General features: G+C 40.2%; 1 protein-coding gene, 1 non-coding gene and 1 pseudogene across 6 annotated transcripts; 1 reads left to right on the top strand and 2 right to left on the bottom strand.

Moving 5' to 3' along the window:
- The first annotated feature begins 49,041 nt into the window (after positions 1-49,041).
- On the top strand, positions 49,042-49,448 carry LOC131757719 (mitochondrial intermembrane space import and assembly protein 40 pseudogene; annotated as a pseudogene).
- Positions 49,449-57,642: 8,194 nt separating this feature from the next.
- LOC131757930 (U6 spliceosomal RNA) lies at positions 57,643-57,747 on the bottom strand. The gene has a single exon (XR_009336074.1). It is a non-coding gene; the product is annotated as a U6 spliceosomal RNA (small nuclear RNA).
- A 12,559-nt stretch (positions 57,748-70,306) lies between these two features.
- BACH1 (BTB domain and CNC homolog 1) lies at positions 70,307-129,677 on the bottom strand. 5 transcript variants are annotated; one of them, XR_010840829.1, is made up of 8 exons: positions 129,532-129,641; positions 106,164-106,457; positions 101,517-102,854; positions 99,326-99,532; positions 90,184-90,391; positions 76,166-76,390; positions 73,945-74,079; positions 70,307-70,775 (listed from the first exon to the last, which is right to left on the bottom strand). XR_010840829.1 is itself a non-coding variant. In XM_067034982.1 (6 exons), exons 2-6 carry the CDS (start codon positions 106,395-106,397, stop codon positions 88,987-88,989), a joined length of 2,166 nt encoding a protein of 721 aa, XP_066891083.1. In that variant the 5' UTR covers positions 106,398-106,457; positions 129,532-129,641; the 3' UTR covers positions 86,490-88,986. The 5 variants fall into 5 exon arrangements, 3 of the variants coding, with proteins under 3 accessions (XP_066891083.1, XP_058921419.1, XP_066891082.1); XR_010840830.1 differs by lacking the exons at positions 70,307-70,775; positions 90,184-90,391 and having other exon boundaries at positions 73,945-74,105; XM_067034982.1 differs by lacking the exons at positions 70,307-70,775; positions 73,945-74,079; positions 76,166-76,390 and adding an exon at positions 86,490-89,165.
- Between the last annotated feature and the right edge of the window lie 14,502 nt (positions 129,678-144,179).

The raw sequence follows: 144,179 nt of genomic DNA, 5'->3' as shown, positions 1-144,179 counted from the left end.
CATGAAAAGATGCTCAACATCACTAATTATTAGAGAAATGTAAATCAAACTACAGTGAGGGAACACCTCACACCAGTCAGAATGGCCATCAAAAGAAACCTACAAACAAATTCTGGAGAGGGTGTGGAGAAAAGGGAACCCTCATACACTGTTAGTGGGAATGTAAATTGATACAGCCACTATGGAAATTAGTATGGAGTTTCCTTAAACTAAAAATAAAACTACCATATGAGCCAACAATCCCACTACATATACCCAGAGAAAACCATAATTCAAATTATACATGCACCCCAATGTTCATAGCAGCACTATTTACAGGAGCCAGAACACGGAAGCAACCTAAATGTCCATCAACAGAGGAATAGATAAAGAAGATGTGGTACATATATACAATGGAATATTACTCAGCCATCAAAAGGAATGAAATTGGGTCATTTGTAGAGACATGGATGGACCTAGAGAGTGCCATACAGAATGAAGTAAGTCAGAAAGAGAAAAGCAAACATTGTATAATAATGCATCTATGTGGAATCTAGAAAAATGGTATAGATGATCTTATTTGCAGAGCAGAAATAGAGACACAGATGTAAAGAACAAATGTATGGGAACAAGGGAGAAAGGGATGGGGTGGGTGGAATTGGGAGACTGGGATTGATACATATATATTATTGATACTAAATAGACAACTGATGGAAACATACTGTATAGCACAGGGAACTCTACCTAATGCACTGTGGTAACCTAAATGGGAGGGAAGTCCAAAAGGAGGGGATATCTGTATGTGTATGGCTGATTAATTTTGTTGTGCAGTGGAGGCTAACACAACATTGTAAAGCAACCATACTCCAATAAAAATTAATTTTAAAAAAGAGGAAAAAAAATAAAAGATGATAACAGCAACTATCACTAAGATTTCCATGAAGATTAAAGATGATAACAATGCCCATAAATGCCTAACACTTTACAGACACAAAATAGATTTTACTAACTATGTTTCCTTCCTGCTGTCCCCACAAAGCACATACATGAACAGATACACACATAAACATGAACACACTTGATGGAAATGTAAATTGGTGCAGCCACTGTGGAAAACAGCGTGGCAATTCCTTAAAAAGCTAAAATTGGAATCACCATATGATCCAGCAATTCCACTCCTGGGTGTATGTCCAAAGAAAATAAAAACACTATTTCAAAAAGATACCTGCAACTTAATGTTCATAGCAGTATTATTTACAATTGCCAAGATGTGGAAGCAACCTACATGTCCATCAACAGATGAATTAATAAATAAGACATGGCTTATTTGTGTGTGAGTGTGTGTGTGTGTGTACACAATGCAATACTACTCAGCCATAAAAAGAATAAAATTTTGCCATTTGCAGCAATGTGGATGGACCTAGAGAATACTACGCTTAATGAAATAAGTCAGACAGAGAAAGACAAATACTGTATGTTATCACTTACATGTGGAATCTAAAAACTAAAACCAGTAAATATAACAAAAAAGAAACAGACTCACAGATACAGAGACAAACTAGTGGTTACCAGTGGAGAGAGGGAAAGGAGGAGGAGCAAAATAGGGGCTGGAGATTGAGATATAAACTACTATGTATAAAATAAATAAGCTACAAGGATATATTGTACAGCACAGGAAATACAGCCAATATTTTATAACAACTATAAATGGAGTATAATCTTTAAAAATTGTGAATCACTATCTTATATACCTGAAACTTATTTAATACTGTAAATCAACTATACCTCAATAAAAAACAGACACACACACAAACAGATACATACATACGCCTGAACACACATGCACATACACAAATATACACATACATGAAATTTTAGTTTAGGGAAATATTTTAATCAAAGCCTAGTACCGTTGAGATCTGAAGGGAAATGGCAAGTCATTCCTAAACCAGTAAAAGGGCTTGGGGGCTTCCCTGGTGGCGCAGTGGTTAAGAGTCCGCCTGCCGATGCAGGAGATGCGGGTTCGTGACATGGTCTGAGAGGATCCCACGTGCCGCGGAGCGGCTGGGCCCGAGAGGCCACAACAGTGAGAGGCCCGCGTACCGCAAAAAAAAAAAAAAAAAAAAAAAAAAAAAGAAAGAGGGCTTGGGAGTTCTCCAGCTACAAACTTGTCAGTATGAGGAAGGCAGGATCCAAAGGGACCCAAAAGAAGACAGCATTCAGGGCAGAATCAAGGCCCAGCCCAAACGAGCCCTCACCCATCGCCAGGGGCAAATGGCCTCCCTCCGTACACCTGAATTCCATCTTAAGGAAGAGAAGCGTCTCTTAAAATGCTGAAAACCACCACACAACAGTGTCTGAGTGTTGCTTGGAAGGGCTTTTTAATTAATCTGCTTGGTCTTAGCTTTAAACTGCCTTGCACATTTAGGTAATTTTTTCCCCACTAACCAAAAGATGAGCTCTCCAGAAGAGGAACAGATCAGTTGCAGAAAAAATAATTACTTTCCTCTGCACTTCACAATTGCAATGTGAACTAAAATTTGTAGATGTTGCATGTGAAAACTCAAAAAAAAAAAAAAAAACTCATGGACAAGCTAATTTCATATATTCTTATTATTAGACTTATAAATTCTTACTGCAAATAGCTATTTATGTTATTATTCTTGAAATGGCAGCAAAAGATTATTTCTAGAGGCCCTAACTCATAATCGATTATAGTACCTGAAACAAGGTGTCTACAAGTCACATGGATCCAAACATTATGGAGGGTCTCTTTTCTCTCTGCTTATACAGACCATTAGTAAATACCTAAAGATCCCAGTTTTGAATCTGCTGCTGCTGTTTTTCCAGCCTCTATTGTTGCCTTCAGTTTGTTCCTCCATTTCCTAATTGCTCACTTGTTTCTTCATCCTATTTATAGCTCTATGTTTTCTCCACACTGTAGGAATGATTTCCAGCTGCAACACTCTTTCAAATATTTCTGGGGGAAAAGAAATCTCATATTGTACAGAAATAGCCAACCTCAAAGGGATTCGTTTTATTGTCCAGGCCTTTTTGCGATTAAAAGAACTTTTCATATTATTCATGAGTCTAAACATCCATATAATTTAGATTTTTAAGCTTTTAGTTTAAGGACTACAATTTCCTAATGACATTTTCAGTGCTAGGTAGAGAGTCTGCACTGAAATTGATGTTCTTTCTTAAATAAAGAGATGTTAGCACTTACCCCACCTTTTAACTTAGGCTGCAGAGCTAAAGAAATAGGTTTATATTCTTTAAGGTGGGAAAGATTCTTAATAACTGCCTGAAGTCACACACTATAATAGGAAGTGAGTTTTGGTGCTAATGGATTTCTGCTTAATGAAATCACACGTTTATGTAAATTTAATACAGGGAAACCATTATGTGTGGGTGTATTACTTTTGAAAACTTTCTTGTTTTGTCCATCTAAAATGAATATATGCTCATTGTGGAAAATAGAAAAAAAGGGGAGAAAAAAGTCAACCATACTCCCACTATACAAAATAATATCAAGGTTAACTCTTGGTGACTTGATTTTCTTTTTTTGTGGATCTAAACAGAATTTGGGGTTTTGTTTTATTCCTTTTTTTTTTCTTTTTGGTTTCCTGTAATTATGTTCATTCTATACATGAAACTTCATAAATATATGTCTATACATATGTATATATATATAAATATATTTATACATAAAGTACCTTGCTTTTTTACTATGGCATTAATATTTCTCCTAGTATAAATTTTTACAAAAGTACCTTAAAACAATTACATAGTATCCCATTGAATGGTAATACCTGACTTTATTCAATATTTATATTATGTGGCATGTTAAAATGATTTCCAACTTTATTACATAAAGCATGAAAAGAACTTCTTTAAACAGAAAGCTTTTTAATTATTTGGGCTTAGTGCCTTAGGACTGATTCTCAGAAATGGAGTTATTAGTTCAGAGAAGAAATATGTGAAGGTATATGTTACCAATTTTTTTTCCAGAAGATTTGCAAGTTTGCACTCCCTCTTACAATGTATGGCTATACCCATTCCATTGTACCCCTGCCTTACTAGCAATAAGTATTCTCATTGAAAACAAATTATGTTTGTTAATTTGCTGGGAAGAAATGACATTTTATTGTCATCTTAATTTGCAAATAAACTCATTATTTACACTTTTATAAAATTTAATAGTTTTTCATTTGAGTTTATTTGGGGTTTCTAATAATATACTCTATTATAATATAATCCACATATAATTATAAATAAACATATCATATAAGTACATTAAAATAACAATCTCAATATATTTAAAGTTTCTAATACTATCACTTGCTTCATCCCTTCATTATTCATAACCCTTTATGTATATTTAATATTTCACTGTATTAACTAGCTATTCCAGATTGCTAGATTTATAGTCCTGAGGTTACAAGTTAATCCAATAGAAATGGAATTATTTAAGGTTCTCAACAAACAAGTTAATTCAAATAAAATCAATGATAAATCTCCAATAAGATGCAAAGTATCTTGGAGTAAAGCAAAAAATTCTTTTGTAATTCATAAGTCCCATATTTAAATAGTGCTTAACATGAACGCCACTTGTGATACATGTAAAATGCCATTTATTGGAACCATAAATAAATTCTTAAAATCAAAAGTACAGTTTCAAAGTCTTTCTTGAGCACTTTGATTCTAGCTGGTTAGCATCTTTACTATGTATTAGATTATGAAAATTGGCAGTGGTAGGAGCCTGGGAAAATACCCCTGTTTTAACTTATTATGAATTGTAACATACACAAAATGTACAGAGCAATAACCTATTATGTCAAACTTGGTTTTAATGTTCTTGATATCAGGTGTAATTTAAAAGAGGAAGCAAATACTCTGGCAACCCCAGGGTAGAGGCCAAAAATAAAGTAGATTTTTTTAAAAAGAACACATTTTAAAATAAACCAGAAAACAGATATATTTGGTAAATGTTGGAAGCGCTGCAGAAAGTTGGCACTAGAAAATAATTGTAAAGACACAAAAAGTCACAGAAGGGAATGAATGTCTAGCCAGATAGAAGAATTTGCAGAATACAGACTTAATAAGGAGGTTTTTGGTAGGAAAGGCTGTGTGGCAGGATATTAAAATGCAACCCTCCTGTCTTACATTTTCACCTGAGACCCCAAATGGAGAACATTCCCTGCCAAGCATCCTCATAATTTTTAAGTGACATCTATGTAAGATTTGCAAAGGGGTGGCTAAAACCAGTTCTAAGAGCTTTTGTCAAACACCACATCCCCGCTAGAGGATATAAAAGGAAGCAAGAAGGAGAGAGATAAAAAGAACACCTTTGAGCAGAAAGCTTTTTCATCATTTGAGCTTTCATTCATTAGGATTGATTACCAGGAATGGAAATGTTAGTTCAAAAGGAAAAACTATTGGAAAGATGAACCTCATGAGGAACTTCGAGAGACCAGAGATGGAGGAAAGTGTCACATGTTCTGTGCTGTGGCACTTATCTTCCCACCCACAGAGGAGTGAGGGGTACCTCCCTAAGCCAAGTGAAGAGAACATGGCATAAGAAAGCCACTCTGAGGACATATGTCCCTCAAACTCATGGGGACCCTAAAGGAGAGAGACGCTGCTCTACCTGCCAGGAGGCAGAACCAAAAGACAGTATCTTATTGGAAGTAGCCTGTATGTCTAGAGTAGAATGGGACAAAAGTGAATCAAGAAGCTAGATATAGGGGCTTCCCTCGTTGTGCACTGGTTGAGAAGCTGCCTGCCCATGGAAGGGACAAGGGTTCGAGCCCTGGTCCGGGAAGATCCCACATGCCACGGAGCAACTAAGCCTGTGGGCCGCAACTACTGAGCCTGAGCTCTAGAGCCCGCGAGCCACAACTGCTGAAGCCCGCGTGCCTAGAGCCCATGCTCCGCAACAGGAGAAGCCACCGCAATGAGAAGCTCGCGCACCGCATCGAAGAGTAAGTCCGGCTCACCGCAAGTAGATAAAGCCCACGTGCAGCAACAAAGACCCAAAGCAGACAATAATTAATTAATTCATTTTAAAAAAAGAAGCTAGATATAGACAACCAAACTCTAGGATCTGAGGGAAAATAGGAAGCAGCCACCTGGAAAAGGTATCTCCAGAAAACTGGAATTGGAGGACTTCGAGGGAAATCTCCAAGGAAGCCATAAAAATGCCCCCCAAGAGAAAGAGTCTGCTATGGACATCTGCCATCTCTACCTCTACCAACCATACCAATGAAATAAGACCTGCTTTCCCCCTTACCAGCACCCTCCACCACTACAGTCTTTAACCCTGGAGGAACCAGAAGCAGCATGGTGGTCAAAGGTGTGGAGCAAAAGAAAAGTAAGAAACAGCAATGAAACTGACCACAGGGCTCTTCTCCATGGCAGGACTCCAGAATGGCAAAAGTCCAAACTGGAAGTTGGAACAGTTATTTTCATCTCCATCATTTTTGGATAGTGATAATAATAATAGCTAACACATATATAGTACCTACCACTTGTCATTGATGCTGTAAATCCTTTATACATAATAACCCTTTAATCTTAAAAAGGCTATGAAATCGGTGCTCTATTAATTTCTCCATTTTCCAGATGAGAAAACAGAGGCATGGAAAGGTCAAGGTCACACGGCTAAGTAAATGGCAAAGCCAAGATTCAAAACCAGGAAATCTAGTTCCAGAGTCCATAAGCTCTCTGCTAGGTCAGATTAAAAATTATCCAAAACAAGAGAGAAATTCAGCCTCCATTACAGCCTGACCAGATTGTAGACTATTGGCTCACATCAATAAATTCAAGTCGCAATGGACTGTGAACAAATATTTCTGATTTTCCCAACATGCTAATTCCGAAAGGACCCCCTGATGTCACCAGGACCTGGGGTAGAAAACGGGCAGCAGACCCCAAGCACCAGGCCAACCAGCAGCCTCTTTTACATCAGCAGTACACTGAGTAGATATTTTAACACTAAGATTTACCAGCGAAGTTGTGGGGTCTGCCTGGGATTTCTTCCCAGGAGGGGGGAAAATGGCAAAAGTGGTTTTTTTTCTTTAAGATGCAGCGGTGAGTAAGAATAAATTTCTTTTCTCCATGCACCATGCCCACCACCGTTCTCAATAGATTAGTTAGAGGGAGAACCAGTGGGATACTGGAGCCAGCTAGTAAGAGCCAGTTCCGTGCAACTCTTCTCAAATCTTAGTTCAGTGGCACCACATAGGTAGTTTGAAATCAGCCACAGCGGGAGTATCTACACCATGGAAATTGCAAATGCTACAACTCAGATTTTTCTTCTGCTTCTGAGGGCTGGCTGTTAAACGTTTACCAATGGAAAGAACCCCTCGTTCGGAGTTCAGATGGGATGGAAAGAAGTTTTGACCTGGACCGAGAAGTGGAACCAAAGAAGTGTCATCCCCAAGGATACCCAAGGGTCAAGACTAAGAGAGGAAATAACCCGAAGGTAAACCCAAGCGTGATCATGTTATAAAGGCCACCTCACCTCTGGAGACACCATTTGGACCAAAGGTCAGTTTTTAAAAGTAGCCTAGGGCTTCCCTGGTGGCACAGTGGTCGAGAGTCCGCCTGCCGACGCAGGGGACGCGGGTTCGTGCCCCGGGCCGGGAGGATCCCACAGGCCGCGGAGCGGCTGGGCCCGTGAGCCGTGGCCGCTGCGCCTGCGCGTCCGGATCCTGTGCTCCGCAATGGGAGAGGCCACAACAGTGAGAGGCACGCGTACCGCAAAAAAAAAAAGTAGCTTAAAGGTTAAGGAAGGAATATCACAAAGAAAGACAGGAGCAGCGTGACGCAGGGACCACCAGTGCCAGAGCTCCGGGACCTTAGGCTGACTTCTGAGCATCCTGGGCTAGAGCCCAATGTAGACAGGACTGTTAGACTGCAAAAGAGGCTGCCAGAATGTATATGTAGCCCTGTTTACATTTCAACGAATTCTACAGACTTTGTATATTATGAGAGTCTTTCTCCAGGATTTGTTACCGTTTCTGATCCCACAGTCCTTCGCAATATAAACAAATAGCAGTAAAAAGAAAAAAAACCACAAAAGTTATTAGGCTTGCCTCAAATACAGCAGGGCAGGGGAAAGTTAAGGGAAATGTGTGCATAAGAGCATCCTGGAGAGAAAGCTCGACAGAGGAACATAAAAATAAAGAAGCAGAACCAAGTATCTGAGGAATCTGTCAGCTAGTCTTCTGGCGGATTAGCCAGCAGGAAGGTTGCAAGACACTCTTTGTTTCTCTGAGATTCAGATGAACATCATTCACAGGGATGGTGTTTCTTAGAAAATATACATTTATGCGTCAGGCATCTCCTTAGGTGGGGGATTTGCTGCAGGTTCCTTTCTCTGATCTTATGGTGATTTTTGAGCCTCTGAACTTCCTCTTATTGTTAATCATGATTTGATGTGGAATTATAAACCCCACAAAAATGATTTAAATCCCTTAGAAAAGACCAAAAGCTACAGCGATGATACCATTTGAAGGTAATAACCAAAATTGTCCAGAATGACCCAATAGTCCTTTGCTTATGAATAAATAAATCTTGGTATAATTGACCTTTCAGGGATCAATTTATTGCTAATCATTCTGTCAGAGCCATTTTGGCTTTGCATTTCCCCAGCAAAGATAAACCATCCAACTTAGATCTTATTTCCCATAGATGTTGTATCTTGTACCATGTTGAACTGGAAGATCATCATAGAAGTGCACTGTTGGAAGATGATCTAATTTAACCTGTCTATTCTATAAGAAAGTAAGCCAATAGTCAGAGAAATTAAGTGACTTATCTCAAGATCATACAGTTCAGTAAAAGAATTCCATTAACCTATGCATCAATTAAACACTTAACATTTGGTTAATTCAAAAAATGATAGGGCTTCCCTGGTGGCGCAGTGGTTGACAGTCCGCCTGCCGATGCAGGGGACACGGGTTCGTGTCCTGGTCCGGGAAGATCCCACATGCTGCGGAGCAGCTGGGCCCATGAGCCATGGCCGCTGAACCTGCGCGTCCGGAGCCTGTGCTCCATAATGGGAGAGTCCACAACAGTGAGAGGCCCACGTACCACCAAAAAAAAAAAAAAAAACAAGTGATAAACTGAGAGGCACTGAATGTTGGAGTAAATACTATCCTATTTTTCTATTCCTGAATTCATCTAATACCTCTTTGTAATGATCCATAAATGTCCCTTTTGAGGCACAGATAGTAAATAGTTGCATGTTTATGTGATTTAAGATATAAGAGAAAGGGCCCCAGCTGTTACAGTACCAATCTTGTGCCCCATTGCCCAAAGCCCACAAGGAGCTATAAGTTACTGAGAATGAAGTTGCCATAGCTCTGAGCGGTATTATATTAAAACCCTCAAGATTATGTGATCCTGGGAAATAGCCATAACTTATCTGAGCCTTGGTTTTATTATCATTTTTTTAAATATTGGAAAATAGAACTTTAAGCTATCTCCCAATTAGAAATGTAATGGGAATGAAACTCAGCTGTGCAAACAAACAAACAATACTATCCATCCATTCTAGGCTACACATTTTTTTTTTTTTTTTTTTTTTTTTTTTTTTTTTTTTTGCGGTACGCGGGCCTCTCTCACTGTTGTGGCCTCTCCCGTTGCGGAGCACAGGCTCCGGACGCGCAGACTCAGCAGCCGTGGCTCACGGGCCCAGCCGCTCTGTGGCATGTGGGATCTTCCCGGACCGGGGCACGAACCCGCGTCCCCTGCATCGGCAGGCAGACTCTCAACCCCTGCGCCACCACGGAAGCCCTAGACTACAAATTTTTAATTTACATCTTTACATCTCTGAAATTGGAATGCTTCTTACAATCAAAAGTGTCTTAGCATCACTGTCACCACGGGGCAGTTATGGTGGAGTTGTCACTTCCTGACCAAAAGAAGTGGAAAGTGGCTTGGAAGAATGTCCCAGAGAAAATGGTGGACACGCATTCTTTTCCTCTCATTCCTATTTCTTTTTTTAATCAAATTTTAACTGACATAAAATATTACATTAATTTCAAGGAGCATGTTTTTAATAAATGCTGCATGTCCAGTGCTTCCACAGCACAGAGGAAGATACTGAAAAGAAGCCATGAACATTGACAAGTTTGAATCAAAAAGGAGATTCAGAAGGGCATGACTCCAAACGGGAAAAACTATTATGAATATGGATTAAAATAGATTTTGCTTATATTCTTCCTTTTCATTTGTTTACAGGGGTAGTACATGACAGAAGTCTATGTCTAGAGAAATCTAGAAAAACATGTTCATCAGTATAAAATAAAAACACCAAGAGAAATGAGAGCAGTATGTCACAAATTTAACGGCAATATTTTTTCTTGGTGGAACATAACATGATTCAACATCTTAGAGCCAATGGCATCTTAGAGTTCATAAAATATGATATCCCATTCCTCAGTTGTCTATAGATCAAGTGCATTTCAATTCTGAGCCCTATTCTGACAGCCTGATGGTAAATTCAACTTCAGTTATAAGACCACCTCTGGCCCATGATTTCATGTGTGTTGATCTTTGGAAAGCGGATAAGTTAGGTGCCTGGGGCTCTGCCTCTTTAAACACACACAAGCAGCCATTTCTTTCTCAGTTCTTCCAGAAGTGCAGCCAGGAGCTCAGCACAGATCTCCTCTGTTCCAACAACCATAGATCTCTCCTTTGGCCTCCATGGGAATCTTCTCAGAATCATTCTTTCTCATGAAGAGATTAATTCCTCCCCCTAGAAAGGGAGTCCAATAGATAACACTTCTGGCTATTTCCTCTTTCTCACCTACTCTGTCTCCTAGGGATTGAGAGAGAAAATTTTACCTTCTTAAAGAATATGAGATAAGAAACTGACAGTGCTACCCAGTCCCTTCTTCATCCCCTCTTGGAGGGAGCAGCCCAGAGGGGGCTGACACCCTCCTCTGTCATCCCATGACAAATGTCTTACAGAGGTACCCCTCCTCTGGGGAGGCCAACATAGCCTGGGCCAGGAAGGGTAAGCCTGTCTGTTTTTTGGGTTCAGGTTCAGAACTCCACTTGCCTACAGATATGCCACATTCTCAAGGTTAGCTGTAATAGTAATAAAGACAATATTTGGTCTTATTACTTCCTTATCTTCATCCTCAACTGGTTCTGAACTTGGGTGGGGAAGAGAAGTATGCCTTCCCACATACACATTGTCTCTGCTGAAATACCTTCCTCTCTCTCTTTCTTTTTTGATGGAATTTGATGGCCCATCAAAGTCCATCATAAGCAGCCAAAAAATTAGTCCTCTTTCCCAGGAAATGGATGAAAATATCTCCATGACACACTTCCTCTGCAGGAAAGAAGATGAACTAAAACACAAATTTCTATATCAAACCAGGAGGAACTCGGTATTATATTCTATGATCTAACATCAATGAATGAATTCCACCATCAGCAACAATATTATTATCAGAACATCTCCCAGAAGTCAGAAAATTGAAAATAGAATTCTGAGAGTATTATTTATAGGAGAGCTATGTTTTAAGAGAAGGAATTTGGGAGGGAAAGAATCAATGGCAGACCAAAAACCTGAGATGGAAGATTTGAGAAATACCTTTGGCTACCCAGAGGGCATCAAATGACTCTAGGAAGCTATAAGGTAAAGGACCAAGAAGGACATAAAGAGGAGATAAAGCAGTGCTACCTTTCCTTTACCCTAACCCTGATGATTATTTTCCTGTATGTGTGCTATAATTCAGGGTTTTCATGTGGACTCTACCCTTTTCAGGCAGTTTTCCTCTGAAAGGTGTACTTCATGACAGTAGCAATTTCTGCTGTCCTTCCGTAATAACATTTATCTGCTAACCCCTCAGCTCATGCTAAGCTGTCGTGGTGGACTCTTACTGAGCATATCATTATCCATTCTGGCTGCCATGAATGCCACATTAATCTCTGACTCTCTGAGATGGAAATTAAATTGTGCTTCAAGTTCTTAAGAGTTTGTTATAGCTAAGTGATTGATTCCCTGACAATCATGGATTTTTAAAATAAGGGTGGATCTTTAATTAATAGCCCAGAGATCCTCACTCAGATGTAGGGAGGAGGTCATAGTCATTTTTATGATATACTAAAATAAACTGTGATCTACCTATCCAAATTTTCATCAAATGCCCCAAGACCAAAGGGCAGGCAACCTTCCTTTCCAGGCTCATACCCTTCACCTGTGGGTCTAAGGCTGCATTACTGACTGACTGAGACATAAAAGCTTTGTCTTCAGTATCTTGCATGCTAGGTTGGTAATCAATATTTCCATCCAGTACAAATTACCATCCAGGACAATACTGCAATTCCACTTCTCTAGAGGTGATAGCTGGCTTTCCTTTTATTTTACTTATTTATTTATTTATTTGGGGGCGGGGGGGTATGCGGGCTTCTCACTGTTGTGGCCTCTCCCGTTGCAGAGCACAGGCTCCGGAAGCGCAAGCTCAGCGGCCATGGCTCACGGGCCCAGCCGCTCCGCGGCATGTGGGATCTTCCCGGACCGGGGCACGAACCCGCGTCCCCTGCATCGGCAGGCGGACTCTCAACCACTGCGCCACCAGGGAAGCCCATGACTTTCGTTTTAAAGGTGAGCCAGTTCCTGGTTCCTGAAAACAAGCGTTTCTCTTCACATTTAGCCTTCACACATTTTCAGAAACAATTTTTGAGTTTTTTGTCTTTCTTTCCAAGTCCATTAGGTGACAATGTCCAAATGCAGAGCACACTCGAAACTGAGAAGTGGGGAAGGTTTGTATTCTTGGCCCTCAAAACCACCATTTAACCCTTCCTCTACTCTCCCTCTCAAATCAGTCCATGCCTTCTGTAGTGGCTTTTTTGATGTCTCAACTTGGCTGAGCTATAGTTCACTGTTATTCAATCAAACACGAATCTAAGCATTGCTATGAGAAGATTTGTGAAGATTTAAAGTCCCTACTCAGTTGACTTTAATTCAGGGAAATTATCCTAGATAATCTGGTAGGCCCAGCTTAATCAGTTGGAAGGCCTTAAAAAGCAGGGCTGAATAAAAATGAGTCAAATAATGCCATTTGCAGCAACATGGATGGACCTGGACGTTATCATACTAAGTGAAGTAAGTCAGACACAGGAAGACAAATGTCAGATGATATCACTTATATATGAAACCCCCAAAAATGATATAAATGAATTTATTTACAAATCAGAAACAGACTCACCGACATAGAAAACAAACTTATGGTTTTCAAAGGGGATGAGGAAGGAGCAGATAAATTAGGAGTTTGGGATTAACACATGCATACTACTATATATAAATAAGATAAACCACAAAGACCTACTGTATAGCACAGGGAATGATATCCAATATTTTGTAATAACCTTTAAGAGAAAAGAATCTGAAAAAAGAATAGATAGATAGATAGATAGATAGATAGATAGATAGATACACAGATACATAGATAGAAACAGGTATATATACAGAAATATAGATATATAGACAGGCTGAGGTAGATATAGATATAGATAGATATAGATATAGGTATAGACATAGATATAGATATATAGGCTGAGGCTTCCCCGAAAGAAGAAATTCCACCTGTGGACACCAGTTTGGGCCAGTGCCATTGAGATCCATCCTGCCCATGTCCCTCCCTTCCTACTGGTCCCAATTCTCTGGCTGAATTCTAACAGATACACCCTCCCACCCCACCATACTTGTACCCACCTGGGACTGTCTTTCTGGAGGCCTCCTGCTTTGGACCTCCCTTTCCCTCTCCCTTTACTCAAGTTTTACTTCTGTGCCATAGTCATGGTGTCCCTTGAACAAAAGTATTGGGACCTGTTGTCTTATAATAGATTTTTTTATTCTGTGAACATGTTTAAATGAAATATCTTAAGAGAACAAATGTTAAATTCCACTTAATTATGCACATAATGACCCACATTATTGAAAAGAATTTTAAAAGTTCCTTGAAATTGGTATATCTGAGATATCCAGAGCATATGATCACCACACCTATACCCAAACTAGCTCTCTTCCAATTGGAGATGAATATTATCCCATTTATACTAAGGTGTTAGGTGTTTGGACATTGGAGGTTTTTACCATACAAGCATAAACAATTAAGTGTAATGCATCTCTCGATGTATTTTGTTTTTACAGAATTCTTCCAAAGTTATTACTTCATAAATCAGTGGTTCTGAAAGTGTGGCTCCCAGACCAGCAGCATAAGCATTATTTGGGAACTTGTTAGAAATAGAAATGCAAATTCTTATCCCCACCCCAGACCTGCTGAATAAAAACCTCTGCAGACAGAAGTCCCAGAAATTTGTGTTTTAATAAATCCTTCAGGGGTTCTGATGTGATCTAAAGTTTGAGAACCACTTCCTTAATCTAAGAGAAAGAAACACAGTCACAGTACTGGTAACACATGGGATATTTTTGACAGGCAAATTTGTGGGGAGTTAATTAGTAAGGTATAAAAGAAACCAACTGGAAATTGTAAAACGACCATCAAAAACAAATTTATTAGGAAAGCACTGGCATATACAAGCATACCTCATTTTATTGTACTTCACAGATATTACATTTTTTTACAAATTTAAGGTTTGTGGGAAACCCTTGTCAAGCAATTCTATTGACACCATTTTTCCAACAGCATATGCTAACTTCGTGTTTCTATGTCACTTTTTGGTAATTCTTGCAAAATTTCAAACTTTTCATTATTATTATATTTGTTATGGTGATCTGTGAGCAGTGATCTTTGATGCTACTATTGTAATTGTTTTAGGGCACCATGAACCACACTCACATAAGATGGCAAAATTATCGGTAGATGTCATGTGTGTTCTGACTGCTCCACCTACTGGCTGTTCCCCTTTCCTAGGACTTCCCTATATCCTGAAACACAACAATATTGAAATTAGGCCAATTAATAACCCTACAGTGGCCTCTAAGTGTTCAAGTGAAAGGAAGAGTCATATGTCTCTCGCTTTAAATCAAAAGCTAGAAATGATTACACTTAGTGAGGAAGGCCAAAAGCTGAAAAAGGCTGAAAGCTAGGCTTCTTGCAGCAAACAGTTAGCCAAGTTGTGAATGCAAAAGAAAAGTTCTTGGGGGCTTCCCTGGTGACACAGTGGTTGGGAGTCTGCCTGCCAATACAGGGGACACGGGTTCATGCCCCGGTCCGGGAAGATCCCACATGCCATGGAGCGGCTGGGCCTGTGAGCCATGGCCACTGAGCCTGTGCATCCAGAGCCTGTGCTCCGCAATGGGAGAGGCCACAGCAGTGAGAGGCCTGCGTACCGCAAAAAAAAAAAAAAAAAAAAAAAAAAAGTTCTTGAAAAAAATTGAAAATGCTACTCCAGTGAACACAAGAATGATAAAAAAATGAAATAGTCTTAATGCTGATATGGAGAAAGTTGTAGTGGTCTGGATAGAGGATTAAACCAGCCACAACATTCCCTTATGCCAAAACCTAATCCAGAGCAAGGCCTCATCTCTCTTCAATTCTATGAAGGCTGGGAGAGTTTAGGAAGCTACAGTAGAAAAATTTGAAGTTAGCAGAGGTTGGCTCATGAGGTTTAAGGAAAGAAGCCATCTCCAAAACATAAAAGTGCAAGGTAAAGCAGCAAGGGCCAATGCAGAAGCTGCAGCAAGTTATCCAGAAGATCTAGCTAAGATCATTAATGGAGGTGGCTACACAGGTGTTTACAACAGACTTTCAATGTAGGTAAAACAGCATTGTACTGGAAGAAGATGTCATCTAAGAGTTTCATAGCTGGAGAGGAGAAGTCAATGCCTGGCTTCAAAGGACAGGCTAACTCTCTCATTAGGGTCTAATTCACTGGTGACTTTAAGACATTTACCATTCCAAAAATCCTAGGCCTTTAAGATTCATGCCAAATCTACTCTGCCTATGCTCTGTAAATGAACAACAAAGGCTGGATGGCAGCACATCTGTTTACAACATGGCTTACTATTTTAAGCCCATTGTTGAGACCTAGTGCTCAAAAAAAAAAGATTCCTTTCAAAGTATTACTGCTCATTGACAATGCACCTGGTTATACAAGAGATCTGATGGAGATGCACAGGGGACTATTGTTGTTTACATGCCTGGGTCAGGGAGGAAGAAATTTTCCTCTACACTTCTAGGTTCTTCTGGGTGGTCTAAGAATTAAATTGGCATAAAACAGGTTAACAGGAGAAAATCAAACATAAGTTTAATAACACATATACATAGGAGAGATGCAGAAAAACTGAGTAACTCACCTAAATGGCTGAAACCCTCACCTTGAATACTGTCTTCAGTTAAAGACAAAGTGGTTTGGGAGTTCAAAGAAAAGTATGCAATTCACATGGAGATGGAAAAGCAAATGTTTGGTAAACAAATGTTTGGTAGGCCATGTAGAGACAATGGAACACAGAGAGGAATTTTAATAAACAGACTTTGCTAGGTTCCCTGTCTACCATACTTAGTTCATACTATAGTTATCTATGGTGATAGCTCTCTTCCTGGAAGAGGTCCGCTATCTACATTCTTTTAGGCAGTTAGGGGAATGTCAAAGTTTCTTCTTGAGTCCTTTGGACCTTGATTGTTGTCAGCTCAAAATAATATGCATGCCAAAGAGACATGCTGGGGTAGAAAATTTTGCTCCCCTACACCTGCTAACACAATATCCATTCTGCAGCCCATAGAACAAGAAGTCATTTTGACTTTCAAGTCTTGTTTAATAAATATATTTGGTAAGACTATAGCTGCCCTAGATAGTGATTCTTCTGATGGATCTGGGCAAAATCAATAGAAAACCTTCTGGAAAGGATTCACCATTCTAGATGCCATTAAGAACACTTGTGGGGCTTCCCTGGTGGCGCAGTGGTTGAGAGTCCACCTGCCGATGCAGGGGACGCAGGTTCGTGCCCCGGTCCGGGAATATCTCACATGCCGCAGAGCGGCTGGGCCCGTGAGCCACGGCCGCTGAGCCTGCGTGTCTGTAGCCTGTGCTCTGCAACGGGAGAGGCCACAACAGTGAGAGGCCCGCATACCACAAAAAAAAAAGAACACTTGTGATTCATGGGAAGAGGTTAAAATATTGTTACTAACAAGAGTTTGAAAGAAGTTGATTTCAATGCTCATGGATGATTTTCAGGGGTTCAAGACCTCAGTGGAGGGAGAAACTGCAGATGTGGTGGAAATAACAAGAGAACTAGAATTAGAAGTGGAACTTAAAGATGTGACTGCATTGCTGCAATCTCATGATAAAACTTTAACAGAGGAGGGGAAGAGCAAAGAAAGTGGTCTCTTCAGATGGAATCTACTCTTGGTGAAGATGCTGTGAAGACTATTGAAATGACAACAAAGAATTGAGACTATTACATAAACTTCATTGACAAAACTGTGGTAGGTTTTGAGAGGATTGACTGCAATTTTGAAAGAAGTTCTACTATGAGTAAAATGGTATCAAACAGCATTGCATGGTAGAGAGAAATAATTCATGAAAGTAAGAGTCAGTTGATCCAGCAAACTTCATTGTCTTATTTTTTTTTAATTGCTATGGCCACCCCAACCTTCAGCAACCACCATCCTGGTCAATCAGCAGCCTTCAAGATCAAGGCAAGACCCTTCATCAGCAATAGGATTACCACTCTCTGAAGGCTCATATAATGGTTAGCATTTCTTGGCAATAAAGTATTTTTAATTAAGGTATATACATTTTTTTGTCATAATGCTATTATTGCACACTTAATAGACTACGGTATAGTGTAAACATAAATTTTATATGCACTGGGAAATCAAAAAATATGTGTCTTGCTTTATTGTGATATTCACTTTGCTGTAGTGGTCCGGAACTAAACATGCAATATCTCCAAGGTATGAGGGTACCACCAAGTCCAAGGGTTTAACAGCCAATCCCCAGGAAATAGAGAACAGGAGCTCCAACAGCTTCCATCCCAGCGTTTGTGACAGTTCCTTCTAAAGCATAGTCACAGGCAATGCAGTTCCCATCTTCTGCAGTTATTGTATCTTAGTTCAAACTATGAAATTCCAGGTATTCAGGACCAGGAAAGCACAGCCTGAGTCAGGGTTTCACCCCATAGCCAGGCAGGGTCACAGAATAGGAACACTATCCTGAAAACCTTTCATCCCTGGGTCATAAACTTCATCTGAGAGAAAGGAGAAAGCTTGTGAGCTGAGAGTCATCCTAAGCTACACCTGCTATAAACCATCCTTAAGTTACCTTGATTCTCATACTATATGGACTGCAGGTATAGTTAACCTCTCTCAGCATGACACCAGATTATAATACTCCGAGTCTTCCTCCACAGCTCATTTCAAAGGTCCTCTCTAGGAAGCCCTCCATGGCCCTCTGTGTTGGAATTAGTGCTCAGATCACTGGTGCTGAGTTCACATCAGCTCTTTTTCCTCCACACTCTGCCTCTGCCTCCAATCTCTTGCCATACCATTCCACTGGATGCTGTTTCGGAGTTTCTAACAGAGATAAATGCATTTAGAATATGGGGTTGAAAGTCAGGAAAAGGAGATTGTGTCAATATATTCCAACTGAAAGTTGAATATATCAGTAAACACAACAGATAAAGGAATTATATAAGCTTCCACTCTCTGGACAAAATTGAAATGGGTAAAGTATTTGGAAAACAGTGTGAAGTTCAGCATTGAATACCTTTACCATTTTATTTGGATATTAAGTCCAATGTATATATGCTGGGATATATTGTGAAGTATTAACTCATATTCTCCCTACCTCTATCATGTTGCACCCCTCTTATTCAGGCTGCTGGACAGGAGGATTACAGGGACCATGTTCCATGTATGTATGTCATTGCAACTCACTCAGAGAACTAAGTGGCCATATTTTACCTTTTCATTTTCAAAAAGTTCCTTTTCCATGTTACCATCACCCACACTCCACCATATCCCATCTCCAGAGTCAGTAAAAACCTCTCTGTCTGGAACGGAGGGAGAAAAGATGCAAAGCCATTGAAAACATCAGTCAACAAAATAATGTCTTTGTCATAGGACACAATTTGGGGGGATGTAGACAATCTTAATCTACAGTTAAAAGACAAGGAAAGAGAGAAATAGGAACAGAGAGGGGAAAGAAGAGGGAGAAGAGAAGGAAAAGGAGAAAAAGAACAGATCTTAACCTCCTCCCGCGGGATACTAACAGGCCCAGCAACAGCAGATAAGCTTCCAGCAACTCTCCCATCAACGTGCAAGTTTCTCGTATGTCCAAACACTCTAGAACAACATGGAAAAGCAACGTGGAAAATTGGAGAAACAAGGGCCAAGTTGAGAAAATCTGTGAGAGTGAGTTGACCTCAGAATAATGACCATATGCTTGAGATTTTCTCACAGGATGACAAGAATTTGATTTCCCTCGTTGAATCAATGTTATTTCTAGACACCCTTGGGCTGTCTGGAGATTCCAGGTTGCCCAGAACTCAGTTTTCTGACCCCATAAACGTGGTAACATTCTCTTTAAAATGAAGGATCAAACACCATGAGTGTTCATTCGATCTTTCTCTCCTTCCCTCCCCACTGCTCCTTTCTTATCTGGTTTCCATTCCTTTCTTCTCTTCCCACTTCAACTATGATCTTCCCCTTTTATTCATAGTTCTTTATTTCAGCCACATCTAGAATATAGAACTGTCGAGGCTCATCTCTTATTTATGTAAGAAACAGTTTCACCTGTCACTCTCTCTCTTCTTTGTACCAATGTTTTAGAACCTGCTATTGAACAGATATATTCCCATCTTTCCATGCCTTTAGAAATAATGGGGGTTAGGACTGTTAGAATCAGAATTAGGACACCTATTTTCTAGCCCCATGCTTCCATCCCCTAAATAACTTGGAAAATCACTTAATTTTTAGCCATTATTCTCCTCATTTGCAAAATGAATGAGTTCGGCTAAATTTCCATCAAAGTTCCTTCCAGTTTTAAAATGCTACAATTTTCAGTGGAAAAAGACCCATATCTAAATTCAGGTTATTCAGGGGAAAGGAATTAATTTTGTTCCAGGCACCAGAAATATTATTCCATGTTATGAGAAGAAATCATATAAAATGCTCATACAAGTATTAATTCAGAACCACTACAACTAAAAATAAATTCTTCTTTATTGTCTTCTGCTTCACTTTCTCACTCTAATGCATTAATTTCTCCACTGATGGGTTTTTTCCCATACTTTCCTTCCTCTTTCTGGCTTACAAAATGGGAAACTGGTTCAGCTTATGTTCAAACCTTGTCTCCTTGACTACACTCCTAGAGGATCCTGTTCTCTTCTCTTAATTGTCACCTGACACCACTCACTGTTTTCAATTTCTACCTCACTTCTTCCTATCTTCCTGGCAGTGCCACGGTCCAGTGATCTGTCTCTTTGCCGGTTTCCATGTAAACTTCATATGACCACAGCTGTTTCTTATTTGTGCTTGTGTTTCTGGTCCCAGCTGGTACCAGACTCAAGTATGCATCTAATAACGAGCGGTCAAATTAATTAATCATAAAAATTGACGTGTCAAGCTACAAAAAGACACAGGGGAATCTTATATGTGTTTTGCTAAATAAAAGAACCAGTCTGAAAAGGCTTTATATTATATGATTTCAACTCTAGGATATTCTGGAAAAGGCAAAACTATGAAGATAGTAAAAAGTTCAGTAGTTGCCAGGGGATGGGAAGGAGGGAAAAAGAAAGTAGGTGGAGCTCCGGGAATTTTCAGGTCAGTGAAAACAATTCTATATGCTATTGTATGATGGATACATGTCATTATTCATTTGACTAAACCCACAAGACTACACAACACAGAATGAACTCTAATGTACACTATGGGTCCTCAAGTAATAATAATGTATCCATGTTGATTCATCAATTGTAACAAAGGTACCACACACTTACAAGATGTTAATAATAGGGGAAATTGAGACAGAGCGAGGAAGTATATGGGAACTCTGTACTATATGCTCAATTTTTAAACTTAAAACCACTCTAAAAGTTAAAGACTATTAATTGTTTAAAGGATGAACCAACTTCCAATACTCGATCCAGCACATAAGGGCCTTGGAAATCGTCACTCTGTCCTAACAAGTAAAAAGCTGAATGAACTGAAAAATCAACAGGTCTTCTCAGATCTGTGGGAGAAGTGAGGTCACAGGGCAAACTATTGTCCTTGCAACTGGAGAAAAGAATAGATGAATGCAGAAAATCACTACTTACTAGAGCAGCAATCCATGAGCAGGCACCTTCGCAGGAACCAGAGCCAGGGTAGGAAAACATAAACTTATTGATGAATTGCTGGAAGCTCAGTGTGGACAAGTCTGAGTTTAAAACTCCAGGAGGACCCAGTCAGAGGAAGCTCCCACACCTTTATGAGTTTTACCTCCAGGAGCTCTGTGAGAATCTTCTGGTTCTCACAGAGAATATAGAATAAAAAGAGTGAACAGAGCAAATATAGGAGAATCATGAATCTCAGAGAAAAATCTCCTCCTGCTTTCATTCGGGGGAGGAGAAAAGTAACAATTTTGAAATATGCCAGAGCGCTTTGTTCTTCTTAATAAGACCAGCCATCAAGAGAAGCTGTCTTACCAGAACCTAAACTCCTGGGATTTTTTGAAAACCTAATCAACCTGAGGAAGAGAAATACCCAACTCCATCCTTCTCCAGCCTTTCGGATGGCGGAGGAACGAAAACACCCGACTGCAGCCATTTTATCCCACCTAAGTGGGAGACTGAGAGCCCTTATGAAGTTCACAGTCCAGAAGCACAAGCTCATTTAAAAAGACTAAATCATAGCACGATAGAACATTTCCCACCCCATACACACACCTTCCCACCGTATTACTAAAGGTCTATTTGCACCAGTTTATTTAACTCAGACCGTGGTGTCTGGCTATCAAGAAAAAATTATAAGACTAAACACACAGTACGAAGAGAAAAAGCAAGCATCAGAACCAGACTCAGATATGACAAGGATATTGGAATTATCCAACCAGAAATGTAAAACAACTATGGCTAATATGCTAAGAGTTCTAATGGATAAAACTGACACCCTACCAGAACAGATGGACAATGTAAGCAGAGAGATGGAAATTCTAAGAAAGAATTAAAAATAAATGCTAAAGGTCAAAATACATTGTAACAGAAATCACGAATGCCTTCCATGGGCCTATTAGTAGACTACACAGCTGAGGAAGGAATCTGTGAGCTTAAGGAAACTTTCAAAACAAAAAATCAAAGAAGTAAAAGACAGGGATAAAAAAATGAAACATAATATTTAAGAACCGTGGGACTGGGTTTCCCTGGTGGCGCAGTGGTTGCGATTCCGCCTGCTGATGCAGGGGACACGGGTTCGTGCCCCAGTCCGGGAGGATCCCACGTGCCGCGGAGCGGCTGGGCCCGTGAGCCATGGCCACTGAGCCTGCGCGTCCGGAGCCTGTGCTCCGCAACGGGAGAGGCCACAACAGTGAGAGGCTCACGTACCACACACAAAAAAAAGAACTGTGGGACCACTACAAAATGTATATCATACCCTTACTGGGAATACTAGAAGGAGAAGAGAATGAGGAACAGAAGAAATATTTGAAGCAATGATGACTGAGAATTTCCCCAAATTAAGATCTGAATGTTTGTGGCCCCCAAATTCATATGTTGCAAACTAAACCCCAATGTGATGGTGTTTGGAGGTGCTTAGATCACGAGGGCAGAGCCCTTATGAATGATATCAGTGCCCTTATATGGACCTGTGAAAGCTCCCTTACCCACTTCTGCCATGTGAAGTTTCAGCTAAAACATGGCCATCTGGGAAGCAGGCTCTCACCACACACTGACTCCACTGGCACCATGATTGCATTCCTTGGTATTTACCCAAATGAGTTGAAAACTTACATTCACACAGAAACCTGCACGTAGATGTTTAGAGCAGCTCTATTCATAATTGCCAAAACCTGGATGCAACCAAGATGTACTTCAATAGGTGAAAGGATAAACTGTGGTACATCCGGACAATGGAATATTATTCAATGCTAAATGGAACCATGAATAGAGATGCAGGAAAGTTAAATGCATATTTCTAAGTGAAAAAGCTACATACTGTTTTTTGTTTTTTTGTTTTTTTAACTGCCACAGTAGAGCATTTATTACCAGTAAGGAGGGTAAATCGATAGCAAAAGACCTAGGAGAAGTCACAGGCCTTTGTTAAATGGGTGATATTTTCTTGGTGCCCTCTGGAACCTAGTTTCTTTTCTTTTTTTTTTTTTAATATCTTCATTTTTTTTATTTTTATTTTTTTTAACATCTTTATTGGAGTGTAACTGTTTTACAATGGTGTGTTAGTTTCTGCTTTACAACAAAGTAAATCAGTTATACATATACATATGTTCCCATATCTCTTCCCTCTTGCGTCTCCCTCTCTCTGTACAAACTGTTTAACTGCATGACATTCTAGAAAGTGAAAACTATGGAGACGGTAAAAGGAGCATTGTTTACTAGGGGTTGGGGGAAAGGAGAGCTGAAGAGGTGGAGCACAGAAGTTTTTCAGAGCAGTGAAACTAGTCTGTGTATTAGAAAGGTGGATGTATATCATTTATACTTTGTCAAAACCCATAGAATGTACTAAAACAAGAGTGAACCCTAATGTAAACCATGGACTTAGGATTGCAATGACATAGCAATGTGGTTCATCCATTGTGAAAAATACACCACTCTGGTTTGGGATTTTGACAGTACGGGAGGCTGTGCATATGTGGAGGCTGGGAATATATGGAAAATCTCTGCACCTCTCACTCAATTTTTCAGTGAGCCCAGAACTGTTCTAAAAAATAAAGTCTACCTTTAAAAAAGAAGAATGAACCCACATCAGACTCTCCAGGTCACTTGGTTTTGTCCACATAACAAACATGAAGAAGATAAAAACAGCTGGATAGGCTCTCACATTTCATGCTGACATTAGAACTAGTTGCTAGGCCTCCTATTTTCAAGCCTGAGGAGTTTTTCTAAGCTGGCTTGCTTTTCATTCAGGTCTTGTTTGCCTTTTAGTTGTTTCTTTATCCACCAGCTTTTACTTTTTCATAGCTTTTTCTGCAACCTGGGCATTGCCTATATCATTTTCTTGTCTGTGTCACTAATTAGCAATTGATTTCTAAAAATTCAGCTCATCATCAATAAATGTTGTTACTAAGCAGTCCATTAGAAAACAACATCTCCCAGAGATTTATGGAGTTATTAAGTCTCAAATCTAACTTTGGTGAACTTATACATGAAGACCTCATGTCCCAGGAGGATTATCTGTGGCGACAGCAACAAGAGGTGAACCTGCTCAACTCAGCTGGGAAGTTCAGCATCAGGCTGGTGAATCCAGCTTCCCTGGACCCTGTGCTGTCACAGCTCGCTGACTAATGCTCTAATTATGGGCTCCACTTTTGCAACCTGTATAGTTTAATAGCATCACATTTGCTTCGGGTCTAATGTCCATTTTTAAATTGACTGTCATGCCATTAGTTTTTGGGTTCGGGGGACTTGCTTCTTCCTAGGAAGGGAGTTTGGCAATTATATCCATCGACCTACTCTTGCCTAATGCATTAAGGAGAGCTCGTCAATCCTGTCTTCCCACGAATGCAGTAACACTTTGTTCCCTTAGCAAAACTCTTTTTTATGAAACTGCATTAATCACCTACATAAACCTACCTCCTCAGGTATCCTACCCTCATATTCCTCCTCTATGAAGCCCTCCCCACTTGGCAATGAAAGGAAGTTCAGACAATGAGCTGTGGTCTCTGGAAGGACAAAGGCGACTCCTCAGCCATGTTCTGATAAATGAATACAAGAATTCATGGTGCAAGGCAGTGAAGAACGTTTATGTTGATCGGATAACTGTGACTTAAAATGCCCCCAGATGATATACACCAGGCAAAAATCAACACAATTAAACACACAGCCTGGATCCGAGCAGCAGCACCAGATGTGTTCATTTTAAACCAGGATACACTCTGATTCTCTCATCTCTCTCTCTCTCTCTCCCTCTCTCTCTCTCTCTCTCTCTCTCTCTCTCTCTGTCTCCCTGAAAGCCTATGACAGAGTAGGTAACACAAAGGCAAAATATGAATTCTTTATGTAAAGAAAAAGACAACCTGTAGATTATTTTCTCTGGCCAGGTAATAACTCAGTAGTACAGAGAGAATAGAATTGTTGAGGAAAAATCATTCAACAGGCAACAATGGTTACTGGTTATGACGGTACAGAAAAACATTTATCTCAAATATATGCTGGTGGAAGATAACCCCAACTACTAAAAATCATATTTTAAAAGAATATTTATAAGATTATGAAGAGATATCACTACACCCTCATCAGAAGAGCTCAGATAAATAATAGTGACATTACCAAATGCTTATGACAATGTGGAAAATCTGTATCTCTAATACCTTGCTGGTGGAAGTACAAATTGGTATATCCACTCTTACACCATATGATTTGGCAATTTCTTAGACTCATCAGTTTCTTAAAAATAACCTGGTAGCTTCTTTAAAAAACAAAATTAAACTAAACCTATATTTATCATATGACCCAACAATCACACTCCTGAGAATTTATCCCAGAGAAACGAAAACTTAGGACCACAGAAAAACCTAGACATGACTGTTCATAGCAGCTTTATTAGTAATAGCAAACAGCCAGAAACTACTCAGATGTACTTCAACAGGTGAATGGTTAGACAAACAGTGATACCTCCACACCATGGAATACCACTCAGCATTAAAAAGAGTGAACTTGAAACATGCAACAATTTGAATGGATCTCAAGGGGTAGGAAAAAAAGCCAATCTCAGAAGACCACATGCTAGATGATTGCATTCATACAGCATTCTCAAAATGACAATACAATAGAGACAAAGAAAAACTAGTGTTTAGCGGGGGTAAGGAATGGTGGGGGACAGAGAGACGGGTGTAACTATAAAGGGGTAGCATGCATGAGATATTTATTGTGATGGAATAGCTTTGTATCTTAATTGTGATGGTGGTTACACAAATCTGTAGCATGGGATTAAATGACATACACACATTGTACCGATGTCAATTTCCTGATATTGCCATGGCATTCTAGTTATGGAAGATGTAACCATTGGCAGAAACTGGATGAAGGGTACACGGAATTCTCTTTTTCTCTGTGGATAAATAATTACTTCAAAAGAAAGTGTTTTAAATAATATTTAATAACAAAAAAATCCTCATTATAAACAGGATACCTAATACGTATACAGAAAATCCATGCATACTTATACCACCCCCAAAACGTGGTTTAAAAGAAAAACACCTCTACTGGTATAGTAGTGATTGTGCTTGGGTATCAGAATTTACATTTGATGTTTCTTTTCTTTACATAATTTCTCCATTGAACTCATATGAATTATATAATTTGTTCGCCAAATTCTATTTTCCTGTGCTCCACCAAAAGGGCAGACCTTTAAAAAACAATCAGTTATACATACCCTACTAAAATGAATGAACCAGAAGCTGTTCCTGGAAGAAAATTGCAGAAATAAAAGTCCTCCCCCAGGAGGATCAAATAGTTCCTCCAAATAAAAATCAGGCAGAATCTCATAAGAACTCTATTTGTGTGAAGTATATTTTTTAAGCTAATACAGACCCACAATTAATAAGACAACCAGATATCATGCATGCTTAAAACACTTTAACCAAATACACTAATATTATAACTACTAAAGCAATGGTGATGATTTGATGGCAGTGTATTTCCCTACCTCAACAAGATAACAGTCAGAAAGGATGTGTTACTCATTTTGCTTAATATAAATCATCCATTATGACCACTGGAAGAACACTGACCATGTGGTAACTGGTAAATCAATCTGAGATGCACATGAATACTAAAGTCTTTATTGAAGTGTCTTATATTTGGTAATTACTATATGCCGTACTCTATTTCATGCTTCCCTTGTGAGATTCTTTGGTGTTCATATAGAACAAATAAATTATTCAAAGTCTCTATATTTAATGCTTAATGTTTTTTCTTTGGGTAATCTACATTTATGAACTAATTTTTGTAAGTATTTCTAAAGTAGAATCCACACATCTCCAGGATGAGTTTAATGACAGGAGATAACTGAGGTTTATGCTTTTCCCCAGCTATTTATGAAAACAAAGAACAGCCTATTTATTATTCAGATGTAAAACCTCTATTCATCAAAAAGCCATTGATTTCACATTTTCAACTAAAAGAATCCTGAATTATTTTAAGTCATGAAACAAATGCCATCCAAATTGGAATTTCAAGATAGGCTCACAATCAAAAGGAACATAACCTGAAGTTGAAATTCAAATAAATGCTTCGTTTCATCTCATTTTTTAAACTTGAATAACAGGAATGTGAAAGAGAAAAATACACACATAAGTACAAACAAAGAAAAATTATCTTAAAGCAATCGACATTCAAAAGAAAATCCTGCTCACTGCTGTGTCAGAAATAGAAACGACATAAATGTGAGTATCTGAGTTGAAAGAACAAAACAAATATACACATAGATATAGGCAGTGTAGTGTAAAGATAAAGGACAAATGAGCACAGACTGGGGAGACCTATTCCCAGGAGGCTCATAGCTGAACAATGACCAAGCTCAGGGCCAGGGAACCTCTCAATTTCAGGTTACAGCCTCTGTTTGGAGCTGTCCTCCTTGAGTCAGCTCCGCCATACCCCAGTACAGAGATGCACAAGTTCTTGGTACCATTCACACAAGTGCTACACTCTTGCCTTCAGACTTCAACAGAACATTGTGGATTTTTCAAAACTCCTGACTCATATCTGTGCCTTCGCCTGATGCCTCCTTGCATCTGTGGAGTAAAGTAAGGGGGAGACCCTGGGGCTGGGCGTCATCCTGTGTCTTCTCTTTCTACTCTGTCCTTGAAACCCTTCTAATATCCTGGCTAAGAGAGATAACTCATCACCCAGGCTCTGCTAGGGGTCACCACATAGGAGATACTCCATCCTCAGGCGGGTCTATTCAGGCCAAGTACCAGTCCTGTCTCTGCCTCCTGGGACCACACAGAAAATCTACATTTCTTCGTTGCAGCAGTATCATCCCCGTTATTACTAATATTTCTTGCGCCATCATTCATGTTCTAAGCATCCTACTAACAACTTTAAATGCATTGCCTCATTTGACCCATTTAACACCTTTAATCAGCAGGTGCTAATATTTTGTTCTATTTCACAGAAGAGGAAGTGGAAGTGGAAGGCGGTTAAGTAACCAGCCCATGACCACCAAACTGGCTAGTGGCAGGACCAGAATTGGAACGCTTTACTCTTAATCACCCACCACCCTCAACATATTAGCCAACAACTTTGTACTCTCCCTGAGATGGCGCTCATGCAGATGAAACAGTCTCATTTTCAAAGCAAAGAAATCATAAGGTTCTCTCCAATGCAGTGACCACTAAATGGACATTTCCTCAGAGATCCTAGCTGGAATGCAAACAGTTCATTAGACTAGCTGGTCAAATTCAGAATATGGTGAAAATAGCATAAGGAATGCAACTGAAAGGTGTTACATGTTTGCCGTGTCAGAAGTGCCATGGAGATGGTTACGTCGGATTACCTTCCACCCCACTGCTCACAATACCCCATGGTGCCCTCGTCATCCTTCCTCCTTCCTAAGATTTCAAGAGTTATGGAAGCATCTCAAAGAACTCTGCAGTATATCTGTGACAATAAACTTCGATGGATTATATAATCCATATATTATATATATAATATTATATATTATATATATTATATATATTATCCATATATTTTATATATATATAATATATTATTATTATATATTATATAATCCATCCACTTTGAACATAGTGGCGGCACCTTACTTAGCTTTGGGTCATATACACATATTTTTTTTGCTTTTTAAATTTTTTGTTTTAATTTTATATTGGAGTATAGTTAATTAACAGTGTTGTGTTAGTTTCAGGTGTACAGCAGAGAGATTCAGTTATACATATATGTGTATCTATTCTTTTTCAAATTCTTTTCCCTTTGATGAAGAGAAAAATCAATAAGCAACAGTCTACATAGAACCAGGAAAACCTCAGAAGTAGACACTAATTCAATCTCACAGCCCAAGGAACAACTTGTCATACTTTAGTCTCCCCAAGAAGCAAACCCTAAGACAAGGACTTGGTGCACAGTCAGGAGTTAATCCCCAAAAACAGCAGTAAGGGAAAAGTAGATGGCAATGGAGAAAAGTCAATACATGGTGTGTTAATGAACTGGATAACATGGTGGGCAGCTATGGCTCAGTCTCTCTGGGGATCCTCTGGGAAACTGTGCAGAACATTCTTCAGAGTTGTCACGCCAGGTAATGGGAAGCAGAGGTATTATTCACCTTGAAGGTAAAGACTGCCTCCATGGGTTCTTACTCTCCTGAAAGTCTGAATTGCCCCTGGCCAAGTTTAAGTAGCCTTCTGTAGCTTTGGAGAAAACAACTCAAAGAAAACCCTTGACACAATCTTGGTGAAGGACCCTGGCAGTGGTACATGGGGCAGCTACCCTGAAATCAGGTGGGCTGAGGGCATATGCAGAGTACATCACAGCATCTGTTCTACCATCTTCATCCAGACCGTCTGAAGTAAGCTTGGAGTAGAATGTCTCCTGTGGTCTCAGATCTTCAAGTGAAGGCCCAAAGTTTAAGACAAGAGGCATCTGTAAGAGATGACCAAGAAATGGCCTGACACATCCCAATTTATAGAAGTGGGGGACAAAATGAAAATGGGCACTTATATTAGTGTGCTAGGATTGTCATAACAAATATCACAGACTGGATGGCTCACAATCAAGGTGTCAGTAGGGTTGGTTCTTTCTGAGGTCTCTCTCCTTGGCCTTTTTCTCCATGTATCTTTTCTCCATGTATCTTCCCTCTGTGTGTCTGTGTCCTAATCTTCCTTTCTGACAAGAACACCAGTCATATTGGATTAGAGCCCACCTCAATGACTTTGTTTCATCTTAATTACCTCATTAAAAATTCTATCTCTAAGTACAGTCACATTCTGAAGTACTAGGGCTAAGACTTCAACATATGAATTCAGCCCATAACAATATATCACTCCCCAGCTGGAGGTTTGCTAAGTTGCAGGAATTCTTACTTCCCTGGAGAAGAATACGGTGTAAACTCTAAACACTAGAGTTTAGGGGTATTTGTGAATATAGAATCTGGTGCCTGCCTCCCACTGGAGAATATAAAAGATAGAGATGCTGACAGGAGAGAGGATAAGAACATCAGAAGCAGCCTGAATTTGGAATGGCAAGGACCCCTGCCTTTCCCATGGGTTCAGTGAACACTTGAAGGTAGTCAGGCTTGCACCATCTTGATGCGGAAGGATATGCATTATAATGCAGGGCAGAAGATGGTAGAGGGAGGGTTGGAAGAAGACACTGTAGAAGGAATCTCTTGCCACACAACTCAGAGTCCACATGGAACACACAACAGACCACACAGCACCCCACAGATGAGCCAGAATTTGGAGGTCTGCCGCACAAGTCATTAACAGCCAGAAGAAACCTACAAATAACATGAAGTAGGTAAAAATCTCTTTCTCCCTTTCATTCTAACCCCTTCTTTCCCATGCTCTAATCCAGGAGGAGCCAGTAGCAGGAGGTAGGAAGAAGAGAAAAAAAGAAGGAATAGAAAAAGGAAAGACTGCACCCCTACCTTAGGTGATAGGTCAAACCTGAGCTGGGGGAAGGAGAGAAACTCAGAACTGGATACGGAGCTGAAGTTTTTGTTAAGACTGGACTGAACTGTGTAAGACTGGACAGTAGAATGGGACTTGTCCAATGAGGCAAAAGGACAAGAAAGCTATGAGGTCTTGTCCAGATTTCATCCAAGGGTAAGGGGAGAGGATTGGACAGAGCATGCTTAAATACAATAGATGAAGAAAAACAAAGCCCCTTATTTCTCTCCTTGTTGAGCTCATCCGACAAACCGATAGTATTTCATGTTCTCAGACACAGATTACTGGAAAAATATTCTGAACTAGACTCTTTCCCAGATATCCTTGAAGTTATACTGTACCCAAATCCATATTTTTTAGACACCACTTCTATCCCATTATTCGTCTGCCCAAAATTCTCCATTGACTAGGTGGTTTAAAAGATAAAGCTCAGGGCTTCCCTGGTGGCGCAGTGGTTGAGAGTCCGCCTGCCGATGCAGGGGACACGGGTTCGTGCCCCGGTCCGGGAAGATCCCACGTGCCGTGGAGCGGCTGGGCCCGTGAGCCGTGGCCGCTGACCCTGCGCGTCCGGAGCCTGTGCTCCGCAACGCGAGAGGCCACAGCAGTGAGAGGCCCGCGTCCCAGATGCCTGATGATTCTTCTTTCTACCTTCCAAACTCAGAGGTTGGAAGGACTATGTCATTAGTTTCTCAGGGATCCTCCCATCATGTCCTGCAGACATTTTGAAATGAAAATGGTGCCTCAATGATTTGACGTCAGGCAATCCAAAGCATCCATTCCTTCACTCGGTTATAAACAGCCAGTGTTGGCTGCTACATGTCCGATTCTATGGCTCTCCCTTAACCCAGGCTCCCTAAAGAGCTCACGTTAGCACTCTATGGAGTCCCATTATCTTTATATCTGACATTTTCCATTTTGTGAGATTGTACATCAGGACCCGATCATGAGTTCCCTTTTGTGTTTCTGAACCTTATGTAAGAACCTAAGGTCTGACTCTTTACATTTCTCCTCATCTTCTTTGGTACTAAGTAAGGCAGAAAAAGCGGGGAGGGATAATATAGGCCTTTTTTAATGACGCCGATTCTCTGCACTCATGGTCCCTCCCACAGAGGGGAAAGGAAAACTTACAGGATTAAGCATGAACGCCTTACCCCTTGAAGAGATGGGACCATATCAAATATGGACCGCCAAGTGTTCGATGTGCTTAGGAAATTTGGGGGCAGGTTTTGAGCCATAAGTAGCAAAGTCTCTATAGAATTTCCTTGGACTTTTACGTTTTCTTGCAACCAATGACACATTTAAAGGGCAATGGCTCTTATTGTTCCTCAGTCAAGAAAATAGATTTGCAAAATCTAGAATCCAGTCTCAGTTAAAATCCACATTTTTCTTTCAGGTCCTTTTATTTATTTCTTTACAATTGTTTTATTGTTACCATGCAAGCTTGTGCCTGAATTACAGCCTTTAATAAAGCAATGGCAGTTTTATTTCTTGGGTGCCTCATGACCACATTAACCTCTTCTCAGTGGAGTTATTAATTGTGTATTCTGCCCTCACTGCTTCGGCGTGGCTTCCAAGGAAAGAGTCAGAAGTCTCCTCGGGAAGGGAAGGACACGTTTATAGCCAGCCCCATGGGAGTGTTTGCAAAATTACCGGAATGATTAAGGAGGTGTTTTTGGACACAGACAAGTGTACTAAGTTTTAATATGTTTCGTGACAAAGCATAAGACGCGTGCATGGTACAGGACACTGCAGGTTGCCAAAATAAATAAATATTGTTCAGAGGCACTAGAATAAATTCAGGCCTGGGTATAAACAGAAACTTCAAGGGGAAATGAGCTTTGATTCTTGACAAGAGAATTGTTTGTGATCTGAATGAGGACAGCTGTACAGAAGAGGTAACAGAGAGCCCCCGGGGACGCGAAATCTTAGATGGTTTTCTCTAATCCCATGTTGTAAAGACAGCTTAGTGTGAGCGAGGGGGTGGCCGGGGGGGCTTTGATTCATTCTGAGATTGAAGTTAAACCTTTTCTAATTTGACTCGCCGATTAATCTTGTAACTATGCATCCTTAATCAAAACTCAGAAGGAGGGGCTTCCCTGGTGGCGCAGTGGTTGAGAATCCGCCTGCTGATGCAGGGGACATGGGTTCGTGCCCCGGTCCGGGAAGATCCCACATGCCGCAGAGCAGCTGGGCCCGTGAGGCCATGGCCACTGAGCCTGCGCGTCCGGAGCCTGTGCTCCGCAACGGGAGAGGCCACAACAGGGAGAGCCCCGCGTACCACAAAACAAAACAAAAAACTCAGAAGGAATCTATAATCTTGTGTATATAAAACACAAGACGATTAGAGGCCTTTGACCCGCCCGTGCTTCTCAGCTGCTGCCTTCTTTTCTATTTTCTAGGTACTTCCTACTGTTCTTCATATCTCCCAGTAGCCGTAGTTATAGAATGCAGCACTGGTATTCTGTAATGGTAGAAGAATAACTATGAAAAACATAACAGTTAAAGTCCTATATTCAGTCTGTCATCTATTCATTCATTCATTCTTCTTTTCTTTCAATGGGTAAAGAGTGTGTATTATGTGGCAGGCATTGTTTTATATATTAATAAAGAGTGTGAACAAGACTGTCACATCTACTTTTACAGACCGCACCTAACAAGGGCTTTTTCATTCATTCTTTGCTAAGTAACCAAATGCACGTGATCTAGGAAAATAAATACGCTTCTAAGGGTTAAATAATACTGTAGGAAAGCTCTTCTCATTCAGATGACTGCAAAGTACAAATTGTTGACTGGAGAAATCCAGTCACACGTCTGGCAAAATGTTTTTGGATGCTGTTAGAAGATGGATAACCAGGTGATAAAATTCACCATTCCAGCATCACAAGATTTTAATCATCGGACAAAGGCTTTAAATGGTGTCTAAGGCATCTTTTATGCACAATAAACAGGGTTCCAGGGGAAAGTCCCCCATCTATGCCTATCTTAATCACAGCTTCTATAGAGGAATATTCCTGCAGACAAGGAGAGTATTCAGATCACACCTGTCCCTTGAGCCAAATACTACCATATCCAGGCAGTACCTCCCTCCTATTACCACTTTATGAAGCCATGTATTTTAAGAATGTTATTAAAATCTTTCAATTCTTCAGCTCCAGATTCCATTTCAGTAGGCAGACCAAATTTAAATGAACGGCGATTGACAAAACCAAACCAAAAAATCCCTACAACAATAAAAAATACTAAATTCTCTGGAAGACAATTCCCTGCCACTGTGACCAAAACAATGATTATTATGAAATATAAGTTTTCAGGGGAGAGTAAGGCATTGTTTCTGTTTTTCCAGTTTTTGAAAGAGTTTTCTAGGTTGGATCCTTCTAAATTCATGTAAACAAAGCGGTTGAGTGGCTGCATTTCATTCCTCCCCATTGGTCCTTTGCAAGTAAGGAAGCACTCACGGTGCTGGTAAGGGAACAACATCATTGAAATACTACAAAAAGAGTAACACCTGCACTCAGATTTGTTCTACCCATTATACTAAAATACTTGGGCAAAACTCACTGTGGCAAAGTGTTAAGTGACAACACCCACAACCAAAATGATATTTTCTGTTGGCACTGCTGAATAGAAGAGCATAGGAAATGCCAAGCTTGTTTATTAACTTGTGTGAAATGCACCTCCCTCTTTTCAGCTTTTCCTCTTGGTTGAGACCAAATGGATTCCCAGAGAGATGCTATAAGGCCCTCCAGAGGCACCAGACACCAAGCTCTTCGATTCGTATTTATTGCTTGTCTAGAAGACACTTTGGTGGTGTGGAGGAGAAATATTAGCTGTACGTCAGTCACACTTTATTTGTGAGAGACTTTGCTCACTTAGAGCATGTTAATCAAAGGCACACTAGAAAATATTAAATCAAAAAGAGCTTGTCAAACACAAAAGACTAGAAACCACCGCGACTCTGCAAAAAAGAAGTACTCACTCCAAAAACAATGCTCTTTACCCAAACAGTGCCCTATCCAACCAAGACGAAGGGACCAAAATATGAAGAGCCTGGATCTCAGAAAGAAGAAAGAAGACATTTTTCCAGCATTTCTCTTTTCTGACCATCATTCTGGAATAAGAGAGGAGGGGTGAGGGGGAGTCAGAGGAAGCAAAGACTGGCCACTTCCTGCCTCTTCTGACTTGTAGCCCCAGCATTTGACATTCAGATGACTTGCTTGCTTCTTATAGCTCTCAATAGCTGCCAGATAATCTTTTCTTTTTTAAAAATGTATTTTTGTAATATTTAAGACATAGAAAAGGAAATAACAAATAAGTCCCTATGCACCCACCCCTACTTTAAGAGATAAAACGGTACTAGTCCATTATATTTAATGCCCTTTGTTTACTCATTACAAATATACCTTCATTCTATTTTTGTTTGTTTGTTTTGTGTTTTTTTGTTTGTTTTTTGCGGGCCTCTCACTGTTGTGGCCTCTCCCCCAGCGGAGCATGCGCTCCGGACGCGCAGGCTCAGCGGCCATGGCTCACGGGCCCAGCCGCTCCGCGCGGCATGTGGGATCTTCCCGGACTTGGGCACGAACCCATGTCCCCTGCATCGGCAGGTGGACTCTCAACCACTGCGCCACCAGGGAAGCCCCCTTTATTCTAAAGGTAAACACTGTCCTGAATTTAGGGTTTGTCTTTTCCAATCCTTTTTTTTGGTAGTTTTATTCTGTCTCTATGTGGCCCTTAACAATTTTTGTATTGTGTTGTATGTTTTAACCTTTATATACTCTTTTTTTAAATTTGTTAACCTTTATATATTCTTTTTTGTTTTTAACATTTATAAGTTTTGCTTATGCTTTTAACTTTTACACATTCTGTGATTTTCTTTTCTCAAGCATCGTTATGTTTATAAAGTTCTCCTATAAATATATTTGGCTCTAGTTTATTAATTTTCAGTGCTGCATAGTAGTCCATTATATAAATACACCACCGTGAGTTAATTCACTTTTCTGTTGACAACAGGTTGTTTCCAAGCATTTGCTATTACAAATCATTTTGCTGTGGGCTTCCCTGGTGGCGCAGTGGTTGAGAATCCGCCTGCCGATGCAGAGGACACGGGTTCGTGCCCCGGTCTGGAAAGATCCCACATGCCGCGGAGCGGCTGGGCCCCGTGAGCCATGGCCGCTGAGCCTGTGCGTCTGGAGCCTGTGCTCCGCAACGGGAAAGACCACAACAGTGAGAGGCCCGCATACCACAAATCATTTTGCTGTGAACATGTCTCTGTCTCCTTGACTATATGGGCAAGTTGCCCTGGAGTATATTCCTGTGGACTGCTGAGTTATAAGGCAAAGGAATCTTCAACTTTACTAAATATTGTAAAACTGACCTCCCAAGTGGCTACACCAATTTACATTCCTCCTGTTGTGTATAGGAATTGCCATTGCTTTATATCCTTATCACAATATAGTGTTGGCAGGTTTTTTAAATTTCTGCAAATATGATAGGTGTGAAATTATAATCATCTTTTTTTTTTTTTTTTTTTGGTGGTACACAGGCCTCTCACTGTTGTGGCCTCTCCCTTTGCGGAGCGCAGGCTCGGGACACACAGGCTCAGCGGCCATGGCTCACGGGCCCAGCCGCTCTGCGGCATGTGGGATCTTCCCGGACCGGGGCACGAACCCGCGTCCCCTGCATCGGCAGGCGGACTCTCAACCACTGCGCCACCAGGGAAGCCCTATAATCATCTTTTTAAGTGATTATTAGTCATTTATGTTTCCTCATCCGTGAGATTCCATGTTGCTGTGTGTGTTTTTTATGGACCACTCTTTTTATTGTGTTGTTTGTCCTTTTCTTATTGATGTGCAGAATTTCTTATATACACAGCACTTTAATCCTCTGTTGATTATATGTGCTGCAAAAACCTCTTTTTCACTCTTATTATAATGTCTTTTGATGAACAAAGTTTTTCATTGTAGTATATACCATCCATATTTTTTATAATTTGTATTTTTCCTGTTTTATTTCATGCTAGAAGCCTTAAAGACATTCTTTGTTTTCTTCTAAATTTTTTGGTTTTATTTTCACTGTCAAATTTTTAATATACCTTGACTCAATTTCTTTATGAAGTGTGAACTAGTATGGCATAGTGATTAAAAGCATGGAGTCTGAAGCCAGACTGCCTGAGTTCACATCTCACCTCCATCACATTTTAGCCTGTCGCTTAACCTCTACATGCCCTAGTTTCTTAATCTGTAAAATGGGTATAAAAATAGTAGTGCCTATTGATAGATAAGTGTGAAGTTGCAACTAGGATATGCAAAAACCTCTTAGAACAGTACCTACTAAATGCATTTAAGTGATTACTATTATTATTGTTGTTATTATATGAAGTAGGGATCTAATTTTATTTTTGTATATGGATAGCCAAATTTCCTACCCCTATACACTAACCAGCTGACCTTTTTCTCACTTTCTAACATTGCCATTTCTGTCATACATCAGCTTTCATGTAGGTGTGAACATTTTTCTCGCTTCCTTATTCTTCCGTTGGACTGCCTAACCTCTAGAAAACTTTCAAGCCTACATTTAAAATTCCCTGAGTTCTAGAAGTCCCTGAAGTTGTCACTCTGGCCTCTTCTTCTTTTATCTATAATCCCACCTCAATAATATATCTTTAGTTGTTTGATGAATAACTGAAGGACAAGGGCAATGTTGGTTCCCTAGGGCTGCCAAAACAATGTACCACAAACTGGGAGACTGAAAACAAAAGAAACTTATTGTCACTCATTTCTGGAGGCTGGAAGTCCAAAATCAAGGTCTTGGCAGGGTCATAGTCCCTCTGAAACCTGTAGAGGAATCCATCCTTGCCTTTCCCTAGCTTCTCGTGGTTTGCTGACAATCTTTGTTGTCCCTTGGCTTGTAGATGCAACATCTAATCCTTCATCTTCATATGGCATTCTTCCTGTTCCCCTGTCTTTACATGGAGTTCTTTTTGTAAGGACATCAATCAAATTGGATTAGGGATCCAACTTATCCCAGTAGGACCTCATCTCTACTAATTATATCTGCAACAACTATATTTTCAAACCAGGTAATATTCTGAGGTACTGGGAGTTGGGACTTTAATTGGGGGGGTACCATTCAACCCATAACAAGGGCAAAACTAAAACTACTAACCTTTGGCTTTGATCAAATCTTCCAACCCTCACCTGAACATCTCAATCCACCTGCTGAGGATCCTTGCCACACTGCCTTCAGTTACAGTGGTTCAATCCTCCTAGACCCAGTTGTCCTAACTCAGACAAATTTTAAAACAAATAATTGCAAACTTCAAATAGCCAACTACATCAGGAGTTTGTAAAGAATGAAGATTTCAGAATCCTACCCTTAGAGATCTTGATTCAGTGGTTTGAGTTGATCAGTGCTAATGCAGGTGGTCAAGGGAACACACTTTGGGAAACATTAATCCAGACAACGTGTTAAAAGGCGCATTTCTAAAGAAGGGGAAATCTGCAGAATAGCCCACCTCATTGCTCAACACTCAGGCAGCTTCTCACCAATCCAAAGGTCTTGGAGGAGGCTGTCTGCAGAGAAATGGGGTTTTCTTGATAAGCAGTGAGAAAATTATATTAATACTACTTCAGAGTTAAAAACCCACTCTTAGAGGATTACAGAATTGAACTGTTTCCATTTTTTAATTAGCAATACAATTGTGTCTTCAATTTTCACAGGCTGCAGATTCCCTCAAAGTCCAAAGTAGGACACTGTGGTAATCTATTCTACATTAATAAAGCTTGGACCAGAGTTTGCTTTTTTATTTGGAAAAATGAAATTAAAAGACAACAGCTGGTATTTGTTGAAATCCTACTATTTGCCAGCATTTTTCTGGGCAGTAGTGAGACAGCATAAAACAAAACAGACATAATCCCTGTTATCACAGAGCTTTTATTCTTGTGGATGGGTTGAGATGATTGAGAAGCAAGATCAATTAATAAAATATGTGAAAACTCAAGGATGATAGAGATTTTTGACTGTTTCATTTAACACTGCCTCTCAAGTGCCTAGAATAGTCATTGGCACATAGATGAGAGTCGACAAATGTATATTGACTACCAAATGGTGATAAGCGCAATGGCAAAAATAAGGTAGGAACATGGACTAAGGAGTAGGATGGGTGCAATTTTAAATGGGAGAATCAAGGAGAGCCTCATAGAGAAAGGGTTTTTGGAGTAAAGATCTGAAGGAAGTGAAGATGTGAGTCATATATGTATCTGAGAAAGAAAGGGACCAGAAAACAGCCTGTGCAAAGGCCCTGAGATGGGAGCAAACTTGGTGTATTCAAGGTAGCATTGAGAGAAGGAAAGGAGAGAAAGAGAAGTAAGAGCATGGAAAGTTAAGAGCATTATGAATGAACAGATCAGGAAGAGCCAAATGGGCCACTATAATACTCTTGGCATTTGCTCTGAGAAGGGAAGCCACCAAGGGTTTAAACAGTGGAGTGAAAGAAACTGCTTATACTTAACAAGTGTATGTCAACTGCTGTGTCTTGAATACACTGGAGGGCATAAGCAGGAAGCCATTGCAAAAACCCAGTGAGACTGTCTTTTACCAAAATGGTAGCAGTAGTAGAATGAGAAGGAATAGGATTCTAGGTGTATTTTGAAGATTTGGGCAGGATTTGCTAATAGACGGAATTTCAGATTGGATGTGAGAAAAAGAGAGCAGTTGAAGATGTAGCCAGGCAAGGATGTGGAGGAACTCGTGCTGTAACACACTGCTGGTGGGAATATGAAAGGGCACAACTACCTTGGAACACTGTTTGACAGTTTCTTTAAAAGTTACCCAAGGGCTTCCCTGGTGGCGCAGTGGTTGAGAGTCCGCCTGCCGATGCAGGGGACACGGGTTCGTGTCCCGGTCCGGGAAGATCTCACGTGCCGCGGAGCGGCTGGGCCCATGAGCCATGGCCGCTGAGCCTGCGCGTCCGGAGCCTGTGCTCCGCAACAGAGGCCACAACAGTGAGAGGCCCGCGTACCACAAAAAAAAAAAAAAAAAAAAGTTACCCAATACACCTACCATACTACCTGGACATTCTGTACCTAAGTGATTTACTCAAGAAAACTGAAATCAAATGTCTGAACAAAGACCTCTACTGAATGTACATAGCAGCTTTATTCAGAATAGCTCCAAACTGGACACAACCCACATGTCTGTCACTTGGAGAAGGCATAAACAATTATCCATATAGGGGAATATTAATCACAACTGAAAGACATGAGCTACCAACACACACGACAGGAATGGATCTCAAAATGTTTGTTCTAAGTAAAAGACACAGACACCAAAGAGTACACACTGTAGAGTTCTATTTATATAAAATTCTAGAAAATGTAAAGTCAGCCCACAGTGACAGAAAGCAGATCAGTGCTCTTTAGGGGACAGGGGAAAAGAGAAGAATGGGTGACAAAGAGAGATAGAAATGTTCTGTATATTGATTGTGGCACTGGTTTCCTTGTATATACATCAGTCAAAATTCATTGAATTGTACACTTGAAATGGACAAAGTTTACTGGGCTTAAATTACATTCAACAAGTTGATTGTAAAAATTTTTAAAGAGGATAAAGCTAAGGTTTTTAGCCTGAGTGACTGAAAGAATGGAATTGCAGTTTACATAAATGAGAAAGAAGAGAAGAGAAGGCTATTTTGTTGATGGGAAATATCAGGAGCTCAAACTCATGGTGAGTTTGAGACTTCAGTTAGATATCAAAGTAGAGGTGTTAAATGGACAGTCAGATATAAAAACCTGGAGTTCAGGAAATGGCCTAGGGTGGAAATATACATACTGAAGTCACAACATACAGATAAAGCTATGAGGCTATATAACATCATTACAAGACAGAATGTAGACAGAAAATAGGAGAGACCTAAGGACTCATCCCTGAGATAAAGATGAACAGCAAAGAATCTGAGAAGCAGCAGCAATGATTAAGGAGGGAAAGAAGTGGAGTGTAGCACCCAACAAGGCACATGAGGGAGGGTTTCAGGGAGAAAGGAATGATCCTGTGGCAAACGCTACTGATAAATCAGACTCTAGATGAGGACTGAGAACTGCTCATTCGTGTAAACAACGTGGAGTTCATTACTGATGGGGTGATAGTGAAGAAAGAATGGGACAAGAGAAATTAGAGTTAGCCTAGAGAGCTAATTCATTCATGGAGTTTTACTGCAAGAAATGGGAAATGAGTGGTAAGTGCAGGAGGAAGTGGGGTCGAGGGAGAGTTTTCTTAAGATGGGAAAAATCACAGCATGTTTGCTCACTGATGGGAATGATTCAATGGAGGCAGAAATGTTAGTGCTTTGAAGGAGCTAGGGGAGAATTGTTAGAGCAATGTTCCTGAGAGTAGGAGACAATGGAATTAAGCGCACGAGCAGAAAGGGCTAGATTGTGTCAGGAGCCCAGAGAGACCCTTGGGTATAGGGACAAGGAGGAGAATTCAGGCACAATAAATAAGGCAAGAGGAACTGCTGCTACATCTTTTCTGATTGCTTCTATTTTCTCAATGAAAGAAGAAGCAATGTAATCATTGAGAGTGAACATGAGTTAGAAGCTGCTGGAGACTTGAGAAGAGGAAAAGAAACTACGTAACAGTCAGCTAGTGTAGGTTCTGGCAAACTCCAGCCCCCTGAACTACCTGTTTTGGTATGGCCTGTGAGCTAAGAATAGCTTTTACATTTTTCAAAGTGGTCAGATAACTATAGCCTTTCCGTGAAAATAGGTTCTTGAAGAGCTGAGGATATTTCCTCTTGGCTAACAAAGCCTGCAATTTTTATTTACTATTGGTCTTTTAGGAAGAAGTTAGCTGTCCCTTGATGTAGGAGAATGAGAGAGTGAATGGGCTGAGACGGTACAGCGCTATATGCCCTGCAACAGGAAGGTATTGGGTGGGAGCTTGATAGAACGTCAACTCACTGAATCCTCATACAAGCACTGTAAGTTAAATATCAATAACCCAATTTTAGGGATACACTAATTGGGTTTCCGGGAGGTTCAGAAACTTTCTCAAGGCCACACAAATAGTAAGTGGTGGAATACACGTATTTAGCAAATATACAGCTATCTCAAATGTTTCCTTTCCACTCCGCCATGCTGCATTACAAAAGACTGTGGCCTCTTTGTCTTTACCTTGAATCCTACCTTCTGCTATGGCAAGGTGATACATAAAGAAGCAACACATGCAGCAAATGAACCACCTCTTGAGCTGGACTGACGTAGGGGTAGACCTCACCCTGCTCTTGGCTTTGTGGCCTTGAACAAGATATATCACATGTCCAAGGCTCTGCTTTTCTCATCTATAAAATCGGATTAATAATAAATGCACCATTTGAAGTTGCTGATATTCAACCATTTTTAAACTATACAAATGACAATTTCATATGTTTCATACTAGTACCTACCATCCAAGGATACTGTGTGGATTAAAGTTAATATACATATAGCACAAGTACTATGCTGACATTTAAAGAACAGGTATTCTATGGATATTAATAATAGGAGCAGCCTTATGCCTAAAGAAGTCATTATTTAGAGAGAAGGGGCTGTGAAATGATCTCAGCTATGCACACTTGGCCCAGAGGCACAGGGAAAAATGAAGGGAGGAAGTCTGCAGGAATCCTGGTTGTGGCCAATCAGCCTCAAGTCACACTAACTCTAAGTCCAAACCCAACTGATAACATTTGGCCTGGAGGAGCCCTGAGGGCGACCTGATGGCCAACTTCTAATACCTGGAAGATTCATGGGGTGGACTGAGACACCTCACTCTGTCTGGCTGCAGGGGATGGAAACAGGAATAGTGAGTGGAAGTTACATGGAGACAGATTTATATGCCATTAAGCTAAAACTTTCTGGTAATTCGAATTATTAACCATGGAATGAGCTGTAGTGGGAAGTAGGGAGTTCAAGGGTAGACTGGGAAAGCACTAGATCATGTGTTACTAGAGGAATCTCATAATGGGCACGTTCATTACATAGTAAATGATCTGTGAGATTCCAATTCTAAAATGTTATGAGTTAGTAGTCCCTGGCTTTGGCCAACAGTGCCCTAAAGTCAGAACAGTTAGTTAAGTATCTAGTATAGTGCCTAATACAGAGCGAGCATTTAAGGAATGTTTGCCCCTCTCCTTCATGATCCTTCTGCCCTTAAATGCAAGAAGTCTTACGAGGCTGTCTTATCATTCAGCAACTGTACTATATCTCCCCTTTATTTCATTCTTTTTTTTTTTTTTTTTTTTTGCAGTGGCCTCTCAGTTTTCTTGAGTAAATCACTTAGGTAGAGAATGTCCAGGTAGTATGGTAGGTGTATTGGGTAACTTTTTTTTTTTTTTTTTTTTTTGCGGTACACGGGCCTCTCACTGTTGTGGCCTCTCCCGTTGCGGAGCACAGGCTCCGGAAGTGCAGGCTCAATGGCCATGGCTCACGGGCCCAGCGGCTCCGCGGCATGTGGGATCCTCCCAGACCCGGGCACGAACCCGTGTCCCCTGCATCGGCAGGCAGACTTTCAACCACTGCGCCACCAGGGAAGCCCCATTCTTTATGATTTATCATCTATCTGCTAATTAAGAAACAGAAGAGGAAAGAGCTGATTTTAACAGTAACAAGTCCAAATTCAAATTTGAATCCAAGTCTATTGTCATGCAACTGTCATCATATCACAGTCAGTATTTCATATTTAAGTTGGCTTTTCCAAGAATAGATCACTGGGATTTATATCACTAATAGGGGAAGAAACTGTTTTCTGAGAAAAGATTAAAAATTGGCATTTGAGAGATATTCAGATCACTTCACTCACAGATGGATGGAATAGAAATTCTACCTACTTTAGTTAGATTGGCCAGAAAAGGCATCTGCAGAAAATACAATATTTAAGCTGATTTCCAACAGACAAGAAGTCATACAAGGCAACAGTAGAGAGAAAAGAACAGAGGGAACAGCATGTATGAACATCCTGAGGTGGGAAAGATTCGCATGTGTTTGAAAAAGAGTGACTTTGGTGTAGTGATGGAGTAGTGCAGCCTTAGGTTGGAGAGATCAGCAGAGACAAATGAGGTAGATCTATAAAGCCATCCAGCTCTTGTAAAGAGTTTGAATTTGTTACAAGTATAATGAAAAGCCACTTACAGTTTTTAAGGAATGTTTAATTTATGTTCTAGAAGATGATCACTCTTGCTTGTGATGTGGAAATGGATTGTAGAGGAGCAAATGTGGAATCAGAGAGACCATCAAAGAGATGTCAACATAGTCTGTGAAGGATGGGCTATGACCAGGAGCCAAGAAGATGGAGAAAAGACAGAGTCAAGATATTTTGGGGAGTAGAATCAAATGAAGTTACCAATGCTTTGGATAAGGGTTATGGGAAAAGAAAATCAGGACTGACTCAGGTTTCTGAATTGAGCAACTAAAGGATAATGGTGCCATTTATTGGGATAGAACAGATAGGGGAGGGATTCAGTTGCAGAAGAGAAATGAGAAGTTTTACCTTAGATGTATATGATTTAAGTGTCTGTAAGACATACAGGTTGAGATATCAGGTAAGCAAAATTGTATATGGTGCTCAGAAAAAAAATTATCTAGGTTGGAGATATAAACTTTGGAGTCTTGAGTCATACTGATTTTTTAAAGACTGGGAATTAATAGGATCACTCAGGGAGAAAAAGCAAAAGAAGAGAAGAGGATCCACAACTTAAACCAGAGGACTGCCAATACTTCAGAGGAGGCGTAGGAGCCAGCTGGAAAAGGAAACTGATGTAATAAGCCAGTGCATTTGGAAAACTAGGAAACAATAGTGTAATGATAGCCAAGAGAAGAAAGTGTTTCAGGAAGTAAATGGCCAATCCCATCAAATGCTCAAAGGGTGGATAAGAGGACAGAGAAGTGTAGATTGCAAATGGCTGTGTGACGATTGTCAGTGATCCTGAGACAAGAAATTTCAGTACAGTTGTGGGGCAATGTAGAAACCATATTAGAATGGATTAAAGAAAAGTTAAGGAGGTGGAACCAATACATTTAACAACTCTTCAGAAGTTTGGTTATGCAGGATAATGGGGAAATGAGTTAAATCAATCTTCAGGGAGCCATGGAACTAAGGTTTGATTGTTTGTTTTTGGTGTTGTTTCTAAGATAAAGTTGGAAAATTAGAATATGGTTACAAAACTGATCTGGTAAAGAATGGAAAATTTGATAAAAGGAGAGTGGATAACAAAAGTGAAGTGTTTTTAAAAGTCAAAGAGCACTGGATCCATAGGATAAGGGGAGGGCCTGGAAGTGGCTAAGATGAAGAAAGGGCTCTCCATAATGACAGAAGGGAAAAAGTGAAGATAACTGCTGATGAGGGTAGTCTTTGTTAAGTTTGCAATAGGAATTTTAGAGTTATCATCTGAAGGCTTTTATTTCACTTAAGTATGAGGCAAGGTCAACAGCTGAGTGAGGGTAAAATAGGGAGGAGTTGTGGGTGGTTTGAGGAGAACACATAAAATCATTCTGGGAAATATAAGTGGGTTTCTGGGTCATAGTATGTGCAAGTTGTGATTTTAGATAATCAAATTAAGGAAACATCAATTCAGTTATATATTCTCTGGTAACATTCAGCTGCTCAGACACAGGTGCAGAGAAGATGGGGGGTTGAAGTTTTACTAGACATGTGTGATGAAGGTGAGAGTAGTAGAGGGGTTGAGACTACATGTGAGGGTGTGATTATAATGGCAGACCATGGAAGTTTAATGATGTACCTAAGAGAAAAAAAAATAGAAGGAAACTCAACAAAAGGTTTAAAGGGTACTTATGAGAGGGGAGAATACAGGTTTTCATTTTCATCTTTATGTGAGTCTTTATTCTCTAAATTTTCTATAAGAAGCACATTTTAGTTCTAAGTACATTATTTTAAAAATAACCAAAATGGTATGAAAGCAGTTATATACTGAGCTTAAGAACAATCCTCTTAAAATTGAGATGGGAATCAGAAAACAAGTAACAAAATGGCAATAAGTACATACCTACCAATAATTACTTTAAATGCTAGTGGACTAAATGATCCAATCAAAGGCATAGGCTGGCTAATTGGATTTAAAAAAAAAAAAGAAACAAGACCTACCTATATACTGCTTACATAAGACCCTCTTCAGAGCTAAAGACACATACAGACTGAAAATGAAGGAATGGAATAAGATATTTCATGCAAATGGAAATGACAAGAAAGCGGGGGTTGCAATACCATATCAGGCAAAACAGACTTTAAAGTGAATTTTGTAACGAAAGACAAAGAAGGGCATTATATAATGATAAAGGGACCAATAAAGGAAGAGGATATAACACTCAGTAACAAATATACACATAATACAGAAGTATATAAATATAATACAGAAGTATGTAAATATATAGAGCAAATATTAACAGACATAAAGGGAGAAATTGACAATATTACAATATTAGTAGGGGACTTTAACACCTCACTTACATCAATGGACAAATCATCCAACAGAAAAATCAACAAAGAAATAGTAGTTTTAAATGACACATTAGTTCAGTTGAACTTAATATATATCTATAGGACATTCCATCCAAAAACAGCAGAATACACATTCTTTTCAAATACATGTGGGGTGCTCTCTAGGATAGATCACATGTTAGGTCACAAAACAAGTCTCAACAAATTTAAGAGGATAGAAATTATATCAAGCATTTTTTCCAATCACAGCAGTATGAAACTAGAAATCAATTACAAGAAGAAGAATGGGAAAAACACAAAATGAAGAGACTAAACATGTTACTAAAAACTCCTCAATGAAGAAATCAAAGATAAAATCAGAAAGTACCTTGAGGCAAATAAAAATGGAAACACAACTTTCCAAAACCTATGAAACATAGCAAAAGCAATTCTAAGAGGGAAGTTTACAGGGATAGAGGCCTGCCCCTAAGAAACAAGAAAAATATCAAACAACCTAACTTACCATCTAAAGGAATTAGAAAAAGAAGAACAAATAAAGTACAAAGTAAGCATAAAGAAGGAAATAATAACGATCAGAGAGGAAATAAATTAGAGACTAGAAAAAATAGAAAAGATAAAGTCAGGAGCTGTTTTTTTGAAAAGATAAACAAATTTAATAAACTTTTAGCTAAAGTCATCAAGAAAAAAGGAGAGGACACAGATACACAAAATGAGAAATGAAAGAGGAGAAATAACAACTGGTATCACAGAGATACAAAAAAAAAATCATAAAAGAATATTACAAACAGCTGTATGCCAACGAACTGGTCAACCTAGAAGAAATGGACTAATTTCTAGAAACATACAACCTTCCAAGAATGAATCAGGAAGAAATAGACAACTTGAACAAACCAAAAACTAGCAGTGAAATTGAATTTATAACAATAATAATAATAATAATAAAAACTCCCAGCAAACAAAAGTCCAGGAGTGGACAGATTCACAGGGGAATTCTAACAAACATGTAGAGAATAGCTAATACCTATCCTTCTCAAAATATTGCAAAAAATTGAAGAAGAGGTAACACTCCCAAATTCATTCTACAAGGCCACCATTAGCATAATACCAAAATCAAACAAAGACACTACACAAAAAGAAAATTACTGGCCAATATGTCTGACAAATGTAGACACAAAAATCTTCAACAAAACATTAGCAAACCAAATTCAACAATATATAAAAAGGATTATGCACCATGATCAAGTGGGATTCATTCTAGGGATATAAGAATGGATCAACAGTCACAAATCAATCAGTGTGATACACCACATTAACAAGAGGAAGGATAAAACTCACATGATCTTCTCAATAGATGCAGAAAAATTCAACATCCATTCATGATAAAAACTCTTATCAAAGTTGATATAGAGGGAACATATATCAAAATAATAAAGGCCATTTATGACAAATGCACAGCTAACATCATACTCAACAATGAAAAGCTGAAAGCTTTTTATCCAAAGTCAAGAACAAAACACACATGCCCACTCTCACCAGTTCTATTTAACATAGTATTGGAAGTCTTAGTCACAGCAATCAGACTAGAAAAAGAAGTAAAAGGCATCCAAATTGGAAGGGAAGAAGTAAAACTATCACTATTTACAGATGACATGATACTATATGTAGAAAACCCTAAAATTTACACCAAAGGACTATTAGAACTAATAAATGAATTCAGTAAAGTTTTAGGATACAAGATTAATAAATAGAAAGCTATTGCTTTTCTATACACTAATAATGAACAATCATAAAGAGAAAGCAAGAAACAATCCCATTTAAAATCACACCAAAAAGAATAAAATACCTGGGAATAAATGTACCAAGGAGATGGAAGACCTTAACTCTGAAAACTATAAAACATTGATGAAGGAAATTGAAGATGATCCAAAGAAATGGAAAAATAGCCATATTCATTTATTGGAAGAATTGATATTGTTAGTGTCCACACTAACCAAAGCAATCTACAAAAATAACACAATACCTATCAAAATACCCATGACATTTTTCACAGAACTAGGACAAATAATCCTAAAATATATATGGAAACACAAAAGACCCTGAATTGCCAAAGCAATCTTGAGAAAAAAGAACACAACTGGAGGTATCATGATCCTTGACTTCAGACTATACTACAAAGCTACAGTAATCAAAACAGCATGTTACTGTCACAAAAACAGACACATAGATCAATGGAACAGAATAGAGATCCCAGAAATAAAAGTATGCTCATATTGTCAATTAATCTGCGGCAAAAGAGACAATAACATAAAATAGAGAAAAGACAGACTCTTCAAGGAATGGTGCTGAGAAAACCAGACAAATACATGTAAAAGAATGAAATTAGAACATTTCCTCACACCATATACAAAAATAGACTCAAAATGGTTTAAAGACCTAAATATAAGACCTGAAACCATAAAATTCCTAGAAGACAACATAGGCAGAACATTTTTTGACATAAATCATAGCAATATTTTTTTGGACCTCTCTCCTAAGGCAAAGGAAACAAAAGCGAAAATAAATAAATTGGACCTAATTAAACTTAAAAGTTCTTGCACAGAAAAGGAAACCATCAACAAAACGAAAAAACAGCCTACTAAATGGGAGAAAATACTTGCAAATGATATTACCAAGAAGAGGTTAATATCAAAAATATATAAATAGCTCATACAACTCAATATCAAAAAAAAAAAAACAAAAAACAACCTGATTTTAAAATGGACAGAACCTGGAGGCCACCACCGCCATTGCTGTGTGGTCGAAGCACCAGCCTGCACCATGATCTACTGCCAGCAGGAAGGGAAGATTGAATCATATTTGTCACCAAAGAAGATGATGAAACTCCAAGCAAATTTGAGCTGGTAGCCAATGACCCCAATGACCTGTACGAGGAGAAGAGACTGATCCTGCCAAATGGAGACATCAACTGGAACTGACCATGCCTTGGGTGGATGGCCAGTGGTCCGTGTGGGAAACTTTTCAAGGTGGCCTTTTCCTGCTTCCTCTACAGCATGGAGGATGTCAAGATGTCAGACTGTGTAGACCAGTTCCGGGCCATGCAAGGGTGCGTGCAGAAGTACCCGGACCTCTATTTTGAGAAGGAGGAGGAGAAGCCAGGGGATCGTTTAGAGGAAACAGCTGCCTCTGAGGCCACTGCAACCATAGAAGAGGAGGGGTCCAGGTAATGATGGCTCTGGGGTGCTGGGCTCCAGCCTTCTTCAGAGCAATATGAACCTCTCTGAGAAAGTGTCTTTCCTTCTGTCTTTCTGTGCGCTGAAATGTACAAAATAACTTATTGTGCTGATCGGGGTCTTGGCCCCTTGACATATACACTGAAAACTGGGGTTGTGTGTATGTGTGTCTCACATGGACATATCAGCAAATGTAGCTGCTGCTTTTGAATTCTTTTCTCAGATTGTCCTGAATTTTGCCACTTTGAAATAATATGCTGAACAATCTCAGCAACCAAAAATCATTATCTGGGAGTGTCTCTTGTGAGTAAGTTGATTTATTTTGATTCATTGTATCCCTTTTAGTAGATTTTACACCCAGTTGGAAAGTGAAACAGAAACAAAACATCTTTCTTTAAAAATGTTGGAGTGGGACTATTTCTTGTAGAAGAGGAGGGATGATCAGACCTTGAGTATCTGAGGAAGCACTATGCTTCATTTCTGATACATTTTGGTTTCCAGTTCTGCATTGAGCTCCAGGTTTTCTAGTTTGGAAAGCAGAGCTTTGGACCCTCTGAGTGACTCCCTTTGTAAGTGAAGAGAAAGGCTGGTTTTTGCTCTTCTTGTTATTCCAAAAGCCCTGGTTGGGGGCCTGTGTTCACACTGGCTCTGTCTCAGCCTGTTCAGATGCAATGTTCTTGAAAGGTGGGGACCTAATCATTACCAAAGTAGCACTGAGAGAGGAAACTGTGTCAATTAAAAGGAAAACATAATTTTTACCTGAAAAAAAAAATGGACAGAACCATAAATAGACATTTTTCCCAGGAAGATATACAAATGGCCAACAAGCACATGAAAAGATGCTCAACATGGTTAATCATCAGGGGAATAAAAATCAAAACCACAATGAGATATCACCTCACACTGCCAGAATGGCTATCATCAAAAAGAACACAAAAAACAAATGTTGGCAAGAATGTGGAAAAAGGGAACTCACATACATTGTTGGTGAGAATGTAAATTGGTGCAGCCATTGTGGAAAACAGTATGGAGGTTTCTCAAAAAACTAAAAACAGACCTACCATATGACGCAGCAATTCCACTCCTGGGTATATATCCAAAAAACAAAAACAAAAACAAAAACTGAAAACACTAATTCAAAAAGATACATGCACCCCAATGTTCATAGCAGCGTTATTTACAATTGCCAAGATGTGGAAGTAACCTAAGTGTCCATTGACAGAGGAATGGATTAAGAAGATGTGGTACACATAAACAATGGAATACTACTCAGCCATAAAAAAGAATAAAATTTTGCCATGTGCAATAATATGGATGAGTTGGAGGGTATTATGCTAAATGAAATTAGTCAGATAAAGACAAATACTGTATGATATCACTTATAAGTGGAAAGTAAAAAATGAACTATTGATATAACAAAAAAGAAGCAGACTCACAGATGCAGGGAACAAACTAGTGGTTACCAGTGAGGAGAAGGAAGGACTATATAAGGGTATGGGATTAAGAGGTACAAACTACTATGTATAAAATAAGCTACAAGGATATATTGTACAATACATGAAGTATAGCCAATACTTTATAATAACTATAAATGAAGTATAACCTTTAAAATTGTGAATCATTATATTATACACCTATAACATATAATATTGCACATCAACTATACTTTAATTAAATAAATAAAAATATATGTGTATATATATATTGCTTGGCTCATTATTCTGAAATTAGATTAAGGTACAGAATCAAGCATTTATCTTGTCTCTCCTTTATAAACTGTTTTTCATATTAACCAGATAAAGAAGTCCAACTAATTCAGAAAGAACGATTGACTTAGAAAAATGTCATTTTGCAAACCCAGTGAAATAATGGATCTATACAATAATCATCAACGGCTGCTAAGACCATTAGGAAAATGTTGACACCTAAATCCCACTGATCAATCTTAACGTCACTAAAAGTGGGACAAACAGGTAATACATCCCTCTTGATGTGACACAATAGCAAGTACCCACACTGCCTGTGAAATGTTCTTGCCTCCCCCAGCATAATTAAGCCTAAATTTCATGTTTTAGACTCAGCTACAAGTTAACAAGAAATATGGGTCTGTAGAAACAAGTTAAACAATACCACAGAGATATAACCAAAACAGCCCAGGATGTAGGAAATCAACAGGAAAAATGACTCATCTCTTCAATAAATAAATGTCTTGGTAAAAAAAAAAAAAAGGAGAGGAAACTGTTAAATGATAATAGAGATATAAGAGATAAATCAACCAAATTCTATAAAGGACCTTGTTTGGGTCCTGATTGAACAAATAGGACAATTAACAAATTTTGAGACAATTGAAGAAATTTGAACATGGATTGGAATAATATTTCAAATAATAATTTTGTTAGGTGTGATAATACTCTTGTGGTTATATTGTTCTAAAGCCTTTATCTGTTAGAAATGAGGTATTTATAAGTAAAATTACTGTGGCCCAAGAGTGCAGACTGGTTAAACACAATTGGCAAAATATTGATAATTATTGTGGCTGGGTGATAGTACCATCACGATATGCTTCCCTCTAATTCTGGATATGTTTGAAATTTTCCGTAATAAAATATTTTAAACAAAGTTGAAATGAAAAAGACAATGTGCCATTAAAATCTGAACGTTGAGACCTGAGGCTTATAAAGTCCTTTCAGAACCTGAAATCACTTGCAATTTTATACTACGCAAGAATGATCCAAATAGCAATGTGTATTGTTATTCTGCTGAACTAACATTTGCCTGTTTTCCGTGTCTTTATAAGAATTCATAATAACTGGAGCCATCCAGCAATCTGTGAAGAGCTTCTTGTCTTTACCATTTGGGAGAGAATAAACAGATTACTAGACTCGCTAAATCATCCATACACACGCCCATCTTTAAGCAGGTGAATGACTATGATGATGGGATTAAGCTTCACAACCAATTACACCATCTGACTCAGATTTCTTGAGACAAAACAGAAGAATAAGGAAACATCAGTAGTGTCTGTGTGCAGTCAAATGTACAAATATTTAGCTACTCCACCACCCCACAGAGTTTTAATATGTATTCTGAGAGCATAAACTGCAGATACCAATATTGTATGTGTGTCTGAGACATGACAATTTAGCAGCCCCTCTGGTGCTTAAACCGTTTAGGAGTTTCATTCCAATGAAATCCAAATGGGAGAAGCATCCAGCGGTCAGGAATACATCAGGCTTTCTCTTTCTCAATTCCCCTCTCACACCTTGGGACCTGGGCTCATTCCAGAACACTCCACAGCTTTCTCACAATGATCTACACCTGCAAGCTTTCCTATGTCCATACTCTGCCCTGGTCAAACGGTACCCCTACTACCACCTCCACCACCACCAGTGCCACCACCTCTGACACACACATACACACACACACACACACACACACAGAGCCGAATTCTTACTTCTTGCACATGGTATCATAGCAGTAGATCTCAACGTGTGGTCCTGAGACAGGAAATGGCAGCATCGCCTGGGAACCAGTTAAACATGCAGGTTCTTGGGGCCCATCCCAGACCTATGGACTCAGAAGCTCTAGGGTGGGGACTAGTACTCCAAGTTTTAACAAGCCCTCCAGGTGACCCCTGTGCACAGGAAAGTTTGTGAAAAGTAGAGGAGTGTCATGCCCACAAACGAAGGGTAAATTTGGGGGAACACTGCAGGTTCTTCTAATTCTTAAAAACCTGAGTGAGTACAAGACATTCTCATTTTACACAAGGAGGAGAGTGAATAATTAAGAAATCAAAAGACAGGCAGTCCATGTGAATTCATTACAGAAAACATGGAGGTGGAGTGAGATAATACAAAACAAGTGTTAACAAATGACTGTTATTGTTTCAGCACATCTTCCAAATTGAGGTGAATTTAACATCGGTTTAACATTGGTTGAGTCAATTTGTCAACAAGTGCTAATTGAACACATTTGATGTCCTTTTCTTCAAAGCACACCAACCACTGGAGACACCCAGAAAGAGAGTACTTGGGGAATTCTCTGAAGGATTTAAGATTTAAATCATAATATGAGTAATGTGTATGTATACAACTGATACTACAGTTAATTTTAAAGGGGTTACTAGAAAGTGAAAAAATTACAAGGGTATTCTCTCCTCTGCCTCTGTCTAGAGTATAGAAGAAAAATCTATATTTTTAAAGGAACAAACATAAGGGAAACAATGTCCAAAGACTGAATTTCTACTCTGCATCTCAGTTTAAATGTGAAATATATTGTTGCTAAACTTGGACTCAAAATCAGGTATGCCTCTTACTGAGCTCTGTTTACTGGGTTCTGAAAAGAAGCCAGCTCATGGAATCCAGTTCTTTGGAAAATCTCCAGGGAAAGAATTTCTAGAATGAGGATTCTGAAGTACGAATATGTGGGTTATGTTTCTAATTTCCCAGAATACATGTGATTTCTCATAATTAAAATGCCCAGGATTTTTCTTCTACTTTGATTTTTATTAGGTTATAAAACATTATTCATGTTAAAAAGAATTATTTTCAGTTTTAAGCTATCACCATATTTCAAACTCTTTTCAATTTCTCTTAATTGTGGTGAGACTGTATTTATAAATGTAGTACAGTCCCCCAGATGATAATATTTCAAATACTCTCTGCCTTCTTTTTAATTAATAAACCCAAAAGTCATCTTTTGCAGAAATAACTGCCTTAAGCTTCAAAAAAATTTTCAGCTTAAAAGTAACAAAGTTCAACATTTTATGGTCGGCTGTTTTGTTACAAATTTATGTGGTAGTAGGAAAAATCAGAAAATTGAACCCAAGAGATTCAAAAGATGCTAAAGGGAACATTCTCCTCCCTCCACCCCGCCCACCTTAAACTTTTACGGAATACAAAAAATTCTTATTTTCCCTCTCTACTGTAACTTACTTAAATTTTACTGAAGGCCTTTATTATTATTATATCTAAATAGTTAGAATTGACTTTGTTTCTGTGGAAATAAACAAAGACCAACCAAATGGGAAAAATCAAAGGCTATTTATTCAGAACCCGGATAAGAAATGAGTCAGCCACTGTCACTTGCATCTTTGCCAAGATGCAAAGTCAGGCAGAGGAGTAGGAAAGCTTGATTGTACAAAAAAGGGAGGCTTCACATGTACCCTGATTGGAGGCTGTGGGCTTGGGGAAGCTGGAGGAGAGATAACTCATAGCAAGGTATCTTATGTGATTGGTTAGGGGTGCATATTTGTTTTTCTCTAGTTGGTCCTAAGTTGGAAGTGGGGACAAAAATTTGGGAAGCTGTCAGCTTTTAATCAAATCCTGCCCATTTGGGGCCGGCTGTTATGGAAGTTACTGTTTAGCTTCTTAGAATGTTATTAGAGATAGTAGTCTGAATTCTAACAAGTCTGACTTATGGCAGGCTGGCTTCCTGGACTATTTATTGTCAATGAAAGGGTTGGTTTCCTTGGCAGGTTGCTGTAGGTTGTGGGTCAGAGTTCTATTTTTATACAGGGTCTGGCCATTGTCTGTTTCTATGTTTAGTCTCTCATTTCCAAGTCAATTATAGTTTAATGAGTAGCTGCAATATTGATGTAGCTCAGATCCAGAATGGGGTGCCCACCTCTGTGGAAATTTAGGCCCAGCAACCAGAGGAGTTCCCACATGTAGGAGGGCCTATCCAAGCAATGACAATCTTAGATCTTTTAAGAGACAAATTGGAGTGAATAGCCCCTGGACAGAGACGGGACCACAAAGAAAGGTTTGAAAAGAGTGTAGCACAGGCAGATGCTTTCCAGGAAGCAACAGTAAGATAAATCAACAAAGCCAGAGATCTTACTATATTTTTTTATACTGCACAGTTTTCATTATTTTATTTTTTTAATTACTTTTTATTGGAGTATAGTTGATTTACAATGCTGTGTTAGCTTCTGCTGTACAGCAAAGTGAATCAGTTATACATATACATATACGTCTTCCCCTCTTTCCAAAGAGCTGAGGCAGAAGTACAATGTTTGATTCATGCCCATCCAAAAGGATGAAGTTCAAGTTGTGCGAGGGCGCTACAAAGGGCAGCAAATTGGCAAAGTAGTCCAGGCTTCCAGGAAGAAATATGTCATCTACACCATACAGGTGCAGCAGGAGAAGGCTGATGGCACAACTGAGCGTGCGAGTGTTCACCCCAGAAAGGAGGTTATCACTAACCTAAACTGGGCAAAGACCAACAAAAGATCCTTGAGCGTAAAGTCAAATCTTGCCAAGTAGGAAAGGAAAAGGGCAAAAATAAGGAAGAAACAATTGAGAAGATGCAGAAATAATCTTTTAGATAACTTTCATTAAAAACTGTTAAAATGAAAAAAATTTTAAATTAAAAATATAGTAAGGCATTTTAAAAAACAAAACAAAGCAAACAAACAAACAAAAAACAAAGCCAGCAAGCTCTAAGACATGAGACGATAGCAGACTGAAAATGGGAGCGTGTGTGCCTAGATCAGAAACAGTGCCTAGTGCGTACCTAGGCTCAGAAACAGATTTCAGAACCACTCAGCACACCCAACAAAACTAATCTACCAGCAACATGGCCCAGAGGCCTGCCTGTTTGGGACCCCTGTCCAATCTGATATTCAGCCTGTATGCACTGGTTTGACCCTACCAGTTGGTCAGTTCCCCATTCCATCATGGTGCCCAAGACAACTGGCCATTAAATATGTATTTTGAATATGAGCCCCACTTGAAAGTGCGAGCGTCAGGAGGTACCCCCAACTAGTGGTTACGAAGAATAAACGATTTCAGATGTAGTTTTGCAGCTATGCTGTTTCCTTTCAGTTCAAGTGCTGGGTAACGTGTCTCAAGCTTGATCTGAGCTGGGAAGGCATGAAAACCTGAAAGAAGAAATCAAAGAAAAGTACCCCTGATGAGAAGAGGGTACTCTTCTCTTCATGACTGAGGGCCATGAGGAAGCTATGAAATCACACATCTGTGTCAACTGCACAGGTTGGAGGGCAAAACACTGGGGTCTGTGGCCAAGGAAGGGAACATATCAACATTGCAATTGAAGCCACTGCAGGAGCTTCAGAAATGGGACCCCAGGACAGAGCAGAGAATAAAGAGGATAAAGAAAGGCATTAATTTTTTTTAACATCTTTATTGGAGTATAATTGCTTTACAATGGTGTGTTAGTTTCTGCTGTATAACAAAGTGAATCAGCTATACATATACATATATCCCCATATCCCCTCCCTCTTGCGTCTCCCTCCCACCCTCCCTACCCCACCCTTCTAGGTGGTCACAAAACACCGAGCTGATCTCCCTGTGCTATGCGGCTGCTTCCCACTAGCCATCCATTTTACATTTGGTAGTGTATATATATCCATGCCACTCTCTCACGTTGTCCCAGCTTACCCTGCCTCCCGCCCTGTGTCCTCAAGTCCATTCTCTACATCTGCCTCTGTAAGCAAGGGCATTAATTCTGATCGTTTCAGGAAGAGAACTTCCACCCCCACTGATAATGTGAGTTACCCCCTTGACTCGGCCAAGATGTCATGGTGATGGACATTCCAGGGGTATTTCTGGGTGTGTGGTCAGAGCAGAGACACCGTCCTTACCACTTCATATGTTAATTTGCCCCTGGCACCCTTCCAGGGTAACATCTGCTTTAGGTTAAAAAAAGAGGGGTGGACATTTAATGTACCTTTTTTACCATTTGCATTTTTCACAATAGTTAAGCCTATTTCTATGATGGTAAATTAACAGATGCTATTTGGGGAAAAAATATCTAAAATTCACATATGACATACCATAAGTATGGTAAATTGTTTACTAAAATGACTAAATAATATAAAGGCAGAGTTTTTTTAATACAGCAGTTATTAGTTATCTTATTAGTTATCTATTTTATACATATTAGTGTATATATGTCAATCCCAGTCTCCCAATTCATCCCAAGTGCCCCCTTCCCCTCCTTGGTAACCATAAGTTTGTGCTCTACATCTGTGACTCTGCTTCTGCTTTGCCAGTAAGGTCATCTGTACCATTTTTCTAGATTCCACATATAAGCGATATTATACAATATTTGTTCTTCTCTTTCTGACTTACTTCACTCTGTATGACAGACTCTAGGTCCATCCACGCCTCTACAAATGGTACTACTTTGTTCCTCTTTATGGCTGAGTAATATTCCATTGTAAAAAAATGTGGAACGCTTCACGAATTTTTGGGTCATCCTTGCGCAGGGGCCATGCTAATCCTCTGCGGCGTCCCAATTTTAGTATATGTGCTGCCGAAGCAAGCACCCAACTTAACTCTTTAAAGTATGGATAGGGTAGATGATGTGGATCTCTCGTCCCACGTGCAGTGGGGTGTCAATGATACTAATTCTGTTGTCTCAAAATTGGCGACCAAGACCTGGAGCAGAAAGCAAAGACACATCAAGCACCTCCCATTCTAAGAAGAGCTGCCAACAGCTGGAGGCATGAACCCCTCCAGGACGTTTTAATAGACCAGACTTAACCAACTGTACTGCTTTCAACCATTCCCCCCACCCCAAACTGGCAGAAAACCAGGAAGAGGAGAAGGAGGAGAGATTCCTTATTGTGAGTCATCGGTAGAGAGTTGAGAGCCTCGGTGTTTTCCACAGAGGAAGAAAAAATGGGGAGCTCTCATAGACAGTAGGGGTGTCAGAAACAAGAGAAGATGGGCATCTTGAACCACAGGGAGACATCAGCTTATGGAGCAGACATGCTGATCTGCCCACTCTCTGAACATCTCTGAGCAGGGGAGCGGAGAACCAAGAGGGCAGAGAGAGAGACCAGCAATGGGGAAACCAGCCCTCCTACCACTTGGTATTTGAAGGAAACCTGAGTCTTCAGTGACTCAGGTGGACACTGCAGAGGGTAGCTGGGCTTAAGCTGTCGTATTGTACCCCAACCAAGAGGGCCACGTACAGGGTGGATGTCCCAAGCAATGGGAAACAGCAGGGTGTATTGCTGGTGGTGAAAGCTGTGGTAGGATTCAAAGAGGCTGAGCTAGAGTTCATCTCCCTTGTTAACGCACTGGATGCAAACAAGATGTGGAGCCCTGTCCTGATCCTGAAGGGTCCATGAAGAACTCACACCTGTACCCCAAGAAGGAAGCAGCCTGGAATGCCTGCCCTCAGTGGGCATCTGTACCGGGTCCATTTCAACCTAAGAAGCAATAGCCAATAGATGGCCAATGCACAGCGGGAATGACAGATTCGTCCCTTTCCATCTCCTCCTGCAGTCAAGGAGAAAGGTGCCCCAAGAAATCGGGGATAAGGAGTGAAAAAGCATACCAAGCTTTCTCCCTCCCCTAAGTCTCCTTGAAAAAGCATGGCCAGTGCTGGGAGGAGGGGAGGGGATAGATGGATCTGAAATGGATATTTTAAACTTGACCTGCTTTTTTTAAACATTCAGAAGTAAATAGAAAATGTATGGAACTCTGTGAGTACAAGGCAGCATTTTCCTCCCCAAATGAATAAATATTTGCAGGTTTTAAATGGCAAGAAGAGCCCTCCTGCAGTGCGGGATGGGGCCCTGAGGTCAGGCAATCACAGTGATAAACCGGGAGCATCTAGGAAGTGACCCCTGCACAGGTTTTCAATGCCAGGACACTCTTTCCTTGGACTTCAGGAAAAGTAAAGTTAAGCAGCAAAGTTTAAATTATTTATCTCGGGCTTCCCTGGTGGCGCAGTGGTTGGGAGTCCGCCTGCCGATGCAGGGGACACGGGTTCGTGCCCCGGTCCGGGAGGATCCCACGTGCCGCGGAGCGGCTGGGCCCGTGAGCCACGGCCGCTGCGCCTGCGCGTCCGGAGCCTGTGCTCCGCAAAGGGAGAGGCCACAACAGTGAGAGGCCCGCGTACCGCAAAAAAAGAAAAAAAAAATTATTTCTCTCATAGTTTCCCCAACACTTTCATAAAATGTTTAAAATAAGTGAGGGACTGAGCCATAGAAACAAAAACAGAGGGGAACAGATCCCCATCATCTCTGGGATTTTGAAGAGGTGGGAAGATTGCATTAGAAGGTGTCCTGAGCCCCCAGGCCCACTAGAAGGGCAACAAGTAGGTATCTGCTTTGGCTCAGAAAAGGCTCGGGAGAAAAAAGCAGCCTGGAGAATAGGTAAGAAGGACCCTGCAAGAGCAGAGAAAACTCCCCACCCCAGTGAATACACTGGAGCAGTGACTTTCAAACTCCTTGTACTGAAAGCCACAGTAAAAAATACATTGTACATCATGACCCTATACACATGTATATGCATAACTGAGTAAAGTTTTATAAAACAATATTACTTGCCATGTGCAATGAATGGACACAGGTTGTTTATATTCTGTTCTGTTTTTTTTTTTTTTTAAATGCTGGCCACAGATCATATAAATTGATTTCTGTGGTTCTGAAGAACCTAGTGAGAGGAATAAAGACACAGACGTAGAGAATGCACTTGAGGACAAGGAGAAGGGGAAGGGAAGCTGGAACGAAGTGAGAAAGTATCACTGACGTATATACACGACCAAATGTAAGCTAGATAGCTAGTGGGAAGCAGCCGCATAGCTCAAGGAGATCAGCTCGGTGCTTTGTGACCACCTAGAGGGGTGGGATAGGGAGGGAGGGAGGGAGACACAAGAGGGCGGAGATATGGGGATGTATGTATATGTATAGCTGATTCACTTTGTTGTACAGCAGAAACGAACACACCATAGTAAAGCAATGATACTCCAATAAAGATGTTAAAAAAAATTGATTTCTGGATGCTTGTAGTCTACAAGCAGCAGTATAAACAACTCTCATTAGAAGGAGATGACCCTTAAAAGGGAGGGGAGAGTTCAGGTAACACAAGCATGAACAACATTTGTTTTTTCTCTCCCAAATATGCCTCCCACATCCACAGATCCTTATATATCATCAGATTGGAATCATATATTCCTGATAACCTACTTTCCAGATGAGCTCTCTCCTCTGGAGTTCACATCTCTCTACTGGTTCTCTTATCTAACTATCCTCCATGCCTTTCTAACTCTACCCATTGTAGATGTGGATTGGACTCCTCAATACTATCTCCACTAATTAAATACTTTGCAATCCCTTAAATATCCAACATGTACAAATCATTCACAGGGCATTCTTAACAAGCATGTCTGAACAATAACAGTAGCGAGTAACACTTATAGAACGCAAGGATGTGTCAATCACTGCTCTCAGCTTTATCAATCTATATCTGTCTATCTGTAAGCCTTATAATCATCCCACAAATAAGGAAACAAAGGCCCAGGAAGGTTAAGTAAGGACGCAAAGCCGTTAAGTGGTACACGTATACTTTGAATACAGGGGTTCTTGGAAAACTTGCAGGTCATAGAAAAGCATGGACACAAAGGATAAGTTTGACCTTTCAATGGGGGGAAGAGGGTCATGAGACATGGAGCATTGGTGGGTCTCATGCAGAGCCTCTTCCGGGTTCTATGCTCATGGTAGAAGAGCCCTGCTGTACCAAAGTGTTCCAACCAAGAGACTTCTTGCTCTCTCATGAAGACAAACGTTTGTTTCAGTTTCAGTCACAATTCCTACTTTGTAAGTCAAATCTTGAAATAATTTTATCCCCACAAAACAGAGAAGCAAGATACACATCCTGATAGCCTTTGGATTTGTTAACGACCTTCTCCTACCATTTTCACTTGTTTCAAGAATTTTAGGTCCTGGGTTCCTTGGAATATTGACTAGGAAAATCTTTCTCAAGGGCAGGCCTCTCTGAGAGAGTATTCTCATAGGTCCCTGGGACTGGTCCTCAGTTTTGCTAGCTTAATGCGAAAGGAGTAGACTCCAGGGGCACGTAAATCATGTTTAACCAACAATGCTAGATCCTTCACTTAGGATGATATTCTTTTCCGCTCCTCCAGGGGGCACCATTTGCATAGAATTCAATATGACTGGCGCCTGCAGGGATTAGGCAAAGCGGTGGTCCTAAAAAATACTCCTGCTTGAAACCATCCTTCAGATATCAGACGCCTGGAAAACAAAATAAGTTAATCAAATAAGCTAATTGAATTAATGTTCACGAGGTTGCTGGTGTCCAGAGAATCAGAAGGAAAGCTAGAAACTGACCCTTTCATCACTTCTTCCTTTCAGAGGGAAACTGTCAGATATATTTTCTTCCCCATTAATTAATGCCTCTCTTCTGACCATCCGCCTCTGATAGGCATATTCTCTCTAGAAAGTGTTAGTTTTACTAGTAGTCAGGACTTATTCTGAACCATTCTCTCTAAGGTGAGTTTGTAGGTATCTGATTTCATTCTCATTATGCTGACTTTCACGACAAATTCTGAGCTCCCGAATGCAGTCGCGGTTCTCACCGTGTGCTCTCTGGGTACCAGCAGCAGCATCACTTGGGAACTTGTTTAGAAGTGCAAATACTTGGGCCCAAACCCAGACCCAAATCAGACAGACTCTCCAGGTGTGGTACCAGGCGTCTGTGTGTTTACAAGTCTTACAGGTGATTCGAACACATGCTAAACTTTGAGAACCATCGCCTTAACATACAGTTTCCAGTCCAACTGACACCAGAAACAACTAGGAGCTTTTTAAAACTATAGGTGCCCTGGATTCTCCCAGAGCCACTGGAAGAGTATATATAAAGAGCTTTGGAATCAGAAGGATCTGGGTGGAAATTCTAGTTTTGTCACTCACCAGTGTGTGCCTGGTTGATGCTCTATTTTCTCATCTCTAAAGCGAGAGTAGTAGGACCTGCCTCGTAGGCAGGTGTTGGAGGTAAGATGCAACAAATGCCTCATATAGAGACTGACAGCAAATCTTCTTCCTTGGACTCCATCACAACTGGAATTTCCTTTGCCCAGCCTGTGAGGTTGCAGGTCTCATCTTACCCAGAATCACAAAACAAGAGTTGCCAGAAGCTGATTTCCAAAGTTTCCCAAATAGCCTAACATTTTCACAGCAGTTACTGGGGGTTTTGCCATGACTCAGTGGGAACAACCCAGCCCTGAGATTCTCATGGAGTTATTTCAAACTCTAGATTGATGAGTACAGGAGGAGTTCATGAATATGAAGCAATATTTACCAACTGAGAGCATTATAATTGTTAAAGTAGCTCTTGTGAGCCAGATTACATTCCTGCTGACAACAGAGAGGCAAAGAATTTCAATGGTTGCCTAGAAAATGGAGTGGAAGTTCCCCAAGTTACCTGCCACACACAGGTTTGTTTTTCCTTAATTATCTAGGCAATTGCTTTGGTTCCTCTACTTGCCTTTGTCAAGAGACACCAGGGCAGAAGAGTGAGTATCTGTGGGGCTGCCTGCTGAGTGGAGGTTCAGGCTCTGCATCCCAGTGCAGAGAACTCCTCCACTGGCGGTGGGAGCGCCTATGAACTCCCCCTCCACTGGAACTAATGAGGCCTTTCTCATCAATCTGGCTCCCCGCTCTTGTGGAATTGCACGGATTGTTTTTTTAATGTACATGAAATTACCAGCCTAAAATCAAATCATTTCACTGGAAAACATAATACTCAGATTGACTTCCTAATATTCATACAAATTTGGAAAATAGTTAAGATAGAAACTCTCAGGTTTTGTCAAGGGCGAAGCTGTTTTCTCAAATCTCGTGTTTGACGATTCTGTACAAATCAAACCAAAGTTCATCAAACACTCTCTCTGAATTAGTTTGACAGCTATCACTAGAGTCCCTGAACATAAAATAAGGGGAGAAAATTAGAAGCAAAATTTGAGATTGAAGCTGGTGAGAGTGTTAACAAATACACTACTTATGTGGAGGAAAAGACATTTCAAAGGAGCCAAAATACACTTTTTGCCCTGAACATGATAGTCCAAGTCCAAGTCCAAGTCAAAGAGTAACTCAGAGGTGCATGGTTCTTCAATTTCAGATACCAAATAATACAGATCAACGCCCCCTACTGGATGACACAGGAGGTTCTGTCTTGCATATTCTACTTCCTTTGTGTCTGTGAAAAATACCACTGCATTAGTTAGGGTTTTCTAGAGAAACAGAACAAATTGTGATAGATAGATAGATAGATAGATAGATAGATAGATAGATAGATAGATAGATAGATAGATGATAGTTAATGAGAATTGGTTCATATGATTATGGAGTCTAAGACATCCCAAAATATGCAAGCTGGAGACCCAGGAAAACTAGTTGTGGAGTTCAGTTAGAATCTGACCTCCTGAGAAGCAGGAGAGCTTGTGGTATAAATCCCAGTTCAAGGGCAAGAGAAGATGAGATGAGATGTCCAAGCTCAAGAAATGAAACAGAGAAAATGGGAGAATTCTTCCTTCCTCCTCTTGTCTATTCAGGTTTTACTCAGGTTGGATGATACCCACCCATGGTGAGGAGGGTAGTTTACTGAGACCCATCATTCAAATGCTAATATCATCTAGAAACCCTCTTATAGACACACCCAGAAATAATGTTTAGTTAAATATCTGGGCACCCTGTGATCTACTCAACTTGACACATAAAATTAACCATCACGCTAATATAACATGTCACCGAAAGTTGGCTGTGGCTCTGACCCACTCACCTTCATTCCAGGACCCAGGGTAATGGAGCAGCAACATTCCAGGACCAACTGATTCTTTTTTTAAAAAAAATTTATTTATTGTATTTATTTATTTTTGGCTGCACTGGGTCTTTGTGGCTGCTCATGGGCTTTCTCTAGTTGCGGTGGGCGGGGGCTACTCTTCATTGCGGTGTGCGGGCTTCTCATTGCGGTGGCTTCTCTTGTTGTGGAGCACGGGCTCTAGGCACGTGGGCTTCAGTAGTTGTGGCCTGTGGGCTCAGTAGTTGTGGCTTGCAGGCTCTAGAGCGCAGGCTCAGTAGTTGTGGTGCACGGGCTTAGTTGCTCCGTGGCATGTGGGATCTTCCCCGACCAGGGCTCGAACTCATGTCCCCTGCATTGGCAGGCGGATTCTTAACCACCGCGCCACCAGGGAAGCCCCAGGACCAACTGATTCTTAATGCTTCTGCCCAGAAATGATACATGTTCCTTGTGCCCACATTTCATTGCCTACAGCCAATTTAATGGCCTCTCCTGAGTTCAGCACAGTAGGAAAGTAAAATCCTTCCAATGCAAAAGATGGAGGAAAAATAAGATATTTGGCCATCAGAAATACAGTCGACCATACCCATGGAATTCTTATGGGGTCCACAAGTAAACTCTGATTCTAGACCATGCTCCAGGGACTTCCCCTCAGTTCTCCACTGCACTTATCACTTTTCCATGCAAGCCAGGCTCTTGCTGTATTCAAGGAGAGTTGCAACCCCCTCCCTTTATTCCTAAAAGTACAGCAAATACCTAATGAGCATTTAAGATAATTTATTGAACGGTTGAAAATAACAAGGAAATTATAATGGAGTAAAAGAAAAGAAAACAGTAGTACTGGATAGGAAATACCACTGCTTCTTGAATTAAGTCCATCACCCATAACCCTTCCATAGGCTTTCTTCCTACCACCTACCTACCTACTACCATGAGCCCTCAGTCCCCAAATTACACTCCCTGACCCTCCTTTTCCTCTCACTGAAAGAAGGACATTATCCACCACATCCTCACTCACAACAACACCATCTTTTTTTTTTTTTTTTTTTTTTTTGCGGTATGCGGGCCTCTCACTGTTGTGGCCTCTCCCGTTGCGGAGCACAGGCTCCGGACGCGCAGGCTCAGCGGCCATGGCTCACGGGCCCAGCCGCTCCGCGGCATGTGGGATCTTCCCGGACCGGGGCACGAACCCGTGTCTCCTGCATCGGCAGGCGGATTCTCAACCACTGCGCCACCAGGGAAGCCCTAACAACACCATCTTAACCCCACAGAGATTCAATTCTGCTCACAATGAATTCAGCTGTGATAATTGTATTCAGAGTTGTTTAGTATGTATAGTTCCAGTTGCTTGATTCGAAGATAGAATTTTGACTTTGCGTAAATAATGAGCCCACTGAAGAGTAATTTTACTCAAAGATGATGAGTATCTTCTATCTGGGCAAAATAAAATTACAGGTAGATTCAAAATACAATTTGTCTCCATTGCACTCCAAAAGATAATGACTCTATGTGTGTGTGTGTGTGTGTGTGTGTGTGTGTGTGTGTGTGTTGTGCTTATTGTGGATGTAAATATACATGTGTAAAGTGGGTACTTCTTGGGTGAGCATATATACATAGTTTGAATATTCATGTAAATACTATTTTTTGTTCTGCCTTTTCACTTAGGCCATAAAGATATTTCAATATTTTATATAATTGTCTTAACATGGTTAAAAACTATATAATATTCCATCTTGATAAAGTGACATAATTTATTAAAGCATTCTCTTAATTTAGTTTGCTTTACCTAGTGTTATGAATGAAGTTGTCATAAACTGCTTCATGCTTATGGATCTTTGCTTCTGTTAGATTATTTAACTGAGGTAAATTTCCAGGGATAAAATTCAATATTTTATACAATTGTCTTAATTAACATGGTAAAAACTGTACAACTATATAACTCAGGATAAAATTCCTGAGTTAAAAATATAAATATTATTACTTTGTACTAGCTGTTTTTATATGCCTTTCTCAATTTACACTGACTATGAATAATTTTTACTGCAATATTAGATAACATTTTTATTTGAAACTTCTGTAGTCCAGTTTAATTTGATCAACTAATAAACTCCATGAAATACAGATATTAATGCTTGCTTCTAATTTTAAGAGATTTTAACCCTCCAAAAATAAACCTAAAAAACTTTGCATTGGGGCTACCCTGGTGGCGCAGTGGTTGGGAGTCTGCCTGCTAACGCAGGGGACACGGGTTCGAGCCCTGGTCTGGGAAGATCCCACATGCCGCGGAGCAACGAGGCCCGTGAGCCATGGCCGCTGAGCCTGCGCGTCTGGGGCCTGTGCTCCGCAACAAGAGAGGCCGCGATAGTGAGAGGCCCGCGCACCGCAATGAAGAGTGGCCCCCCGCTTGCCACAACTAGAGAAAGCCCTCGCACAGAAACGAAGACCCAACACAGCCAAAAGTAAATAAATAAATAAATTAAATAAAAAGCAACCATTAAAAAAAAAAAAAACTTTGCATTGGGATAAAGAAAGCTTATTTTTATATAAAGGCCCTCTGATATAGACAAATAGTATACAGATGATAACCTTTTGATTGCAAGTAACAGAAACCAAACTTACACTAACTTATGCAAGAAAAGGGAGTTTGAAGAGCTATGGGTATAGCCCACACCATAATAAAAAAAAGCTCAGAAGTGTAACATCTGAGCATCATCAGAGACCTTGTTAAGAATGGGAATATTATTAGAACTCTCTCCCATCTCTTCTGTCTAGACTTTGGCTTTGTCTTCTCCTACTGTAGACAGATGTCTGCACATGGAGCTCATTCCCAACAGCTCTACACCCAAAGAGGAAAGGAGCTGTGGTATATTGGAGGACTGGTCCCAATTCTTTACCCCTCCACGTATCCACACACTAGCCATGGTCTGATCACAGGCTGTATATACTTCTGCCCTGGCTTTGGGCTTGTCCATGCGACTTGCTTTGGCCAATAACATATGGGCAGAAATGACGGTGTGCCAACTTCTGAGACTAGGTCTCTGAGGCTTGCATGTTCTCACTTTGTCTCTTGTGGAATATTCCCCAGCTAGTCTGCTGGAAGAAGAGACACATGCAGTAGACATGCAAACCTGAAGTATGGACTAGAGACAGCCCAGCTGCTGTAGCCTAAATCAGTCCACCCAGGTCCAGCCTGAAGACTCACAGGTGAGCCCAGCTGCGACCAGCAGAGCCTGCCCAGCAGACATGCAAATGTGTGAGCTAAATAAATGCTCACTGTTTCAAGTCACTTAGATTTTATGGGGTTTTTTGCTATGCAGCAGTAGCTGACTCATACAGGTAGCTCCTCTCTCCAAACCCTAGTTTGAAAAGTCCCAGGGAAGAATACTCTTGTCCACCTTGTTTCAGAGGCCCACATCTGTCACTAAGTAGGTATGTATTTTAAGAACAGGGTACTGGTGCTGGCTTCAGGCAAAAATGATAAATTTTGTATCTTAAAATGTGAATTTGGTAATAAACATATTTTAAAATCCAAGTAAGAAAGAAATAGAGTTTTTTAAAATATGATTTACCACTACTGAGAGAAACAAGAACTGTTTTCCCAGGGAAGTAAAGAGAGCTGTCTCTCAAGTCACAGGTTAAAAGGATGCCTTTAACATCTTATTGCTATCTGGCCACCAGCATCATCTCCCGCAAGGGACTAGAATAAATTACTTGGTACCAAAGGCAGGTGAACTGAGATAGTGGGAGAAGCTATAGAAGGAAGCTAGCCAGAAAAGTGAGGCAAAGGAGAAAGAAACAGTACAAGGATTCAACAGAACAAGGATTAGGACCCACAGCAGAGTACAAGGAGGAGAATTTCACATACATTCTGGTTCCAAGGGTCTAGGAACAACCACAGCCATAATCTTTGGTGAGCAAGGCTGAGCACAACAGAGCAGAGAATCCTGGAATGTCAGATGCCTGCTTCTAAAGAAATCCATCCAAAATCGAAGCAGGATCAACAAGAACAGGATCCACAGGCATGAAGTTCACAAGAGGGGAAGCAATGGCAGCTTTCGTCAAGGGAAAGCACACAACAGCATTTGAAACCCAAACATCTAAGAGAGCCAAGTGGAAAGAGGCTAGGCGAGCAGCCTGGCCTCCCTGGGTAGAGCATTCAGAGGATCAGTAGCTCTCAGTTACGAAGCAGACAAAAATTATTTCCACATTTCATTATTTCCAAGGACAGTTCTACTGATATACTGCTTCCGTGGTCTCTCTTTGGACCTATGATGAGTTGAAAACAGCCTGCAGATAATTGAGTACTTAGTAGAAACAGCTGGGATAAGGCTAGAGCAAAGCAAAGACTGAAATTGTGGGGCCCTTCAGGATTATTCTGCTAAACATTTTAAAGATCATATAACATCTTTATAACTATGGGCATATGTTGATCCAACTCTTGATATTTGCAGCAGGAAATCGGGTTAAGTGCTAGAGGTCTCCTCCCTTGTCTTTCATCTTTTCAAGCACTATGACCCCTTGCCATGAATCAATAGGAACAATGGATGTAGTCAGGGTTCTCCAGAGAAACAGAAACAGACTAATAGAATATGTGTGTGTCTACATATATATATATATATACACACAGGTTGGGGCCCATTTCTAGAGATGCAGTGGGACCCATGTCACCCACAGCACCTGGTTTGTGAATGGGGGAGGAGGGAGCTTCTGCAGTGTCTGGAGAAAGGCACATTATGTGCTGGAGAGGCGACCAACAGAAGCGCACTGCTGCCAGATGGCAAGGAAGCGTCAGGGCCTTTTCCCCTTTGGTTCCTTTCCTTCTGTGAAGTGGGGAGCCCAGATAATTAAAGGGGGGAAGAAATGAAAATAATTTGAGAAACACTTTTTCCCACCTACAAAACACTCATTCTCATCTATGCAGTTATTTACGGTTTTCAAAGCACTTTCTCAAACAGCACTGGACCTGCATTATAGCAGCTCTAGGGAGACAGCCTAGTGGGTAATATTATCCCCGCTAGCGACCTGAAGCAAATCAGCCTTCTTTTCTCACTGCTCAGGATGTGCCCCTCTCATGCTCACTGAAGGGGAAACTCCCAGCCTGTCTGCATGGGAGGGAAATACTAGGAGATTCCATGAGAGGATGCTGAGAGGCTGAGTGGTGAGAACAGAGGAGGAAGTGCAGAAAGAGGAGAAGAGGTTCAAGGTAGGAAAAGAAAAGCTGCAGAGTGATGGAACGAAGTGCCCCCTGCCAACAGCAGGAAGTGTATTCGTCTCCACAAAATGGGTGACTTAAGCAACAAATTTATTGTCTCAGTTCTGGAGGCTAGACGTCCACGATCAAGGTGACAGCAGGGTCGGTTCCTTCCGAGGGCAGTGAGGCAGAGGCTGTTCCACGCCTCTCCTCTAGCTTCTGGTAACTTGCCAGCAATCTTTGGTGCTCCTTGGCTGGTAGGCACATTACCCCCTTCCCTGTCTTCCTCTTCACATGGCGCTCTCCCTGTGTGTGAGTCTGTCTCCAAATTTCCCCATTTTATAAGGACATCAGTCATATTGGATTAGGATGCATCTTAATGGTCTCATTTTAACTTGATTACCCCTGTTAAAGATCTCATCTCCAAATAAGGTCACCTCCTGAGGTACTGGGGGTTAGGTCTTCAACATCTGAATTTGCAGGGGACACAATTCAATCCATAACAGATACTAAAGCTTTAGAGCTGAGCTGGATATCACAGTGCCCACTGGCCACACGTGGATATCGAGCACTTGACACGTGGCTAGTCTGAACAGAGATGAGCTGTGAGTGTAAAACAGACACCCGAGTTCAAATACTTAGAGTGAAAAAAAGAATGTAGGATACCTCAATTATCTTTATATTGATTGCCCGCTAAATACTTTTGATATATTGGGTTAAAGAAACTATAATACCGGATTAAGATTAATTTCCTCTCTTCTTACATTTTTCAATGTGGCTTCTAGAAAATTTACAATTACACATACAGCTCATATTTGTGGCCTGACTTATATTTCTATTGTACATCACTGTTCTAGAAAGAGAAATTCACCAGGTCCCTGACACCTGATCACCTTGTGAGAAGATTTTCTGAACTTCTCACATAGTTCCCTGACAATGATGGCAAAATTAAGCATTTGAATCACTTGAAATGTGACATATGGTAGACAGTACACATCAAACTTTATACCTGTACAGCATACTCTAAGTGTGAAATAAGTATTTGTCTAACCTAAGTGACAAAAGATATATTTGATCAATAAGGATCACACTTTATTTTTTATTACCAAGAACTCAATTTGGAACAGGCCACCCGTTATCATCTTATAATTGTAGCTCCTGTTGAAGGTATTCACTGTTTCATTTACCTTGTGTGAGAAAAATGAGGCTGTACAGCAAGGGCGCCTTTTATTAATGATTACATCAGAATGGTACCAGTCCTTATTAAAGATGGTTTTCCAAGTGAGGTTTTGCATATGCTCCATGCAGATAAATCATGGGTACCTTAGTGAAGCCACATCAGTGTAGATGGATTTTGCTTTATGAAATGCACTGGGTTATAAATACTCTGACCTTGTTTATAAAGGAAGCCGGTTAGTTCACTTAATGAAGACATTAATTTGCCAATCAGCTTGGACTGATTATTCATTAGCTGCTCTCTCCTGACCAACAGCTCTGACTTACAAACGCAGCCCGTTCATTTGATTGTAGGTAGTGGTGTGCTGCCACCTATGGCTGAAAAGAAAAAAAGGATAAGGTGCAGAGAGTTCTGACAAAGCCACAACTATTGAAGAGCCAGAGTATGAATAAAAAAAGGCTAGGACAAGATACGTTCGAAAGTATACTACTGTGGACCTTTCCCCATGTTAAAATCATTGTAAGACATTGACTTATTTGCAAGCAAAATAAAACCTAGGTGAAGTAAGCCATAAATGTCACAACTGCAAAGTCTTAACCCAATTATTCTTGGTGGGGCTGGTGTCATAAGATCAACAGTACTGCTAAGTCAAACAGTGTAAGATCTACTATAATCACTTTCCAAGTAGGCCACTGCTTGTATTTCCCAGAACTCACCTTGGGATCTTTTTTTTTTCACTCTTCAGGCCTTTTCTCTACCCTAGGACAGCACCGTGGCAACATTCAGCAAATATTTTTGGATTCCAGGCATTGTCCTGGATACTTGAGATGCAATGTGGACGAGGATTTGTGTGTAAACCTCCCGCCCTTGAGATGCTTACATTCTAGTGGAGTGAGACAGGTAATAAACACGAAGCCAAAGAAATAAGCCAATTCTCTAGTATGCTGGAAGGTGACAGGTGATATGGAAAGAGAAAATGAAGGACAAGATACAGAGGTTGGAGGTGGCATGGTAGGATGGAGGTAGGGTGCAATCTTGACTAGAGGAGCCTCACTGAGAAGGTGACACTGGGTAAGTGTCACCTGGAAAGGTGTTAGAGGTAGCTGCAAGAAGTGAATTCTCGGAGGAGGGACCCCTTGGACCAAGGCCCCATGGAGTGACAGTGTCTGGTGTGCTGAGAAAGAAGAGGCCTGTGGAGCTGGGGACACAAAAGAGGAGGAGAGCTGGGGGATGAGGCCAGAGAGGAGGGGAGGGAGCCCATCACAGCAGGCCTTGGGGACCACCATCAAGATCTCAGCTTTTAGCTGAGTGAAATATAACTTCCTGCTTTTTTTACATTTCTGGATGACCTACCCTGAAATTTTTCTCTTTCTGGTTTTTGTTTTTAAAATCATGTTTGATAGTCTTATAGTTGTGGTGGTGGTTATTGTCTCAAGATTCATGTGTACCCAGGAAAGCAAATTGGAATAAATAAGAATGTGTTCAACCTTTCACGGACTTCTTTTCATTATTTTCTATTCTATTCATTATTTTTCTATTCACATTATTTTTCTATTCATATTTCATATGCATGGTTATAATCATTCTTGATACATGTGTCTTGCTTTTACATTTAGTATGTCACAAGCACTTTTCATGTTATACTATGTTTATTATAAATAGCTTATTAGCTTAGTAAAACTCCTAAAAGAGGATATCCACCTTTTGAAGTTATTGTGAAGATTAAGTGAAAAAATGAAAAGAGCTGAATATAGTGTCTGGCACAGAATAAACCCTCGATAAACTTAGCTTTGAGTAGATGTACAGGAATTCACTTTTTTTTCATTTCTAAAGGTTTATTCACTACTATTTACTAGGTTAAATAATGCTATGATGAACTACTTGGTACATAGAGGAATTTGTAGGATTAGTTTATGGCTAAAGGCTATTAGATCGCAAACTGCTTTCCCAAGCCTTCAGAACTTTGAGAAAATAAATTTCTGTTATGTAAACCACCTACTCTGTGGTCTTTTGTTATGACAGCCCAAGCTGACTAATATACACTTCTTCCCATTCAGGAATGTGGTACAGTGCTCCATTTATTTAAATTTCCTTTACAACTCTCAAAAACAGGTTTTCAATTTATTTTGAATAATTTCCAGCCATTTCTCACCAGAATTTTATTTCTAGAAATGGATATTTTGCTTTTATCATTATGTATTGGAAATCCTTTTTATCAGGATATTTTCTAGCCAATTATTGGAGATAAATAGAAAACCTTCTCATTTTATATATCTCATATCTAGCCAGCCACCTTATTGAACTATTATATGTAATAAATTCCTGTAAAAGCTAACAAGGAATTGGAGAATAAATTATTTAACAGAAATTATATTAAAAGCACATTGCTCTCTACAGTTCTATGTAGTAAGAAGTAGGCCTCAAATTTTCTCTTACAAGCAAAAAAATTAAAGGAGGAAACAAAATCCATTCTAAGTTAGTATAACTAGATGTAATTAATTCTTCCTACTTCTAAAATCTTCCTTACTACTGAAAAGCAATTTCTCTAATAGAGCCTCAATAAGAGGACACAGCTTTCCCATAAAAGAAACTGTTTTCGTTTGTTTGTTTGTTTGTTTGTTTAGGTGTTCACTGTGGCATTGTTTAAAATAGAGAAAAAATGGACACAATTTATATATCCATCCACACAACCACATAATTTAAATACAAAATACAATGTAATATTATGAAGCAGTTGTTTAAATTAGATCTCTCTATGCAATATGTATATGTCTTTAAAATATAATGTAGGGACTTCCCCGGTGGCACAGTGGTCAGGAACCCGCCTGCCAATGCAGGGGACACGGGATGAGCCCTGGTCTGGGAGGATCCCACATGCCTCAGAGCAACGAAGCCCATGCGCCACAACTACTGAGCCCAAGCACCACAACTACTGAAGCCCGCACGCCTAGAGCCCATGCTCTGCAACAAGAGAAGCCACCGCAATGAGAAGCCCGTGCAACACAATGAAGAGTAGCCCCCTCTCGCCACAACTAGAGAAAAGCCTGCACGCAGCAATGAAGACCCAGCGCAGCCAAAAATTAATTAATTAATTAATTAATTAAAATATATATATATATATAAAATATAGAATGAAAAAAAGCAACAAGAACAATAAGAAAGAAACTGTTTTTTAAGAGCCCATGACCTAACCCCTTCAAACCAAAGGACTACAGTATTTCTTTTTGCAATTTCTAGTTATCTTGGAGTTTCCGAGGAAAAGCTAAATTCAGAATCTTAATTCAAAACAAAGTTATGGTATACATATACACCCCCCAATTTTTCTGTAATAGGAGGTTTTTCTGTAACTTAGGCTCAAAATATTCAACTTACTCAGCTCCTACATAAAGAAATGCCTAGAAATTTTAGCTAATTCCTCTACCAAACCAACTAGTCCATATTTCAGATGCCTTCTCCTGTGATGATGCAGTTAGTAGACATTCCATCAGCTCCCTAAAACTACACCCACACTCCCTCATTCCCCTAAAATGGAAAGCCCAGTCTTACAAACATCATGGTGGTTTCCTGGAGCCATTCATCTCTCTTCCTCCTTCCAATGTCATGAGTCCATGGGATGGAGAAGCACATCCACGCAGGAGTCTTCCTACAGAGACTTGTCTATGTTTGCAGCAATTGCAGTGCCTAAAAGTGGACACAAATCCCCTCTCCTGAAAGCATGCAGGAGTTAGTGGATAAGAATACATAGCAATATAGAAGTCAATGGAGAAACACACATAACTGCTTTTCTCCTTATTTTAATCCAATAACTCACTCTGTATATTCATTAAATTTACTCATCTGCATCCCACATCCCCCCCTAAAAACTATATTAATTTGGATTTTATTTATAATTCCCTATGAAAGACATACTGATGTTTTTGTTTTGTTATCTATACTTGTAACAGTAAATATATCATAATTTTTTAAGTAATTAATACTAGAACCACCCTTATTTTAAAGCCCCATTGAAATAGGAGAGAAATAGGTGAGGGAGATTAAGAGGTGCACACTTCCAGCTACAAAATAAATGAGTCATGAGTATGAAATGTACAGTGTGGGAAATACAGCCAATAATAATGTGATACTTTAGTGTGTTAACAGATGGTAACTAGACTTTTCATGGTGATCATTTTGTAGTGTAGGGTAATATTGAATCACTGCTGTACACCAGGAACTGTGTAGTGTTGTAGGTCAATTATACTTCAAAAACAAACAAACTCGTAGAAAAAGAGATCAGATTTGTGGTTACCCAGAGGCAGGGGGCTGGGGGTGGGGGAATTGAATGAAGGTAGTCAAAGGTATAAATTTCCAGTTATAAGATAAATAAGTACTAGGTATGTAACATACATCATGATAAATATAATTAACACTGCTGTATGTTATATATGAAAGTTGTTAAGAAAGTAAATTCTAAAAGTTCTCATCACAAGGAAATTTTTTTCTTTTTCTTTTATTTTCTATCTCTATGAGATGATGGATGTTCACTCAACTTATCGTGGTGATCATCCCATGGTGTATGTGGGTCAGGTCATTATGCTGTGTACCATAAACTTACACGGTGCTGTATATCAATTATATCTCAATGAAACTGGGAGGAGAAAGAAGGAAAGAAAGAAAAGAAAGAAAGAAAGAAAGAAAGAAAGAAAGAAAGAAAGAAAGAAAGAAAGAAAGAAAGAAAGAAAGAAAGAAAGAAAGAAAGAAAGAAAGAAAGAAAGAAAGAAAGAAAGAAAGGAAGGAAGGAAGAAAGGAAGGGGGGAAAGAGAGAGACAGACAGAGAGAGAGAGAGGAAGGAAGGAAAGAAGGAAGGAAGGAAGGAAAGGAAAAACTCCTCCACTGAAACAAATGAATGGATAAACAAAATGTAATATATACATACAGTGGAAAATTATTCAGTCTTAAAAAAGGAATGAAGTTCTGAGACATGCTACAACATGGATGAACCTTGAAAACTTTATGCGAAGTGAAATAAGCCAGATACAAAAGGACAATTACATGATTCCACTTATATGAGGTGCCTAGAGTAGGTAGTCAAATTCATAGACAGAAAGTATTCAAATTCATAGACAGAAAGTAGAATGATGGTTACCAGGGCCTGGGAGGAGGGGAGATTGGGGAGTTACTGTTTAATGACAAGAGGGTTTTAGTTTGGATGATGAAAAATTCTGGAAATGGAGAGTGATAATGGTTAAAAAACATTGTAAATGTACTTAATGCCACCGAGTTGTACACCTGAAAATGGTTAAAATGGTAAATGTTATGTATATTTTACCACAATAAGAAAAATGAACTTAAAAAGTGAACTCATTGTAACATACAGGGAGTCCCTATGCTAAGCCCTTTGGCATCCTACCATGATACCACCATGAAATACATTTTTAGCCGAGTGTTTCTAACTAGACCGTAACATCTTGAAAAACGTTGTGAAAAAATCTTTAGATGTTATCGAAACACCACTAGGAAGTTTGTACCAATTTACCTCTCAACTGGTAGTGTTCATTTCTTCACTTACTTGTTGACATTCAGTTTTGATTGGCAGTCATTTAAATCTTTGGCTGTAAGACTATAGTTTTATTTCAACTTCCCTTGTTATTAGTTGAGTTGGAAGATGTTTTCACAAGTTTGTTGGCCACAGCAGAACAACCATTCTCTATACAAGCTGTTTTTGCTTTTCCACCTCTCACTTACCAGGTCACCTAGTCCCCCTAGACTTGGTCATGGTCAGACTCACCCTGAGCACCTCATCACCAGTGGAGATGTTCGGTCCTTAACTGACAGAAGGAGTGCCTCTCCTTCCCAACACCACTCTTCCATGTCATTCTTGTCTCAATTTTCCTTCTCCTCTGGTGTTCCTTCTGGTCCCCTTCATAGATTCTTCTTTCTTAAACATCATTATTCCTTTGGGGTCTGTCCAGGACTATCTTCTCTGCTCACTGTACACACTCCACTCACATGGCTTCAAAGGTAGATCATATGTTAATGCATAAATGTAAAGCTTGGGTGCCAACCTTCCTCCTGGGCACAAGTCTTATGTATCAACTACCAAATCGACCTCTCCACACAGCAGCACACGTTGTGCCTCACATGCTGTACATTCATCACAGAAATCAGCATCTGTTCCTCAAACCTGCTTTGATCTTGTCTTCACCACCTCATTGAATAGCAACGTCTTCTACTCTGTTATTCAAGAAAGAAATCTGGGAATAGTCCATGATTCTTCTGCCCTTTTTTTACCAATCCTTCTCCCCACCTCAAGTCAGTCACCTTTTTCCTACCTGTTTCATGAATCTGGCTACTGTCTTGTTTTCCCACCAGCGCGTCCTCAGTCCAGCCCGCCATGATCCCTTGTCTGACGACAGCCATCGTCTTTCATTGAGCTCCCCAACTCCCCTCTTTGGCTCCACCATCTACTCTCTTCGCTACAGCCAAAGCAAACTTCCTAAAACACAAGACTGATCATGTCACATCTTTCAGAGGTTTCCCATTGTCTTTAAGATAAATTCCAAATCCCATAATATACCTAAGGAGGACTGGACTCTTCTCACCCAGATTCTCCATCTCGTGCCACTCATCCAACCTGGAGGCATCATCACCCTGACCACACACACAGAGCATTCAATCATGCCAGACACACTTCAGGTCTACAAATGAATCAAGCCCTCTCTTATCCCTCAGCTTTTGCACATGCAATCATTTAGCCTCAGGACACTCCTCCCCAACCCTTTTTACCCAACTTCCTGCTCATCTTTCAGACGTCTGTCGGTTGGCTACTTGCAATCCCTCATCAGCTCCTGTATCTGAGGGTAAATCTCAGCTTCTTCCTTTTAAAGCTGCCTCACCACCTGGCAAAAGCCCTCTTGCATAGGATCCCTTTGGAAATGACCCCAGACAAATAGCCCTCCCTTGGATTCCACATCTAGCAGCTAGAACCCTACAACTCTGACCCAGACCAAAGCGAATCCTACTTCTTCTCAAATGCAGCCCTCTAGTCTGCTGCCACAGGTGTTCCATCCATCTCCCACCCCAAGGTTATTTTTGCTTTTTGTTTTCATGAGTCAGATACCAGTCCTCTGCATCCCCCAAACTCCAGGTGACTTACGTCAAGGTTTACCTAGTGGGTCCCTCATAGGCCCCTCTCACTAAGCTTAAGATGGTTAGATTCCCAACACAATAACAACATTTTGTAAAGAAATTCTCTATCTTCTCCAACAAATTCCTGTCAGTCTTCTCAACCACCTTTCTAGGCTGGAGGTGGGTGGTCAGCTAAGGATACTTAAACCAGTTCTTGGCCAGCTCCTTTCAGATGCTGCGGAGGAGAAGGAGGAAAACTTTGGCAAGTTGAAAAAACAGAGAGAGGACCTCTCACTGAAAGGTAACGACAAAAGAGGGGAGTGATATGAAATGTAATCAGTGGGATAGAAAGGATGCAAGACCATGGTAGAGTTATATATATATATATATATATATATATATATATATATATATATATATATTTTTTTTTTTTTTTTTAAAAGGGAAACCACTGAAGCGTTTTGAGCAGAGGAGAGACATGACCTGCTCACATGTCATAAAAGCCACTCTCTTTCCTTTGTGTAGAATGGAATGTAAAGGAACAAGAGGGAAACTAGGAGACCAGTTAGAAGGCATCTCAGTGCTCAGTGGAGAGATGGGAAAGGCTCGGGTGAGATTGTTGACATCAGGTAAGAAGACCACTCAATCAGATTAAAGCTACTTTTTGTGGGAGAACCAACAGGTATTGCCAGTGGACTGGATATGAGAAATGAAGTAAAAGGAGAAAAGAAGGATGGTTCGAAGGATTTTGCCTCAAGCAAATGGGATGATTTATTGAGGTGGAAATGACCAGAAGGGGAGCAGGTTTCCGGTCACAAGAGTATGTATTCAAAAGTCTATCTTGGTTAAGTTAGAGATGATGATTAGATATCCAAGTGGAGAGGTCAGGAGGGCAGCTGGAGTCTAGAGTCCAGATGTTCTACCATTCCAGTTATCTATCGCTATGTAACCACCCTCAAACCTTCGTGGCATAACTATCATTTTTCTTTATGCTCATGGAATCTGTGAGTCATGGACCAAGATGGTTTGTCTCTATTCCTTGATATCTGAGACCTCAGCTGGGGAGACTCAGACAGCTGGACATGGCTTGAATGACTGAGGATTAGGATCATCTGGAGGCTTCTTTACTCGCATATCTGGCACCGAGCCTGGGATAACTTGAAGGCTGGACTCAGCTGGTACTGTCAATGGGCGTGCCTACACAGGGCATTTCCGTGTGACTTGGGCCTCCAAAAGCAAGGGTTCCAAAAGCAAGTATCCTGGTAAAAAACAAACAAGCAAAAAACCAAAACCAACCAAACAAACAAAAAACAGCCACAAGGCCTTTTGAGACCTAGGTTCAGAAATCTCAGAGAAAGAGTTCTATAGTGCTGTTCTATTGGTGGTGAATGCAGTCACAAGTCCACCCAGATTCAAGAAGAGAGGACATAACATAGATCACACTTTTCAATGGAGGAGTGTCAAAGAATCCGTGGCCATCCCCAGGATACTCTCAGAGTCCCTGTTCGATGGTGGAGACCTTGAAGAGCAGGGAAGAACCGATAATTGTAGAGTGAATCTGAGAAACCAGTTTCACGAGAGGGAGATGGAGAGGAAAGTCAGACCACAAGGGCTTCCCCGGTGGCGCAGTGGCTAAGAATCTGCCTGCCAATGCAGGGGACACGGGTTCGAGCCCTGGTCTGGGAAGATCCCACATGCCTCGGAGCAACCAAGCCCACGTGCCACAACTACCGAGCCTGCAGTCTAGAGCCCGCGAGCCACAACTACTGAGCCCGCATGCCACAACTACTGAAGCCCGCGTGCCTAGAGCCCATGTTCTGCAACAAGAGAAGCCACCACAATGAGAAGCCCGCACGCCACAAGGAGGAGTAGCCACCGCTCACCACAACTAGAGAAAGCCCGCGCGCAGCAAAGACCCAACACAGCCAAAATTAAATAAATTTTTTTTAAAAAGTCAGACCACAAGACTATAATTAGGGAAGAGAGAAAAAAATCTGCACATTTTACTAGCAAATGCCTCTGTGCAACACTATATACTGGACCTTGAAATAGAAACTAAACCTTTCAGTTATATATTGTACATACCTACTGTATTAAATGGGCCAAATCCCATAATGGTTTGGTTTTTCTTCCATCACTTCTGATATTCTGTGATGTCTCTTCCCTACCCTCTGGTGGTTAGCTCGGGCAAATCTCGAAACTTTACCATTGATTTTGCCTAAAAGAATAGTTTTATTTTCAGGTGTGTTCAAAAACCCAGAACAGGATCTGTTCAAAATATGTACTGTATTTTGAAAATGGCATGAGTTGCACACAAAAATCCAGCAGTCTGGCTTCTTTTGAAAACCTGAAGATCCGGTAACACCGGACCTGCACTGCAACAAATGGTAGAAGCTGAGTAGCACCTGTCCCTTTTTGGACAAGGTGAGTGCCTCTGGCCCTCAGCCCTGCTCATCCTGTTTGTGGATTGCATTCACTTCACCTGCTTGGTCTCATGGCTCTGGGACCCACCCCAGGGACGGCTCATGTGGTCTGCTCTTTCACTCCCTGGCTCTGCTTCCTCCTCATTGGCCCCTGATTTAATTTTCTCTTTACTATTGATCCCTTTCGAGGCAGGCAACCAGACATCAGCCTTCCCTTGGGAGGCATCTCTGTGGTCTCCTCAGAGATCTTCCACAGCGACATGCGTGAGACACATTCCAACTGACATCTGACAGCTACTGCCCCACCCAGACACATGCCTTCACCGTACAAAGACTGTGCCCCTTGTTACGAAGGCAGGTCCCTACACGGCTTTAGCCTACCTACCTACTGTGGCACATACTCGGCACCAGTGTGGGCTCCTCTGCTCGTGGTGGCCACAAGCAGCGGGGCAGGCTGTTCTGCTGTCTCTCCCCAACCCATTCTCACAGGCAACTCAGCCAGCCTTCCCGTCATTAGACCTCTCCACTGAGAAGCAGTTACCTCTCCGTTCACACAGACCCCCTCCAATTCTTAAGAACACAAACCAGGTTCACCCAAGAACCCTTTCCTACTTGCCTCTGAGAGCAGCCAAGGGGGGTGGGGGGGTCACACGAGTTTCTGCAGCTCAGACACATCTAGCCGGGAGTGGATGTCAGACTCCTCTTCCACCAGACACCATATCTCTGGTGTGAGGTTCTCCTTGCAGCTCCTTCACTTGACTTGTAGGATCAGAAGCTCCCCTTCCAAACTCCACAGCACTCTCTGATGAATTCACTGGAAAGAATCTAGTCTCTCAATGAACCCTGAGGCTTCTCTTAACCAGGCTGGAGACCAGAGATTGGCCAAAAGCCTCATTTGGCCTCCACTAGTAAGCCCTGCGCAGATGTGTCTATGCTAATTTCTCTCTTTAAAATGTGGGAGCACTTGTCTCCCACTGTCCTCAGCTATGAGGCTTGAGCTGAAATTCTAAGACAGCAGAGTCCCATGACACTCTTCTTATATATAAAACTGTATTTTCTTTGATTTATCAACATTAAATAGTCTACTTAGCACTATGCCATAGAGCTTTCGACAATGATAGAAATGTTCCACGTCTGCACTGTGCAAAATGTCAGCCACCAGCCACATGTGGCTATTGAGAATTTGAAATGTGACTAGTGAGACTGAGACATTGAATTTTTAATACTACCTAATTTGAATTAATGTGAGTTAAAATAGCCTCTTGTGGCTAGCAGGTACTGTATTGGAGGGCACCAGTCTATATAATAAGAAGACTAAAACTTACTACATGCTAGCTACGTACTAACTGGTCTTCTGAAAGGAATTATTCCATACATCGTTTCATTGGATTTTTACTACAGCCACACTAGATTGGTATTTTCTCTATTTTTTCCTTTATAACTTAAGCCAAAAATAATCTTCAATGTATAACCAACTAAAACTCACTTAATGCCCTTCGGTTCTTTTTTCAAATGTCATCTTCTCGGATGACTTTCCGTTGTCAACCTGTGCAGATCTGCCACCCTGCTCTTCCTTCTGTGCTTATTTTTCTCATGCCCCCTTTTCATCATCTAATATACTCTGTGCTTTATAATTCTGCTTATTGTCCATCTATCCGGACTAGAATGTAAACTCAGTGAGGACAGAGGTTTTCATCTCTTTCTCTAATGGATCCCTGGAGCCCAGAACAGTGTTCAGTCATTCCTCCTGGAGCTTACTAGGTTTTTGTCGAGTGAATGAATGAGCTGCCTTCTAGACGAGACAGATCCTGCTCCACGAAATGCCCTCTGTTCTGCTGAGCCCTTGTGTGGCTTTGTAAGTGGAGATGGTCCAAAGCCATCCTCAGAGGCTGAGACTGGAGAGATCTGAATGGGGGCTCCCCAGGGCAATCAGGAGGAGAAGGAAAGAGAGGGGAGCCAGGGGTGGCATGAAGCTGAGATCCAACATGAGGCTGGGCAGGCTGTGAAAATCTCCCAGTGGTGGGGAAGACCTCAAGACAGAGCTGTCTCAACAGCGTTCCCACTGAATCTGTCTGTATTGCTGTGAAATAAATATATCTCCCAAATTTTCAATAAAGCCTACTCTACCCATACAAGTCTAGTGCTAGAGGTAATTATTTTATTGAAGTATAGTTGGTGTGCAATATTATATGCTACAGGTGTACAATAGTGATTCACAATTTTTAAAGGTTATATACTCCATTTACAGTTATTATAAAATATTGGCTATAGTCCCTGTATTGTACAATATATCCTTGTAGCTTGATACATAATAGTTTGTACCTCTTAATCCCCTAGCCAAGAGGTATTTTATTCGTTTGTTTGCTTACTTTAATTACCTGCTTACGTATTCATTTGGGTGAAATTAAAGGAAGTTATTGAGTTTAACGGCTCCATCAACAATGTGTAAAATGCAGCACAAGAAAAGATAAGCTGAACTATTTGGATGGAAGCAGGTGCCTAAAACAGGGTGACCATGAGACTTGAAGCCAATTCAACCACAAATACCCACGCTCACTCTCCAGAAATACACCCCTCCTTCCCAATTTAGGGAGAGCATTTAATAAATGTGTTGAATAGCTGATTAGGACTTCCATAGGGTGTGAATGAGCTGAAGTCAATCTGACTTTGATCTCAAGGGCCAGAAGACGCACAGATAAGGAAACTACGGGAGAATAAAAATTAAGCGCAATTTTCTATGGCTGTTCAGTGATGAGGTGTCAAAACCAGGCTTCAAAACTGTGTCTTAACTCCAGGTCCATAATCTTTCTATTCGCCCCCATTGTCCTTTCTGAAGAGGCCTGGATTTGTGCCCGAGTCATTGCCTAAACTTGTGCAATTCCTTTAGTCCTTAAGTGCATACTTCATTTTTTAGCCTATTTCAAGTATGTTTGCAGCTGTCGGCTCTCCCAGGCCCTAGGGAACACAAAGCCAGTCTGTGAAGTGCTTGGACTAGCCAAATTCTCTTGCTTATCTTTAGCAGCTTGATCTCCTTAACTTACATGTGCTCCACTCCTCATTCTTGTTAAGTTTCAAACCCCATCCTTGATTCCACATCAAGCTTCCTTCCCTCCCAGAGGTTACTCATTTATCTGGTTGGCCGAAACAGGGCTGTCTGAGCAGATACCCAGATTTCTAGGAATGGTATGGAAGACTTCTTGGCCGGTTAAATTTTCCACAATTTCCCACAACAGACACCGCAAATGTCAGGTGTTGAGCACAGCAGGTGAGGTCTTCTAAAAACACAGATAAAAAAATCTCTGACAAGCCCAAAACACGGTGTTTAGAAAGTTATTTTGTTTTAGAAAAATTTATTTTAAAGGTACTAGTAGTGGTCCTGTTCAGTTAGGGTTATCATTGAAATCAAAGCAAGCAAAAGAGTATACTTATTTCACAGAGGAAAATTCTTTGAAATCAATAGTCCAAAGCAAAAAGACTCAAGTTTCTGAGATGGATCTAAGAGGTATGACTTTAGGAAGATTAAATTCTAGTGGATATTTCCATATTTAACAGTGCTCTGGGTATTATTCATAGGCTTTCCTTGCAAGAGATTAATATCCCACCAGAAACCTGCTTAACAAGATGGTATCTAGAAAATTATTTAGGTCTAGTCTCCTGAAAGAAGGAAATTAACTGTTTGGAAAACAGCTGGCTTTCTGGACAGTGAGCAAACGTAAACTAAGTGGGGAGAAGGAAAACAGTGTCTGCTGAAAAGACAGTTATTTTTAAATGAAAAAGAAATATGTGATCATCCATTTTTAAAGTGTTTTCCATTCTCTTTTCTTTTAAGCTTCTAGAACTGTGCAAATAACAGAGGTGAAGGAGAGGAAAAAGAAGTGCTTGGGCTTAAGCACAAGGTAATACTTTGTTTTTATTTTTTTATTATTTTTTAACATCTTTATTGGAGTATAATTGCTTTACAATGGTGTGTTTCTGCTATATAACAAAGTGAATCAGCTATACATATGCATATATCCCTATATAATACTTTGTTTTAAAACTTGAACCTATGTTCCCACTAGGGGCAGAGTGGGAGGCTGGGAGGCTAGGAGGCTGGGAGGGTGAGTTCATGACCTTCATCGCAGCCTGCTTCTCTTTTGAATACCTTGTTGTTTCTCTTCTTGTAAGCTTTCCAAAGCCCAGACTCGCTGCCTCCATGTAACTCTTCTCCACATTCTCCCCTTAACCTCCTACGCTCTGGCTTCTGGGAGATCCTCCCTTAACCTCTTTACTCACTCTGTCCCTGGAGAGGTGGGAGCTGATTGATGAATTTGGGAAAAAAATAACTGGCTGTTCTTCACTCAGCATGGCCCTTCTCCCTCTTGGGACACACCTGTAGCACCACTTGTACTCATTCCTGCCACCATTGCTGATAAAGAGTAGAGACAGTATAGGTGGTGTCATGCTGCTTAGAGGAAAATCTCTCTTCACGGAAACCAGGAGTAGGGAAACGTTAATTCCCTCCAACAGGAAACAAACTGATAACATAAACGTGCCTCATTCTGGAGTTCACATCAGGCTCTCTTAAGCTACTCCTTCGACCACTCTTTACTGAGGTTTTATTTTGGTTTTCCACCCACCGTTCCTTCATTTTATTTCTCTTATTGCTCATAACCCAGGAAGGGAATATGAAATGCTCCTCTGGAAACCCAGAGGAGCAGGGCAGGGGGTTGGAGCGGGGGGGGGGGGGGCAGTGTTTAGAGATACTGAGAAACCAAGACCAGAAGAACAGAATTTGGTAGTGAAGTATACATGTGATCTGGAATGTTGTGGCCCCATGGTACACACTGGAAGCCAGGAAATTTTAACTTTGGTGTTGCCTGGAGGCTTGGACTAGGCCCAGTGGGTTTTCACAGTAGCACAGGTGGCCTAGGTGAGAGGTTTTAAACCAGCCCGTGAGCCTTTTGAACCTGGAGGGTCATTGTGGCTTATGGCATTTTACTCATAAAATGTGACTTTCTGTGGAGTCCCAACTGCCCTTCTTGGGCTTTTGAAAAGGCTGAGTGGGCATCTTAAAGCCACAGGCGCTAAGGCCTCAGCAGAGGTGTGGGTTGCCCCTCACAGGATCAACGTCATTCCTTCAGGGACTCAGAAGTAATGGCTCCATGCCAAGAGTCTAAAGTGACTCAGTTAATAAGGATACACACAACATTATCACAGTACTGGTGCCACCTGGTTTGAAGACGAGCCAACATCCAACCATCAGGGCAGTTATCCCAGGAAAAGTCACATGCCCAGAACCCAGAACCCAGTGTACCCAAAGGCCATGGTAGACACTCAGTGGCCCGCAGAGATTCCTTGCGTCAGTTTTCCCGATTCCAGTCAATGCCCACTTGCCAGAATCTACTGCCTATGAACTTAAATTCAGTTGGCAGAAACACCCTCGCACACACACTCCAGTGGACTGCAAGAGGCCTTGGAAAATGGGCGCAATGTGGCATAAATTAACTTGCAGGCAGCAGGCCTGTGGGTTCCTTTCCAAACAGCTGCAGCACTGCAGCCTTACAAGCAAAAGCCCAGCAGCAGCCAGCCTTCAGCCCAGGCAGGTAGCCTCAAGGCACCACTGCTGAGTTTCTAGGGAAAAGGACTCCACAGCGCTGTTAGGCAGAACTGGGAAGAATATGTGTTGCTTTCCTGCTTTTTTCAAGGCATCTGGGTCCCAATTCCCTAGAGAGTACTGGTAAGGTTCTAGCTTTTAACTGGTAGTGCCAGGCCAGTGTCACCCACACTGCACTTACTGCCCCAAATTCCATTCTGCACGCAGGCCCAAGGAGGGAATGCAGAGGGACCAGCTTTGGATCCACGTGGCTTGTCTTTAAAGGAAAAAAAATATCCCTGGGAGGCAGCTTTCTTAGGTCTAAACATTGCTTTGCAAGGGGCAGCCTACACATCACTGAGGCTCAGGCCTGAAAATGCTTGTTCACACAGGAGTGCGGCCCCGGAGCCCCTAGAGGGAGCCCTCACTCAATCTGTCCTGGATGCCAGAAATACCACTGGAAGGGGAAATGTAAATGAAGGCATTATGCAATGGTTAAGTCTCTCCACCATAAACGATCAATGCATAAGGCCAAAATTAAGCCTCCACACAGGATGCAATATCACCCCCAGATGAGACTCACAATTATTGGATCAGAAGACCCTGATCTGGATGCAGATAGCTCCGGGCAGCTGCTGGAAGCTTGATTACAAGGGCCTGGTTAGAAGTTGAATGTAACATGGTGGAATTGACTCCGCAGATAAATTTTTTAAAACTGAGGACTGAAAGAGATACTACCCCTTAAAAAACCCTACAGCTCTAGCCAAAGACTAAAATTAAATCAGAAGCAAGGCTAAAATCTGTGCTTCCTTGAACACCTGACTGCTGGGAACTTTCTTTTTTTCAGGCATGATAATCAACTAATGAAAGACTCTCTCATACAAATGCCAGAGTCATACTGTTTATTGATCAAAAGACCAAAATTAGTAAACTCATGAGAGATGAAAAAATGGAAATGGAATGTACAACTCTAGTCAATCAGAAGCAATTTCAGAGAATTTTATTGAAGTGTCATTTTATTACCAACATCTAACATTTCTAGCTTTGCTACATTTGGATAAGCACATTAGGAAGAAGATGTAAATTAAATACTATGAAAGTTCACTTTTAAGGAAACGTGATCTTAACAGATATGGATATATTAATTTAGTGGTTTTATTGCATTGTTAGAAAATTATATTATGAAAGATACAAAAAAATCAATAGCCGTTATTATTTCTGTTTATTTTACAATCAGTATGCCATCTTTGCCATTACAGCTTTAAAATTTCATTCTGCCCAACAAGTTTCAAAGAATAGTTTATTACATGCCTTAATAAAACAGTTAAAATATTTACAAATTCAAAATAGATGTTTCATAACTGAAAAAAGTTCACCTGAGAATTCATTATAACATTGCCATTTTTTGACTTTTTTTCCAAGTTGTTAATGTGGCTGAGTGTCCACATGCAACCTGTATCGTCTACTGCACCAAATATATTTGATTCCTTATTTTAAATTAGCTAAGCATTAAGCTATAGTAAATTATGTTATAAAATGTACAGATGGAGAACTTAGATTTATATCCATATTTGTTCTGAATATGACAATTTAACGACAAATTATTTGCTATAGCTGCAGGATTCAAATAATGAAAAAACTTTTAAGGTATGGTTATTTTATCAAGTTAGACCTAACAGCTTTTTAAAAATCATCAAGCAGTGAGAAGGCTAACTCATAAAATAAGGAACAATGATCATGTAAATATGCAATATACAAACTGAAAAACACTTTGCCAAAATTCTGCATGAAGGAAAAGATATACACTGTATACACATAATCCTGTCATTTGTCTTCGGCAGCCTCAAAAAAAAAAAAAAAATCAACTTAAATTTTCTTAGAAAAAACTTCTTTAGAAGTTAATGTTAAAATAGGCATAAATGTGTAATGCTATGCAATATATAAAAACTTCCCCACTTTATGGCCAAAAGACAAAGATAAAAATTTTTTTTATCTATCTGTCCCTGTGGATTACAACTTGAAAATGACATAGGTATGAGGTAGTGTAGTTACTTGTATTACATGCTGGCTATTAAAAGTAATGCTATATTTTATGAAACATTACACTTGGCCAATAATCAGAATATCATTAAAATAAACCCTTAATGCTAAACTGTTTATATGTAGAGAGAAATTTAAACCAAGTGCCTTAAAGATCATATTTAAACTCTGGAGACAACTAGGTTTATCATAAAATAGAAAGTAATCTTTCAAAGCAGTTATTTACAGTAGCAATTAAAGCAAAAGATTGACATTTGCACAGACACAAACTGATGTGACAAACAGTTGAGTGTACACTGAGGTAGGAAATCAAGGAGTCCATTGGCTTGTATAAGATTTTGCATTTTGTAAACCAGAAAAGGTTTTATATTCTTTTATATTTTGAAGTTAAAATTTAAAATTACAAGTATCAAAGAAATAGCTACATGGGGGTGTGTGTATATATATATATATATATATATATATATATATATATATATATACACACACACAAATACGTACACATATCATTCTTTTGTAGTACGGGATGCATTACCATTGAATTATCATTCTCCCTGACAAATTGAGTGTACTTATAAAAGCCTCTAGAATATAAACAAGCCCAACCAGTTTTCTCTTACAACAACTAAGCTAATAACAGAGATAACATACAAACCACTGAAGATACCAGCGGTATCTTCTCAATGCCACCCGCCCCCATGAAAAAGGGTTAACATTTGACAAATTGCTCTGAAATATGAAGCCTGGTCCCCACATCCCCTCACAACAGAGCCTTACTGGCTTGCAACCCATTCCTACAAGGCAGATGGCCGTCTCCCACATCAGCTACACAGCCCTTCACTAGACTCAGGATGCAATCAATCTACTAAAGACTCCTCTCAGGTGTCTCATCTTGGTGAAATGAAGTACTTTCTAATCCAAACACTAAAAATCACTCTCTGTACCCTTTCAAACTGGATTCTGCAAATGTTTCTGTGAATGTGAATATGAAACTCTGTTTTCGTCATTGAGAGGTCCATAGCTTTCGTTTGACTCCCAAACAAGCCTGTAACAACAGCAGGATGGCTAAGAGCCACGGTAAAATGTTATGGGGCAGGGGCTCAGATTATCAAAACACTATAGTAAAACAGGATTGAATAAACACAAAGACTGAATTTTAAATGCCCAAGTCCAAAATGATTTGTGTGCCCTTACATACTAGATTTGGGGAAGAGAACAAGATTAAATATGGCTTCCAAATTCAAACCCACAATGGAACAAGATCAAGTTTCATCCTATTTCACAAACCTGCATGGTTGTTGTAGATACATTTTTATCAATCATAATGCTTTTTACAAAGAAACCACAGGACTTCAAAAAATAGGATGGAAAATGAACTGCCACTCCCCATCAATGTAGGCAATCCTCTTACCCCGTGATATCTGGTTTCCTTGCATGGGTGACTTATGGTGGGAAGGCCGACAGCCTTGTATCTGGGGAGCTCTCCAAGATTCTAGGGAGGCTAAGACAATGCTCCCAACACATGAGCTCATGCCACTGTATCCTGAGTCTTATTTCTTCTTCCAAAGTGATAAGAATGTCAGGAAACAGAAAGATCATGATGGATTCAGATGAGGAAGAGACTGAAGAGAAAAGAGAGAAGAGGGAAATGACACCCATCTACCGCGGACGCAGCCAGAACTCTCTGAGAGTCGACCCTAAGGAGCGGCAGCCCCTGCCTTAGCCCGCCGCTTGCCCGTTTCCTACCGATTCCCAACGTAGCTCAGGACTCCCAGTGCAGGCTAACCAATCTACGGTTTTAAGAGGAGCTGAAGAGCAAAGTGCCAGGGTTCAGGCAAGACGATTACATCATGTTTTCACGCTGCAGGTCTACACCAATATTCCCAAGGAGCTGACACCCTACTTCTCAGTAGAACTGAACCCTATCAGCGTTACTTGGGGAGAAGTTTTCTTTTAGACCAGTATGTTGTAAGAAGGTCACATTATTAAACTTTTGCAGGCTACTTCTTGATAGTTAAGAACTATCTGCCGGCGTTTCAAGGTGTTTAAATGTAGTTTGATATGCTACAGTTTTCATTTTCTTATTTATTTTTAATACTGGGAAGAGTCATTACTAATAGCTATTATTCTTTAAGATGTGTGAGTTTTCAAAGCCTTACTACATTTCCACATATGATTTTTCAGTATCCAGGAGGCAAGTCATTTCTGCATCTCCTGTGGAAATCAAGGAGAAGTCAAGGGTTGACTTCAGAGGAATTCCCTTAACGGCAAACTACAAGGGGGAGGAAAATGATATTGTTAAGAGACAGACGGCTACGGCTATGTCAGGCTTTCAAGACAATGTCAAAACTTCAGTAGACAATGAGACGGTCTGAAGGAAGTGGAAGCAAGTTTACTCATCAGTAGTACATTTGTCGGTCATCTGCTGACAGAAATCCGAGATGCCACCACTCTGGCGACACTGCTCCCCAGGCCCGGCCTGCTCCGAGGGGGCGCTGGCAGCTGCCCGGGACTCCGGGCCCCAGGCACCACCCGCCTCACCACCCTTGGCACTGGGATAGCGAGGGCTCTGCTCCCCAGCAGGCGGCCCAGCTGCAGGCCCTTCAGGCAAACTCAAAATCGATGGTAACGTGAGCTCACCATCAGGTGTACTCTTTCCTTTCTCAGAAATTAAAAAGGAAAGTGGGCAATCGGAAGCCGAGTACTTGGCGAGTATCTGTATTTGTTCTTGACTTAGAGCTGCTTCTTTACAGACTTGCTGGCAAAGTCCAGTTAGGTTCTGCTTTGTCTCGCCCAGAGTGGACAAAATGTGATCCCTTTCCTTCAACAAGCTCTCCTTTTCGTTTTGCTGTGAGGGTGAGAAAGAGAATACAGTGAATTGTGTTTATGAGCTCAATCAGCATTCCTAAGGTGAGCAAACATTGATATCCCCAGTGTCTTCTCATTATATAAGGTCATGTGGAATTTTTCCTGTCAATTCAATTCAAAAATATATTTAATACCTCAGGTCCACAAGCCATCCAAAACTCTTAGGCCTACATGTATCTTGGAATTCAGAATTTTTCATATTTTAGAAAGAAAATACAGATGCACACATAATTCCTCTAGCAGGGTCTGAGGTAGCACCCCACTATCAAACGTCTTCACATTTCTAAATAAAACACATGAAAGTATCCATGCACAAAGTAGATTAAATAAAGACTCTACATACCCTGTCAGCTTGTGTCAGTTTTTTGGCCAAAATAGTTTGTGACAAACTTATATGATTTTCAGAGCCTTTTGGATTTGTGGACTGCAAGTAAATGAGTGTGAACTTTTTGGATGGAATGCAACCAAAAAAAGTACAAGCACAGTGATCATAACTCCTGCCAAGATTCTAATAATGACCGACATTAGCTGGGCATCTACTTTGTGCCAGATATTGTGCTGAATGTTTTGAAGTATGTAACCTCAGCTACGTAATCCTCACAATGACTCTGTTGATTTCAGTAATATCAAACCCATTTTACAGATGGGATTCAGAGTTTAATATGCCCAGAGTCAGAAAGCTAGTGGGTGAGTTACTAAATTGTGAAGAAGGGAGACGGGGAGGGGACTTGTGTTTGTTAACTATTATTACTAGTGGTGCTGTTATTATTTTCATTTAAATGTTTAGCCCTACAGGAAAGTCAACCATGGAATCTTGTTCAAGTTTTCCTGGTTCCGGTCTTTCTGTCCGCCATCACTGGTTGCTGCTAACGGTGAGTCTTTTTTCTATCATTGCCCCACCTCATCCTTCCTACTCTACCGCTGCATTGCTCCTAATCTAGTATGATCTAGAAAACCAAATAATCAAGCTGTTTACAAGGTAAGAGTAAATAAATATTGATAGAGGGTCAAAGATTTCTCTTGTGAAATTTATGGCAACTCTCTTGGCCTTCTGCTCATTGGCAGCTTCAGACAGCTGAGCTGTTAAATGTTAACATTTAGACAGGTTATTTCATAGTAATCATCTACAATGGTCAACCTTTAAATAGATGCTTTTCTGTGACAAAAATAGCTAAAAGGTTAAAAAGAAATCTGCTTTGCACAAAAGTACTGTTGCAGTTTTATGTAAAAGTTTTTCTACAAAACTGTGTGTGACTCCAACTATTGGTAGTTTTTAAATATTTCAAGGCCATCTAATATTTTGAGAAAATCTGCAATGAATTCAAAACACTAAATTTTTATATTGCAAGGTAGTCTCCAATTTGTTGTGGTTTGAAAAAATAGCTATATGCCAAGAAAAAAATATATATATAAATAAATAAAAGCAAGATCAAGGTTCAGGAAGTACATTTTTTCTTACAGGTTTGTCAGTTGTAGCCTTCTGATAAAATGAGTCTGCTGGTGCCTACAGGGAGAGAACATTGCCTACCACCTGACCAGAGAAAGAACACATTCAAAGCAATCAGCACCCACTTCTCTTTATGGCCCTTCAGAAGCCAATCCAAATGAGTATGGAAACAAAGCTTCCAGAAGAAAATGAGAAACCTTTTTCCTTAGTCCTAACAATATCAGCCATTGACTCCTCTATCAAAGTTAAGATAAATCTCTGTTCTAAATAGCAACGGAAAAAATTTCAACTGTTGGCTGGTTTTTTTTAAATTAAATACGGTTAAGGAAAATAATGAATATCTGACCTTCCTCCCAGAAATTAGAACTACTACTTGACCTACAGATACTATGAAGATGACAAATATTTTATACTTCCATATCTTTTGATAAATATCAATACAACCTTAAATATTCTCACTATTACCTCACTAAATAAAGGATGACAGGACTATAAGTATGTCCCATACAAGATGGCTTGCTTCTTTACAACAATTAAAACCAATAGGTACAACCCTGAAACTCTACCATAATTATTTCTAGAAATTAAATGTTCCCTTTCTGTTCCTCCAAACTTTAAGCTAACTCCTACATGGGTAAGTTTCCAGGCAATTAGCTGATTTTTCCATTTCACTCTCATTTTAAAATACAAATTTACTTCAATAGCACTCAGTTTAACTAAAGCAATTCAACTTAAGAACTTCATGATATCATTATTAAAGATACCTCCCTCCCAAACATACTACTAGTGTCCTGCTATCTATTTCTACAAAATACTTTAATTTTCTTATAATGCAACTCTATAAATCAGTAAGTGTGAAACTCTATGGTTTTAATCACAGATCTATTTTTTTAAAATGAATCCTGGTATTCTGCATTTTATGGGAAGAAAACAAATTTACATCCAAATCCACATTTTCAACAGCTAGTGTACAATATTCATTCAATATAAGAAGTTTAAAAAAAATCAAAATATAACTCACCCAGTAAAGATAAAGAGTGGAAGAATTTGGCCCCAAAAGAGCCAGGTGACAGTGACAATTTACTTTAGATTAAAGGGTACTCACTGCTAGAACATGGTGACTAATAGTCCCTTATGATGCAAAACCTCTGAATAGACAGTTCATAGAAATATAAAAATGAGCCTTAAAAATATGAATAGAAGTGCTCAGTTTCACTCATAAGAGAGAGAAAAATAAAAGCTACCATGAGATATAAATTCTCACAATCAGACTGGGAAAAAAACAAAAGCTGACAACAAACTCTCCGCTGAGGTTGTCGGCAGACAGACACACATATTACTGCTGGTGGGAAAGCAAAATGCCATAACCGCTACTGAAGGGAATTCAATAATATCTAACAAAATTACATATGTATTTACTCTTGATCCAACGATTACTTCTACGAATCTATCCTGAAGACACATCTTCTCAAACATTAGAGAAAACAATGTTCAAAGTTCTTAAGTATGGCATCCCAAATGTCCACTAATAAGAAACTGGTTTGGATTAACTTTGTGTGTTACAGACAGCCACAACTGAGTACTATGGAGCTTTAAAGCAGAATGACAACCACTGTGAACTAAGAAAAATATTTCCTGGAAATCACTACTTGAGCAAAACCAGTAGAATACAGAATGGTATATATCGAATACTTCTCTGTAGCAGAAAGGGTAATAAAAATACATACAAAACATGAACCCGTTTTTAGAAAAGAAACACAAGGGAAAAAATCTAGAGATTACCTACAGGAAATAGCTATGAATAGGGTATAGGGAGAAAATGGGATCAAGACTTTGGAGTAGCTTTTTTAAAACATAGTTTTAACTTTTAAACCATACAGATGTTTTACATATTCAAAAATTAAACTTAAAAAATGTGAAGAGTAAATCCTAGAAACAGAAATAGAAACAAATTAACTGTATATCAAATTGCTAACATAAAGAACTACTTTGAATAATTTTTAAATTGTAAACTTCAGTACTATGGTATATATTTAAGGGCAAATAAAAGGCAAAGAAATTTTAAATTTTACTCAATCTCTTTATTATTGATAGTAATATTGACATAATTTTATGACATATTTTATATGTATGTATTTATCAAATAGTAAATATATTAATGTAATTGGAAGCCAAGATTTTCCCTATAATGAAAAGAGATAAAATATAAATACAGGGACTGCCCTGGTGGTGGCAATGGTTAAGAATCCACCTGCCAATGCAGGGGACACGGGTTCGAGTCCTGGTCCGTGAAGATCCCACATGGCGCAGAGCAACTACGCCCATGTGCCACAATTACTGAGCCTGCGCTCTAGAGCCCGCGAGCCACAACTACTGAGCCCAGATGCCACAACTACTGAAGCCCACATGCCTAGAGACTGTGCTCCACAACAGGAGAAGCCACTGAAATGAGAAGCCTGCGCACCACAACTAGAGAAAGACCGCGTGCGGCAATGAAGACCCAACGCAGCCAAAAATAAATAAATTTTTTTTTAAAATATATAGATATAAAATCGAGGCAAAAAGACAACAGTTCTAAACTACTAAATTTTGACTAAAAATATCTGCATGAACTCATGATTTCTAACATACTTTTATTTATTGAAGAATATACATCCTGAATGCACTCATGATTTTACATACATACACACACACACACACACACACACACACACACACACAATTTCCCAGAAGAAGCAAAACTCCAGCAGCAAGCATGCTTTCTACAGTCTAATACCTGCTATAAGAAACCAGGGATTTTTAGAGAAAGGAGTGATTCCCAAATCTTTGAACAAGAGAGGTACAAGGTGACCCTATGACATGCTGTTCTAAATGGCACAGAAGCACTAATGGGGTCATGTCAAAATCACACAGCACCCAGCAGAGGCAGCTGGCTCTCCCCAGGCAAGTCTGAAAAAATGTCAACATCAAGAAGACCGATGACTACTATGGGTTCTAAGAAATTAAATTAGAAAAAAATTAATCCATGAGTCCACAGTGATACTAAAGAGCTGTGGTAGGACGGAGGGAAACAGGAGGGAAGGAAAGTTCTTTTTACAGGGGAATACCAATAAATGTAAGTGCAATGACAGAGTTAGAAAAATCAGATTTTGCAACCCCCATTGTAAAGGCCATCAAAGCATGCCTAAAGCCAAAGGACACAGGAGTGTTGGGGAACTGGATATTCGTCAAGTGCCTAATAAACACTCCACAGATTACTAAACAATTACAAAGGCAAAAACAAAAAAATTTTGGAAATGATCTGGCAATTCCCATGCACTCAGGTGGGACACCCTGACACTGTGCCTCCCCAACTGACACAGTATGAAGGACATAAGGATGAACGTTTAATCTCAACCTAAGAACTCACACTTTCAGTTTACATGAAATACAAGGAGTGAAGGAAGGTGTTAAATAAAACCAAGGGAAAACAATCAGACAAACTTTAAGAGAAGACATTTTATGAGAACACTGGCCTAGACTCTTCAAAAAGTTATTGTATTTAAAAAAAATAAAGGAGGGGGTGAGAAGGAGTATTTGTTTTAGATGAAGAGACTGAAAAGACAGAACCAAACGCATCACATGAGGATAGGATCCTAGTGTGAAAAGGAAAAAAAAAGCATATAGATGAAATATGTTTGGGGAACAATTATGGTAATCTGAATAGGAACTATATAATTGTTTAAGATTTATTACTTTTCTCAGGTGTGACAAAGATATTGGTAAATATATATGATAAAGATATATAAAAATGTCTATTTCTAGAAGATTTATGTTTAAGCATTTACGGGTGAAATGTCATAATGTGGTAGGTTTCAAATGATTCAGAAAATAAAAGTAGAGCAATAGAGACAGAAAGACACTGAGACCAAGATCACCCAACTGCGGTTAGAAAGAGTCCAAAACTGCCTAAGAGGGACAGAGAAGAGAGAAAGACCCAGAGACCAACCAAGTGGAGCAGGGGGACACACACCTGGCCAGAGAGAGACTAAGACCCACAGAAACAAGGAGACAGCAAAGGTGGCAAAATGTCAATAACTGTTGAATCTACCCAGGGAGTATACAGCTGCTTATTGTACCATTCATTTAACTTTTCTGAAAGCTTGAAATTTTTAGAATGGGGAGGAGGAAAATGAATCTCAAGAAAAAAATGAAAACACATAAACCTGGCTCCCTATGACACTACAAGCATTTTACTGACAAGGACTATGTCTCATGGATCTTTGATTGCCTGGTACCCAGTACATTTAATATGGAGTGACCAGCAGATGCTTATAGAAAACACAACTACTAATATTTCTTGAGCCCTGAACACCTGCTGGGCAGTACAAAGAGCTTTCCATCCTTGAAGGTATCAGATCCTCACACCACATCTGAAGGAGGTATTATTCTTATCTCCATGTTATCAATGAGGGAATTGGGGATTGGAGGTGAAATTATTTCTCCAGTCCACAAAGCTACCAGTGGCCAGGCAGAGTTTCCAGCTGTTTGACTCCAAAGCCTCCAACTGACTTGTGTGTGCCTCTTATAATCTGCAGCTGGAGGTTGCCTGTATAAATCACTAGAACCGAGAGCAGTATGAAGGACGGAGCAGAATTCAAGGAAGCCGAAACACAAAGTAGGTCATTCTGATTTTTTTAAAAAAGAAAAAATTTACTGTGTCTCCCCTGGGGATATTCTAGAAAAGGAAAGAGACCGAGTTCAGCCTGGCACACATCTGGGTAATGAGACCCCTGTCGGGCTGTCTGCTCTACCTGCCCAGATGTGAGCTCCTGGCAGCCACATTTTCTGTTTCTGCTGCTTGCCCTGCTGTCTAGTCACAGAAGAGGACACCCAAACCTGAAATAGGCCAACAGGCTAACTCCTTGGGAATTTAGAACTGACTAGAACTGTAGTCACTGCCTGGACTGGTCTCTGGAGGAGAGGGAAACTATTCCTGAGCTGTGCTGTGGCCACTCTTTCCATACACACTTGGTGGAACACACAGCCAGAGAGAAGGTTCTCTGGGTTCCTGGCAGTTTTCTACTTTCTTGTTCTACACTCTTTACGAGGCCTGGCTCCATTCTTTGGCTTCTACTTGAGACACACGTAAATTCTTACAACAAATTCAGTAATTCATGTTTCAGATGGTTTGTTTCTTGCAACCAAAGAGTCCAAATTAATACAACAGGTAAATAGGGTACTAACCACTCTGGTTTCTTATTTCATTAAGAACTGCAGGAAAACCAAATATTCCCTTCTCTTGGAAATTAACCAAGAGTTATTCCACTGACCATATGAAAGGAACCTTCCCATAATGAGAGAGGCAACATAAGGGTGAGGTCCAAACCCAGAATTTACAGTTTAGGCAGAGACATTAGGAAAGGAGCAATTAAGGGAGAGAAAATTGAAAATTGATAAATAATAGTATAGCAATAAGAAGAAAAGGAAAAAGGTAATATTTATTGAGTGCTTACTATGTCCAGGGACTCTTCCAAGTGCTTAGATGTATTAACTCATTTAATCTTCAAAAATGAATACCCACTCTATACAGTAAGAATTAGTATTATCCCATCGTAAAGAGGAGAAACCTGAGGGACAGAGAAATTGAACGGCCTGCCCAGAGTTACAAGGTGCCACAGACAGGCACAGAATCGCACGCTTTAATCACTGTATCTCACACTGCTCTCTGCTGAAGCAAAGGCAGAGGGAGCAGAAGTCCAAAGCAAGTCGCACGACCGCTTCATCCTAGACGCCTGAAATTCAGTAAAAACATCAACTGCCCAGCAATCCAGCGTCTGACGGCAATCAAAGAATATAAACAAGACCTATGAGTCATGAAATAGACTAGTTCTAAAGGGTAATAGTTACTCTCCAACATATTTGCATAGTACATGTCTAAAATAAAGTTACTGATGAAACAAAATCGATACAAAGGGTTTTTTTGTTTTGTTTTCATTTTTGTTTGTTTTTAGGAGGAAGAAAACCAGATAAATTCTACTGGCAGCTAAAAATCATCCCTAGCTGAGGGGGACGACAAAACTAAAAGAAGCAGGTATAGTAGTATTCCAGTAGTGCAAGTTTATTCAATGCTGATTTCAAATAGCATTATACAACCCAACAGTCTAGAAAGCATCTCTGTATTATAGTACAGAATAAAAACTAAAGCTAAAATGCTGTACTCTGTCTACAGGCAGGTAAGTGTTTAATCCAAAGTTGGATAATAAGAAAGAACACTAGTGCTTACAGGTATGGATGTATACACACCCTAAGAGTACTGGGTAAATGTTACTGAATTTGTCACTTTTCTTCTTTGGTCTTAACAACCCTAATCATTCAGCAATATCACATAGGTTTTTTAATATCTCTCACGCCTTTATGTGTAAAACATATGGTTTCTTTTTCATCTCCTTATACAGTTTGCTTCACCTTTTTATATAGTTAAACATCATCTTTTTGCCTAAAGTATATCACAATACTATATAAATAACAAATTTTTATTTTTCCACTTTTCTGAAGGCATATAAAGGCAGTGTCATTTTCCTAGATTGTTGCTGTTTACTTGCTATTCATAGCTAGGAACATTCATGTTTAAAGATTTGCTACAATCGCGATTTTAAACTTTTACCAATAATTAACAAAGACCCCAAACCGAACATTCAACGAATGTTTTTTTACTACTTCTAGACACTTTTTCCCTGGTGTCTCTAACCTTATTTTTAGCTTTAGCTGGCCTGCACTATCAGTTATCTTTTTTCATACAATGTTTCCTTCTATCAACCACTAGGGTGCAGAAAAACATGGGTGGAAATTAATCTACTTTTGGGGTTAATTTGTGTTTTGATGCTGGAATAGAAAATAAGATTCAATAAAGTAAGCATTCTTCTCACTTAGGATCTCATTAGATCTTAAAATTTTCTATTTATACCAGCACATGAATTCTTTCCCTTAGATGAAAGATCCACGTTGGCTGGTTTGTTTTGGTATCAACCAAAACAAGTTACTAGTTATTAAAACTAACAACTGGAACATCAGCTTTTATAGACACCAAACACAGCACAAAGAGATTAAAGTGCTTTATTAATAATATCTTTAACCCCTACTCAACCACCAAGAATTAGGTAGATGGTAAAATTATCCTTAATCTATAAATCATTTTTTTAAAAGCACACAGAAATAGTCTTCAACTTACATATGGTTGTATATCATGCTAAATATGTAGAACACTTACTCAAGTAAAACAGTCTATGAAAACCGTCATTGTTTCTTTATTTCCTAAGCTTTCTGAAAATGTCATATAATTTTCTTAAAATGATAACTGGTAAATTTTAAAATTAATGTATAATTGAGTATTATATCTGACAGGAATTGAAATAGCTATTTCCTGTCTGAAACAAAAAGAAAGAATGAATTGTTGGAATTAGAATAAGAAGAAACTTGCATACTTACCAGCTTCTCAATTTCTGACTCAAGATTCTGTATACAATCAAGTTTTCTCTTGCGACAGCGCTGTGCAGCAATTCTGTTTTTACTTCTTCTCCGAATATCATGGATGCAATCCAGTTGTTCTGGAGTCAACTTGTGCATTTTCAACAAGGATTGAAAATCATTTCGAGAGAGTGAAATTATTCGTTGGGCATTAAATGGTAGTTTTACCTAGAAGGTGAAATAAACGTTAGTAGTTGCTGTATTTTGTAGTTTCTACTTAAATCTAGGAAGAGAAAGATATGCACCTATGTTTTCCAGGGAACTTCATTTAGACGTTAAAAAAAAAAAAAAAAGACCCCTATTTCCAATTTCTATACAATCCTTTATAATAAAGACTGATAATTTAATTGATATTCTGATTCTATTTTAGAGAGCGTTCAGAAGACAAATTGAAAAGATTTTTTTCAGCAAATCAAACATTATCAACACAAATATTAATGCATTTAAGATGAAAAAACAGAATTTAAATTATTTTACTAGGGCATGTTAATAACCCATAGATATCTTTAAGGCTCTTTCTAAAGTATTTTTAATGTATTTTTATCCAAACCAAAAAAAAAAAATCTATTTTATTCTTTGATTTATATTACTGTGTAGCACTGATTTAATACTGGTATATTAACACTAGTAATTTCTAAAGCATTTCAGAAAATTTATTTTTCTGTCAGAAAAATGGCAGTTTCACATAACTCATTTCACTTGCCAATGTAGAAATTGTTAGAAAAACCTTATGAATATTTTAAAGTCATTTTCAACATACTTAAATTTGAAAAAAATAAGATAATTTAAAAACATAACAAAACTGTGGGACAGTTTAATTGTATTAATTATCAAAAACACAAATGAAACATTGGTCAGCTTCTGTGGTAACTTAGTCTTTCAAGCTGACAGAAATTAGTTACACAAAATACTCTAAAATTTCTTAAATGTTTTATTGTTAACATTCTTTTCACAGTTCCAAACATTGGATTTATAAGTATCATATAAAAATCTATAGATGTAACTCATGCATACATATTACTTCTTAAATTAAACTACCAATCACCTCCTTCCAAGGGAAGGGGGAAAAAGGGAAAAAATAAAACCTCTTCCAAGGGAAAAAATAAAACCTCTTTCATTGTTTCAAACTATGTCATCCAACAGCTAAGAACTAACATGCCCTTACTATTACTGGAACTAGAGTAATGTTTTACAAAAAAGCATCTATCAAATACAAACGTTTGTACACATAGTATACAGATCAAGCTTAGTATGATTAATACCATACCATCTACATGTAATCCATGCTAAATTATTAGGACATTCTTTAAATTAATAGATGAAATAACTAAGGGAAAAAAAGAAAAAAATTCATAGCTCTGAGAAAATAGTGTGAAGAAAACTCTGCGGGGGGAGGGATAAATTGGGAGACTGGGATTGACATATACACACTACTATATAAAAAATAGATAACTAATAAGAACCTATTGTATAGCACAGGGAACTCTACTCAATACTCTGTAATGACCTATATGGGAAAAGAATATAAAAAGAGTGGATATATGTATACGTATAGCTGATTCACTTTGCTGTACAGAAATTAACACATCATTGTAAATCAACTATACTACAATAAAAATTAATTTAAAAATTATTAACTAGTTCTGTACTCAAATAAAAAAGAGGGGTGATTTAAAAAAAAAAAAAAAAAAAGAAAGAAAGAGAACTCTGGATCAGAAGCCACATTCTTACAACCAGTCACTGCTAAGTCATTGCCAAGTGACTAGTCCCACGTCTAGACATCCATGTGGCAGTGAATAAGACTGAATATTATGCTGTATTTAACCAGAAGTTATCACATAATGTTATAGAATCATTTTTCTTTTTCCTCTCGGGACCTGGCATTTGATTTAAACAGTTAAACAGCCAATGTGTGAATCCATAACCTGGTTCACAAAATAAATACACCTACTTGAAATAAAAGAGCACAGAAGTCCTTCAAACTTCATCTCGCGCTCCTGGTATTTATCATATGGTTGTAAAACTGTGTATGGGCTTCCTCCTCCCTCTCTGAGCCGGCCCACGTCCCCAGTGATGCAACAGGAGCCGACACATGAATCCCAATTAACGGTGGTAAAACAACGACTTAACAACACACTCATTTTCCACTCACCTCACATTCTTGTTCTCTGGCTGAACAGGGTTCACTGTCTCCTTCGGTATCCGTCTCAGAGTCGTCTCCCAAGCTAATCACACAAGCGTAGGGACAAGGTTCCTGTTGGGGCTCTGAAACATAGTCATCGTTTCCAATTTCCAAATTGCTAGAACAGCCTTCGGTACTCAGAGTACTTATGAAAGGGCAATTGACAGAACTCAACGTTGTGAAAGTCCTCTGACCTGGTTCTGGGCTCTCACTAATCCTGATACCTAACCAGGGACACTCAGACCGTTTCTGGGAGTAGATCTGTTCTGAGCCATCTTTGGCCACGGCAGGTGATAATTGCATTTGGCAAGGAGAGTCCGTGCTGCAAATGTCACTCCAGAAGCCTTTCGCTAGGTGTTCTGCCACTTCTCGTTCCACGCTACTCAGATCACTTGAGGCGAGGCTACTATCTTCCCTGGGGCCAGAGTCAGATTTCAAATCTTGACTCTCACCGAAAGTTTTCTCTTCTCGAACATCTGAACCTGACAAAGGCTTTTCTGTTAACACTGTTGTGTTTTGCATACCAGCAAAATTCAAGTCACCATACTGGTCATACGTGTGTAAAAGAGACAGAGAATAGAGCCCATGGGGGTCTGTAGAACTGGGGGGAAAAGGAGTCGCTTCTGTTTTTCCTGATGGGCACTGAGAAGCAGGACCTTTCTTCTTGGCTTCTTCATGTTCCATTGCTAATTTTCTTTCTTCACATTTTAAAATCACCTGCAAATCTGCACAATCCTGGATTCCTCCTAGACACTCATTTTCAGACGTCTCATTTGGCTGAACAGAAGAAGTGTGGATGTCTTTGACACTGGATTCCACAGTACGGACTCTGTCAGTTCCAAATGCTTTTTGGAATTTTCGGTATTTGGGGCATAAAGATGGCAGAGCCAGAGCAGCATCCTTTCCTAAGCACATGGATTCACATGTTTGACTGGCACTGTCTTGCAGAGGAGGAGATACTTTTGCACTGCCTTGATACCTACGGAGTTTACAGTGAGGAGTCTGAACATTTTTATTTTCCAAAAATTCCTCCACCTCTTCAATTTCTAAATCCCTCTGGTCCAAAAGTGAAAATCTAAAATCTGGTTTCTGACAGGGTGATGAGAAGCATTTTTTTCTTGGGCATTCTTGCTGGTCTGCAGTGGAGTCCAAAAACTTGTATTTGAGAAACTGAAAGCAGGACTCCTCAATATCAGGCACACCTAAAACTTCCACACACTTGTACACTTCATCCACATTGTCCTTACTTAGTATCAGTTTAGCAGTGTAGGCAAACTGAATTAAAGGCTCAAATCCTTTAACTGTCACCTGTTAATATACAAAATAAAAACAAATGCATCACATGAAAGCTGTCTAGTAGATAAGTACAAGAGAAGTAGAAGGGTGGCAAGATGAGTAACCTCTTTGCGATATTTACAAAACGGGTATTTTCATTTGGTAAGAGAGAATATTCTTCTAGGAGATGTAAAGCTAAGGGAATCTAGAAAAGCATGCTTCTCACATCTCGTTCATTGGGACCACACCCTTCACTTTATAGACTCCACTCTTAATGACCCATGGAGTATGATTTACTCGTATGAGGTAAAGATATAAACATTACCACAATTTTCCACATGAGCTGAAAGAAATCATCTATGGAATAAAGCAACATGGATACAATTTGCAACACATAGTCAAGTGCCAGGTGTCTGTTGCCATCCCAGCCCCATGTGGTCACTATATTCCAAACTATAAACTACAACTGCTATAAACTACAGGATGGAAAACAATATATCCAAGGCACTTAAAGTAGTCCTGGTCCATGGTGAATGCAGAGTAAATGGTAATTATTATCTTTATTTCATGCCAAAAATTTCTAACAAAACTTTTAAAGATTCAGATTTTAAAAATGATCTAAGTAAAGGTCTAAAACTCATGCCCAGTACTGTTTTAGCAAAGATCCATGGACTCTACGTAATGACACTTTTCAGCAGAAACTTGCACATTTACACTGAACCTGCCTCTGCAAAGTGAGGGGCAAATGAAACCTACTGTAGTGCAGGGAAAGCCTCATTCTGGGCTCAAAATACAAAATTAATATTAAAACACTGAATTCCCATAAGAGTGATCAACATATAATTTTTTGTGATCTTCTTAAAATACTGCTAAACTGGGAGTACTTAATTAGCTTTTACATGCCTAAAATAAAAAATAGCAACACCAAATACTGATGATGATGTGGAGAAACTGGATCACTCGTGTATTGCTGGTGGGAATGTAAAATGGTGCAGCCACTTTGAAAACCAGTTTGGTAGTTTCTTATAAAACTAAACATGCAACCACCCTATGTCCCAGCAACTGCACTCTTGTTCTTTTATGCCAGAAAAATGAAAACTCATGTTTGTACAAGTGCTCACAGAAACTTTATTTGTAACAGCCAAAAACTGGAATCAGCCTGATTTCCTTCAATAGGTGTATAGCTAAATAAAAACTGGTACACCCACCCTGTGGAATACAATAAAAAGGAACACACTACTGACACATACAACTTTGATAAATCTCAAAGGAATTATGCTAAGCGGAAAAAGGCCAATCCCAAAAGGTCACATAGTATTATGATTCCATTTATATAACATTTTTGAAATGACAAGACTTTAGAAAAGGACATATTAGTGGTTGCCAGGGATTAGGAATGGAGCAAGGGGGTAAGGGAGAGCAGACAGAGGGCAGGAAGGAAGTGGGTGTGATTATAAGACGGCAACACAAGGGATCCTTGGGTGGGTGCTGAAACTGTTCAGACTGTGGTGGTGGATATATGCACCCACCCAGAAAATGAAACTGTATAGAATTTCATACACACACACAATTTAGTACAAGTAAAACCAGGGAAGTCTGAATAAGATGAGTGAACTGTATTACTGTCAGAATCCTGGTTGTGGTACTGTACTATAATTTTGCAAAATGTTACTATTAGAAGAAACTGGACAAAGTGCAACAAGGGATCTCTCTGCATTTTGTCTTACAGCTACATGTGAATTTATAATTATCTCAATAAATATTTTAATTAAAAAATTTTTAAATAAGTTAAAATAATCAAAAGAGGCTTTTAAGACAGTGAGTTACACAATGACCTTTTCAATCTGTCACTACGATGAAACACTTCAAACATTTGAAAATTTGATTTACATTCAACTTAGAATGAATGAATGCATATACACACACATGCATGCATATACCTTTCCTTCCATGCACATGAATCCAATTTTTCTCTACTTGGAAAGTCATATTAAGTAATTTGAAACTACAGACCATAATAAGGATATCTCCATTATGATACGTGTTGCTACTTTTTAAAAAACAGTGGCTAATCTATAGTTGGTTGGTCCTTCCTGTCATTGTCTTGGTTATCATATTATTTGCTCTGACCTCTGCCACAGAACTGACAACCTTTTGATTCCCCAAACTGTAGCTACAGTTTCATGTATGTACGCACGGCCAGCGATAATGTAAACTGTAGACTTAGTGTCATCACAGAGCAGCCCACACACACCTGTCGTACACAGAGAAGGTCTACATACTTTGTCCAAATTCCTTTTAACAACTTCTAATGTGTGTCCCAATGCCACAAGGCTCAGCATTCTTCTAGCTGTACTTACTAATGAAATCAAGCAAGCTGTTATAAGAGTCAGTGTATACCCAGCACTCCTGCCCAGAGTGAGGTCTCTTGGAGGCAGGATGGTAACAAGAACTTAAATATCTAGGTGCGTGAGCTCCACAACAGGCTGGTGGGCGAAAGGTGTGTAAGGACTAGTCTCTGTAAGTATGACACAAAATCACCTTTCTTCTACCAACGCATAGCCACAATCTCAAGAAGAAAGGGAGAGAAAGAACACTTCTGGAGTACCTAAACAACCACATGTAGACAAAATGAGAAGGCTGGAATGCATAATCTTTTAGGTTTCCTCCAAATTCTAAAATCCGTAGCTAACAGCTGCTTGAAAAACTAACAGATCTGACAACTATGACTCATAGTGAAAACAATAAAACTAAGCATCACAGGGAGGCTTGTCACCTGTAACTCACTCCCAAGCCATATCCATGAGGGCGGGTCCTAGAGAAATGGATGTTTTAGAGAACCCTAATCCCCGTCAGTTTCCCATCACAGGAAAAGGTACGAAACGAGAGAAGAGCACACAGTATGGCCTCTCCCAGCATGACCTCTCTGAATGTCTGTAATCCACTGGCTGGGTCGTTTCATTAAAAATAACAATGGGTTGGGAATTCCCTGGCAGTCCAGTAGTTGGGACTCTGTGCTCTGCCGAGGGCCTGGGTTCTTTCCCTGGTAGGGGAACTAACATCCCACAAGCAGCACAGCACAGCACAGCCAAACAAGCAAATTAATAAAATTACAGGGGGTCAAGTTATTCAACTGCTGAACAAATATTCACGCACATCCAAAGTTAATCATTTTACGTGTAAAACGTCATCATTTCTATGAAGAAAGTTAAAGCAATATGCTGCTGCACAAGCCGGGAACTGCTCCTCGGCCTGAGGACGGGGAGACTGGATCTTCTTTTAACTTTATAAACCAGGAGAGATTTAATTAAGTTAAATTGAAATCAGGACGACCTCTCCTACCTCTTCCGGCAGAGTGATGCGCAGCTCGGCGTCGGCCTGGCCCGCGAGCCTGGAGTGGAAGTAGGTGCTGCAGGCAGCCAGCACGGCGCGGTGGGCGCGGAAGGGCTGGCCCTCCACCAGCACCGTGATGTCGCACAGCACGTCCTTCCGGCGCTGCTCGTCCAGGCTGCGCAGCACGTGGCCGCTGTGCACCGACGACTCGTAGGCAAACACCGCGTTCTCACCCAGCGACATTCTGCGTCACAGGTGGCGTCGGGAGGGTCCGAGAGAGCATGCTTCTGACGGTCATTAATCCTGCCAAGACACAAGCCAGGTGTCACTCGCAGAAAATCTTGGTAAAGAGGTTTGTTAAAGTGACAGTAGCAAATAACGATTAAAATACTCATCACTAAAACCCAACTGAAAACAACAGCCTCTCGAGAGCCTGGAAGCATTTATTCACTTTACCTCATTTAAAATTGGTTCTTGATAAGCAGTTTTTCTAACTAATTTTAGGAAAAATGTTCTTAGGGTGAGGGAGGGAAGACCTTTTTGAAGCAAGGATTTCAGGGCTCTCTGAAAATGAGACATTTTGTACGGAGAAAATAGCTCCAAAGAGCAAAGAGGGCGGCCAAGAAGTTTATGGGTGGCATCCCAATCCTGTTGCTTTAAGACATTAATAGGCGTGTGTACAGATCACCAGAGGTCACACTTTGGGCTTCAGAACAAGGGACACATAATACAAAAGGTAAAGTCCCTCCAACATGAAGAAGAAAAGGACTTCCCTTGATTGAAAGCCTCAAATCTCTCAGGCCAGATCTTAGTAATGAGTCTTTTTCACGTAACAAGTCTTACTTGACACGACAAAATGTAGGCAACAAACAGGACTACTCCACCGTTAAGAACGTGGTTTACCACACACAGAAACTCTTGGTTTTCTCAAAATGCTAAAACATAAGAGCAAGTTATCAAAAATGTATATTTTTAAAAATACATACTAACATACGGTAGCCTCCAAACTTTTTTGATCCGTGCATACTACTGGCAAAAAAAAAAAGGGCAGCCCCAATATATGTATGTTTGCCCATATAGTTCAGACATGTACCATGCTTATATATTACATATGCTATAAAACACACAGAGGCTGAACGTAAGAGGTTGAAAGAGAAGCTCTACTATTTGCTTCCGGCCCCCAGTGGCCAGCAGCGAGCACCCCGTGGTGTGTGCGCACCCCACCACGGCACGGCAACCAGAGTGGAGGCTGAAAAGCGCTCACGGGGGTCATCCCTGCGTGCTTCACTTTTGCTCTTCTGACACCTCGTTCACTGCCTGAAACGTGAAGGTCCGCAAATGTTCAGTGACTGAATAAATGTTACTGTTTTCAGCTGCTATACTCCAAACAAAAATACAAGGAGAAGAAAGAACTACTAAAGTTCAGACAGACCAGGCCCAAATCATGGGTGAATTCCACCTCAAAGACAGGGTGTCTTAGTAACAAACACATGACGTGCGCCCATGAACTCTATTTCACTTATGTGTTTATTTTTAAGGTGCTCATTACAGCTGAAATATTAAGTTCCTCAGAAATAGTCAACTACAGTAAAATATCTCACCGTGTGGTTAAACTCTACCGAAGGTCAAGGAATCACAGCCTATCATTTACTGATTCAGCATACCACATGAAATCACAGCAACTCCAAAATCACGTCCTAGGACTAACTCGACTTTTGGGTTGTGCCCATAGGAGAGGGTAGTAAATTCCCTTTAGCGGTGGGTCTTAATATTTCATCTATCAACACAAGGAATTAGTGTTAGGAGTAGTGGGGAGGAACCATTACTCAAAGAAATTATGTGTCCTGTGTGTGTGATACCACACAGACCAGTGCCCTCCACTTTATCTGAAACTGTATGCCCTCCCCAGGCAAGCCAGAGTCAACAGCTGACCACATGCCTTGCGATGTCCCTGCACAGGTCCCCAGCCTCCTTATTCTTCCCTATCCTCTGCCTTGCAAACCCTTAAAACTATACAAATCTTACCCTCCCACTCTGCTGGTGGTAATGTAAACTGGTGAAGCCACTATGGAAAACAGTGGGGAAATTCCTCAGAAATTAAGAATAGAAGTACCACATAATCCAATCATTCCACTTCTGGGTATTTATCCAAAGAATATGAAAACACTAATTGGAAAACATACACACCCCCATGTTCAATGCAGCATTATTTACAATAACCAACATATGGAAACAACATAAATGTCCATCAGTGCATGAACGGATAAAGATGTGGTATATATACACAATGGAATACTATTTGGCCATAAAAAGTGAAATCTTGCCATTTGCAACAATACAAATGGAGCTTGAGGGTATAATGTTAAGTGTAAATAGTCAGATGGAGAAAGATAAATACTGTATGGTCCCACTCATATACAGAGTCTAAAAGAAAACATAACAAACAAAAACAAAATAAAAGTTGTATATACAGAGAATAGATTGCTGGTTACCAGAAGGGAACAGGGTTAGGGGTGAGCAAAAGAGATGAAAGTGGTCAGCTGCATGGCTGGTGATGGATGGTAACTAGAGATTTGGCGGTAAGCACTTTGTAATGTACACAGATGTGGAATTATAATGGTAAACACCTGAAGGTTATATAATGTTTATATAACAATTTTACCTCAATTAAAAAAAACTATATTGAAAGACACTGAGGAACACCTAAATAAATGGAGAGATATGTTCACATAAAACAAAGACCAATTCCTATACCTTCACTCTAGAGCTGCTGTTAGGCCACATGTGTTTATGTGGCCCACTGCCACGAGTTTGCTCACTACCCGCCTCAAATTCAAGAGAGAGAATTTACTCTTGGCTCAACCCCCCTGCTGAGCCGTTTTGTATGACGGGTTCCCTCATAAGTTCATGGTCAGCTTGCAGATTTGGGCCATATGCCAACACCAAGTCCCATCAGCTGCAGCTGAGAATCAGGCAGTTAACAGCCACCTGGGAGGACCCCTCTAAGAAGGGTCAGTCTCCCTTAAAGTGGACAGATCTTGCTCCCACCAGAAACCTGGGACTCATCACTGACACCTCCCACACCCGGTGCCAGCGTCCAATCTCTTACTGAGACCTGGTGCCTCGACCTCTTACAGCTGAGACCCATTTGTCTCCACCTACACCGCCACAACTCCAGTCCAAGCCATCACACTGGCTCTTGCCTAGACAAACGCTGTTTATCCTCTTGCAATGTCTTACAAGCTCACACATGTACAAATATAGTTATATAAAATGAAAAGTGGCATAAAGTTTCACATATCAATATTTTATCCTTACTAGTGCAAAGTAGTCTAATTTCTACTCTGTTCTATTAAAAAAAAGATTCCAGCTGTGATCCACTCAAATTTCAAGAACCAATAATGGACCATGACCTCATACATTGAAAACACAAGCCCACTGGCTAACAGAACAAGGTCTAGAATCATACGCCGTCTGGGTTCAAATCCCAGCTCTGCCACTTACTCACTATACAGCCTTGGACAACCTGCTTAACCTTGCTGCGTTGGGTCTTGTTTTCCTCACCAGCACTTCACTGGGTTGCTGTAAGGTTTTGACATGAAGAATATGAGGGTAAAGGGTTGAACACAGTGGCCCAAAGCAAACAAATTATAAATATTAGCTATTAATTATGATGATAATACAAATAACAAAAGCCTCAGCCTCCTCAAGCCCCTCTTGATCCTCTCCAATTTATTCCCCTATACCAATGCCTCCCTTGCTGAAAACCCCACGTCTTCCAAATTTCTTATGATCAATTCTAAATCCTTAGCATGCCCTCCAGACCTGCCTGTTCTCTATTAATCCAGCCTTGCCTCAAAAGCCTTTGTCTCCCTCTCTCGCTATTCTCCAGCTTGACCTTCCTTCCTTCTCGCCCAAAGGCACCAAGCTCCTTCTGACCTCAGGACCTTTGCACATGCTCTCCCCACTCCCTGGACTTCTACTCTTCAGCTGGCTAACTCCTCACCTTTAGGTCTCAGCGTAAATGTCAAAACCTTGCCTGACTTGTTCTCTGCCATAACTCAAGCATGTAACAGAGTACCTGGCCCAATGCAGGTACTTGCTTCTGAACAAATGACTTGGCATTTTTAGTATAAACCCAGAACCCCAATCATCTACATCTTCTTCCAAACACAGCACAGTCAGCTAGTCCAATACATAAGCGAATAATGCCGCTGAGCCAAGTACTCAGAGAAGATTCCTTGGATAGGTTTTCCAGAGTCAGGAGGAGCAAAAGGGAGGCCCAGCTCTGGAAGCAACTGGCCAAAGGAGAATAAAGGTTGGCAACTATAAACACAGCCAATACAACTACCCGAACTTGGCCTCATTAGCATGGAGCACTACAAAAAGTTGTTCTCAAATTCCATTTTCCTAATTCCGAAAGCCATCTAAGTGGTCAATAATCCAATTTTACCAAATATCAATAACTAAATAATGACTAAACCAGGTAAAAATGGCACACATCCTCCTAACGTCTGTCACCTTCTATCATTTTTCAAACCTAAACAGTAAGATGTAATACCCCCCAGAGCCTGCCAGACCTAAAATTCTGTTAATTTCTTAACACCAAATTCAGATTCCTACGTCACACATGAGTTTTTCTATATTCTTGGAAATAGAAACTACTGTTACAGTTCAAGATAAGGTTCACTGACCTGAGCAAATTGCTGATTCATTCAGTAATGCTGATAAAGGATGAACAGGCATTTTAAAGCTTCCTGCATCTCAATTTGGAAATAACTTCTACTCTCTGCTCAATATACACAATATAAATTTAAGTTTTAATAGTTACTTAATGTTTTTGCTTTCAAAATCATTTCTTAAAGGAAACAAGATGGTGTTCCTTTATCACATTTCAATAACTTTAAAGATAATGTACTTAAAAAAAAACTTTTAAAATCCTGAGGTGAATATTGGATCATGGAGCCAGATCTACAATGCTTCATAACAGAAATTCAGAATAAAGATGAAGTTCCATGTATACAGAAGAGCTGGACGTTGATTCACCTCAAGTCTCACAGGACTTCACTGTTCTTTACTCTCAGTGCAGCAGGGCACAGGGAGTAACCTAACACCAAGGGTCCACATAAAAGACTATCATCCGAACATCCTTCGTCTTCACTGAACAATGACAAATGTTCTTTCTACAAGTGCCTACCTGTGCCACATAATAAACTAGGTGCCATGAAAACACTAACAAAAGACAGGCCCTACGTTCAAGAAGAACACAACCTGGAGATGTTCAAAATGAAAATGGTACTTAGCGGTGAAAGAGATGATAATGATCACTAGGAACAACTTCCACAGGAACGTGGGCACCCCTAAAGGTATTTGCACTAAGACTTCAAATAAAAACTACCTTCTGGTCAATTCTCATTTAACCATAATAATCAATTAATGAGAACGACTATTTTCAAAACAGTTGTTAGCCAAGGGGGTGCGTGTGTATGGCTTGGCATGAGAGACTGGTGACCCTGGACATCAGAAATGGCACAACAGGCAAATGTCTTGGCCTTTATATAAAGGCAATGCCCTTCATCGGCAGCCTGGGTGAGTTCCCCCCAACTCTCCTTCTCCTTCTTTCTTGTAGCCATTTGGAATTTCTGCCCTTTTCTCCTTACTGCTTCTGCCTGCCACCGCCCATCATCCTGTCAATTACTTTTGCCTCACTCAATTTCAGGGCAGGGTCTTTGGAAAACAGGCAAATTCTTCCTACCACGCCACCCTTCTTGGCTCCCTCTTTAGCTTCAAAATCTGCTAAGCCAGTACCTGTTACAATATACCCAAGATACCAAGAGTTTAAGTGTTCTTAAATTAGGTGAGTCTTATCTTCTATTTTTCAAGAGGATGGCAGAGACCAAACAGTATCGCGTGTTTACACCTTCAGTCCTTTATCTTTTCTTTAAAGACCTTTAAAAACCTTTTTTTTTTTTTAAATTTAAGGTGGAGATGCTCATAGGAAAGAATCTTTTTAAAGATAAGGGCTCTTCTTGTTATCATCCCCAATTTTGAAAGAACCTTAACATCAAAAATTCTATGGGAGCTGAAATCACAGACAATAACTTAAATCTGCATTCTTCCAATGTTCTAAGACCTGACTTACCAGCCAGAAAGAGCCAGTGGAATAAATCAGAACCCAAGATTTGCTATTTTCTTTAATCATCTGCAGATCCTAAATATCACGCTTGTTTAAACACTGTATCTGATAATCACATTTTCTAAATCCACTTCTCTCAGCCTTATGAAAAAAATCTTAAATATGACTCGATAAGGTACATGGATGCATATACCAAAAAAAGCTAAAGGAAAACGGAAAACATAAGTTTGAATTAAGGTAAGTAGCACAGGTGCTTACAGCAGCACCAAAAACGATGACATTGTGTTTTAAGGACTTCTACAGTGACATATGGGAAAACAACCTGACAATCTATGTTAAAATTATGTAACAAAAGATGCTATAGCTTTTTAAAAATGGAGGTGGTGGGGTGAGGGAATCCCTACAATTTTTGCAGCTCGTGGTTATTACAACGAATGTGAGGTTCCATAGAGAGAAAGTTGGATTTTTTTCCATTTACTTTTCCTATTATTGAAAATTATATATTAATCATGGATCTTGTTATACTTACTTGGTCTAATTCCATATGTGAAAATATGAAGCTAAAATTATACTTAGATGGGAGAAGTTTGAATGGTTACAGAAGTTTATAGTTGTTTATGGACTCATCTGGTAACAGATCAGAAACAAAAGGTTTTTTACTTCCCAAATCAACAAATTCAAATTTGTTAACTTCTGGGTAATAAGTTTAAAATAGCCGGGAAGGGAATAAAGGAAGAAAAAAGGAACACAGGAAATCCAAGTACCAGAACTAAAACAAGAGTAACAGATTCTTCTGTTATACCTTCTTACAACAAAAAATTTAAGAAACAATGAAGTCTTTTATTTGTTTAACAGATTTGGTAGCTATGTGATTCTTAATAAGACTGTTACACCTCAATGAAATATGACTATGTTATGAAAACATGAACTAGCAACTAGAATTGGCTTATACCGGTACAGCTTATTTACTGAATTATATATTTTCTAACATGCACTTGTCAGTCACTATTTTATTTATCAACTTAGAGGTATGATTTTCCTTGAATGAACTGCACTGTTTAAAGCAGAGCATTTAATGAGTTTTGACACTTGTATAAGTGAATGAAACCACCACCACAATCAAGATAAATTTCCATCACTTCTCAAAATTCCACATGCCTCTTTGAGGTCTCTCCCTCCCTGTTCCCCTGGCTCCAGGTAACCAATGATTTGCTTTATGTCACTGTCGATCAGCATGCATTTTCTATGATTTTTATATAAATGGAATCACACATTATGTACTTTGGCTTCGGGTTTCTTTCACTCAGCTTAATGATGATCAGGTTGCAGACATTAGATGTTTGGGTTTTTTATTGAATACTATTCCATTATATGTATGTACCACCATTTGTTTATCCATTTAATGGTAGATAGACTTTTTATTGTAATAAAGATGGACAACTACATTGTTTCCAGTTTGGGATTATTGTAATAAAGCTTCAGTGAACATCTGCATGGACATTACTTCATTTCTCTTGGGTAACTAAATACCTAGGAGTGGAGAAGCTGAGTGATATGGTGGGTTTCTGTTTAACTTCTTAGAAACTGCTAAACACTTTTCCAAAGTAACTGTATCATTTTCATTGCTACCAGCAGTGTATGACTACTTCAGCTGCTCCACATTCTCACCAACCTTGGTATTGTCTGTCTTTTTAATCTTAGCTTTCCTAATAAATATACAGTGGTATAGAGATGTGATTTTAGTTTGCATTTCTTGATGGCTAATGATGTTCGGCATCCCTATAAATGCTTATTGGCCATTTGTATATCTTTTTTTGTGAAATGTCTGTTCAGTTCTTCTGCGCATTTTTAACTGGGCTGTCTACTTCTTGAGTTGTAAGAGCCAGTAGAATTTTGATTAGAACTGCAGTGAATCTACACAGCAATTTTAGGAGAACCGACATCTAACAAACAAGTCTTCTGATGCATGAACATGACATATCTCCCCATTTACTTAGGTCTTCTTCAATTTCTCTCACCATTATTCTGATGTTTTTTAGTAAAGATGGCTTGCATATCTTTTGTTAAATTTATTCCTAAGTATTTTATGGTATTTTGTAGATACTATAAACGGATTTGTTAAACTTCATTTTCTGGTTTTCTGCTGCTACTATGTAAACATAAAATTGTTTTTTTTAATATTAACCTTAAATTCTCTGCAACCTTACTTAATTCTTATTACTTCTGACAGTTTCTTTGTAGATTCCTTAGGATTTCTATGTACACAATCAAGTCATCTGAAAATAGAGACAGTTTTACTTCTTTCCCATCTTTACACTTACTTCTTTTTTCCCCTTATTGCAATGACTGAATAGTGAGAGTGGTGAGAAAGGGCATGCTTGCCTTCCTGTAAGGAAATTTTTCAATGTTTCACCATGAAATATGATGTTAACTGTAGGTTTTCTAAGCTGAGCAACTGATGGGCAGAAAGGGGGGTGTACTGGTTACTATCCCAGTTAACTTAGGACTCCTATAAGAAACTCAAAGGAGAAAAAAAAAAGCAGAGTGAAAACTTCCAACAATTCCCCTGAAGAGTAAAATTCCCCAACTCACTCAGCACCCTCTTTCCCACACCACTTTCAAAGTATTCACCCCAGACATCTATAAGATCCCACAATCAGGGGCTAGAGATAAGAAAGACAGAGATTAATCATCAGAGAGCACACCTATGACTGACTATCTCAGAACCTCACAAACATGGCAGCTGGCTGCTCTAGAGAGCACCAGAGGTGGACAGCACAGAATACTATTTTATAGCTTGATGGCAACCCTGCCAGTTGAGCAAATTACTTTACATCTCTCTGACAATTCCCTTTTTTTTTGGGGGGGGGGGGAGAAGTAAGGGACAAGAATAGTACTTTTCGTTGGGAGGATCAAATGAAATAATATACATAATGTCCTTAAGACAGTGCCTGACACACACAAGTGTTCTGTAATTGTTAACTATTATTTGAATTTGATGTTAGAAATGTTTCAAGAAACACAAAAGAACCCGAATAGCCAAAGCAATCTTGAAAAAGAAAAACAGAGGTGCAGGAATCAGGCTCCCTAACTTCAGACTATACTACAAAGATACAGTAATCAATACAGTATGGTACTGGCACAAGAACAGAAATATAGATCAATGGAAGAGGATAGAAACCCAGAAACAAACCCACGCACCTATGGTCAATTAATCTATGACAAAGGAGACAAAAATATACAATGGAGAAAAGAAAGCCTGTTCAATAAGTGGTGCTGGGACAATTGGACAGCTATATGTAAAAGAATGAAATTAGAACATTCTCTTACACCACACACAAAAATAAACTCAAAATGGATTAAAGACCTAAGTGTAAGAATAGATACTATAAAACTAGAGGAAAACACAGGAGAACACTCTTAGATATAAATTGCAGCAATATCTTTTTGGATCCATCTCCTAGAGTAATGGAAATAAAAACAAAAACAAACAAACAGGACCTAATGAAACTTAAAAGCTTTTGCACAGCAAAGGAAACCATAAATAAAACAAAACAAAATGACAACCTACAGAATGGGAGAAAATATTTGCAAATGATGCAACCAACAAGGGATTAATCTCCAAAACATACAAATAGTTCATACAGCTCAATATCAAAAAAAAAATAATCCAATCAAAAATGGGCAGAAGATCTAAACAGACATTTCTCCAAAGACATACAGATAGCCAGAAGGCACATGAAAAGATGCTCAACATTGCTAATAATTAGGGAAACGCAAATCAGAATTACAATGAGGTATCACCTCACACCGGTCAGAATGGCCATCATCAAAAACTCTACAAATAATAAATGCTGGAGAGAGTGTAGAGAAAAAGGAACCCTCCTTCACTGTTGGTGAGAATGTAAATTGGTACAGCCACTAAAGAAAACAGTATGGAGGTTCCTTAAAAAACTAAAAATAGAGCTACCATATGATCCTGCAATCCCACTCCTGGGCATATATATCCGGAGAAAAACACAATTTGAAAAAATAAACACACCCCAATGCTCAGGGCAGCCCTATTTACAATAGCCAAGACATGGAAGCAACCTAAATGTCCATCGACAGAGGAATGGATAAAGAAGATGTGATACACACACACACACACACACACACACACCATTAAGTATTATTCAGCCATAAAAAAAGAATGAAATAATGCCATTTGCAGCAACAAGGATGAACCTAGAGATTATCGTACTAAGTGAAGTAAGCCAGAGAGAGAAAGACAAACATTATATGATACCACTTATATGTGGAATCTAAAAAAAAGAAAAGATACAAGTGAATTTATATACAAAACAGAAATAGACCCACAGACATAGAAAACAAACTTATGGTTACCAAAGGGGAAAGTTGGGGGGGAGGGATAAATTAGGAGCTTGGGATTAATAGTGTGTATCTACACACTATTACATATGAAACAGATAACCAACAAGGACCTACTGTATAGCACAGGGAACTATACTCAATATTCTCTAATAACCTATACAGAAAAAGAATCTGAAAAAGAATAGATACATAGATATAGATGTATAACTGAATCACTGTGCTGTACACCAAAAACTAACTCAACATTGTAAATCAACTATACTTCAATTAAAAGAAAATGTTTTTGAGTGGCACAGGGTGACGGTGAAACTGTAAAGAAAAAAGTGTAACAGCATGTTACTTAGCTTTCCAGTGCCCAATATGGACATAGGTATAATAATATGAACACTGTTAACTGGTTTTCAACTTTCAGAACAAATAATGGAATACTTAATTGTGGTTATTAAATGAAATGTAATTATTAACCTTAGTAAAATAAAAGTGGCCAGCTGAGAGATGGAATCAGACAGAACTGAAAGGAAAGGTAGTATTTCTATATAACTTATAATGTACAGAGTCAAAAGATACTGCCTTAGCTTAATGAGACCAAATTTTTAAAAAGGTGGATGGGGGATTGTAGAGGTGACCAAGAACAGAAATGGAATGATTATAAATACAGCTGATGGGATGGCAGAGGCAAACAAAATCAACATCTATGGTAACAGAAAGTAAACAGATAACATCTTAGGTTCATACATAAAATGAGGTATAAACATCTTAGAGACACAGAGGTCTGTGTCTCTAAGATACACAAATAATACAGTAGGTTCTCATTAGTTAGTTATTTTATACATAGTTTCTATAGTGTATATATGTCAATCCCAATCCCTTCCACCCCCCTTTTCCCCACAGGAGCTGATTCTTTAAGGAAACCAATAAAATTGACAAACTTCTGCAAAGTCTCACCAAGCAAAATATGAGAAAAAAATGAATACACTACATTCCCATTGGCATACAAAAATACTGTAATGGCTCTTTTCTTAAAAAAAAATTTCTTGACCCTCCCCACATCCTTCTAACTACAGTAAAATTCACTGCTCTTCTTTATAGTAGAACTCCCCAAAAAAGCCGTTTATATTCACACCATCTCCACTTCCCTCTCTCCCAATTTCATTTGAGCCCACTAAAATCAGACCTTTTCCCCTCAACTCCATGGGCATTACTTTGTGAGGATCTGTGGCCTTCATATCGCCAAATGGCAAATTTTGGGTCTTCTCAGACAGCATCTCAGCAACATTCAACAGGGTGATCATTCCCTCCCTGAAATCCTTTCTTCACTTGGCTTCTGATTTAGCTCCTCACCAGCAGCCCTTTGTCAATCCGGTGGATCCTCCTTCTCCTCCAAACCTCTAAATGCTGGAGAGCCAGGGCTTGGTCCTCAGATCTCTCCTCCTCTTTGTAACACTCCCTACGAGAACTCATCCAGACTCACAGAATGGACAGAATCACTCATGGACTTACTGTACATTCTCATATTTATATTTGGTCTAATCTCGACTATTCTCTTGAATTTTGTACTCATGTATCCAACTGCGTGCTCAAATTACTGCTTGTATGTCTAACAGGCATCTCACATTTAACATGTCCAGAAACCTTGGCTCCTCCACCTCTAGTTAGGATATGTACCAAAATATTAACAATGGTTACACCTAGGTAATTTTTGTTTGCTTGTTTCTGCATTCAAATTCTTAACCATAAACACATATTACTTCATAATCAGAAAAATGTTCAAAGAGACAACAAACCATAAATAAAAAAATGTGCCTTCGAAAAAACGCAATTCACATTTCTTTTGGCAGTCTTGAAGGCTCCCAAAAGATGTCAATTACTTTTTTCTCCCTTGATAATGGATTATTTCCTCCACTCATCAGGATATTGGTTTGTTACTATCTAGAAAATTCATGGACAACTCTAAAACACAGCAGCCGCCACTGATATCTTCACAGTAAATACAAAAGAATAAATTAAATTTTATAGAAATTTAAAATAAAAAGATGCTTTGATGTAGAAAAAGAGAACCCTGTTACAGGAAAATAAGGAGAAAAAACCCATCAAGTCAGGTCTAGCTCTGCGAACACGGGCAAATGTGTACCCTTGAGACTTAAGGAAGGAGCCCCTGCCCTACTTACGTCACAAAGCCCTTCGAAAAGGATAAAGTGCTAAACACCAAATATACAGAATTATGAAATGCAAAAGAAAATCAATTTTAGGTATTTTAAAACAACGAGCAGCATGGTATTGGAAAGAACGGGAAGTACTGGGATATAATTAAGCTTCTGCAGACATTACCAACGGTGTGATCTATAAGATACCTGACCTCAGAGCCCGTTAGGTTCCCCATAAGGAAAACAACATCAACACTTACTCTAAGGATTGAATGGTTGTGTGCATTTAATAGCACAGTGCCTGGCATGAGATCATTAACATTTTATTATTATTACTGCCATCTTTATCCAAAAGATGACCAAAAGAATACTGCATTTTCAAAGGTTCTACAAACCCAAGAGTTAAACTACAAAATACAGAGATTCCCGAACCTTTAAGCATGAAATGTCAGTAAGCCTAATAAAGACTTCAACAAGATAAAAAGAAAATATTAAAATTATACAAGTCTGCTCAAGAAAACTGATAATTTCACAGACCCAAAAAATTACCAACTGAAAGAGCACATTCACCCAATACAACCCACTTCCACACTTTGGTTACAGAGGAGGAAACTGAAGCCCTTAGAGGGTCAGTCACTTAGAGGTTAAAAAGTTCTGCCCCAGGTCCAAATATTACATTTCAATTCATATGACATGGCCTGAAGAGCAAGGTTGTTTTGAGGGTGGGGGTAAAAGTGAGGAGGATAAAAAAAACAAGACTAGAGGGAAATGTCTCAAGTATCCTGTGTGTGTGTGATGAGAACAATGTTAGACAAACAGATTAAAAGGGGATTTATGGAATAGAAATTTTTCCTTATTACTCAATATTTAGTTTATTAATTTCTGATTAACACTTATTGGATTACTTAATCTCATATATTGTTAAAAAGAATCTGACACCAAACTATGCTAAACTTAAATCAAAGTTTGTAGTTATACCCAACTACATATGGAAAATTAAACGAAGGACACAGAGCTGGAGATATTTCACCAAAAGTCACTTTCCATATAGAATAATAAGTGTTCATGTCCCACATTCATAATGAAATATTCATATGTTATTTTGTTTTCAAACTGTAAAAATTATAACTGTGATTCACATTATTTACTTCTGATTGTCTAGAGGAAGTGAAAGCCCTAAAACTAGATCTAGGTCAGAATGCCCCTCTGGAGGTCTAAGACTTGACAAATATAGCATGCAAAGTAACTGAAAAAACAAGCAAACCACCAAAAAGGTGCCCTTCAAATTCCCAACCATTCCTTAAGCACCTTCTCACCCCAACTCATAATAAATTTGAGTCAAAAAAAAGCATTAAGAGGAAAAAGTATTAAGTAACAATGTTAATTATAATTACATAAGGCAGCAGTTACAGTAGAGCAATTAGAATATGAATCACAGATATGAAACTTTTTAATTTTAGTAGAGATACTAAACTGAAATGCTTTATTTAAAGATAACCTAATCCACTAATCCCTGGTAGGCACTATAGTGCTAGGTATCTCAATATACTTAGCTAAAACTAAAATTTTAAAATCTATTTCTTGTTATTGATGTTAACTTGGAAGTCAAAATTACCACCTCTAAAATGGAGATTAACGAGCTGTAGATTTTCCACCTGAGCCCTCAGATAGCTACTTTCCAATATACAGTCACAAGATTTAGTCAAATAAGTAATCATTTGAGGCCTGTAAAAAAAAAGAAAAAGCTGAAATATTTCTCAGTTCAAATATTATTTGAGGAACAACTGAGTACGTAAATACTATTTTTTTTTTAACCTGAGATGAAAATTATTTTGGCAGTATTGTCTTTCTAAATTCTATCCAAAAAAGTTAACACCATTTCAGAAGCCCACCCTAACCATCTATCATAGCTATTCGTTATTCTCAAATAGAAAAAAAACTATTAGTAATTATTTTCTATTTTATGAATTTACAACACTAAGTATTTATGTATTTACATTATTTGTTTGCCTTTCCCACCCATACAAAGCACCAAAACTTAGGATTGAGAAGAAGGAACAAGAATGAAACACAAGTCCTTTGAACACATCAAAGTGCAGCAGACAGTTTAGGAGTGCTACAGGAACACTGTATAAAATTAAAGTGGAATTATTCTTGAAGTCTGAAAGGAATGGCAAATAAACTAACCACAGGACAGCTTTCCTTCCTAGAAGAAGAATAAGTGTGTAAAGAGGGAGTGATGTTCCTGTTTGTATCCCAGATTCAAGAACGTGGGTTCCAAAGAATGCTGGCCTATCCAGGCAATGAATCAACCATTCCATTCAAACCAGACTAGCCTCACCACTCACTGAGAGCCACGGACATCACAGATGGGCATGCCCTACAGAGTAAGAGAGACAGCGGTCCTCTTGGTATAGACACACTCAGCAGCTACAAGATATTATTATATATTCTTCTTTCCCTGAAAGTATTAGGAGAATAACAGAGAACCTCAGAACTATTTAGAGCAGCAGCCCCCAACCATTTGGGCACCAGGGACTGGCCTCATGGAAGACAATTTTTCCACGGATGTCGGGGGGATGGTTCGGGCAGTAATGCAGCGATGGGGAGCAAGCAGCAGATGAAGCTTTGCTCACTCGCTCACCTCCTGCTGTGCAGTCCGGTTCCGAACCTGGCCCAGTACCAGTCTGTGGCCCGGGGATTGGGGACCCCTGGTTTACAGTACTGAAAGAAATGTATTCCTACTACATGTAATTTTTTGGATAGGGTGGGCAAATTTTCAACTTTAAAATCATTTAAAAATAAAACATTTGATCTGACTGTAAAAATAATACTTGATCATAGTAGGATATATATAAGAGGAAAAAAATCACCAAAAACTCCAAATCCAAAGACAACCACATTTTCTTTTTCTACTCAGAAGTATGTGTCTGTGTGTAGTGTTGATATAAGTAGCAGGCAAGGATGACACTGTTGGCCATCCAGTTCCACTCGCCCCCTCATTTTCTAACCACATCCTGATTGTGCCCACAAATCTACTCTCTACCTGAGACCATGAGTTTCTGGGGTAGCAAACCCTAACCCAACTCAAGATGAATCGCAATGCATTTCAGCCAATCACAGTGGCCCCACTTCTCTTGACGTTGACTGATGGCATAAACTTATGCAATGCTGGCCCCACAAAGGAGAGGCTGGGGTGGTATTCACTATGAGGTCTTTGGGAAAGGCTTTTATCACTAATAAAGAGACATCACAGAAAAAAAAAAAGTCTTCTTCCAAGAAACTCAGTTATATTTACTGGTACACTTGAACTTGTGCCAGTCATCTTGCAACCATAAGAGGAAGTAGCCACAGATAAAAGAAAGACATATCCTGCATTTTCAACCTTTTCCCACTGACCTTATTTTTAAATACATACAGACACAGACACACAACCTTCTTGACCCAACCTCCCCCAACTAAAATCTCTCTTCTCTACTCTTCATTGCTATGCTTCTGAAAAGAGTGGTCAAAACAAGCTGCCTCCTCCACTAAATTATGCATTCATCACTGACATTCCTAAGGCTTTCTTAATTTCCCAAAACTTAAGCTTCTCATATTCTATGGTTTCAAGCCACATCTTCCATGTTGCTATTTTAGCAATTAACACATGCTATAGTAATGGTCTGCCTGTCAGACTGTAACCTCTGAAAAATTCTGTATTGCCAACATCTAGAAAAGTTCCTGGCATATCAAGGCACAAATGTTTGTTTCATAAACCAAATGTAAACCCAATACCTAACACATAGACATACCACGAATGATGAAATGAGTTTAGCAACCCTACTATCTACTCACACCAGAATACGTGTTTGAGTGTAAACTGGGGAGAAGAGCAGCATGCACAGGAAGATAAGAGACCAAAGTGCCTTGATACTTAAAAACACAATTATTCTTTACTCCCCAGGGATCAGAGAGCTGGTCAAAGTTAACTCAGTAGGAGAGAAGAGGAAGTTTCCACACTGGTATATGAGAAGCAATGGCAGAGAGGCGTACTAGTAGCTGAGCAGCTCTGCCACTGGTACGCACTGCTGCCAACCTGCTCCAGAGAAGAAAAGGTGTCCCAGACCTCCTGGGGTCTGGAACAGGCAACAAACCAGGCCAGTGACAACAGACATGTGCTCAAAGGCAAAACACATTTTTTAAAAACCCAGAGAAATATATCTAGAGCTTGAACAGTACTTGCAATAGTCCAAGAGACAATGAAGCAGACAAAGTTGGTCGTAGCTACAGACTCATCCCTAACCAGCATTTCCTTTGGTATCTCTGGATGACAACTGGGAACGAAGGAATGAAGCAAATATCCCTATTCAGCTGGGCAAAATTCTTTTCTACTTCAAAAGTCTCTCCCTAATGTGGGAAAACTGATTAAAAGGACAATGCCTTTTTTCTTACTACCCCTTCTAGATAGGATTTTAGCAGTAAATCCTATCTAGAGGAGCCCTGCTGGGAACACTCCTCAGAAAAACAGAGTAAAGAGACATTAGGTACTTTGAAAATGTAAAGTGCCTTGGGCCAAGATTTGACAACCACTTTACATTTTATAAAATAACAGTTCAGTGCAAAATACTCACTAATGAAATTACTGATCTTACCAAAACCCACTTACTCCAAATTGACAAACTAATAATTACAACCTAATAAGTTCACTGAAAGACTAATAAATCTTTTATAGCCACCTATTTTATAGCAAACTCTCTGATGGATAAGTACATCTCCTCACTGATTTAACTGACTTCCAAAAGATGTTGGCACATTTTAGAGAAGGAATAAGGCATTAAGATATGAAGATACCAGCAAGTAGGGTCTTCCCATTTCTTCAATAAGACCCTAAGAGTTCACCTTCTTAGGCCCAAAACATCTCCCCTGGGAATCCTAGAGGCTGACCAGTCAGTAAAAAGAAGAGATTAATGGGGGGGGTGGGGGGGTACAAAAAAAGGCAGAAGAGGGAGGTAAGACATTCCCCATACCAGGTTTAGTCTATAACCTTAGAGGTGGGATACTGACAAGGTCCAGGCACAAAGGACCTGAAAAAATGACCCATTATATAAAATACTTTTTAATGTAATTCCACTTTAATGGGGGATGGGGAAGTGTAGTGCAGCTAACCACTATGACTCTGATTCAATCTAAGAAATGACAAATTTAAACAGTGAAAATGACTTTACCAGATAGAAGCTAGGAACAGTTATTTTCTTACAAAAATATCCTTTGGGGACTTCCCTGGTGGCACAGTGGTTGAGAGTCCGCCTGCCGATGCAGGGGATAGGGGTTCGGGCCCTGGTCAGGGGGGGATCCCACATGCCGCGGAGCGGCTGGGCCCGTGCGCCACGGCTGCTGAGCCTGCACTCTGGGGCCTGCGAGCCGCAGCTGCTGAGCCATGTGCCGCAATTGCTGGGGCCCGCGCCCCTGGAGCCCGTGCTCCGCAACAAGGGAGGCCACTGCGGTGGTAGGCCCGCGCACCACAGCAAAGACTGGCCCCTGCTCGCGGCAGCTGGAGGGAGCCCGCATGCAGTGGCGAAGACCCAACGCAGCCAAAAGAAAATAAATAAATTTATTTTAAAAAATATATCCTTTGATTACTAACTTTCCTAAGGCATTAAGAAAATGACTTAAATTTATTTTTAAAAGAATATGATTTGCACACAGCTTCACCTGCACTGATGTTAACATTTTCTAATCGTTGCCAGCAGTGAGAAAGGAGCTGGCAGCCCGCCAACTCCACTGCAGGCCCACAGTGCTCCTAGGACGGTCATTAACAACCAAGATGCTGGCAACCACTATTTCTTTGTTCCTTATATTTGCTTGGGGACAATTTTTATGATCCTACTAATATTCTCTAAACTGTCCCTGATCCTAAATAAAACAAAGGATCTGTTCCAGAGGAGTGATCATATTAAAGAAAAGTATTAGATGTATAAGAGGTTTAGCATCTAGACAACCCAAATTATATTTTGCTCAATCCAATTCTAAGTCAATTACAAAGAAAAAGAAGTCAGAAGACAAATTTTGTTTCTATCTCAGGAGATGAACTAAATGATTTAAATCCAGGTGCTTCCTCAATCCTCACACCAATGATGGAAACAGAAAGTAGAATTCTAAATAAGGGTTTCAATTCGGTATATATTTAAAATAACTTAAGAGGTACAACATATACTGTGTTCTCCTTCACTCTTCTAAAAATCCCCAAGTTTCAAAACCACAGAACTAAAATGAATCCATATTATACTACTAGTGCAGCAACTGACGGTCTACTGAACAAACACAGCCAAAGCACGTTCACTGTTTCATAGGGATAAACAGAAGACATGTATCTTCATTAAGAAACTTACACTCTAGTCAAAAGGATGGTCAAAATGTTTGACACAACCTTTCTGAATTACTAACAGGTGCAAGAAGCCACATGATAAACATATCTACTGTTTATCATGGATAATTTTTCTATATTAGCACAAACATGTCATTTAAAGAAAATACAATACTTAGAAGTAACTGGCAGGTAAATTTACATTCCAAATGTTCACTACAAGTCAGGAATGAGAATCAAAAAATGAGTTCTGTCCTGATGTTAAAAAGCAGGAAGGGGGTAGACAGGTTACTAACCCTGCTGGACCACAGGTCCTCAATTATAACATGAAGAGTAGATTAGATGCAGGACGGCAAATGTTATTTCTTCAAAAGCCAATTCCAAATAACTGGTGAAAACTGCCTCTAGAGCATTTTGCTGAGACTGTTAGATTCCTTTATAAAAAGCCATGTCCTATGTTACTTGCCCTCAGAAGTTGGGTGTTTGTTTGAGATGCTGCTACTGATTTGTCAGAATGTTCACTTGAGTTGTTTTCCCAGTAGCAGCCACGTGCTGTACACCCACGCTTCTCCTCACTCTCTCCTCTGATCAGTCGGTGAAATGCAGCTCAGGGAGGCTGCAAAATGTGGGTGTGTAACCAAGCACTTCCCTGATTCTGAAGAACAGACAATAACAACTAATGCGTCCTGATGTTTAATATGGAGCCAGCACTGTTCTAACTGCTTAACACATATTAATGCACTTTGCAACAATTCCTATGATATAGATTCTATTATCATCATCCCATTTTACAGATGAGAAAAAGAGGCAAAACTAAGTGAAGTAACTTGTCTAAGACTTCACAGCAGGTAAGTAACAAAGCAAGAACTTGACCTTTGGCAGTCTGGCTCCAGATGGCCCACTTTTAACGACTTTGCTTACTGCTTCTCTGTCAACTGTACAGTGATCAAATCTACAAATTCAGTTTCCTTAATGCTATGCACTAAGCCAGAAGCCCAGGTTTCATGGTGGTGTAAGTCTATATTTTATCTGCAGTCTTGAAATGTTTACTCTCTCCAAGGGGCCTGGATTCTGGCAAATAGTGCTCAAATTACCCATACCTTGAGCTTCGGCATATTACCTTGTTTGGCATTATTTTTTTAAATCAAAATCGTTTCCTAAGTCACCCATTCAGCCACACAAAATACACTCTCCATTTAGTAGAACCCTCAGGAAATGTGAGTTTAGGGTTAAAGCAATTCTCCCATTAACAGAACATTAGTCAGAAAATTGGGAGGACGAGATGATTCTTAAAACCTAAGTCCTGGATTGGATCAGCGCTGTGAAGAGCAGTCAGGAGAGGAATGCCACTTCCCAAGTGATTTGCCGGACATGAAGTCTTATTAATCCTTGTGAAAGGGGCCCCTTGTAAACTTGGCCCCCCAAAATGCAGACTTCAAGGAGTAACAGTGATATTTCAAAGAACTTGTTATATACAAATTATACTCCAATGTGCAGATTATCTTCTGGTGGTCCCATTATACGCTTTTTACCTATTACTACACTTCAAATCATACCCATGAAACAAACCAACCGTCTGGCTTGTCTCCAAATTCAAAATATATGGTATTATATGTAATAGGCAACAATGTATTTTTTGTTATTTCCATTCTCCACATCAACAATGTAATAAGAAATTTACACTTAAGCTTCTAATCTTTAAAATACAGCATAAAAAGAACTACGTATGAAATAAAAATTAAAATGAATTAAGAACATCTGAAAGAATGACAGCTTTTAAGAGGAATTCACAAGTTTTTTAAAAAGTACCCCAGTTGTTGAAAGAGTGTTACTGGCAGTGGTTAACAAACTTTATGTTCCCCAACAGAAAAGGGGTGGCATAAACCCAAGTTATATAACATGCAGGTACTACTGTTACCCTGTATCTTTAAGATGAATGTCTTTCTTATTTTATATAAAAGTGAGTTTTCAAAAAATCAAGCGTTTTATTATTTTCTTCCAAATGAATCATCTTGCACTCACCTTAGAAACCCTAATCCCTAAAAAATTAATGATTTTTAATCTCTTCTAGTCCCAAACGTAAAGCATCTTTTTCTACTACAAAATGTTTTAATGAGCTACCATCAATAAGAATCAGTCATTCTTCTGACCACAGATAAGGGTCAGATCCCCCCCCACTCCACATTTCCCTTCCCTAACTTCCCTGTTAGCAGTAGGGACTGTATGCTTGGGTCCTGTGCTCACTTTTAAAGCAAGAAGTAATGATACGAGATGGAAAGACACCAGCGCCATCACTAAGACAATGAGACAGATATCCATATGGTTTGCCTTTCACCTGACAGTGCTTTCAGACAGTGCTTTCAAGACTGGACCCAAAGAGACCTGTTAATTCTACCCACATTCTCCTTCCCCTCCTCTCTGCCACCAGAAACTACTAGTGTATGTATGAAAAGCCAGGGGCCATGAAAACCAGGAGGAAGGCTCCTTTTGTGTTCTCCTAAAGAAATCTTTATGAAGAACAAATTAAGTTCACTTTCTGAAATGTATAAACCACAAAACAACAAAACCACAAAAGGGAAACAAAAAACTAAGTACAATAAGAAGAGTAAATATTTTTGTTACAATACTATTAGGAGGTGACTCCTAGCTGCAAATTTCTTCCTCAGTTTTAGCTCTCTCCAGCACAAACTTCTCAGGCAGTAGGTCACAAGGCTGCTCTGTGTTTACCCACCACCTCAGCGCTCCCTGGCCACTTCCTAAGAGCGCTGGCACCTCACCCACTGATTACCTGTATCAACACAGACAACCCCAGCTTCAGGCCTCTGATGCAACCCCTCTTGAGTGCTCCTTGGCCTTTTACAGTGGAGGCATGTGATGAGAGTATCTGCACCAGCTGTTCCTAATTACCTCTCAGGCTGGGGCGAATGACTCAGCAACCCAACTTTTTTTAAGGAGTCATCTACCTTGTTAGCCAACCAACATATTGAACAATGGTAAACCACTTGACAGAGCCACAGGTTAAACAATAATGCACGATGCCATGCCATTACTTAAACCAAGGCCTTCCTACTCCCAGCTGACTCACCAAGTGTTCTTCTTCCCCAGGCTTCTTTAATCCAAAGGCTTAAGTGGCAAGCGCCTTCAAGCCCAGCCCAGCCCAGCCCCTTGCACCACTACACAAGACCAGGAAGAAGCAGCCGGCCTCTTCCCATTTCTCTGCTTGACCATGTGAAGCGCTCAAGCGCTCTGACACTAACACCTCCAGTGTTTCCACCCTTTATCTTTCGGAACTGCTTGAAATGCAAACCCTCCTGGATATAAGCAGTGTTAAACTACATGAACAAAGACCTAGTCGTGGCACCCTCCAGACCCAATACTGATAGAATTCTCCCGAAAGATAGGCACCCCTACAAAACAGCCTTTGTTCCTTCAAGCGTGACATTGGAGCCTGTTTTTCCCACACACGTTCTTTCACAATCACTACTATGCTATACCTTGAATCAGCCCAAATTCAACGCAGAAGGCTCACTGCACAAAAACCTGTACAATTCTACTCAGTGACATTAAACTGCCGTGCAAGAACGAGAAAGCCATGGCACTCGCGTTTCATTAGACGAGCACAAAGCTGGTGTCTCTACGATCAACACCCACTCTCACCCGACTGTGGGAGTCTTTAATTACAACGCGCGGGCAAAACTCCAACAAAGGGAGCCCTGGGATCTCCGGGCCCCAAACCAATCTTCGCTAAACCCAGACCTGCAGGGTGGTATTTTTTGCTCCAGCCACGAACTCGGCCTTTCTTACGTGATTACACGCGCGACCTACACCCAGGCTGGGCAGACGGGAGGCAAAAAGCTCGCCGGACGCGGCGGCTGCCGAGGGTGGTGCGAGGGGGCGGAGGGACGAAACGGAGTCGGGCCGGCCGCGCCGGCGGTGCTGATGTGTCACAGCCCCGGCGGGCCGCGCGCCGGCTGGGGGTTGGGGGGGTGCCGGGCTCGGACCCAGGGGCCCTAGAGGCGGAGGAAGGGGAGCGGGCGCCCGGGCCCCAGCACATCCCGGCCCCCCGCCCGCCGGCCCGGGATAAAGTACAGCGCGGGCCCGTAAACAACGGCGCCGGCCGCGCGCGGGGCCACGGGGCGCCGACCCGTCGCCCCTTCCGGCGGACACGACCACTTCCAGGAACGGGAGCCGCAGCCGCCCCCCGCGGGCCCCGCTTAATGTACCTAGCCCAGAAAGCAGCCGCCCCGGTCTCCCTCACCGCCTCCCCAGGACCTGCCCGCGGACCGCCCCTCACAGGCCCGCGGCCCAGACCGCGCGCGCGACGCCGCCGCGCGGACCCTACCGGGGAAGGGCGCCCGGGACAGGCGAGCCACTCACCAGAGCCGAGGCGCGACGCAGCCCGACTGACGGCAGCGAGCGAGCCTGGCGGGCCGCGCGGGTAGCTATCAGGTGACTCACTCCCTCTCCTTCCTTTCCCTTTCCTCCCTCGCCTCCCCTCCCTTCCCCTCTCTTTCCCTCCCCTTCCCGCCGCCGCTGCGGCTACCGCCCCCTCCTGGCGCCCAAGCCCCGCCCGCCTCGCGAGATCCCGCCCCGTAGGCCTGCCTCGCGAGACCCCGCCCTTCCCGCTCTGTAGCGCCTAAACCCCGCCCTCACTAAAGGCCCCGCCCCGCCAGCCAGGAAGCCTCGGTACGCGGATCCCTGCGGCTGCCTGCGCGTAGCCAGAAGCCCACACTAGGGGATGCAGGGAGGCATCGCGCGAGCCCTGGGCAGGGCAGGCCTCGAGGAGGCGGCGGCGGGGTCCCGCAACCTCCGTGGGCAGCGCCCCTTTGCGAGCACAGCCCGCAGCCTGAACGAAAAAGCCACCCGAGGACCACCTCCTCCTTTCCTGCTGAAAGCAGAAAGGAAAAGCTTGACGGCCTGCTCGCTCTAAGTGTTGCCGGGACACCCGAAATCGAGTACTAGGGGACACCAGCAGGGAGGACGAGAGCCGGCCACGTCCCTCCCCAGACCAGACCCCCTCAGGGGTAGCTTCTGGCAGCCCCCGCAACAGAGCTTCTCCTCTGCCTTCTCCTGGGGGTGGCGGGGCGCCCAGGTTGTCAAGGTTTTTGAGCTTCCTGACAGGGATGCATGAAGTGCATCCAGGATTTTGTAGCAAGCATCTGGCAGCCCTAGTTTTGTCTGACAGTGAAAACAGTGGCGTCGGCTAACAGGTGTTCCCTTTACGTGGTGGCCGCGAGGAAACTTGGAAGCAGATTGAGCGCCCAGTGGTGTCAGCCGGCTCATCTCAAGCCCAGGTCAGGCTTTCATCTTCTGCTGCTTATTCCAGTGTTCATCCAGTTGTTGGTGTTAAAAATAAGTTCCCGGGCTTCCCTGGTGGCGCAGTGGTTGGGAGTCCGCCTGCCGATGCAGGGGACACGGGTTCGTGCCCCGGTCCGGGAAGATCCCACATGCCGCGGAGCGGCTGGGCCCATGAGCCATGGCCGCTGAGCCTGCTTGTCCGGAGCCTGTGCTCCACAACGGGAGAGGCCACAACAGTGAGAGGCCCGCGTACCGCAAAAAAAATAAAAATAAAAGAATAAGTTCCCAAGCCATTTAGCATCTCTGGAGTTCAAAGCACTGACTGTGTGAAAAGATGTGCACCTGGCAAAGCCTACACTGATCAATCTAAAGGGAGACCCGAGCGCTCTGCCACTGTGCCAGCCGACCTGATTGGGGTTGTGATCTTGTGACGGGATTGTGCCGTTGGCTTTTGAGTTCAGGTCAAAAGACAGAAAGAAGTCGATGGCTGGACAGCATCAGCAGCAGGATGTGTGGGCTCATTCTTGCACACAGGAAGATAGCCCTGGACCTCTCAGGGCAAAAAAAGACTGCCAAGTTAATGAAGTCAGGTATTATCACTAACATGACTGTGTTTGTATTCACAGACGGTGAGACTTAGGGACATCTGAGTTACATCCAAAATACACGAGAAAATGATGAGTGAAATCGTGTGGGAGTCCAAGGGGTAAAGTGATTCACTGTGACCTAGAATTTGGGCAGTAGGTAACATTTGCATTGGGTCTTAACTGGGAAGAATGGGGCCCTGCAGTCCAGGGAGGGAAGAGCATATGCAATAGTCCACATGTAGGAGGCAGATGGCATTTCAGGCTACCTGAGTTCATGGTGGAGTAAAAATATTTAGTTAGAAAGGAGGAAAGAACAGTTGGAAATAGACGTAAAAGGACTGGAGTTCTTACATGCACCTGAGCATTTCTGAGGCTTCACTCACCTTCTACCCAAAGCCAGTGGAATTCTAGTCTTCCTTCCTCCCACACCTTTGCAGTTTCTTCGAGAGGAAGAACAGACCCTTCCTCTTTGCGAGGAACTCTTCCTTTTGTACTCTCGATAAATGGCAGTGAAAGTTTCTAGCATATGCTCTGATATGTTAAATTATTTGAAAAGTCTTACAAAGGTGTATCAAGGTGTTGAGAATATCAAGGCTGTTAGGAGTTACTCTCAAACTTTAGTGTTCATAAGAATCTCTGGATAGCCAGGACATGGAAACAACCCAAATGTCCATCAACAGAGGAATGGATAAAGAAGATGTGGTACATATATACACAGTGGAATATTACTCAGCCATTAAAAGGAACAAAACAGTGCAATTTGCAGAGACATGGATAGACCTAAAGACTGTCATACAGAGTGAAGTAAGTCAGAAAGAAAACAAATATCATATAATATCGCTTATATGTGGAAACTAGAAAAATGGTACAGATGAACTTATTTGCAAAGCAGAAATAGAGACATAGATGTAGAGAACAAATTTATGAATACCAAGGGGGGAAGGGGAGATGAATTGGGAGATTGGGATTGATATATATACACTACTATGTATAAAATAAATAACTGATGAGAACCTACTGTATAACACAGGGAACTCTACTCAATGCTCTGTGGTGACCTAAATGGGAAGGAAATCTAAAAAAGGAGGTGATATAGGTATATGTATAACTGATTCACTTTGCTGTACAACAGAAACTAACACAACATTGTAAAGCAACTATACTCCAGTAAAAATTTTTTTTAAAAAAGAGTTTCTGGGGTACTTGTTAAAAATGTAGATTCCTGGGCTCTGCCCCCAAAGATTCTGGTTTCATAAGTCTGAATGTGACCTAAAGATCTGCATTATTTTTAATAGTTATGCAAATGGTCTTCAAGCGTCACTTGAGAAGTACTGAGTTAAAGCTTATGGTATACATTAGGTGCAGAGCCAAAAACAAAACTAGAGAATGATATAAAACCAAGTCAGAATGGGAAGGGCCTCGTGCACTGTGCCTACAGTTTGAACTTTATCTCATGGGCTGAAGGGAGTGTGTAGAGGTATTTAAGTCATGTGATTGTTTTTAGAAGCTAATTCTAGAGAACCTCATCCACTCCATTTCCATTGCCTTGGCTCCTTCTATCTCTAAATATTCATTCACTAATTAAATCAACGATATTTGGAAGTTGAACAAATTGTTTTAAACTGTAAGCAATTACCAAGATAAAACAAGAATAGGACGCCACAAGTTGAAAAACTGCCAGTTCACACTTCTTCCCTCAAAAATGATTATGAATTAAGGCCCTACCACCCCTAGCCCTAGGTTGAAAGATTTTTGTAAAAAATGAACATATTTCATTAGAAGACAGGTTTCCTTGAGCAGGATGGGCAAACACACCCTAGTGTTTACCTGCTGTCTGAAATGAAAGGTAAGGTGAACGGAATGTAGCCTCTGACTTGGGATATTCACAGCTTCTAAGATTTAAAAAAGGCAGAAATTATAAAATAAGCTACAAGGATATATTGTACAACACAGGGAATACAGCCAATATTTTATAATAACGATAAATGGAGTATAACGTTTAAAAATTCTGAGTCACTATATTGTACACCTGTCACATATAATATTGTATACATCAGCTATACTTCAATTTTTTTTTTAAAGGCAGTAAAAGAGAAAGAAAGAACACAATATTGGAGCAGAAGAAGTTAACATGACAGGGACCAAATTGGTGACAGAGGTGCTACTTGAATACCAGATTTAATGACAACCAAAGTGGCACAGTGTAGGGTCCAAGTAGGGAAAAATTCTTGTGCCTCCAAAAACCAACTGGAGTAACTCTTTTATCACTCTCTCCATCGAGAAGAGGAATCTGTTGTCCATCCACTCGAATCAGAGTTGGCCCTGTAACTGCATAGCCAAGAGAACACTGCAGAAGTGATACTCTGTTAGTTCTGGGTCTAGCTTTTGGATTGGCATCTCCCACTTCCTCTTTCTTGGGACCCTCCCTCACAGACAAGTCACCATGCTGTGACAAGCCCAGCATGGGACATGTGTAGCCTCTCCAGGCAACAGCCTTAGCAGAACAACCAGCCAATAGTTGGCATTAAATGTGTCATGTGAGCGAGCCACCTTGGTCGTTCTGTTCTAGTCAAGTTTATACATGACTCCAGCCCCAGCCAAAAGAAAAAAAAAAAAAAAAAACTCCGAACGAAGCCCAGTCAACTCATAGAATTATAAGATAATAAAATGATTGCTGTTTTAAACCACTAAGTCTTGGTGTGGTTTGGTTAAAGAAAATATCTGATGATGAAGTAGAGCATGAAAATGTAGTTAAATTTTGTGAGAAGACCCACAAGGCCGATGGTCAAGGCTTAGAGGAAAGTTCAGATAAATAAAACAAAATATGTAGAAGAGACCGGTTAATTTTAAACTGTGTTAAGCTCCTTGATCTGAGATGACACTTGAGATTTTCCTCAATTGTGCCCCCAATTTCTCTCTGCTGTATATATTTATCTAATGAAGTAGAGAAATTGTTATTCTCTCAGAAGCTAATGCTAAAAATCATACTCAAAAAATATATATATGGGGCTTCCCTGGTGGCGCAGTGGTTGAGAATCCGCCTGCCGATGCAGGGGACACGGGTTCGTGCCCCGGTCCGGGAAGATCCCACATGCCGCGGAGCGGCTGGGCCCGTGAGCCATGGCCGCTGAGCCTGAGCGTCCGGAGCCTGTGCTCCGCAACGGGAGAGGCCACAACAGTGAGAGGCCCACGCACCACCCACCCACACACACACACACACACACACACACACACACACACACACACACTATATATATATATATATATATATGGCGAGCATTGCCCTCTGAGGAAGGCGCCATTAAGACCCTCATAAGCCTCAGGGCCCGATTGTACTCTCCTTGGTATGCATCCTGGACTTTATATGGTATGAACGTAAAAAAGGAGATGGCCTTTGGCCAAATCGCTCCAGGGACCTACTCAGTTACTAGGAGTCCCTGGTTGTTCCCTAAAGCTAGGAAAAGCAACCCTGGAGGGGAAATTGGTGCCTTTGAGGGAGAAGCCGAGAAGCCAATCAACCAGCTGATGCCGATAAGGCGTGACTAAGCCGAGAAGCCAATCAACCAGCTGATGCCGATAAGATGGTGACTAAGCAAATTCCCTGCTTTAGGGGTATATATACGGCTACGCTTTGTTATTAAACTTGCCTTTCAACCATCAGTTGTCTGTGCCCTTCTGATCCCATACCTTGGTGCGTTCAGTTCCCTACCCCCTCTCGTCGATTGTTGCTGCACTTTGAGGACCCGCCACGGCTGGCGGCATATATATATATATGTATATATACATACACACATATAAATGCTTATGGGTAGAAGGTGAGACCCTCAGGATTCTGAGTGTAGCCTGACTGCTCCGCACAGCTGGGGAGATAAGAGTGGAGTTGGAAGCAGCAGACTGCAGAGAGTTTGATGTAACCAGTCCCTCAAGTTCAAAGTCAAGTCACTAAATGTTTGGTGCACGTGCCCTTCCTGTGGAGCCAGTGATGTGTGTGCTTGGTGCTGAGTCAGAAACAGCAAGTAGAGCCTTCAGGCACAGTCACATGTCTGCAAAGGGCAGAAAGATCCAGCCTGATAGCTTTGTTACCTGTATTTGTTGAGGTTTACACCCAGAATTATACCTGCGGCTTTTGGTCTTTTACTTTCAAAATTCATGCAGGTGTTAAATTCTACTTCATAATATATTTGTCTTCATAAAATTGTTCTCAAAAAAAATTTTTTTAAGTAAAACTGACACAACTAGCAGAGGTGCCGTATTTTAACTCATAGTCTCTTTCACCTCTGACACACACTGTTTCATTCACCTAGAGCAGCGGGTCTCCACAGAGGCCGGTTTGGCCCTCCAGGAGATATTGGCATTGATATGGGACAGGGGCGGCAGGGAGGAATGCTACTGGTATCTAGTGGGTAGAGGCCAGAGATGCTGCTAAACCACCTGCAATGCACCAGGGAGTCCCCACGGATAGACTGCACTGTGAATATAGACTCCTTATTCTCCATTCACAACAAAGAATTCTCAGGCCCAACGCATCAGTAATGTCAAGGTCGAAAAACGCTCTAAAGTTAGATGTACTCATGCTCCAATATGAGAAATGTGTACATAAATTAAAAGAAGGAATAAAGGGAAATAAATAAGTAGAAAGAAAACACAATGAAACCAGGGAAGAAGCTAAACGTACATATCACAATACAGATATCCTTGACAAAGATGAACTCCAGAATTCTCTGCCGTCTCCTAGCAGCCAGGTCAAAAGGGAAGCCTGTTAAGTCAATAACGAGCTACCTAGGGGTTGGATAGGAGTGATCACGATGGGAGGAAGAAGTACTGAACTCTGAGAAAAGACGAAAAAAATGGGCACAGGCTATGAACCCCATCACAACAACACATTTCCCGGACTGGGGTGCCAGATGTAGGAAGTGTTTTGGAAATAGAGTAGAATGAGTAACCTCTGAGGTTTAAAAGTTATCCAATAAGATAGACCTATGGGGTCAGAGGAGAGATATGCATACTGCCATAAAGAGATAGAACCGTCACTTGGGGGGTGCTGGATTTTCTCCACTGGACACTCCTGCTTCCCCGTACAGTCCTCCCCACCCTGCTCTGTGCCCCGGAAAGCTGTTCTCTAGGCGCAGCATCCAGAGGGTGCCCTGCTTCCTCACTTCTGGTCGTACTTGGAAAACCAGAGGTGTCAGCAGGAAGGCAGCTGTCTCCCATCCCAGGCGGTAGGTTGGCTCTAGCTATGTTCCTCTAACAAAGGCCCAGCGGCTCCCAGGCAACCTCTACGTAGAGCTACAGCCGAAGCAACATCTTTCTAGGGGTGGTGATAACTCCCCACCTTGGTTAGCCCCAGGGTGCGTCGCTGCCCCTTGGCAGGTTAGTTGCCCAGTCGTATCTGTTTCCTGCCACTTCTGGGACTTATTCACCGGGTCAAGACTTGGGGATAACCAGAGTGAATATATTAACACATACCAGGAAAGAATGTGACTGCCAAGAAGAGGAGTTCATCAAAATCTCAAGCCAACAAGAGGGGAGCCAGAGGTGCGAACACAGGCAACACATCCCTGGCACTGGGGTGTGAGGGTGAGGGTAGGTCAGCCAAGGACACAGTAGAGGTAGCCCCTGCTTTTCAAAAGTTCATTTTATACCACTTTGATTTTACAGAATACCTACATTAGTACTTATTTTTGTTAACCAAAAGAAATCTAAAGAGGATTTTTATTTTTACAAAAAAGGAGAAAAATGAAAATAGCATTCAGCTTCTGTTTTGCAGTGAGTCTTTATAGAGGCAGCGCACATCCTGAATGTCAAGAGTGGCGCCACACAGATCCTTCCCCGGGAACTATACTCAGCCTCTCAGCATTAAGCCACCATAGCTTGGAACTATGTCTGAGCATCTGTGTTTTATCTCAGTTTATTTTGTGCATTCATTAGCAAGATGTGTCCTAAAGTAATTACTTCTTCACTTTATGCCATTTCAGCTTACGAAAGGTTTCATAGAAACACTCAACTTTCTCAGAAAGCAAGGAAACCTGTATTTTATTCCCAGGCAGGACGTGGGGAGGATGGAAGCTGAGGGCTACCCATGTCTTGGTTCCATTAGAATAGGCATCTAGGTCACCCCATTTACATCGCTCTTTGATTTCTTTCTAATGATTTGCTTTGCATATACACCTGCCTAAAGGGAGAGATCATCTGAGAAGTGAGCAACAAGTACATTTGCTGGCAATACTCTCTTCATAAACTAATAAATCAACTTTTTGGTTTTCTTCCTGCCTCTGTAGCTTTGGGTGAGTGTGCATCTGAAAGACAAATCACCACTGATACGTCCACAGTTCAGGTTTCTGATCTGCAAGTACAGAATCGTACTGAGTGTGACAAGGTAAAGCCCCAGGTGACCTGGTCTAGGTGGTACCTCCTTCATAGGAACTCTCTTGGTATTCATCACTAGTAACCTTTAGATCAGGGGCACTTTACTCCCCCATTTATGTCCCTTTCTCTAAATCCATTTTTGGCAGACACTGCTAGTTGTCTACTCAATATCCATTCCTCCTTCTTCCTTTCTATTATCATTGAATGTGTGCTTAAAAACACTTGAATACACCTCCCCAGACTCCCTTAGTCATGTGACCTAGTTCTGGCCAACCAGATATAGGTATATATGCACTCAATGGAACTTCCAAGAAAGCTCTTACTTTCCTGATAACAAAAGACCAAATCAGCCAGTATGCAATTTTGCCTTCTGCCCTCTCTGCCTTGTATGATTGAGGTGGGGCTCTTTTCTCTCATCTTTGAGTATGAGAACCACACTCTAAGGATAGCAGGCCAGGAAGCTAGAAAAAAGCTCAGGTCCTTGACAGCTTCCTTGAGCAGCTGACCAGCCCTGGCTGTGGGGTTCACTCCTCTTATCATACAGGAGAAATAAAATCCTAGTCAGTTAAGGCTTGCAGAGTTGGGTGTCTATTACATGAAGCCAAATGCAGCCTTAACTGATAGGTTTTCTTAATTTCAAGGCTTTGCCAAGTCCCCCATATCATTCTGTTTAAATGCATGAACTGAGAACCCTGAAGTCATGCATCCTAGGTTATGTGGGAATAAATGAGTTATGATCATAGGCAAGCTATGCATATGACCCCGGAAGCTAGAACAAATAGCAGTGAATAGCAGTATAATCATGTTGAGAGTATTAGAAGGACAAAGAATTGATATTATTATGAAATTACAAAGAATATTATATGTTATTGACTTCTGGATTGCCATATCCTCTTAGATATAACTAGGTCACAAATAAGAAAACAGAGATGCAGTTAAGTCAGTAAAAATACTCTGATAAAATTCCAGGAAATCACTCTTTTGAAACATGGGACAGCTGCCAAAGGGGGGAGAAAAAGGAAGTTAAAAATCTTTCAAAACAATTTCATGGATTTTAGCTCTGCAGAAACATTGGAAAGCATAAGAAATTGTATGGAATTATTCTGATAATTTAAACTCCTCCTCTTTTATTATGCATTTTATAACTGGATGATCAAAGTCTGCATCATAGTTAGATTAAACGAATTGAAAGAGACATATTCACTTACAGCAGCCAAAATAAAGAAGTCCAAGCACCGCAAGCAGCATGAGGGGTAGAGACTCTGGCACTCCAGGATCATGAGGACTTGCAGTGGGAATACGGGAGGATGGGAGCGACGGCTGCTTCTTCTAGACACTAGGGAATGCAGCTGGACCTGGATCCAAAGCAGACTCTCCATATCGACCAGGCCTGGAGGTCAATACCCAGCTGGAGGGCAAAGCAGAGCACAGAAGGCTGGCTACCCTGTGCCTTTGGATTGGAGAATTTAACCCATTTATATGTAAGCCATATGGCTGACAGGGTCTTGTGCTCCAGCCAGGTATCAGGCCTGAGCCTCTGAGGGGGGAGAGCCGAGTTCAGAACATTGGACCAACAGAGACCTCCCAGCCCCACATAACATCAATCAGTGAGAGCACTCCCAGAGATCTTTGTTTCAACGCTAAGACCCAGTTCCACTCAACAACCAGCAAGCTCCAGTGCTGGACACGCCATGCCAAACATCTAGCAAGACAGGAACACAACCCCACCCATTAGCTGAGAGGCTGCCTAAAATCATAATAAGGTCACAGACACCCCAAAACACACTACCAGACGCTGTCCTGCCCAGCAGAAAGACAAGATCCAGCCTCACCCACCAGAACACGGGCACCAGTCCCCTCCACCAAGAATGCTACACAACACGCTGAAACAACCTTACCCACTGGGGCAAACACCAAAAACAATGGGAACTATGAACCTGCAGCCTGTGAAAAGGAGACACAGTAAATTAAGCAAAATGAGAAGACAGAGAAATACACAGCTGATGAAGGAGCAAGGTAAAAACCCACCAGAGCAAATAAATGAAGAGGAAATAGGCAGTCTACCTGAAAAAGAATTCAGAGTAATGATAGTAAAGATGATACAAAATCTTGGAAGTAGAATGGAGAAAATACAAGAAACGTTGACAAGGACCTATAAGAACTAAAGAGCAAACAAACAATGATGAACAACACAATAAATGAAATTTAAAAATCTCTAGAAGGAATCAATAGCAGAATAACTGAGGAGGAAGAACGGATAAGTGACCTGGAAGATAAAATAGTAGAAATAATTACCTCAAAGCAGAATAAAGAAAAAAGAATGAAAATAATTGAGGACAGTCTCAGAGACCTCTGGGACATTAAACACACCAACATTCGAATTATAGGGGGTGCCAGAAGAAGAAGAGAAAAAGAAAGGGTCTGAGAAGATATTTGAAGAGATTATAGCTGAAAACAAAACTGCCCTAATATGGGAAAGGAAATAGTCAAACAATTCCAGGAAATGCAGAGTCCCATACAGGATAAATGCAAGGAGAAACATGCCAAGATACATACTAATCAAACTATCAAAAATTAAATACAAAGAAAAAATATTAAAAGCAGCAAGGGAAAAACAACAAATAACATACAAGGGAATCCCCATAAGGTTAACAGCTGATCTGAAAGAGAAAAACCTACAACCAAGATTACTCTACCCAGCAAGGATCTCATTCAGATTCGACAGAGAAATTGAAACCTTTACAGACAAGTAAAAGCTAAGAGAATTCAACACCACAAAACCAGCTTCACAACAAATGCTAAAGGAACTTCTCTAGGCAGCAAAAACACAAGAGAAGAAAAAGACCTACAATAACAAACCCAAAACAGTTAAGAAAATGGTAATAGAAACATACATATCAATAATTACCTTAAATGTAAATGGATTAAATGCTCCAAACAAAAAACATAGACTGGCTGAATGGATACAAAAACAAGACCCATATACATGCTGTCTACAAGAGACCACTTCAGACCTAGGGACACATACAGACTGAAAGTGAGGAGATGGAAAAAGATATTCCATGTAAATGGAAATCAAAAGAAAGCTGGAGTAACAATTCTCATATCAGACAAAATAAACTTTAAAATAAAGACTATTACAAGAGACAAAGAAGGACTCTACATAGTGCTCAAGGGATCAATTCAAGAAGAAGATATAACCATTGTAAATATTTATGCACCCAACATAGGAGCACCTCAATACATAAGGCAAATGCTAACAACCATGAAAGGGGAAATTGACAGTAACACAATCATAGTAGGGGACTTTAACACCCCACTTTCACCAATGGACAGATCATCCAAAATGAAAATAAATAATGAACCACAAGCTTTAAATGACACTTTAAACTAGATGGACTTAATTGATATTTATAGGACATTCCATCAAAAAACAACAGAATACACTTTCTTCTCAAGTGCTCATGGAATATTCTCCAGGATAGATCATATCTTGGGTCACAAATCAAGCCTTGGTAAATTTAAGAAAATTGAAATTGTATCAAGTATCTTTTCCAACCACAATGCTATGAGACTAGATATCAATTACAGGAAAAAACCTGTAGAAAATACAAACACATGGAGGCTAAACAATACACTACTAAATAACAAAGAGATCACTGAAGAAATCAAAGAGGAAATTAAAAAATACCTAGAAACAAATGACAATGAAAACATGATGACCCAAAACCTGCGGGATGAAGCAAAAGCAGTTCTAAGAGGGAAGTTTATAGCAATACAATCCTACCTCAAGAAACAAGAAACATCTCAAATAAACAGCCTAATCTTACACCTAAAGCAATTAGAGAAAGAAGAAGAAAAAACCCAAAAGTTAGCAAAAGGAAAGAAATCATAAAGATCAGATCAGAAAAAAATGAAAAAAAATTAAGGAACAATAGCAAAGATCAATAAAACTAAAAACTGGTTCTTTGAGGAGACAAACAAAATTGATAAACCATTAGCCAGACTCATCTAGAAAAAAAGAGAGAAGACTCAAATCAACAGAATTAGAAATGAAAAAGAAGTAACAAATGACAATGCAGAAATACAAAAGATCATGAGAGATTACTACAAGCAATTCTATGCCAATAAAACAGACAACCTGGAAGAAATGGACAAATTCTTAGAAAAGCACAACCTTCCGAGACTGAATCAGGAAGAAATACAAAATATAAATGGACCAATCACAAGCACTGAAATTGAAACTGTGATCAAAAATCTTCCAACAAACAAAAGCCCAGAACCAGATGGCTTCACAAGCAAATTCTATCAAACATTTAGAGAAGAGCTAACACCTATCCTTCTCAAGCTCTTTCAAATTATATCAGAGGAAGGAACACTCCCAAACTCATCCTACAAGGCCACCATCACTCTGATACCAAAAACAGACAAAGATGTCACAAAAAAAAGAAAACTACAGGCCAATATCACTGATGAACGTAGATGTGAATATCCTCAACTAAATGCCAGCAAACAGAATCCAACAGCACATTAAATGATCATACACCATGCAAGGAATGCAAAGATTCTTCAATGTATGCAAATCAATAAATGTGATATACCATATTAACAAACTGAAGGCGAAAAACCATATGATCGTCTCAATAGATGCATAAAAAGCTTTTGACAAAATTCAACACCCATTTATGGTAAAAACCCTGCAGAAAGTAGGCATAGAGGGAACTTTCCTCAATGTAATAAAGGCCATATATGACAAACCCACAGCCAACATTGTTCTCAATGGTGAAAAACTGAAACCATTTCCTCTAAGATCAGGAACAAGACAAGGTTGCCCACTTTCACCACTATTATTCAACATAGTTTTGGAAGTTTTAGCCACAGCAATCAGAGAACAAAAAGAAATAAAAGGAATCCAAATCAGAAAAGAAGTAAAACTGTCGCTGTTTGCCAATGACATGATACTATACATAGAGAATCCTAAAGATGCTACCAGAAAACTTCTAGAGCAAATCACTGAATTTGGTAAAGTAGCAGGATACAAAATTAATGCACAGAAATCTCTCACATTCCTATACACTAATGATGAAAAATCTGAAAGAGAAATTAAGGAAATACTCCCATTTACCATTGCAACAAAAAGACTAAAATACCTAGGAATAAACCTACCTAAGGAGACAAAAGACCTGTATGCAGAAAAGTATAAGACACTGATGAAAGAAATTTAAGGTGATACAGACAGATGGAGAGATATACAATGTTCTTAGATTGAAGAATCAACTTTGTGAAAATGACTATACTACACAAAACAATCTACAGATTCAGTGCAATCTGTATCAAACTACCAATGGCATTTTTCACAGAACTAGAACAAAAAATTCCACAATTTGTATGGAAACACAAAAGGCCCCGACTAGCCAAAGCAATCTTGTGAAAGAAAAACAGAGCTGGAGGAAACAGGCCCCCTGACTTCAGACTATACTACAAAGCTATAGTAATCAAGACAGTATGGTGTTGGCACAAAAACAGAAATATAGATCAATGGAACAGGATAGAAAGCCCAGAGATAAACCCACGCACATATGGTCACCTTATCTTTGATCAAGGAGGCAGGAATATACAATGGAGAAGAGACAGCCTCGTCAATAAGTGGTGCTGGGAAAACTGGACAGCTACATGTAAAAGAATGAAATTAGAACAGTTCCTAACACCATACACAAAAATAAACTCAAAGTAGATTAAAGGTCTAAACGTAAGGTCAGACACTATAAAACTCTTAGAGGAAAACATAGGCAGAACACTCTACGACATACATCACGGCAAGATCCACTTTGACCCAACTCCTAGAGAAATGGAAATAAAAACAAAAATAAACAAATCGGACGTAATGAAACTTAAAAGCTTTTGCACAACAAAGGAAACCATCAGCAAAACGAAAAGACAACCCTCAGAATGGGAGAAAATATTTGCAGACGAAGCAACTGACAAAGGATTAATCTCCAAAATACACAAGCAGCTCATGCAGCTCACTATCAGAAAAACAAACAACCCAATCCAAAAATGGTCAGAAGACCTAAATAGACATTTCTCCAAAGAAGATATACAGATTGCCAACAAACACATGAAAGGATGCTCAACATCATGAATCATTAGAGAATTGCAAATCAAAATTACAATGAGGTATCACCTCACACCGGTCAAAATGGCCATCATCAAAAAATCTGCAAACAAGAAATGCTGGAAAGGGTGTGGAGAAAAGGGAACCCTCTTGCACTCTTGGTGGGAAAATAAATTGATACAGCCACTATGGAGAACAGTACAGAGGTTCCTTAAAAAATTAAAAATAGAACTACCATACGACCCAGCAATCCCACTACTGGGCATATATCCTGAGAAAACCATAATTCAAAAAGAGTCATATACCACAATGTTCATTGAAGCTCTATTTACAATAGCCAGGACATGGAAGCACCCTAAGTGTCCATCAACAGATGAATAGATAAAGAAGATGTGGCACATATATACAATGGAATATTAGTCAGCCATAAAAAGAAAAGAAATTGAGTTATTTGTAGTGAGGTGGATGGACCTAGAGTCTGTCATACAGACTGAAGTAAGTTCAAAAGAGAAAAACAAATACCATATGTTAACACATATATATGGAATATAAAAAAAAAAAAAAAAAAAAAAAAGGGTTCTGAAGAACCTAGGGGCAGGACAGAAATAAAGATGCAGACGTAGAGAATAGACTTGAGGACACGGGGAGGGGGAAAGGCT

The sequence above is a fragment of the Kogia breviceps genome, chromosome 5 (assembly GCF_026419965.1).
Source record: "Kogia breviceps isolate mKogBre1 chromosome 5, mKogBre1 haplotype 1, whole genome shotgun sequence".
Taxonomy (NCBI): domain Eukaryota; kingdom Metazoa; phylum Chordata; class Mammalia; order Artiodactyla; family Physeteridae; genus Kogia; species Kogia breviceps.
This window is presented reverse-complemented; position numbering and strand designations above follow the sequence as displayed.

Coding starts and splice junctions, on each gene's coding strand:
- BACH1 (XM_059065436.2), bottom strand. CDS start 106,397: ATGTCGCTGGGTGAGAACGCGGTGTTTGCCTACGAGTCGTCGGTGCAC. Junction 99,533..101,516: donor CCAGAGAACAAGAATGTGAG/GTGAGTGGAAAA, acceptor TTCACCTTCTAG/GTAAAACTACCATTTAATGC. Junction 90,392..99,325: donor AGTCAGAAATTGAGAAGCTG/GTAAGTATGCAA, acceptor TCACCCTCACAG/CAAAACGAAAAGGAGAGCTT.